Raw genomic sequence first — 144,179 nt, 5'->3', positions numbered from 1 at the left:
AACTGTGACAGATCTAGCCTTTGGGATATTGGCTCTATCATCGACCACATTACATACCAGGAATTTTATGTCAAAAGGCTCCTGTAACAACCCCAGCCTATGATTAACGTTAATCCATAATTTAATATGCCTAATAAGTTCTTAAGACCAGATTTTAAATTAATTGCATATGTGTTGCATAAATTTTGATTTTATCTGTTCATCATAGATACATCTATTTGAATTTCTGTTTCGTTCTGTAAATCGAAGGCCTTATCGGCATTCGATCATGAAATTGGCTTGATATATGTGCTATTTGGAATTTTTAGAGCTTTATAGTAGGTTTAATTAAAATTCGATTTGGAACTATTAAATTAGATTAAATTAGTTCCCACTTATTTTAACCTCAATTAATTACACTTTAACCAAACCTATATTAGGCACCAATTGAGCCCCTACTCATCTATTTTCTTTCATTTCAATACATTTTGAGCCTATTCAAGTAAGAAAACATGAGAGAGAGAGAGAGAGAGTAGGGAGAAATTGAGCTCAAACAAAGGATTTGCTAGGAATTGTTGACATTTGAAGAGGATTTAAGAGTTTCAACTTCAACCTTTGTGAATTCAAGTCTCTAGGTATGGAATCAAACTCTTAGTTGTGTAATTGGGTTAGATCTTACAAGACTTCTAGTGAATTAAATGAATTCATGAGGGATTTGGGTGAGAAATAAAGAGTGTTAAACCATACCATGCATGCATGTATATTTTCCCACATTTTAAGTTGAATTTCCAAGAATTCCCTCATGCATGTCTTGAATTCACCTTGATTTTGGAAATTATCAAGTCTTATGTTATTTTATGGCATTTGATCATGTTTTGAGAAGCTCAAGATCAAAAAAATTCATGCATGTTATGTTCATAAACATTCATAAAGTTTAAGTTGAATTTTTGAACAATTGGCATGCTTTTGGGCCTTGATTTCACAAAATGATCTTCAAAGCATGATGTTTTGTGAGTTTCTAAATGTTTTCCAGAATTTTGGCCCAAGAGGATGAGTTTTGAAGTGTTTAGTTTGAGTTTGAAGCTTGGAGATCAAATATGGAAATTCCAGAATTTGAATCTACGCTCCAGCGTAGGAGTTCACGCTCGAGCAAAGCACTCTGAATGCGTGCACTTCCGCTCGAGCGACATGGTACCCGCTTGAGCGTGAAATGCATGTATCTAGAAGTTCACATGTTTTGCAGTACGCTCGAGCGACAGAAGTCACGTTCGAGCGAGGGTCTGAGTCTCACGCTCGAGCGAGGGTTTGAGTCTCACGCTTGAGTAGGGATCGAGCGTCCGTCGAACGTGAAAAACAAGCAACCAGTACTTTTGCCAAAGTTTACAGACCGCTCAAGCGAAGGAAGTTACGCTCGAGCGGACCTTCACATTTTGCATTTACGCTCGAGCGAGGAAAGCCACGCTCGAGCGTGGACCCTGTTTTCAGCAAGTTTTGAAAAATGTTTTCAAGTGCATTGTTGCACCCTCATTCCATCCTAGGCATTCCTAGGCTATGATTAAGACACTATAATGAGGATAAAGGTTAGAAACACACTTAAGACACGAAAATGTGTTTTGTGCAATTCGAGCATGTGTTTAAATGTATGTCTCTGTCATGTTATGTAGGTCACGTGCCGTGAGTTAAGTGAATTACCTACTCTACTCGTTTACTTGGAGCCATCTGTTAACTGTGACTAATAACTCTATAAAGTTATATTTAATTACAAGTATTTTCTGATTGATATGATGCGATCTGTTTTCTGAAATGCTATTTTATGAATTTTGAATAAATGTCCATTTTTCTTAAATGTATTTGTGGCATCCTCAGTTCACGTGGCCCTCACCCGGGGGTAACAATACCGTGGCCAATATGCACGTGGCCCTCACCCAGGGGTAACAATACTGTAGTTTATATTCACATGGCCCTTGCCCTGGGGTAACAATACTGAGGCCTATATTCACGTAGCCCTTGCCTGGGGGTAACAATACCATGGCTACTTACGCGCAAGATATGGGCCTTTATAGTTGTCGGTACCGACTATGTATATATATATATATATATGTGTGTGTGTGTGTGTTTCAGGATCAAGTTAATACGATACCTAATGGATGTACCACGTATGATCTTATGCGAAATCTGAATGTGAATATGAACGTGAATATGAACCTAATTTTGATTTGAAATCTGAATATGCATAAGAATCTGCTTTCAATATAAGCTATGGTTTTTAACTCTATGATAGACATCATTCATTAAAACCCTTTACCTTGTTATTATTCACTGGGCTTCCGCTCATTATCTATTTGTATGTATGTAGGTGAGTAGGTGCGTGACCAGGCCCAAGTTGCTGCCTGGCAAGTTTTGGTGTCATCCAGCCATCATGCCTCTCGTGGAGGTTCCCTTTTGAGATCTGCTCAAATTTTTTTTGTCCTTGGGACTTTTGTACCTTATAAATGCTTATGCCTGGTCTGAACACGTTTGAAAGTTTTGTATAAGTGTCTTGGGTGACGTAAGACTAATGTATTTTCGACGCCACATCTGTATATATATATATATATATATAAGTTTGTTTTGAAAATTTCCTGTCCCATATATGTCTGCACAGCTCTATGGACTATGTATGTTTTGTATATTTGCTTCCGCAGCCTCTGCTTATATATTATTCTGTTAAGAGGCCTTTGGTAATCCAAGGATTATTGGCCGGTTACAATGCTAAACCCATAGGGGCGGGTTTGGGTCGTGACAGCTCCCCAATCTTAGAACGGGCTGCATTTGAAAAAGGCCAGCTCGAAGCCGTTTCAAGTCTGGGTGACGACATGTCAACAACAACTGGACCTCGCTTCAATATAGTCACCCAATCCCTTGGCAAAGCTGAAGCAAGTCGCAAGAACAAGGCCCTGACAAGTATTGATCCTTATGAACATCTTCAATGGGCTATTGAGGCTTTGAAGGTCAAAGGGTTGAACAAACCGTAAGTGCTTGCAGATGTTGCTAAGACTGTGGATGACACTTTTGTCGTTCAAGTTGGGGGTATTTTGAATCTAGGAATAAACCATGAAAAAGGCTGTCGTACTAGAAACACCCATTCCAGCTCCAATCCTAAACCCGTCGGAGATCTCCAAACCCAGGCAACACCTGCCAAGCGCTCCGTCAATCCTGTCAGGATTGGTAACCGTACCTTCAATTCCCTTTTTATGACCTTATCTAAAGCTCTCCAAATTCTCATAAGACAAGTCCATCTCAAACCCCTTGACCCTCGGCTTCTCTCTAATCCCTTTCCAGCCAAGTATAATATTGCCAAGTATTGCGCCTTCCATCAATAAACCGACCATGACACTGACTGCTGTTTTCACCTTCGCCATGAAATACAAGATCTGATTGATAACAAGGTCATTGCATCACCGGGTCCTACAAAGTCTATCGGCACTGGATCGATGCACTTGGGGGATAATGTGACTATGTGATCAGAGATGAACCACCTGTTGATGGCACTCATTTTACTCTAGATGTAGTGGATGGCACGCACTGTTTTAGCACTTTGAAAATGCTGTTTATTTTACTTTCAATCTTGGGTATTGAGTCAGTCTTGTTGTATTGAGTCAGTCTTGTTGTGTTAGGGTTCGGTGATTTCGGGGGTGTGAACTCAGTATCACTTCCCTGTTTGTGTTTGTTTATCTTTTCACTCTTTCTTTTGCGTCTGTTTCTACCATTGAGCCAGTTGAGCTTGAAGATCTGAATGAAATGGCAGTAATTTCCACCTACTCCTCTGTGCCTTTAATTATTGTATTGACCAAAGTTTTTCAAAACTATTTCCAAAACTGTGGTGAAAACAAAGAGGAAAGAATTCCTCAGGATTTGCAAAAATTTGATCAATTGAGAGGAAGAGAGGCCTGCTAAGCCCTTAACGAATGAGATCATGTCTGTTAATGTGAGTACTGAGAAAGATCCTAGCTTGGTCCAGATTGGTTCTGCATTGTCTTCAAAAGAGTATGAGTGACTAGTCGCTTTATTAAAAGATTTCAAAAAATATTTTGCGTGGTCCTACGAAGACATGCCTGAAATTGATCTTGCGATTGTACAGCATAGGAATACTCTTGGCCTCGAGACTCGACCCCGTTGCTTTCAAACGTTGAACCTTGATTTAGAATGTTCGACAATCAATCACAATAGGAGGCTTGCGTAGCTGACTTGGAAGCAGCCTTTGAACAAGGGGCAATAAGGTCCTATGTCATCAAAAGAAACTTGCATAGCTGGATTAGAAGCAGCCCTTGAACTAGGGGCAAAAAAGGTCAAATACGCTCGAAGATTAAAAAATGGGTCATTTCTCAAGTCAATGGAGATCAGCAAGAAACAAAATCCCAGAATTTGAAAGAAGAAAGTTTTGCTGAAGGATAATCGAGTTCCTATCCAAAATAGGAATGGCAACGGGGTGGGGCGGGGACGAAGATCACCCTCCCCGTCCCCGATCCCCGATGGTAAGAATGTCCCCGTCCTCGGCCCCGATCCTCGACGGGGAACCTATTACCATCCCCGTCCCCGTCCCCTAACGGGGATCGGGTTTCCCCGACCCCAAAAATTCCCCGGATAAAAAAAAAAAAAAAAAGTAACGAGAGATAGATCAACAAGACACAAATCTACAACAACATCTTCAACATCAACATCATCAACAACAATATCATCAAACAACATCAACAACACACAAATCTGAGTACAGAGAGATAGATCTAAGTAGAGAGAGAGATCTGAGCTGCAATCTAATATATATATATATATATATAACACATAGAGAAAGAGAGACGGAAAGAGTCAGGTGGCGAAGGAGATCGGCAGAGGAGGGCGGTGGAGGAACGGCGCTGTGAGATCAGCGGAGGAGGGCGGTGAAGGAGATCGGTGGAGCAGCTCTTCTCTCGGTGGAGGAGATCGACGAGGATGGACTCTCCCTCCCTTTCTCTCTCCTCTCATTTTTCTCACGCGAATGAAGTCGTGTGAGTGTGATTGTGTGAAGGAGCATATCAGCAGACACACAAATATATATAGACAGGGGTAGAATTATAATTTTATTTTGAGAGAAAAATGGGGCGGGGTTGGGGGGCGGGGCGGGGCGGGGTCGGGCCGGGGATGGGACTGGGAAATGTATCATCGTCCCCGGCCCGAACATTATCAGGGATTTATTTTTAAATACCATCCCCAGCCCGTTGGGGGTATTTTTCGGGGAAAAACCACTCTAATCGGGGTCGAGGGGGTCCGGTCCCCGTCAGGCCGGGTTTAAAGTGCCATCCCTAATCCACGACACTAGGGACAAATTCAGACCCAATTAGATGGGCTCTTACATCATCAAGACTATTTAGTCAGGAATAGTAGCCATTCTCATGGATTAATATGGCTTAGAGATCCGACGAACCAATCAACATGGACAAGTTAAACTTTTCTATCCTTGAGAGGCTCGCTGGGCCGAAAACTCGAAAGGACGACCCAGGTAAAAGTTAAAGCAAGAAAAAAAAAAGAACAAAAATGCAAAAATAGAAACAAAGAAGAAAAAAAGAAATGAAAACAAAGAAAAGAAAAAAGAAAAAGAAAAGAAAAAAGAAAAAAGAAGAAAAACGAAAAATGAAAAACGAAAGGAAAAATAGAGCTCGTAAGGTTGAAAACCCGAAAGGGCGACTTTGGCAAAAGTTAAAGTGCAAAAGGAGAGTATTAATATCTAAGTGTACCTTAACCTGGGAGCTACGTACGGCCTGATTCCCATCTTTGGGATACGTAGGAAACTTCATCCTGAAGTTCGGCCCTAACCGTTTTTAGCGTGTTTGTCTCATCCATGTTGGTTGGCTTATCCTTATTTAAACTCGGCTATCCTATCCACGTGCAAATTGACTCATCTTCGTTCAAAATCGATTGTCCTATTCCGTTAGAAGATTCAGCTACAAGACAAATCAAGTTCAGATCTGAGGTTGTGCATCTCAAAAGTTAATTCCTCGTTAGTCGGGTAGTGGCCATTTGTAAAAACAATTTTAAGGATTTTTAATGAAGTTGACTGATTCTCTCGGAAATTATTCCATTATTTTCAAAACCGGACCATTTCTTGGACCAAAAAAAAAGGAATTTTTTTTTTTCAGTGCTCATGGCCTGACTTACATGATTTTAAAGCAGAAAGTCGAGCAAGCATATTAATCTAACTCTCATGGTCAAAATTGTTTTAGCAGAAGCCAAAAAAAAGAAATGTTCAAAGTGATGAACTAGAGACACAATCGAGTTAGGTTTTTTGTCTTTTCCCCATTGTCAATGTACTCGCCAGAAAGGGCACAGCTGAAGCTAGCCTCAGGCGCCAAAAGCTCTCTCATCCTCCAAGCAACGAGGTATCGAGCCAAGTGCAAAGAATGAACTAGTAATGGAGCAGAATATTCGACCCCCCTCATAAGGTCCACGACTTCCAACTTATCCATCAACTACACCTGGGAAGGGATAAAAAAAAATATGAGAGATTAAAGAATAAAAAGATGTGCGCTGAGAGAAAAAGTAAGGAAAGGGTTTTTCAGAGAAAATAGAGATTGAGTGCCAAGGTGATGTGAGAATCACAAATGAGAAATGGTGGGAAACAATACCTGGAGAAGCAGTGGGCTCCCCGTGAACTGAGAGGTCTCGCATTAGTGGTAAACACCCAAGTGTTGTGTTTTTGTTTGTCTTTATTCTTGTTTTGAGTCGTTGTGAGTGTAAATAGACGTGTTTAGATTGTTTTTACTTTGTTTTTCCTTTGTTGAGTCGTGGTGTACTGTGATCAGTCGTAGTCTTAATACTCGGTTAAGAACTCATTGTTAGTTTCAATTGCAAAAATTAATTGTTTTGTGTTTAAGAGTGTTGTGTCATTCCCAACATGATGAACAAAACAAGATTCTTTCTTTCATAAACTGCAGGTTCCAATCCTGATCAAAAGAGGGAGTAACAGAACAAAGACCTATCTGAAGCTACATAGGTTCCGGACTGCGAAAGCAAAAGAGTGTAGACGCGCCCTCGGGCTTCTATGCTACAGTTCGGACTCAAATGTCATGGTTCTGAATCTGATCTCGCAAAGTGCAATGCAAGACCGATAAATCACCAAAGAGTCCAAATCCGGAAAATCGTTTTGAAAAACTGATTTTTAAGAAAGAAGTGTCAAACATGGACTGCTTTGCCAGATACAGAGTCGCCACCTAAATATTTTATTTTTTTTGGGGGGGAAATTTAGGAAACCCTGACTCGTTACCTAAGGCCACGTGTCCGTCATCACCAAAGTTGCCTCGGCTCGAGAACTTGGGTACGATTGGGGAAGGTCATCTATGCGCACCCCCTCTCACCCGATCAAAGATCGGCCTGTACTAAGCATGATATCTTGTTTTTGAAAACACATGCGTTCTTATTCCGGTTAATTAGCTAGAATTACTATGTGATGCACACAATACACAAGTATAGACTAGATCGCCTAATTTGGAACAAAGCATCGCATATCCGTTTGTTTGGAAATGGTTTGAAGTTTGCTACTCGCAAGTAGGCTAAAACACGAATTTCAATGAATCGTTCCAATTCAAGTAATCCAACCTTCACGCACAGGCATTCAAGCAGTTAAAACAATTAAGCAAATAGCCTCAAGGCAAACATGTTGTCATGGCAAAACTCACACTCATGCAAGGTTGCTAAAGCATAAATACTTACAGTGTACTCCGAACTAAAACATAAACTAGTTAGTAATCAATGCATGATCCTAGTTCACGTTAAGATGGCTAATGCAACACATGCGAAATGCAACTAGAAATAGGCTCGGCTATTCTAAGATGACATATGAGATGCAACATTTGATACATGTATTCAACTTGGAATTGAAATACAATGCAGTTAGTATGATGCGCCGAGCCCGGTGCATGTAATACGGATGAATGATGCAAACATGCATAGCATAAGGATAGAAAGACGTAGGGTTGGAAGAAAGACGTGGGGTTGGAAGACATGCACACACGCACGTTTGCATCATTCATCCGTATTGCTAGCATAAGTAAAAGGGAGAAAGACGTGGGATTGGAAGACATGCACACACGCACGCACACTTATTACAAAATTTGCCCTCTCAACGGAGGGTCCGAATGAATAATACATGCCAACTAATTAACTAACTAACAAGCTAATTAACTATTACATGACCGAATGAATAACTAGCTACAACTAATTATTACAAAACTTAATTAATTAACAAATTAACTAATTAAATTACAAAATCAAATGCTAACTAACAAGTAAGCAATTGAACAATGCTGCCTCGGCAAGTTGAAGAAGGTGAACATGCATGCTCGGTTCCCGTCCCGGTAAGCTCTCCGGTTACTCTTTAGAGGCTCTGTTTGCAGGGTGTCCTTGAGACCTTGCTGCTGGAACTTACCAAAACCAGTATGGAGAATGCATCAGTGGCCTGCCAGCCATGGATAGATGCTGCCGACCACCTGCCGGCCAAAGATGGTACACTGCCGGCCAAGAATGAAGGACTGCCGGCCATCTGTAGGGCACTGCCGGCCACTGATGTGCTGTGACACCGAGTTGCAGCAGAGCACAAAAAAGAGAAAAGGGAGGGTCTCCCAAGGGTATGTATGCACTATGCCACCCCATATCACCTCGAAACATCAAGGGAGAGGCATAGTCGGATCCAAGACTATCAATCACGTATCCCGATGCATGATGGCCAAAGATCTAACTTGTGCAAATCAATGCGAAATGAATGCACAAATAAAACACATAAGTGCCTAGAACTCTATCATGGATGATCAAGAGCGTCAGTGACCGAGAATTGAGACACGTTTCATCACTTGAAGCATGAAACGTCCCTCGTTTCTCGTGCTCGGATTAAGACTTAATCCAAACAACGATGCAATGCAAGATGTGCCAAACACGATGCTAATGCAATATGAACAACCTAGTAAGGCTAATGGCATGCACAATGCTAATGCACATGGCACACAATACGATGTAAGGCAAGCATGCAAACAACATGTAATGGAACTAGCATGCGACAACATGCGAGACAAACATGCAACAACATGCAAGGATGGAGCAAGCATACAACAATATGCAAGACAAGTATGTAACAACATGCAAGGATGGAGCAAGCATACAACAATATGCAAGACAAGCATGTAACAACATGCAAGGGTGGACTTAAACCAAAATGGGCAGAGCTCAACTATGCCCAAATCAGTGGCCAAAATGCATTAAAACTAAGGCATGAAAGCATATATAAACATGCACAATGCAATGGCTTAACAACTAGACCTCAAAACACAAACCTTAATCATGATAAAGAAGTGATAAACATGGAAGTGTGACAACACTAAAGGCTCTGAAATCAAGTGTGAAATGTTACCAAATCATTCAAACAACACAAGTAAGGCATGCAAGAGGACCTAAGGCACAAAGCCATCAAAGGGACTACACAAAGGGCATGCAATACATGGCACAAATGATTGAACCAAACATGGACAGAGGTTAAATAGGTCTAAACAAAGACTTAAACATGCTGAGATGAAGGCTCAAATACCTAGGCACGCAAGCATACAAGCTAAGCCATAAACTAGGCAATAATGCACAACACTCAAAGACACTTAAAGCATGAATGAAGTGGGAATATGTCAATGCTACATGCTCTGAAATGAAGCATTAAATGATGCCAAATCATCAAAATAGCTTAAATATAGCATGCATGAAGCATCAAAACACAAAGCTAGCAAGGCCAATTGCACTACAGCTATACAAAGCATGAAGGATATGGCAAAGGCAACCCAAAACAGTCCTAGAATATGTTAAAATGAGACTAAAACATGTATGAAAGTAAGCCAAAACAAGCTAGCATGAAGAGCATGAGGCATGATGCATACAAGGCAAATAAGGTGACTACACCTATTAAGACCAAGCATAGGATGACTCAATCAACAAAAATCAAAGTTATATCATGACATAATAACCCCAAAAGTCCACTGAGATGGCATTCCAAAGACCTAAGTATAGAGGCATGCACAATGATCCATTCATGAGGCATAAAACACAAACTCTCTAAGACATTGAAAGCATGTCAAATGTAGGTGTATGACCACATTTCATGGACTGAAATAACATTCAAGATGATGGCAAAGCATGGAAACATCACATGCATGGCATGGTAGGGGCCTCAAAACCCAAGGCTAGCCAAAACATTTACATTATAGCTATACAAAACATGAGTGATATGACCATGGAAGCCCAAAACAGTCCTAGAACAGCCCAAAATAAGAATAAAATCATGCTGGAGCAAAGCCAAAACATGCTGGAATGATGAGTCAAAACATCATGCACGTAAAGCTAGTAAGAAAGATTTGTTCTACAAGTATATGGAGCATGCAAAAGATGACCAAACCCACTTTAGATAGAGTTATGTCATGGCAAAACATCACCAAAAACATGTTGAAATGGACTTAACATAAGCTAGGAAAACATGCTACTTTGATGAGCCACAAATGAGATTACACTACACATACAAGAAGCATGCAAAATACGACCAAACCAGCCATGGACAGAGTCAAGGAAGGTCCTAAAAGTCACAAAAAAGGGCCTGAACCAAGCCTCAAAAGTAAAGGGATACATGCTCCTTTGACAGGCCAATAACACAAGCAAACAAAAAAAAAAAGAGAGGGGGCCACTCCCTCTGATTTGAGACTTCAAAACCGCATGCCTACCATTGAAAATTCACTAGATTTCAGTAGCTAAAAGGCCAAACAAAACCTAGATCAAAGGCCTTAAAGCATGGCTCAAAACAAGGCCAAACAAAGCATACAAGAGGGTTGTACACCCCTAACACCAAAAAGACCTTAAACAAACTTCAAAAACACTTAAATATAGAAATTTTTTCAGTTGAAAGCAAGGCCTAAAACAATATGCAAGGATGGCCAAAATGAGGTACAAATAAATTCTAAAAAGGGAAAGAAACTCACCCTTGAAGACCAACTTCGAAACCTGCAATCTCAGGGGCCAAAAACCAAGTTTCAGAGCTGAAGTAACCCCCTCAAGAACCTCAGCTCAAAGATGGTGGTGTATCTCTATGTATTGTAGTGCAAAAGTACAAGAAAAATGGACTTTAGAGCACTATTCTATGCAATATATAGAGAGAGCGTGAGAAATATAGAGAGAGAGAGAGAGAGATACAACTCCTTCAAAACTTTCTTCAACCTCTGATATAGAAGAAGGCTCCTTCCTTATATAGAAGAATACAAGAAGAAGCTTGTTAAACAAGCTTGGCAAGAGCTTCATCCCTCCATACACGGAGTGAAAACCAGCTGGCTCAAAAGATCTGGCGTGAAATCTGCTGAGACAGGGGGTCTGCCGGCCATCAGTGGTGGTCGGTAGTGGCTCATTGATGGCCGGCAGGCATCATCAATGGTCGGCAGGACCAAAAAGGGGCCGGCAGTGCCTTCCACAAAGCATGCAGAAAGGGCCAATATAAGGTCCAAAAATGGGGCAGAAAGGATACAGGGTTTGGAAAGTTCAAACCTGTGACGTTCCGCCATGAAAGTCGAGTACTCGGCAAGCAATCGAACTAGTTGTTGGGTGTACCTACAAGCACAACCAAGTCTTAAGGACGGTCAAAAATAGGGTGTCTACAAAGAGCGAGAAAGAAAATTGGAGCATCTGAGTTTTTTTCAACTTCTGAAAATTTTGAGATTGCATTCCGAATGCACCTTCTCAGGCCTTGTCATTTCTCTGAAGTATGAGTGTACCTCGACCTCAAGCTTAAAACCTGCTTTAAGTTAGAATGGCGATGAAAGTGCTCTCCCTAAACACCATTCCCTGCCAGAGGCATCTTGGCTATGTTTGCAATGAGTTCCTAGGAGACCAACTATGACGGTGGAAACTAGAGTTCAAATGGCGATGCCTAGAACACAAAAGTTTGGAATTTCCAAGACTAAAGCCTGGTTTAAATACCCAGGGGTGTATCCTCTACTTGAAATCTGTATGGCAGCCCCATAGGTTAAGGTAGCGTATATGCGCCTCAATTCTAGATACTGAACCAACCTAGTCTGTCACCCCGCTGAAGAATAGGGAAAGTTCTGAATGTGATCAGGAATAAAAGCGACATCCATGGCTTCTACATGCAGAGGTTACCCTTTGTCAGCATTTGAGGGCCTTTGAACTGTGAGTTGAAGGTAAGAGTTCGAAGAATACAAGGAGGAGATCCCCGTCAGAGTAGAGCGGTTCATCACCACTTGCCCCATAAGGTGTTTTCAAAAGCGCCACTTTGATTGTTTGCTGCATTTTCTCAGCATCATCCACTACATTGCTTGTCACACATATCATGTGTATCTATCACACAAACTCATCATACTCTGTGCATCTATCGTATCATTTCAGGACCTCTTCTCATGATTTCAGCGAGGTTTGAGTGTTCCCTTCCTCACACGATTTCAGCGTGCTTGGAATTTATCTCAGGACGCGTGGAACGCGACCCTTAGCGATTTTCTCAAAACCTCTTCTCACGATTTCAGCGTAGTTTGGGTGTTCATTTCCTTACACGATTTCAGCGTGTTTAGAATTTATCTCAGAATGCGTGGAACACGACCCTAAACGGTTTTCTCAGGACCTCTTCTCATGATTTTAGCATGGTTTTAGTGTTCCTTTCCTCACATGATTTCAGCATGTTTGAAATTTATCTCAGGACACGCGGAGTGCGACCCCGAACGGTTTTCTCAAGATCTCTTCTCACAATTTTAGCATGGTTTGAGTGTTCCTTTCCTCACACAATGTCAGCGTGTCTAGAATTTATCTCAGAACGTATGGAATGCGACCCTGAACGGTTTTCTCGGGACCTCTTTTCACGATTTCAGTGTGATTTGAGTGTTCCTTTCCTCGCACGATTTTAGCGTGTTTGGAATTTATCTTAGGACGCATGAGGCGCGGCCCTGAGTGGTTTTCTCAAGACATTTTCTCAAGAAATTTTCTCACGATTTCAGCGTGGTTTGAGTGTTCGCTCCCTCACACGATTTCAGCGTGTATGGAATTTATCTCAGGATGCGTGAGGCGCAACCTTGAGCAGTAAGACCTCTTCTCAAGATTTCAGCGTAGTTTGAGTGTTCTCTCCCTCACACAATTTCAGCATATTTAGGATTTGTTCTTCCTCCTCTCATGATTCTAACATGGTTGGAGTATGTCACCGTATTCATCTACTACATTATCCATCGTATCCATTACATCATGCCATTTTAATACCTGGATCCTTTTCATGTTAAGCTTAGTTCAACATGTGCTTATACCTTTTCCTTGTTCAAACATGGTTCTGTCATGTGTAAGTACCCATGCTGCGTTGAGGCTAGTATTGAGGGTGTCAACATTTTTTTTGTGTCAGACGTGGTTTGTTTTGTGTCTAGGCCTTTTCTAGGTAAGATGTGGTTTGGTCTACGCCCCTTATTCACTGCATCCATTGCATTGTACTTTGTATTGTTGCATTCAACTTTTAGGATCATTATCTTTCCCTAGTAAATCATTCATCACTTATATCATACCACCCAATTACTTGTACTCTTTCTATTTCTACGAAAAATATAGTTTTGCATGTGCCCGCACGCCTTTCACGTTAAACCATGGTTCTGTTATGTGAAAGTACTTATGCTGCGTTGAGGCCAGTATTGAGGGTGTAGGCACTTAGCCTGTGTTAGGCGTCGTTTGGCTATGCCCACTTCTTTTCTATATGAAACGTAGTTTGATTTGCATCTCCATTCCTTTATGGTATTCATGTGTTCTGCACTGCTTGTGGTTTGATTATTTCGTTGCACTATGTATCATTTTGCATTTTACCCTTGAATTACGCCGGTTTGATTCCTTGTAAAGGGATACGTAGGCAACCCTTGGGTTCAACCAACTGCATTTGCATTTTGTTTGTTTGCCCAAGTCTTATGGCCTTGTCAAAGTGGGTCATTTTCGGGTTTTGACATTCACTCACGTCATTTCATGACTTTGAGCTCTGTTAAAGAGGGGCAACTATAGACACCCCATTTTTGACCGCCCTTAAGACTTGGGTACCTTAGGTTGATCACTTGATGATGAAAGTTATGCTGTACAAACGTTCAATTTCTTCAACAAGAAGAGCTTCTACATCAAATCCTTACACGTCATTTTAGACCTTAAAACCCTTTCTTTTTTCAAAATATTTTTCCAAATGTTTCTACGATGTTCCGAGACTTGCATTTCGTTTAAAATGTTGCACTTTTCGATAAACCGAGTAAGAACAAAGTGGAAATAAATGAAAGGGAGGAGGTAAACTATTTGAAAAAAATCTTTAAAACATCTTATTTAGAGGTTTGGAGTTAAAGAAAATATGAGGGGAGGGAAGAAAACTAGTTGGGGAAGAAATTGGGCATCAAGCCGTTAGGATAGAAATGAGCAGCCTTCACTAAAATAGGCATATCTCTTTGCACACTTAGAATTTAGATATGAAGCCACCATCATTTGAAAGTGGACTTCCGGGGCTTCAATTTAGACTCAAGAATGACCTAAACCGAGTACGGATGAGGGAGATATGCCCGTTTGAAGTCGGGCTTAAAAACAAATTTTTGTTTGGCCAGCCACTATTAGTGGCCTGCCACCCCCTTTTAATGGCTTACCGCCCACTTATGTAAAAGCGCAGATATTTTTGCCAGTTGTCCCCCACAGGTGCATGCACTGCACCAACTGTCTCTATATGGATATTTCCGAGATATCAACCTATGTTTCTATATATACTTAACCTTCCCTCATGTTTTTAAGGTTAGAAAAAATTCCTTAAACTCCAAAACTTGTAAAGCACTCTCTCTCTCTCTCTCTCTCTCTCTCTATCTTGCAACCTACACACTCTCTCTTTGCACTTCCTAAACCAAAAATTTAGCATTTCTTGTTGAGGTTCTTGAGCTCAAATCTCAGCCCTTGAGAGTGAGAACTTGTGGGTTTGTTAACAAAATAGTTACCTTGCTTCAAGAGGTATAATTTTGGGCATCTCTACACTACTTCTTCCTTCTCTTTTCTTACTGTTTTTAGGCTATTTTTACACTATTTCTATGGGCTGAAACTTGTGGTTTAAAGCTACTAAAGGTAGAGGGGTTAATCACCCTTCTTTGAACCTTGCCTCATAAGCTTTTGCCCTTGTGTTTCCCATATCTTCATCAATTTTTTTCAACTTTTTGCCACTAATTTTCAGAGGTTTTCAGAGGTTAAAAATATGGTTTTGAAGTCCCAAAAATGGAGGGGTTAGTCAACTCTCCTTTGCTTGTTTACTAGCTTAAATTCTTCATCATTTTGGCTTACTCATTTAGCTATTTTTACCTCAATTCCAACACTATTTTAGCTTAATTTAGGATTTTTTTTATGTGTTTGTTTCATTTATGCTTTGTATAGTATGTTTACAGTGTAATGGTCCTCATAGGTTTGGTGGTTTAGGCCTTAGCCACCAACTGATTTGAGTTGATAGTATTTATTTCAAACTTTCCATACTTGTGTTCATCTCTAATCATCTTTGTACTTCTCTCATTTCTTGGCTTCTTCCTTGCTTTGAGAGTCGTTTCAAACCGATTGTTTGTTTAAGTTTGAGATTAAGATCATTGTGCTTAATAGTTTAATCTCTTCGGAGGTTCATTACTAACGGCATGACGTCTCTCTCATGCCCAAAACAACCCTTTGTTTGACACTTCTTTCCATTAGTGGACTTAATGCTCATTTTGGACTAAAATGATTAAGGAATAGAAAGGTAACTAAAAGAGGTGTTAAAATTAGAATAAAATGAAGTAAGATAATAAAATGGTTTGGGGTTCTATCGGACATTAATTGAACCCATTGAGTCTTGAGTCGTTTTATACTTGTCAAGAGTTGATGTCAACTGCTTCCCTCGATCAATATCATGATAGGGAGGGGATTCACGAGTCTTTAATTGTGCATGTATTTAAATTGTGTCCCTTGGTTCATAAGTCATTACGCAATAAATTTGCGCCGATTGATGGCTTGTGAATCGAGCCTACCACTCATTTGAGCTGTTCAATGATAAGGAGAGGTAGGGTGGACAAACATCCCTTGAGGATGCTCTGTTTATGCTCTGTTTGTTTTCTGTTGCTGCAAGAGAAACCCATTATTAATGGCCGGTAGACCACCTTTATTGGGCCGCAGACCACTATTAGTGGGTGGCCGACCACCATTTCTGGCCTGCCGGCCACTTTTATCCACCAGGCAGTACCTTTTTTTTTACAGAACAAAACAGAGGTTGAGGCAAAACGGTGCAAGTTTCTGGCTGCAAAATAGAACCCTTTTGGCAGCAAAACAAAGACATTTCGGGTGGAAAATCCGCTTGCATGCATAAGTCCTTTCATTGATCCTCGGGAGTCACTAAATGGTGGATTTGTAATTAATTAGTTATTTTCAATTCCCTAATTTTGGTATTGTAATAATTAGCTAAAAGCTAGTAATGTGTTGCATTTAATTAATTAGCTAGAATAGCTAGTTAATTTGTAGTGTTGTAATAATTAGCTAGTCCATTTATTCGGATCCTCCTGCGTGAGGGCAAAATATGTAATAATGTGTATGTCTTCCAACCCCACGTCTTTCTCCCTTTTATTTATCCGCTTATGATGGATAGTGTAGCACATCACATTTCGTTTAGCATTTTCCATGTTTACATTCATTGTCTTGCATGCATTAGGCTCGGCTCATCATTCTAACAAAGCATTGTTAATTATAACTTCTTTGAAAACATGCTTAAAACTACATGCTATCAAATTGATTCACCTGCCATGCTGGTAGCTGGCCTATTAATTGCTTATTGCATGTGTTGCATTAGTTATATTGCATTAATTAGGATCATGCATTTTTTCAACTATTTTCTCTCTTTTGGCTCGCCTTGGGAATTTGGGTAAGCTTTATTGCTTTAGCATATTTGCATGAGTGTGATTGTTGTCATGTCAAGCATGATTACTATGAGGCTAAGTGCTTAAGTGATATAACTCTTGAATGCTTGTGGATGAAGGCTAATTGCGTAAATTGGGATAATTTGAGTAATGTGCATATGAGATCACTTTTTCAAGTGGTACATATTCGAAACAATTTTCAAACAAACATGAAATCCAAGTATCCCAACTTTTGCAACTTAGTCTATATTTGTGTGCGACATATAGTAAATTAGTCTAATAATCGGAACAAGAGCACCTAACGTAAATAACAATCACATCATGATTAGTAAAGACCGATCTTTGATTGGGCGAGTGGGGTGCTTAATTCATGACCTTCTCCTCTCATATCTAAGTTCTTGAACTGAGACAATCTTGGTGATGGCGGACATGTGGCTTTTGGCACGAGTCATGGGTTTCCTAAAATTTTCAAAAATATTTAGGAGGTGACTTTGTTACTGGCAAAGCAGTCCATTTTTTGTATTTTGATTCAAAATCGATTTTCTAAAAGATTTGCTGGATTTGGACTCTTTTGTATTTATCTATTTCACATTACACTTGTGAAATCAGATTCAGAGCCACGGGAGTCCGAACTGTAAGGCTAGTTGTATCCAAAAGGAGCACGAAAAGCAAGCTACAACTTGCTATACTTGCATATAGAGACATGAACCTAATAGTTGAAAAAATATAATTTTTAAATAAAATGATTTTAAGTATATATTATAAAAATAAAAACAAAAACAATGAATTACGAGCTTACCATGAAAATATTTAACCATTAATCCAATTGCTAACAAAACATTATCATTATCAAGTGTCTCTAACAAATGCATCCTATCAATTGTCAATTCCACAGAGTTAGACGAACTAATGTCATACTGTTTTTCGATGTATCATAAAGATCAGATATTACAATTTAAAAAAATTAATATAAAAAGATTGATATACTATTTCGTAAGAATTTCTAATTTATAATAATATAATTTAAATTAAAGTATCATACTTGTTATCAAGTAGTACAATATCCCTCTTCAAATTAGAACGATTTTGAATAATTTGTCACTCAGTGACGCTAACAACCAAGACAACCACATCTGTCAAATGCAACATGGTCTAAAAATTTACATATGATTATTTACATTGTTCATGAGTTGTTATTTCATTGAAAAAAATAGTTTATAACATGATTTTAAAAATTGGACTGGACCGGTCGGTTCGATCGATTAAATCGTTGACCGGTTAGGGTTCCAGTTCGAATATACCCTCTAAACCGTTCCAAGTTAAAAACTGACCTATTTAGAGAGAATCGGAAAAATCGACAGTTAGACTGTCGAATTGGATGACCCGGAGACGAGTTAAACGAACCAGCCGGGCTGATGAAACTAAGGGCTGGTTTGGCATGTTTGAAAAAAGCTAAAAAGTCAAAATGTCACTATCCTATTTAAGTCACATCATCTTATTTAAGTCACATCACCTCTCTAACACATTACTTCAAACCCAATCCAAACACAACCCATATTTCATAAAAAGTCAAAAAGTGCACTTATTTAGATCATTCCAAACAACCCTTTAAATTTTGGACTTTTTTTTGTTGATATTTTCTAACTATTTTTTTTTTATTATTTCTTTCTTTCTTATTATATATATATATATATATATATAAAGGAAAATTTTTGATTAGAAACTTTCTTTCAAAGTCTCCTATTGTGAAGAATCCCATTGAAAATTTGAAATTATTGTGAAAGTCTCTACCTATTTATAAGAAAACAATTCTTCTAAACAAACTCAAGAAATTCATATAGGATTCAATCAACTTTATTGAATGGAGATTTAAAAATTGGATATCCCTCCAAAATGTTTGCTCTTCTTTCAAGCAAATTATTTGAATTAAAATCATATGGAAGGAACATTGACTATTTGGTTTCCTCTTCCAAAATAAAAATTAATAATATTTTAAAATATATTATTATATTTTTTAGTAAAAAAATATTAGGAGAAATATTTAAGATAATTTAATATTTTTTAGTTTTTTTTTAAATTTATAATTTTATTACTTATATTTTATTTAAATATAATTTTAATATATTTATGATGTCACGGTTCGATTCCATTCAACCTAATGGTTAAACTGGTGATCCTTCCACCCAATTCCTTTTTTGGTTCCCACACTGGTCCGATTTTTAAAGTATTGGTTTATAATAGTGTACCCATTAGTTGTACATCTTGATGAAGAAATTGATCAATATTTGATAATCTTTTAATAAAATGCCAGTAGAGTAGTATCTTATCACAAGGGTCAATTATATATTCAATTATTATATCGTCATTGAAGTACATTTTATAGTAGTAGTATGAGACTAACTTAAACTTCTCATTTGTTGGTATAACTTGCTTTCAATAAGAGGGTATTTGGCATGTGCTAAAATAGCACTGGCTATTTTAGTACATTATCTTATTTGGGTCATATTATCTCTCTACTATATCATTTTAAAGTCAACCCATACTTTATGTTTTTTTTTCGTAAAAAGTTAAAAAGTATATTTATTTAAATCATCCAAAACACCCCCTTAAGATGTTCTTTAAAGAAAGGACAAATTACAGAAATGGTTTTTATAGTTTACCTGTGATTTCATTTTGGTCCCTGCACTTCTAAATGTATCAAATTTGCCCCAGTAGTTTGGTTTTTACTTCGAAATGGTCCAATAGTTAACAATGGTTAGACTTTTGGGTGGAAATTCTACGCGTGCAAGGCACACACGGGACAATTTTGACTTTCTTGACTGTTTTTGCAACAATTCAATTTGTTCTCTGAAATAATCACTCAAATTTAACTCATTTAATAGATGTTTTATTTAATTTCATTATTTAATTATTATTATTTTTTAAAATAAATTTATTTAAAATTTTAATTAAAAAAATAACATATATTTTTATTGATATTTTATTTATTTATTTTTTAAAAATAAATTTATTTAATTGTGTAAAAAATAAAATAAAACAATTTTTTTATTTAATCTAGCTAAAAATAATTAAAATATTAAAGATATGTTTAATTTTGCTATTACTTAGTGAATAATTAAAAAATGGTAAAATAATCTTTTGCACATTTATTTTTATCTAGTTTGTCCAACCAAATATTAGATTCACTAAAAATAGTCATTTTCAGACATCTAATCCCATGAGAAAAACAAATACGGTATACACATCCAATCCAATCAAATAGTCTTGGGGATTCACAGTCGTAGGATTCAAATCCGATGGATTCTAATCTCCCATTTCCTAATTGTTTACTAAGTAATAGCATGACGGTAAAATAGACATTTCACACATTAATCCCATGGATACCAATTCCATGAAAATAATCCCCCTAAGATTGTTTAGTCCCTCATACGAGGGATATGGAGTCCGGCCGGACTCCATGTTCGGCGGACTAAATAATTAATAAAAAATAATTTATTATTAAAATAGACATTTATAAATATATTAATAAAAAATATAGACATTGATAATTTATAATTTTAATTTTTATTAATATATAATTTTAATTTTTTATTAATATATTTATAAATGTCTATTTTAATAATAAATTATTTTTTATTAATAATTTAGTCCGCTGGACTCCATATCCCTCGTATGAAGGGCTAAACAATCCTAAGGAGGATTATTTCCATGCGATTGGTATCCCATGGGATTAATGTGTGAAATATGTATTTTACCGTCATACTATTACTTAGTAAACAATTAGAAAATGGGGGGATTAGAATTCATCGGACTTGAATCTTGGGATTGTGAATCCCCTAGATTATTTGGTTAGATTGGATGTGTATCCTGTGTTTGTTTTCTTATGGGGTTAGATGTTTGGAAATAACTATTTTTATTGAATCTAATGTTTGGTTGGACGAACTGGATAAGGATAAATGTACAAAGGCTATTTTATCATTTTTCAATTGTTTACTAAGTAATAACAATATTAAACATATCTTTAGTGGTTGTTTGGGGTATCCTAAGAGCATCTCCAATGGTTGTTGCTATATTGGGGTTGCTATTGCTATAATTTGGCAATGAATAGTGTTATTTTGCCAAATTATAGCAATGGTGCTCCAATAGTTATTTGCTATTTTTGGGGTATCCTAAGAGCATCTCCAACTTTGTAGGTGTTGTTTGGATATAGGTTTTTTGTGATTTTATTTTTATTTATTTTTTGTCTTTTGTGACATTTTTTTATCTGTTTGTTAAAAAAATTATATATTTATATTATTCCCAACTAGACAAATATAAAAAATATAAAAAATGAAAAATTGGAAAAAAAAAATTTGTTTGATTAATTCACCCCACCAAAAAATTTGTTCTTCATTTAATGTCTTTTTATTTTACAATGTCTTTTAATGTCAGTTAATGTCTTTTTTTACATTGTGAAGTACAAAATACTAAAAAATGTTTCTTAAAACAACATGAAATTTCATTAAAAATTACATAAAAAAAAAAAGACTAACATTTATCCCGTAATTATTCATCAGGAGGTAGGGGGAAATAAAAATTTGGGCTGCTCACATTTGAGGACCACTTGGCGAAAATCTCATTTTTTCGCATTGTGTAATACGCTTCCATCTGAGGGTCCAAATGAGAAATGTCCGCAGTCATTATTTGGTGTTCTTCCTTTCTCATCTCATGTTCTTGTCTTCTGATCTCGAAGTCATGTTTTTTCATCTCATGTTCTTGTCTTTTGATCTCGAAGTCATGTTTTTTTATCTCAAGTTCTTTCATCTCCTGCATTGCTTGAATCCTTTTTTCTTCTCTTTTATCTTTTTTCTTTTCCTTCTCAGCAAGGTATTGGTTAAATGTGTCCAATTGTGTGCTCATATTTTGAACTTCAGCTTGAAAGACTTGATTTTTCCGAAATAATTCTTTTGCAGATTTCCTACCCATCGGCCTTTTACCCTTTGCAGAGACACTACCCTCACCAACAGTTAGATTGTTACCAACACTTGGACTGGTGTCATCTTCAAGAGAAATGCAATTATCCATAGGAGAATCGGGGGCTGAATCAGGGGAAAATGGTGTATGTATCCTTGACTTCACCGTATTCGTAGGAGTTACATCTTGCTACCTGATATTGTCTTGCAAGATTGACCAACAATGTTCAAAAGCAAAATGTTTCTTTTCATCTTGATGGTATAAAAGTTTTGCTTGAAGCATCTGTATCAATATTGAATTAAGTAAGTATCAATAAAATAAAATAAAATATGTATCAATATTGAATTAAGTAATTATTTAATTTTTATATGAGACAAAATAAAATAAAATAAAAACTAACGTAATAAATGAAGATGAAATCTTACTAAATCAACTTGAGATATCCCACTTGGGTGTAGATTTTCGACTTGCGCTAAACATCCACGAAATTTGTTAGAACATTTCATGATTGTACTTAAGAGGGAAATTTATATGAAAAGTGGGCCGAGCTGGGTAATGGGCCGTTATGGACCACAATATGGGGGGCAGAGTAAAAAGGCCTTGAAGATTAGTCCGGTTCCAGAAACTTGAAGTTAGTCCAGTTCCAGACGGCCCTAAAGTTAATCCGGACCCAGAGAACCTAGTGTTATCTCGGTCCGGGAGAGTACTACGGGTAGCTCGGTCGCTAGGATGCCGCACACAGAGTTAGTCCGGTCACGGTATAGCGCAGCTAGCTCTATCGGACCTAGCTAATGGTTAGCACGGTCTAAGCAATACTAAGGTCAACGCTGGGAAAACTGCGGTAGGAGTAGTGAATAGAAGAACCGAGGTAGAGTTATCTCGGTCTAGTTTGCGGCTTAGCATAGCCATGCTTACCTCGGTCATGTTGGAGTCTGGCCATGGTAAAACCATCTCACTTGGTTTAAGCAGTGAGGGTGGTGTTGAAGGATAAACATTATCTTTCAGGAGTATGAATCCCAGGAGGACTCTACATAGAGGAGTAAGAGTCCTATTAGGATTGTGCCACGCGGAACCTATAAAAGCTCATAACATCACCTATGGAGAGGTAACACACAACTTTGATTCTTGAATACACAGAGCTTTTTGTCTTTGTCTATTTTGCTGACTTAGGCATCGGAGAGGTATCCGGCACACACCCGCCGGCTAGCTCACGTTTGTGTTTTCAGGGAGTAAAGCGACAATGTACGGAGGAGCGCAGACTTGATCAACAGGATTATACAAGAAGGTTTATTTCTTTCCCGTACAGTACCCCATCGAGATTGGATAGAAACTTGTGTTCTTGACTGATCATTCTGAAGGGAGCAATAATTTTCATAAATTCTCCCCCAAAAGTGAGTATAAGATTGTGAATTACCAACAATTGGATCTTCAGAAATGTGACACCAAGCTTTACAAAGTGCCATATCTTTAGCAATGGTGAATGATTTTCCTCTCTTTATTTTTGATGAACCTTCCATACCGATTGTGTAAAGAAAATATAAATAAAAATAAAAATGTAATTTAGAAAATTTGTTGTGAAATGAAATTGAGTAAAAAGAGAGCACAAAATGTTTGTATTTATAGAAAAAAAAAGAGCCGTTTTCTTTTATAGCCGTTTTAACATAAAGAAACGAGCCGTTTTTTTTTATAGCCGTTTTTATAGCCGGTTTGTATTCATCCATTTTTTTTTTATAGCCGTTGTAGATATATGTTTCAATTATGTTTTTATTTAATTTTTATTTTTTTTAATGAATAAAGTAACCCACTCATGAATAAAGTTCCCCAAGTTCAATAAACTTTAGGAAATTTCCAGATCCACTCTTGAGAGAGAGAGAGCTTCGAAACTTAAGAGAGAGAGAGAGAGAGAGAGAGAGAGAGAGAGAGAGCTTCGGATGAGTGAAGATCAGAGGGAAGGGGGAAGATCAGAGGGAAGATCAGAGCTTCGGATGAGTGAAGATCAGAGGGAGAGACCTTCGGATGAACTTCGGATCAGCTTTAGATCAATGAAGATGAACTTCCAACCCTTTTCAACCCTCGGATCAGTCAAGATTTTTTTCGGATCAGTGAACTTCAACCCTCAGATCAGGTATTTTTCTTGGATTATTTCAGATTACCTCTCATTAATCTTGCTCCTTCTACGCTGCTCTGTCTCCGAATGCTTCTACGCTGCTCTCACCATTTCCAACCTGCTGCAATTCGTATATATTTATATATATACATGATGAATTCTAGTATGAATTTGATGAAATCTTTTTAAATCTGTTTTTGGTATGAATTTGATGAATTTTCTGAATATTGATGAATTCTTGTTCATTCTTGTTGAATATTGATGAATTTGATGAGTATTGATGAATAAAACTTTTAGTGAATATTGATGAATTTGTTCATTCTTGTTCATTCATGAATATTGATGAATCTGGAAAATCCCAACCGAAAGGAAAGGAGGGAAGGAAGAAAGAGAGAAAACAGTTAATTTTGGGTGACTTGACAGATTTGGCAGCTGCCAAAGTAGTTGCCAAATTTAGCACTTGATTTGGCAGTTGCCAAATTTGGTAGCTGTTATAGCATGCCATTGGAGAAGCTGTTTTTGGCTCAAGTTGCCATATTATGGCTTTGGCGGATGATTTAGCCATCCATTGATCTAAATAAGTGCACTTTTTGTCTTTTTGGACTAAAAAATTGAGGAAAAAAATATGAATGTTTGGGTTAACTTTTTGACTTTTTATGAAAAAATGTGTATTAAAAAGTTGTATAAATTAGTGTGTAGGGAAAAATTAGGATTGGAAGTTGTGCAGCCGTAATTTTTGACTTTTGGTGAATAGTGATAACTTTTTATACACAATTAAATAAATTTATTTTAAAAATTAAATAAATAAAATATCAATAAAAATATATGTTATTTTTTTAATTAAAATTTTAAATAAATTTATTTAAAAAAATAATTGAATGAGTTAAATTTGAGTGATTATATTAGAGAACAAATTGATTTGTTACAAAAACAGCCAAGAAAAGTCAAAATTGTCCTGTGCGTGCCTTGCACGCGTGAAATTTCCGTCTAAAAGTCTAATCAGCATTAACTATTAGACCATTTTGAGTCAAAAACCAAACTGAAGGGCAAAATTGATACATTTAAAAGTGCAGGGACCAAAATGAAACCACGGGTAAACTATAGGCAATATTTTTGTAATTTGCCCTTAAAGAAATCAACTTGTTCATGACATACAGTTCTTTCCATAACATCAACTTAAAGAAAAATTAAATACACATTTGTTAAATAATAATTTTTTTTAAGTAACTCTTATTAATGCATAGTATTAAGGCATAATGATTAATGTATAGTGTACGGGGAGATTATATTCCGGCAAGCCCATACTCCTTTCTTCCGAGCTCCGTTTCTGTCCGATCACCTGCGAGCAAATAACGGTGAGCTACCCGGCGGTGTGTGGCCGGAAAAACCCTCCGACGATCAAGTTAGCACACACCTTAGGATAGAGAGAGAGAGAGAGGGAGGAGTGTTTGAATGTAAGAATTTCCTTACAAAGTGTTCATCTGTCGAGTATGGGGGGCGCAGACATGCTTATATACCCTCTGTGCCCCATATCTACTCCCAGTCATCTCCTGACACATGGCTCCGCTATCCCATCTGTCAGCATAGACCTTGCTGAACATCACCTAATCTCAACTGCCTGCCTTCACAGCTGGAGCTCGGCAGCCGAGCTGCTCTATCCGTTGCCATGCCGGGCCGTGCTTCATATCCAAGCACTTCACTGGCTAAGCCCAAGGAGGACCGGGCTAGGCGGCATCTCTGCAAAGTCTAGCCCGAGGCTCCTCCTGAGGTCGGCCTTTCTGCCGGTCAAACAGTTACCTCGGCTGGCCATGCCTTTCCTGGCGCCGGTCACTCAGCTTGTCCGGCTTCGGCCATCCATTGATCGAGCAGCTCGGTCAAACCGAGCACTGCCTTTACGGTCTGGGGCGGCACACACTCGGCCCACGTTCTGCCCGGCCCAAGTCTGGGCGGATAGTCGGTCATCTCGGCCCTATGCACCGTTGGGCTCTCAACCAGCTCGGCCGTTACCTCGGCCCAACTCCAGATCATAAATCACCCTCTCAATTACCCCTTAATTCCGTCCGCGAAAGCGTGACTGGGATTACTCACTTCGACCGAGATAACATTTCTCTGGCCTCCAAGAAGCCAAAGGGCGACCGGGCTAGTTAACATAACTGTCTACAAACCTGCCCGATTATACTTCTCGGCTGACATCTGTTCCTTCGAAAGTAGCTCGGTTGGCTCTTCGACTCTTCAACCCGTCGCTTCAGTCCTGACGGCGCCATAAATGGGGACACGTGGCGGGCTGCCATTGGTCATCGAGCAGCCAACCCGCCGTTTTTGCCAGAATTTTGAATTTGGGCGGACTCCCTCCTGCCTACACATATAAGACCCCCCAAACTCCAACTCCTCCTACTGCCACTTCGATATTCGACCTCAGAGCTCTAGCATTCTTGACTTGGCCTCTTCTGCCATTCTTCGTGTTTGAGGGATTAGATCCTGCCCTTCACTGGTAAGTCCTTCTACCCCTATTTTGTTGCTATTTTCTTTCATATTACACACATTAGGGCACAAAAACGTAGCTCTTAGGGCATAGGCCATAGAATCCGTCCCTAACCTCCCACTGTTCTTGGTGTTCTTCTTCTTCCTGAAGAACACTGAAGAACCGGAGCGAACCGGGCTCCTGGTCTTCTTTTGATCCAAAAAACCAATCTGACCGAGCAAATAACATGTTTGTCTCAACCCCAGTAAAAACCGAGATAACAAAAGGACTTGGTCGCTCAACCGGGCTAACATCTAGTCTGCTTGGGCGACCGGGCTCCTTAGATAGAATAGACAACCGAGGTGGTTTGGCACTCTTAATGACCGAGCTAAAGTCCAGCTCCTTTTGCGCGACCGCGCTCACACTTAACACTTGCCATCCTTTTCCTGCAGAGTTCAAGGGGACCACTGTCATTCCTGAGGCTCTCAGGACCGAGCAGCATCCAATAACCAGTGCCAAACCCCTCAGCCGGGATACACTAAGCCGGCCACAAATGGGGAAATTTCGCTTCCTAGTGGATACTCCGGCCGCGCTAGCTGCTTTCAGAGAGGATTACGGCATCCCGGCCGATGTTCATCTCGAACTGGCTGAAGAGGAGACCACACCCTGGGGCAGACTTGACCAATGCCCCTTCACCGTGCTCTCAATTGTCGAAGGGGGCCTCCGTTTCCCGCTCAACCCTCTTATAACCGAGTTCCTTCGCCGCACCGGGCTGGCACCCACACAAGTGTCCACCAATACCTATAGAATTATCAACGGTGTTCACGAATTGAACAATCGGCTAGGCACCAACTTAGGTCTAGCCGAGATATTAAGGCAATACACAATGGGCCACACCGGCGACGGCCTAGCATATTACTTGAAGATAAGACCGGGCAAGGAAAAAATTGTAACCGGCACCCCGGATAAAGATCTGCACGACGACGATTTTTTCTGGGTGTCAGGCAATTACGAAGCAGCCGAGGTGCCGGGCTGGTTCATAAACAAGGACTTCGGTTCTTCATGTAAGCCACTCAAACTTGCTCGGTTAGCTTAACTCTTTACTTTGTAAATAACCAATTTTCTTGTTTCTTTTGCAGCAATCCAAGCCTTGCAAGCCAACTATCAATTTCCCAACGTCGAAGCGATTCGGACCGTGCTTCGGTATCCTCACCGAGATTGCAACGATTTACTCGGCTACACACCGACCTACAGGTATTCTGCTCCGCGCCGGAGTAGAGTAACTGACTTCCTCCGCGCTCCTTCGCCGCCTCCAGATCCTACTCTGCTAGACGTTCCCCTCATTCGCCTGACCGAGGAGCAAGAAATGGCCAAGCGCAGCAGAATCAAGAACCTGCTCACCGCCCCATCCGCCGAGATGCCGAGCGTCGTAATTCGCTCGCCAGTCGCCGGTCAATCCAGTGGCGCTGTGGTCGCCCTCGCCTCTCAATCCGCCGGGCAATCCAGCCGAGAACCCTCCGCACGACGTGCCGGTAAAAGAGCTCGGGCAGACCCATCCGCCGAGCTAGTCGCCGAGCTTACCACCGAGCATCCAGTTGACGCCCCCGCCCCAGTGCCGGCCTGGCGTCCACATTTGAAGCACCGGGGTCAAGACATCCCGGCCACGGCTTCGATCAAGGCTGACAAAGAGCATCTGCTCGCCTTCGATCTGTCCAAAGCCCTGCTACTACCGAGCGACGTGGTCGGCAGCGACCACGTCCCCGACACCCAGTTAGTCAAATCGTCAGTGAAGTCTATGGCCAGGGTAAGTCGATGTTCCTCTGAAAATTTTACAAGTGTTTGCCCGGTTCCTTTTGCTAATCAACTTTGCTTTTTGCAGGCCATTCAAAAACAACACCTGGTTTTGGAGCGCATCCACAGACTTAGGCAAAAGGCCAACGACACAGCCAGCCAGGTCGAAAGCCTTCAAGCCGAGCTCGGCCGGGCTAAGTCTTCCCTTGAGATGGCCAACTCCGATAATAACAGACTGCTCGGCCAGCTGGATGCGGCCGAGAAAAAACGGGATGAGCTCCAGACCGAGATGGACACTCTGAAAAAGTCGAAGAAGAAAGCTTGCCGGGCTGCCAACAATGCCGGTTTTAACGAGGCCGAGCAGAGCTACAAAAAGCAAGTCTTTGCAACACAAGACATCTACTTCAAGGCCGGCTGGAAGTCCGCCTGCGAACACCTCGGCCAGGGCTCTGACACCGACGTATTTGCCAACCCTCCTCCAGCTTCGCTATCGGTCTACCTCGTGCCTTATGCAAACGACGTTTTCAGCGCTTTGCAAGCTGAGGCCGAGGAAGGACTTGAAGATGGAGACGGTGAGACAGATGCTGAGGCAGAGGAGGCCGAGGTGCAAGAGCAGCCCGGCAATGCTGAGCCCGGTGCCCAAGACGCAAGTCCAACCATCAACCTTGATGCTGGCGAGGACGAGTTCACCAATCTCTCCCCTCTAGTTTAGCTTTCTTTTTTCTTTTTTGTATTTTTGCTTTCAACACTTCTGATGTAACCGGGCTCTGTCCCCACCTTTTGTATTGATTTTCTTGTCAATGAAAAATTCAAATTTTGCCAAGTGTTTGCACGGTAGTCATCAATTCCATCTTCAGCAAAATATCCCGGTATAAATCATTGTTTGAACAGAACACCTCGTCAACCGGAATTCATAACTCGGTTGAAGTACTTAAGCAGAACAAAACAAATTTATAAAACGAAATAACCAGCCCGGTTGGTAATAACAAAGTTGAACAAATCATCAACACTTCCAGCCGGAGTACATCATCTCGGTTGGGAATCCAAAGTTGGCCGAAACACCAACTCTTCCAACCGGAGTACATCATCTCGGTTGGGAATCCGAAGTTGGACAAGACACCAACTCTTCTAATCGGAGTACATCATCTCGGTTGGGAATCCGAAGTTGGACAAGACACCAACTCTTCCAACCGGAGTACATCATCTCGGTTGGGAACCCGAAGTTGGACAAGACACCAACTCTTCCAACCGGAGTACATCATCTCGGTTGGGAATGCGAAGTTGGACAAAACACCAACTCTTCCAACCGGAGTACATCATCTCGGTCTTTAACATTAAAACAACAGTCCAAGTGCTAAAGCAAAATTACTTCTATAAATTGACAAAAAGAATTACATGCTGTGGTGCAAGCCAAAAAATTTCTTTGCACAAGAAAAGAAAGCAAAAGCTTAAAAATAATACAGTTTCAAGTTGGCCGCATTCCATGGCCGGGGTATTGCTCTTCCCTCTAAATCCTCCAAGTGGTAGGCCCCCTTGCCCGCCAGACCGGTGATCTTCAGGGTCCTTCCCAATTTGCCCCTAGTTTGCCTTCTCCTGGCACTAGGGTGTTGCCCATAATCTTCCTCAAAACCCAATCACCAACTTTGAACGGTCTGGGGTGCACCGTCTTGTTATACTTCTTTGAGAGCTCTTGTTGGTAGGCGGCCACATGGACGAGGGCCTTCTCCCGACGCTCTTCCACTAGGTCCAGCTCCAAGGCAATAGCCTCGGCGTTCAGCTCGGGCTCAAAACTCTCGCTTCTAAGGGTGGGCATTCCAACTTCCAAAGGTATGACCGCCTCCATGCCGTAAGCCAAAGCAAATGGAGTTTTCCCGGTAGATCGCCGCGGGGTTGTTCGGTATGCCCACAGGACGCTGGGCAATTCCTCAGCCCATTTTCCCTTTGCCTTCTCCAGCCGTTTCTTTAATCCGTCCAGTATAGTCTTGTTTGATGCCTCGGCTTGACCATTGGACTGCGGGTAAGCCGGGGTGGAGTTGTAGAATTCAATCTTCAAATCTTCACAAAATCCTTTGAATAGGCGGCCGTCAAACTGGGTGCCATTGTCAGAGATCAAAATTTTGGGGACGCCAAACCGTGTGACCACGTTCGGCCAGACAAACTGCTTCACGTCTTTCTCTTTGATGGTTGCCAAGGGCTCAGCTTCAACCCATTTCGTGAAGTAATCTGTGGCCGCAATAAAGAATTTCCGGTTGCCCGGTGCTGTTGGCAGTGGCCCCACTATATCTAGCCCCCACATGGCGAAGGGCCAAGGACTGGTGAGGGGAAGAAGTTCCCTAGCAGGCTGATGGATCTGATGGGCGAATTTCTGGCATTTTTCGCACTTGCGGACGTACTTTTGTGCGTCGGCCTGCATACACGGCCACCAGTATCCCTGCGAAATAGCTCGGTAGGCCAAAGACTTGCCCCCTATGTGGCTGCCACAAATGCCTTCATGAATTTCGTACAAGAAGGCCTCTACACTATTTGGGTGCACGCACTTTAGGTAAGGACCAGTGAAGGACTTCTTATACAACGCGCCAGATGGAGAAAGCCAAAACCGCTCTGACTTCATCCGGATTTTGTGTGCTACTTTCTTGTCAGTTGGAAGAGTCTGGTCTTTGAGGAACAAGATCAAGGAGTCCATCTAAGAAGGACCCAGCGCGGCGCAGAGTACATCCGTCTGCCCGGCGTCTTCAATGCTTGGCCGCGGAAGAAAGTCAATCAACAGAGGGTTTGGAGACGTACTATCTACCATGGAAGCGAGGCCGGCCAGTTCATCAGCTCAGCTGTTTGCTTCCCGGTCAATCTGTTGGACTCTGATCGCCTCAAACTGCTTGATATGTTCCCTGACCAGAGCTTGGTACTTCGCCATTCTTTCGTCCTTTGCTTCGTAAATCCCAGAGACTTGGTTAACCACAAGCTGGGAATCACTGTACACCAAGAGCTCGACAGCCTTCATTTGAATTGCGCTCTTGAGCCCGGCGAGAAGTGCCTTGTACTTAGCCTCGTTGTTAGATGCTGGGAAGCCAAGCGTGATAGAATGTTCAATGGTTAGGCCATCGGGCGAGATAAGAACGATACCTAGGCCGGCACCATGACGGTTGGACGCGCCATCAACGAAAAGCTTCCACATTTCCCCCACAAAAAGCTGCCAGCAGTCGGATGGGTCCTGAGAGTTGCGAAGGGCAATGGGATCACAACTGCTCGGCTGTGCGGTTTCATGTTCTATGTTAACCGGTTCCAATTCAGTCCCCCTTGGTGATTCGGCACCGGACTCAGCAAGTTCTGTAATGCTCAAGTCCGTGGGCGAATCATCAGGTTGCGGTGTTAAGCCGGCCGCAGGTTCTGAGCTGTGTGGATCCATTCCTTCCCCCCTTGATGATTCGAAACCGGACTCGGCAAGTTGATCTGTCATGCTTAAGTCCATAGGCGAATCATCAGGTTGCGGTGTTATGCCGGCCGCAGGGTCTGAGCTGTGTGGGACAATTTCCTCCCCCCTTGGTGATGCGGGACCGGACAGAGCGGATGGGTCGGTGATACTCACCTCCGTCATCGCATCACCAGGTGATATAACCGTGCAAACTGAGGGTGCTACACCGGTGTGCGCAAATTCCGCGTCGCTACTGCCATCAACTCGTTGTATCTCTGATGGTCTTGCATGCATCACATCATCTGCCTCGGTAATATCGACCGGGCATACCGGATGAGTGCCAGGTGAGAACTCAGCGACAAAATCTGCCAAGGTCTGGGCTTTGATAGCAGTGCGCGGCTGGAACTTGACGTTAAACTGACCCAACTCAACCGCCCACTTTAGAACTTGGCCTGAAAAGTCCGCCCGTTCGAACAAGGCCTTGAGGGGAAACTCGGTCAGTACGATGATGGTATGGGCGTGAAAATAATGCGCCAACTTCCTCGAAGCCATCATCAATGCCAACGCAAGTTTTTCCAGCGGCAAATATCTCGTCTCAGCCGGCAGCAAGGTCTTGCTGACATAAAAAATGGGGAAGTGCTTGATTCCTTCAGCGCGGACTAGCACCGCACTGACCGCATGCTGGGAGACAGCAAGGTAAAGATAAAGTTCCTCTCCCAGCTTTGGTGTAACCAGCAGTGGCGGAGTAGACAGATATTCCTTGAGCTCGGCCAAAGCTCGGTCACACTCTGCGTCCCACGAGAACTTTGATTTCAATGCTTGAAAGAAAGGGCGGCAGCGATCTGATGACCGGCTTATAAACCGATTAAGCGCGGCGACCATCCCGGCCAGATGCTGCACGTCCTTAGCTGAGCTGGGCTGCTTCAATTCTTGCACGGCTCTGATCTGAGTAGGGTCTGCTTCGATGCCTCGGTTTGTGACTAAGAATCCCAAAAATTTTCCAGATCCCACGCCAAAGGCACACTTTGACGCATTCAAGCACAGCTTGTACTTCTTCAGAATGGCAAACATCTCGGTTAAGTCGGACAGATGGTTTGCTTCATATCGGCTTTTTACTACCATATCATCGATGTAAGCCTCCATTGTCCGGCCAAGCAAAGGAGCAAACATTTTGGTCACAATCCTTTGAAAGGTTGCCCCGGCATTCTTCAAACCAAAAGGCATAACTTGGTAGCAGAAGAGTCCCCTCGGAGTCGTGAAAGAGGTGATCTCTCGGTCGGGCCCGTGCATGGCAATCTGATGGTAGCCACGGTAGGCATCCAAGAAACTGAGCCGATTGTGTCCAGCCGTCAAGTCCACTAGCTGGTCAATGCGCGGTAAGGGGAAGCTGTCTTTGGGACAAGCTCGGTTGACTGTCTTATAGTCGACACAAACTCGCCACTTTCCATTCTTCTTCGGTACCACTACTGTATTGGAAATCCACCGAGGGTAGTGCACCTCCTGAATTGCCCGTGCCTCAAGCAGGTTTTTCACCTCCTTTGCAACTACCTCGGCGTGCTGCAGTGCCGATCTCCTTGTTCGCTGGATGACTGGCTTCGCTCCAGGGAAGACATTGAGGTGATGGCACATAAAACTTGGGTCGAGGCCAGGTATGTCGTAAGGCGACCATGCGAAGACCTCGATGTTGGCCATCAGAAACTCAACCATCTCGGTCCTCTCTACGGCCGTGAGACTTGAACCGAGCAAGAAGAACTTGTCCGGCTGTTCGGTGTCAATTCGCACCTCAACCAATTCCTCAACCGCCTTGTCTTCGGCCTTGTTACCCACGTCGTCCAAGACACCCTGGTCCCCCGGTCCCTCAATCATTTGAACGAATCCTTTGGCAGCCCGGCTACCGTTGACCGCCACGAAGCACTGCTTGGACATGACCTGATCGCCCCAAATCTCCTCGATTGCCCCCATAGCCGAGGGGAATCTCATCACTTGGTGGTAGGTCGACGCTACGGCTTGCATAGCGTGAAGCCATCCTCTTCCAAGGATAAGGTTGTACGTCGAAGGCACTTGTAGCACCCAAAACTCCACTTGCTTGACAACGGATCCAGCTTTGACCGGCAGGATAATCTTTCCCAAGGGCCATTCCGGTTGCGAGTTGAATCCAACCAGTGGCGAAGTAGCCGGAGCCAGGTCTGTCTCACGGAGTTTGAGCTGTTTGAACGCATCATAGTACATGATCTCGACCGAGCTTCCCTGATCGATCAAGATCCGTCTAACATCAAATTCTTTGACGCGTAGAGTTATTACTAGGGCATCGTTGTGCGGCGTCTAGATACGCTCTAAATCCCTTGAGGTGAAACTGATCACATCCTTTTCTTCAGTCTTTCCCCTTTTTATGGCAGGCTGTACCGACAAAACTTCCCTCATATGTTCTGCCTTCTTTATCATGCCCCGGAGTTCGCAAACACGCTCCAGTTCTACGATGCCGTGGATGACATTAATAACTCCCTGTGGTGGTGCATCTCGGTCATCCTGTCCCCTGGGATCTACCGGAGCCGGATTCGGCTTCACACCGCCGTCAATGTAAAGGTCTAGGTGCCCGGCTACGACCAGCTCTTCTAAATGTTGCCTCAAAGGCAAACAGTCCTCAGTTCGGTGGCCTCTCTCCCGGTGGAACGTACAACGATACCGCGGATTGTAGCCCTTTTGTCCATCGCCTAACTTAGCAGGAAACCGGACATACTCCTCGTCTCAGATTTCACTAAGTATGTGATATATTGGAATCTTGAAGACCGTGGTTATGCCAGTTCTTGCCTTCAGCCTTTTGTTTGTGTCCGCTACATCATCTCGGGGGTAGTCATCCCGGTCATTCCGACGTCCTCTACCCCGGTTTTTACGATTCGAGCCACGGTCCGATTCCTCTGCTCGGTCACTTGAGCGGCTGGACTCTTGCCCAACTGCGTGCACTTTGCATGCTGTCTTCTTGTCTGTTGCTACCGGAGTGGCCTTCATGGTAGAAGCTGACGCGTCATCCTCTACTCGGATGTGCTCATCGATGCGCTGCATGAGCTGGCCCATGGAGGTCGGCTGGTGCATGGTAAGCGAGTCCCGCAGTCTATGTCCGACCGGGAGACCACACTTGTATTGCGTGATTGCAAGGTTGACCGGGCAGTCCAAGATTTCGTTGAAGGTTTCCCAGTATCTTGAGTTGTATACCTTCAGTGTGTCGCTCGGTTCCATCTTGACACTTAGCAAGTGATCGACTTCCTTTGGTGTCTTTGTGTTGGTTTTGAAGCGTGTAACAAACGCCCCGGCCAACTGATGCCACCGTTGTATGCTCCCTTCCGGCAATCTCTCGAACCACTTTAAGCCCAGCTCGCCTAAACTTGACGGGAAGATTAGGCACATAAGTCCGTCATTACGTCTATGTCCGGCCATAACTTGTCGGAAGTGGCTCACATGCATGTATGGATCGGTTTTTCCGTCGTAAAGTGTGAACTTAGGCTGGTGGAAGCCTGCCGGAAGCGGTGTTGTTTCTATATCCAGGGAAAAAGGGGTGGCATTCAGCCTAGCCAAGTCCGTATCTTCAAAGAGCGGCATTGCTTGGCGAGGTGGAGGCATTCCGACCTCCTCGCTGGCGTGAACCCCGTAGGAAAGCCGCTGGAAGGCAGGTATTCTTTGAGCTTTGCACCGGCGAGCCCGCTCCTTTAAGACCGCCCGTAAATCCTCGGACTGAGCGGAGTAAGAATACCTCGACGTCGTCGCCGGACGTGAGGGTTTGTAGGTGCTGTCTTGCGCACTAGACTTTTCTGCATGCGCGTCGGAATCACCAACCTGGTAACTTCTGGTAATAGATATGGACTGAGTATGTCGCTGACTCTGGCCGCCTGAACGACGGGATGGGGTGCGCTCACTGTGGTCTCCCACTCCATCTACACCCTTCCCTTTGACATGCCGCTTCAGGTCCTCCATCTCCGCCGCCATTTGCCGGATAACAGCATCTTGGTCCCTCAACTTACTCTCCAGTCGCCTGGCGTTTGAGTCTCTCCTCCGCCGGTGACCGTCTGGACTCCGTGAATGTCCATGACTTCTTCCGCGCTTATCCTGCGCGTCTCCTGACTGTCCTCCGGTGGGCGTCCCTAAGTCCGCCATTGGATGGATGGTAAGAAGGCCTTCTCTCCTTCGGGTGAACTCCGGGGTAACTCCATCTATGGCAGACAACGGAAATTCTTCGTTGTTCGCCATGGACGGCGATCAGATGAACCTAGAAGACAAGGTTTTGTCTGTCAAGGTTCCCACAGACGGCGCCAATTGTACGGGGAGATTATATTCCGGCAAGCCCGTACTCCTTTCTTCCGAGCTCCGTTTCTGTCCGATCACCTGCGAGCAAATAACGGTGAGCTACCCGGCGGTGTGTGGCCGGAAAAACCCTCCGACGATCAAGTTAGCACACACCTTAGGATAGAGAGAGAGAGAGGGAGGAGTGTTTGAATGTAAGAATTTCCTTACAAAGTGTTCATCTGTCGCGTATGGGGGGCGCAGACATGCTTATATGCCCTCTGTGCCCCATATCTACTCCCAGTCATCTCCTGACACGTGGCTCCGCTATCCCATCTGTCAACATAGACCTTGCTGAACATCACCTAATCTCAACTGCCTGCCTTCACAGCTGGAGCTCGGCAGCCGAGCTGCTCTATCCATTGCCATGCCGGGCCGTGCTTCATATCCAAGCACTTCACTGGCTAAGCCCAAGGAGGACCGGGCTAGGCAGTATCTCGGCAAAGCCTAGCCCGAGGCTCCTCTTGAGGTCGGCCTTTCTGCCGGTCAAACAGTTACCTCGGCTGGCCATGCCTTTCCTGGCGCCGGTCACTCAGCTTGTCCGGCTTCGGCCATCCATTGATCGAGCAGCTCGGTCAAACCGAGCACTGCCTTGCCGGGCAGTTTCTTTACGGTCTGGGGCGGCACACACTCGGCCCACGTTCTGCCCGGCCCAAGTCTGGGCGGATAGTCGGTCATCTCGGCCCCATGCACCGTTGGGCTCTCAACTTGCTCGGCCGTTACCTCGGCCCAACTCCAGATCATAAATCACCCTCTCATATAGTATTAAAGCATAAGGTAATGATAATATGTAAATATCTGTTTGTCAAGAAAAATCTAGCTCAATATCATGTTTCCCCTGCCATGATTGAACACTTGTACCAATCTGACTAACCGTGCTCTAACCATCCAATTTTTTCTGTATGGATGAAAATGAGCAAAATAAGGATAACGGGTAACTGTATAAATAATAACAAAAATATTTATGAGAATATAAAATAAAGAATGTAGAAAAGAACCATAATAGCTATAAATAAATATATACACAAAATTTGCATAGTTACTAATATAATGTATGCACGAAACTTGTGTAATTATTTTTATCCTATGTTGATGATTTGATTGTCATCATGTTATGTACGTGTATAGAAAAAGTAAAATTGTTATAGGTATAGAGTTAGTATTAAATGTATAAAATTATAAACTTTTAGTAGGTAAATTTTAAATAATAATAATAAGAACAAATTCAAAATTACCATTTGGTACGGTACTATTTAGGTTTGGCTATGTAATCACTTCTTCTGAAATTGCTTTAAGAGTTAGTATTTATTTATTTATTTATTTTTGGGTACATCAGAAATAACAAAGGACTAAGCCCCATAATTCCCATCCAGGTACAGCATATCGGCAACTAAAGCATGGTGGATTTCTTCTGGTGGATCATTTACAATAAGCAAATCAAGTGGTTGATTAGCTCCTAATTTAGCTAAAGCATTAGCACAGATATTGCCTCATCTGCGGACATGTTCGATGGAGCAATCGCATCTCCTTAGAATAATCCTTGCATCTTCCACAATTCCTCGGAAATGGCATTTTTCACCTGGTTCTTCATTCAACAGTTGCACTACTTGCTCCGCATCCGTTTCGATGATTACTTGACTCATGCCTCTTTGCAGGATGATTGTGAGGCCTTTGTATACTGCCTAGAGTTCAGCTTCCAAACTAGTGCACCTCTCCAACCTGCCGTAATATCCGCTGATCCATGTTCCTTTCTCATCACGAAACAAGCCTCCAAAGCCTCCATTGTTACGCTTGCCTTTGAGGCTGCCATCTGTATTAAGTTTAGTTCTCACCACGTTCCTTTCTTGGATCAGATTGAATGGGAAAGGGAGAAGCTCTCAACCTCAGCTTTTTGTTATGACACTGGATTAATTGGAAAAGTAGAAACAAACTGATTTTTGATAATAAACAACTGAGCTGCCAAGCAAGTGTGAAAACCATTTTTGATTATTCTAAAGAAATTAACCAAGCTTTTAACTCGGTTATTATAGCACCTTTACAAATCAAAAGAGTAAGTATTGAAATGCACAAAATTGTTAACTTCAGTGCCTATATTTTACATAAAAAAACTAATAATAACATATTAGAGGTTACGATTTGGTAGGGTGACATTCAAGCTTGCCTTCGTAATCATTTCTTTGGAAACTATTATAAGTGAAAGAGTTAGAGTTGGATTGGCTTTTTGGTTTTTTTAACTATTTTAGCATGGGGTTAAAAAATCTCGTTTGGGAAGGACTTTTGACTCTTTTAGTTTTTTTGACTTTTTTATGAGAGAATAAATGTAATGATTATGGATTGAATATAATGTTTTGTTTTTTGTGACTAAAAAGTCTATTTTATTTTTTATGGTTATTTTAGCCAAAAAAAGCCCAACCTTTGGCTTCCCAAACGAAGCCTTATTGAATACACAAAAAATAATAATAACATCTTAAAACTTACCATTTCTTGAGATAATATTTGCTATGTATGCATACATAAAAAAGTGAAAGTGTTCTAGGTAAATAGTTGGTATTGAATGCATAAAATTATAAAAACTTTCAGTAGGTAAACTTTAAAAAAAATAATAATAATAAGGGTGTTTGGGAAGCAACTTTTTTGGTTTTTTTTTTTGTGGCTAAAATAGCACTAAAAGACAAAATAGGTTAAAATAATTAATAAGACAAAATGTTATATCAAACTCATAATTATTTCACTTTTTATCTCACAAACACAACATCCAATTACAAAAAAATTCAACTATCTTCCCAAACACAAAAATTTTAGTCTCCTAAAATAACCTGCTAAAATAGTTACTTTCCAAATACCCATATTATAAATTACCATTTTGTCCGGCAATATTCAAGTTTGGTTTGGTAATCACTTCTTTTGAAATTGTTATAAGTAAATAGTTAGTATTGAAAAACACAAAATTATTAAATTCAACACCTATATTTTTAGAAGAAAAAAAATACTACTAATAACATGTTAGAGGTTACCATTTGGCAGGGTGAAATTCGAATTTGCCTCTGTGGCTAGTTCTTCCGAAACTATTATAAGTAGAAAAAGTTAGTATTGAATACACCAAATTATTAACAGTAGCAACATTTACAAAGTAATAATTATAATAACATCTTAGAGCTTACCATTTGGTAGGATAACATTCGGATTAACCACTGTAGTCATTTTTATTTATTTATTTATTTATTTTGTATATTCACGTGCAATTGAATTATTCTTATTAGAAGAATAATTTTGTCATATAACTATAAAAAGAAATCTGCATAAGTTTGTATATATAATCATAACAATATGTTCGTCATTTACCTGAGAAGTTACGTATTTCTTGCGTAGAATACATGTTCTTCAACAACGTGCTTATTTTGTAATTTTGCTCAAATGTTCTCTATATGTAGTATGATGATGATCATTTATAGAAGGAACCTGATAAGAACAATTAATTATTTAATAACATTGAATTTTTTAAACACACACCAAAAATTTAAGAACATTGCTTTTTTTTTTTTTTAGAACACTAACGAAGAAAATAAACAAAAAAACACTAATTTTTTTAAGCATACACAAAAAATTTAAGAACACTGATTTTTTTTTATTATTTAAACATACACAAAATAAAGACAACAAACAAATAAATCAAACCAATGATTCTTAAAACACTTAGAAGCAAAGAGATTTGATATACACTTAAAACACTACAACAAAAAACACATTTGGCGACCCACAAATTTCGTCGCCAAAAGTACAAATTTCGTTGCCAAAAGAATCGGCGACAAAATATATAACTTGTCGCCAAAGCCCTGTCACTAAAAGTATTGGCGACGAAATCAAAAATTGTCACCGTATGTAGACATTTAGCGACACGCAAAATTGGTCGTCAAAAATCATATATTTTGTCGCTATAAAATTACAATTTGTTGCTAAAAGGTTAAAATTTGGATAGGCTATGCACTTTTAGCGACAAATAAATGCGTCGCCAAAAGTACTATTTAACGACAAAATTAATTTGGTCGCTAAAAATCACATTTTTAGCGACGAGTAAGTTTTGGTTGCTAAATGTTCCTGGAATAACCACTAACTTTTAGCGACAAAAACAATATGTTGTCGCCAAATATATTAACAACAACAAAAACACCACCTGTTACTAAAAATTCACTACACAAATTTTGATTTTAATAATTTTCCTGTTCAAAATAATCCAAAACACCTATTTTCCTGTGCACAATATATACACAAATGTAATGTAAATAATAATACACCTGTGCAAGACATTCATACTAATTCAAAATTAATAGCTATGAAAAATCTCAATAAACATAATTACAATTCTCTGACAATCTAAAACATGCATACCAAAGTACTTACAAACTACTAATATCAAACCCATAAATACATTACCAAATCCTATGTCAAAATATTTTCAAAATTACAACCAAATATTTTGATGTTAAACATCTAACCAACAAGTCATTTACTAAAATCCTATGTCAAAATATTTGCAAAAAACACAACACCAAATATTTTGATGCTAAACATTTAATCCATAAATCATTTACCAAAATCCTATGTTAAAATATTTCCAAAAACACAAAATCAAATCTTCTGATGTAGCCCAAACTATTTTCCACCATTGCCAATCTGTCACATGAAAAAAGAAAAAACAATATTAGATTGACAAAAAAAAAAAAAAACTCGATATGAACTTCACAATAGTCCAATCGGGTACTGTTTGCTCATACAACTCTATTTAAGCTTGAACAAGCTACCCGTGCCAAGTTTCGGTGGTTTCAGTGGTCATTTTGCAATTTTGGCCCCCGAATGGGCCTTTTAAGTCTTGTGTTTTACATTTTTTCTTCTAATTTTCTAACCAAAAATCCAATCGAGGTACCGTTTGTTCCTACAAGTCTATTTAGGTTTGAACAAGCTGTCCGTGCCAAGTTTTGGTGGTTTCGGTTGTCATTTCGCAATTTCGGCTCCTGAACGAGCCTTTTAAGTTTTGTGTATTACAAATTTTCCTTCTAATTTTCTAACCGAAGATCCAACAGCGGTCCCGTTTGTTCCTACAAGTCTATTTAGGCTTGAAAAGGCTATCCGTGCCAAGTTTTGGTGGTTTCGGTGGTCATTTTGAAATTTCGGCCCCCAAACGGGCCTTTTAAGTCTTGTGTTTTACATTTTTCCTTCTAATTTTTTAACCGAAAATCCAATCAATGTCCCGTTTGTTCCTACAAGTCTATTTAGGCTTGAACAAGCTGTCCGTGCCAAGTTTCGGTGGTTTCGGTGGTCATTTCGCAATTTTAGCCCCCAAACGGGCCTTTTAAGTCTTGTGTTTTACAATTTTCCTTCTAACTTTCTAACCGGAGATCCAATTGAGGTTCCGTTTGTTCCTACAAGTCTACTTAGACTTGAACAAGCTGTTTGTGCCAAGTTTCGGTGGTTTCGATAGTCATTTCGAAATTTCGGCTCCCGAACGGGCCTTTTAAGTCTTGTGTTTTACATTTTTCCTTCTAATTTTTTAACCAGAAATCCAATCGAGGTCCCGTTTGTTTCTACAAGTCTATTTAGGCTTGAAAAATCCATCCATGCCAAGTTTTGGTGGTTTCGGTGGTCATTTCGCAATTTCGGCCCCCGAACGGGCCTTTTAAGTCTTGTGTTTTACAATTTTCCTTTTAATTTTCTAACCGGAGATCCAATCGTGGTCCCGTTTGTTTCTACAAGTATATCTAGGTTTGAACAAGCTGTCCGTGCCAAGTTTCGGTGGTTTTGGTGGTCATTTCGCAATTTTGGCCCCCTAACGGGCCTTTTAAGTCTTGTGTTTTACAATTTTCTTTCTAATTTTCTAACTGGAGATCCAATCAAGGTCCCATTTGTTCAACACAACCAGACATATTAAATGAAATGCTTGTAGTGATTTGAAAAGTAAATTATGAAAAATATACTTACAAAAGTGTTTGTCAATAAGATTCCTCTGATGAATAATCTAATTTGTTCTTTCTGGACCTTGGACAATTCTTCAATGACTCTAGTTCTTTTTGTAGGCTTGAAACCACCTCAGTATGTGCTTGTGCAGTAACAGAAGATCTGGATGATGATGGTTTTGGACCAACTCCAAAGCCTTTTAAGTATCCCGATTTCTTTCCAAGAATCTCGATTGACAGCTGCTCCTAAGTTAAAGGTATTGCCTTAGGCTCTAAAGACTCTTCATGTCGCTTTTTCAAAGCTTCCTATCAATTTGTAAACAACTTCAAAAGAAACAATAAAAACAACTTTTTAAATGAGAACGTTATTATTCATGTAGTAAATATAATACACAATGTTAAGAAACAAGACTTACTTGCAAGAGAAACATGTCTCTAGGCATTATTGCATCTTCAGGATAATGGCCAGCACCTTCCAACTTAATGACCTCCAATAACTAATAAGGACAAATAGAGATGTATAATCAATGTCAACAATTGAAGAAAACCATTACAATTCAACAAGTCAATTTGAATTTAAAAAGATCAACCTTATATAGTGATTTCAGCAGTAAATCAAGAATAAATAACTTACCTCTTCGTGCTCAATAGTATGAGCTAGTGGAAGAATTACTTGGCCCCTAAAACTTCCAGCTTGAGCCCTTGGTAAGATACAGGGACCAACTTTGATAACTGCAGCTGAATAAGCATCAATACTGCTGTCTGCCCATTCTGACCTGTGCTCCCGCAAGAACCTAAGAAGTATTGCAGGGGGCACATTCTGAAAGAAAGGACAATACAGAGAAGAAAAAGAAATGCTAAACTTGAAATGAGAAGATGAATCCAAAGGACAAGTAGGAGTGTGAGAAAGCATGCATTAATAGACCATAGTATGACAATAATCTGAAATTTACTTCACTTACTATGATGCTTCCATCATTAATTAAATCCTGAAAGTTATGTGGAAAAAAAAAAAAAAATGAGCCACATAAAAATAAACATAATATTAGTAGATATTATACAAATGTGTGATAGCAGCGTGACAAAATTTTTGCACACTCAAGGGAAACCTAATAACAATCAATGGCATTATTGTGGAACAGATCAAGCAATTTAACCATTGCTTACAGCATACCACTTTGGATATGTCTGATCATTTCCTGAAAACCAAAGAATAAAACAGTGCAGCAAAACTCCTATGCTGCAGAGACACAGAAACTAGTCACTTAAACATCCTGATGTACCTGCATTGTATGTTTGAAACTATGAGATGTACAAAGCACGCGCCAAAGATGAGATGAATAAAGTGGAATGTTGAAAAGAAAAAAATTCTGGGCTCTCTAGTGGTTGTATGGTATCAAACCATCTAGAGGCTCCTGATCATATAAACATGGGAATAGTGATAACCTATTTCCAGTAGTTGAACTTAACTTTAACTAGCAGGATTGCGTGCAAGTGTGTAGTGTTGATGAGTCGGTGACACACAAGGTAGATATCAAGTCTAACCAAGCTAGTTCATTAGTTTAATCCCTTATTCATTTCTTTTTCCAGAAGGTATCATCTATATGCTATTATATTTTTACTAATGCAAATTATTATTATTTTTGTTTAATGACTAGGAATCCCTCCAAGGCAGGGCCCTTTGGACCCACCCCTACAGGGTAAAATGTGGGATGTACGCCAACGCCCCCACAAGTGTACATTGGGCAAAGCCAAGGAGGTTCGAACTTCGGCGCCTAGTGTTTCTGGTACAAAATACACTACCAGTGCTGAATTTGTTCTGCACAATTCCTTGTTAGCTTTAAAGTTTAAACTACCTGCCAACTTTTCTCTTTGGGTTGGTATCTCAATGGGGCATGGGCAGGTTTACAACTGAATGGAAGCTAAATCAATTGATCGGTAAACTAATCAAACTCATAGTAATGAAAACAAACATCTATGATGTGTTTGAGCCATGCACAGTTTGGCTGATTGACAAAGAGGCAGAATCAGCCTCATACAAGCTGAGCCCCAGCATACACACCAAAAACAAAAGCTGCATAACAAGTCGACAGCATTTGTCATCCTGGGATAATTTAACAATCTATGCATGAGAAACATAATCAACGAATAATTAGCCAGTTGGTGGCATTAGACTGAGAAACCTCCTGAGCTATCTGCCTCAATTGGCATAGAGCCTGTGAGAAATCAAGGAAAGTCAACAAGGAAACCTCCTTATTCACATTTTTTTATGTGAATAATTAGCCATTTCAACAAATTATAAAGGTTAACCAACTTATTTATACAATGAGAAGAAAAAAGCTTTATATATAGATAGCATTGGCTTGTTTGTTATGTGTATATTAGTATATATATATTATTAGGGAGTGATCAAAAAAGCCGAGAATCCAGTACAAAAATTCAAATTCTAGTTCACATCCACAACCCAGAAAATATGAAAACAGAAAACAATGAAAATGACTCTAATTAGTCACATAGTCAAAGAAATTGCTCATACAAATTCTAGTAAACATTATGCAATATAAAGAGCTGTCTGCAATTATTTTCCATAAATTGTTTTGTCATAACCTAACAGCTACTACAAGTCCTTCAAGATTAAACCAGGTAAATTTTATCCAAGGGAATAAAGATAACAAAAGACTTCTATCTGACCTCAATAAAGTTGAGAATGGCACTAATATCAGCTCCATTGAATCTTGTATGGCTGTAAGTGCTTCAAAGATCATTGCAACTACAGGGAGTTGGGAATGCCACCACTTTGTAATGAGTTTACTAATTTTAACTAAACTGCTCATACTGTTGCATTAACTATTGCATTCAGGGGTTTCACATCCCCAAGTGTCACATTTGAATCTAATGGAAGTCATATGGCAATGTGATTGGTGATAAGGTTCATATACTAAGATTCAAATTCTGAAACCCATGAAGCCTAAAGAAAAGATAAATAAAACTGAAAGCAAATACTATGATGCCATCTTTTGGACAAAAAAGCATTTCAATTTCTTGGGGCCTAAAGCCTCTATCGTAGGTTTGTAAATCCTAGTTTGCTTAGCCACTCAATACATAGAACAACGCTAGTAACAGTGTTTCCTGTTTCTGTTGCCTAATTCTTATTTATCCTTTTGTATTAGTTATTTTCCCCACAGCTGAGTGGAGGCGCAGAATAAACATATCAATAGAAACAGAAGATTTATGCACATAAAAGTTTCTCTCACCAATCAGAGCAACGCCATGAGATTAATTCTATATTCACAAAAGAGAACCAAAAGAAAAGTGCACCGTGGAGCAGTTTTCCCATTCTTGTCATCATCAATAAGTGAAGCAGAAGCAGAATTTTGACCATTGGTGAGTGGGCCAGCAGTAATAGCTTTTACTCTAGGAATTCTTATTTTTCTTTAGAACTGTGTGCAGCAGTACTAAAACCCATGTTCCACCATTTGTCCTGATCATGTAAATAGGCATGAAACTAGTAAATAGCATGCTGGTGTAAATGAAAATCATTCAATAGAAAACATGAGCAAACTAATGATAATTCCTGTTTCAATAAAAAAAGACAAGAAATACAGAAATTACATGGATTAGCAGCTGCAACTAAAAACATTCACATACTGGTAAAAGAAACAGACATAATCAGATGCAAATAAAACCATCATCATAGCAGCAAATGAAGCAGAGAGTTGATGTGGCAACATCAACCTCATAAAGATCTTGAATATGTTAAAGAAAACTTGCACAAGCATCATCTTTACCACACAAGATGATTAATAATCCACTAACTACAAACTGAAATCCACCTAAAAATGGCCCACAGCATAATGGGTCGTGTGAGGAAATATGGACCGAGAAAGGGCCCACAGCAGAACCTCGCAATCAGCTCAATATCACTTCCAGTGCCCGGTCCACCAGCACTCTGCAAACAGATATGGGTCTAGGCCCAAAAAGAAAAAGCTAAAAATAAGGTTACATATCTTTCAATGTACTTAACCAGATATTTTTCAAGATAATACAAGAAGAAAATGGAAATTTGAATTACAAGCTACAATGACCATATATGGTTTTTATGAATGGTCTACTACTCAATGTGAGTTTAAAATTTTCTTCAACAAGATTGTTAAGAATGAATTTTGCCAAGATTGAACTCACTTTAAGAATGGTTAATTAATCCAATGCTATTCACGCAAATAATTGTGCAGGACTCAGAGGGAATTTCAGATCAGTTGTTGTCAAGGGTTCATTATTTGAGACTCCTTAGCTTCCCTTTGCCAACATACTTCCGAATGCCATAGCTACTAGAAATGCAACTGCATTCCCTACTTGTATACACCTACAAATTAGATGGAAATAGACAAATATTAGACACCAAGGAAACAATTTAGAGTGCTGCTATTTGCCTCAGACCTTTTTTCTTTTGGACCCTCATCTCTTAATATTGATAATTATTTGTTTATTCACCAAAAGGGTCGGTCAAGTCTTAAAAAAAAAAAAAATGCAAAACGACGTAGTTTTGACTTCTAATTTATTGACTCCAAACTAACAAAATTTAGAATGGCTCAAGAATTTATAGAACTTACTGATCAAAGATCAAGTTCAGAAGCTTCCTGGGTAATCAATATATTGGGGTAAAATTGAAACAAGTATTTGTGTACACTGCGTGAGCTTTTACAACACAAGCACTATTTGAAGTTATCCCATGTTGAATATACAAATTACTTTTAGTGCCATAATGCTATGATGATTACATCTATGTACCATGTTTTGTTTACCATTTCGTGTGACACCACTCTATTAATTTAATAGATCTCATCAATCATGTCTGTTGCTAATTCAAAGGAAGTTTGGCTGACCCTTAGTGGGGGCACTTTATTGCTTTGAGGATTTGAGAGAAAAACTAATTAAAAATTATACATAATTATCTGAGAATGATGATCCATTTTATGTACATTGCATTGCTTATTTTAATAGATCTCATCAATCATGTCCATTGCATTGCTTATTTGAATTATCTGAGAATGATGATCCATTTTAGAAGATGGTGTTTTGTGTAGTTGATGCTGGTTTACTATTTACTTGGGTGACATTTGTTCTTTATTGAGAATAAGATTGATAATCTAGTCAAACCTTTGGCAATTAAATTGTGCAAATGTTCATGAACAACTGTTGTTTTCTTGTCTTTCCGTGCATATTTCTTCTACAAGGCATCTCGTGACATGGATACACGATTTGGGATTAACAAAGAGCAAAGCGATTCTACTACTAAAGCATGGCTTGAGAAGATGAAAACCCTATTTATCAGAAAGGGTTGTGGATTCTCCTCACGGAGTGTTATTACAGGTGATGCATATAAAGGAGTCAATGAGATTGGACTGCCTTTTGAAATTGCTCAACGGATAACATTTGAGGAGAGAGTTACTCAATGTAACATGTAGTATCTGCAAAAGCTGGTTGATGAAAAGTTGTGTTTAACCTATAGGGATGGTTTGTCAACCTACTCGCTGAGGGAAGGTTCGAAAGGGCATACTTTTTTAAGACCTGGTCAAATGGTACATCGACGGATAATGGATGGGGATATTGTTTTCATCAATAAACCTCCGACAATGCATAAACATTCCCTGCAAGCTTTGTCGGTTTATGTTCGCGATGACCATACAGTCAAGATCAACCCTCTTATATGTGGGCCACTTAGTGCTGATTTTGATGGTGACTGTGTCCATATATTTTATCCTCAATCCCTTGTTGCAAAATCAGAGGTTTTGGAACTGTTCTCTGTAGAGAAACAGTTGCTTAGTTCTCATAGTGCAACTAACGAATGTATTTTGGACTCTTTTTAACTCTAAAATTAGACATTAACCATACAGAGGGAAACATAAAACTTAAACCTTAATCTCCACAATACAGAGTAAACTCAATCCCCATGTAGTGTACACAACCAAAGACCAACAAGAAAATAATAAAACAAAAATAACATGTGATTTTTGGCAACGCAAAATATACATATTAGCCATAATGAGATACACAAAACTTTTGTGACTAATAAACACACACAAATTTCATCAACAAAATTGTTAGTTATATTCTAACACAAGCACAAATCACTAGTCCCACATAAATCAATTTATAAGAATCTTCTTCTAACAAGAAAACTATTATTTATATATATGTGTATGTACCTTATCGGGATGAAGATAGACTTTGTCTCTGACACTGGCCTCATCAAGAACACGAGTGAAAGCAGCGACTGAGTGTTCCTGAAAATCAAATAATTGTAGTATTTCAAATAATTCATGTACAATTACAGACTCTCACTGAAAACACAATAACTGAAATACATGGAGTGACAAATACTAAAAAATGATTAATCAAAGATCCTAAATTTACTATATATACATACTTCCACAACTTCAATTTGTAGATAAACACAAAAAACAAACCCACCAAGAAAACTAAATTATATTCTCCTAAATTGTATTTGAGTCCAAAATTCTCCTAAATTATATTCTCAAAGATCCAAAAGTCAAAAAAAAATGGATCTAATAAACAAAATCACGGTAGGCCATCATTGATGCATTTTATCGAACATTTGACAGACAAGAAAAATGGGATTTGAACTCTAATGAAAGAAACCAGACATCACAACAACACCCCTAAAAAAAATTCTAAAAAGGCACTTGGCAAGAAAAAAAATCAATCAGGGCATAGAAATTGCAATTTATAGGGCAAAGAGAGACAAGCACAATTTGCCAACAGAAAAAATAAGAAGCTGAAGAAGGGGGGAGAGAGAAAGAGAGAGTCCCCCCCTCCAGCGACCCTTACCCTACGGCCACGCCTAACAAACCCACGACCACGCCCCTCCCTGCCTCATCTACGCCAAACACCTCTACCGTTCTCGCCATTCGCTACCTAGCTCATGCTTGACAATCGTTTGGGTATGCTATTTGGTCTCTTGAAGTCTACTATTTGGATGTTGAATGAGAAGAGAAGAGAATAGATGAGTGCGTACCGTTGATTGTCACCGCTGCCGAATCAGTTTCGCCGTACCGTCGAAGTGTGCACAGAGAGAGAGATTGAAACCCTACCCTTCCCTTCCATTCCCTTTTGAATCCTCTATCTTCTCCCTCTCTTCTCGTTTTCCTCTGAATACAATGAAATGAGGCTTGGGTGTGTTTATTCAGTAAAAAGGTCAGTCCAGTCTCTTAAAAAAAAAAAAAAATTGAAAAATGCAAAACGACGTAGCTTCGTTTGCTAATTTATTAGCGACAAAATTCTTCTGTCGCCATAAGTACCGTTCATCTTTTCCGCGACTATTTCATTTCCGTCGCCAAAACTTTACAATCGGCGACCAAAATTTCGTCGCTATATGTTCATTTGGCCGTGAAAATATTTTTGGCGCTCCCGCCCAAAAAATTAAGTTGGCGCCAAACCTTTTGGCGACTAAAAATATTAACTCGTAGCCAATAGTGTACTTTTGGCGACAAACAATTATATTGTCGTCGATAATGTAAAATTGGCGACTAATTTCAGTTTGGTTGCTAAAAAGCGTCGCCAAAAATTTTTTTTGTTGTACTGAAATTTATGAACATTGATTATATTAACAAATAAATCAAACCAATAATTTTCTTAAAAAAAACAAATTTTACGAACACTGATTATAATTAACAATATACACTTACAGTCCACATACAAAATGAAGACATCAAACAAATAAACACTAATTTTTTTAAACACACACATAAATTTAAGAACACTGATTTTTCTTTTTTAAACACACACAAAATGAAGACAACAAATAAATAAATCAAACCAACAACTCTTAAAACACTTAGCTAAAGAGAGATTTATATACACTTTAATACTTACGGACACTGATTATATTAACGATAAATCAAACCAATAATTATTATAAAAAAATACAATTTTACGAGCACCGATTAATATTAACAAGGGTCTGGCTTTGGTCCAGTCTAAGATCGGACTGGATCGTGCTGTTGGGTCCGTGGAGGCCCAGCATGAGTCCCGTTTTGATAATCCGAACCGTTCAATGTGTAGAACTCATCGAATACTATATATTTAAAAAAATCACGTTGATCGGATATCAATAGTTATGTGATTAAATCAGTTTTGTATAAAAAAATGAACGGTGAAAAAATTAACGGTTGACAAAAACTGTTTTGATCACATAGTTATCGAAATCCGATCAATGTGATTATTTACAAACGTATAGTATTCGACGAGTTATACACATTGAACGGTTCGAATTATCAAAACGAAACCCTTAGTAGACTCCCACGGGCCCAACAGTATGATCTAGTCCGATCTTGGACTGAACCAAAGCCAAACCCTATTAACAAATAAATCAAACTAATAATTTAAAAAAAAAAACAAATTTTACGAACATTGATTTTAATTAACACACCGACGACGACACGACTCTCGTCCTTCTCTCTCCAAGGTAAACATATTTATAATCTCAGTATTCTTATTCTGATTAGGGCTTCTTTTACATTTCATTTAACTTGATTGTTTTGATTCAATGAAAATGCAGACATACATTGGAGAGTGGAGGCAAAAATTTTGGTTGAATTTGGGGCTCCAGTTGTCTCTACCTATAGTCACCACTGTTTAAAAGTACTCTCTCTAATCTTTTTTTTATTATTTTTTCCTTCTCTCAAATAAAAATGGATATGTTGATTTATGGTTTATTTGTGCTTGAAGTGATGGGTTTTGATTTGCTAAAATTAAGGGTTTTGATTTATTGTTATTTATGCTAAAATTAGGGATGGTGGTGTTCATAAATTAGGATTTTTTATTTATGTTGATTTGCTCGAAATTTAGGGATTTTGATTTGTGCTAAAATTAGTGTTTTTGATTGACGATTTTTATTTTAATTAAAAAAAAATAGTCATGGAGAAATGCGTTCATGGATTTGGGGAGCAATTTGGACAGGGAAAGAGAAAACGTAGATAAAATGTAAATGAAATGTAACTATATTTTATCTGTGTTTCACGCACTTTTTTCCATTCGCTTTCTAAATTCCTTCCTAAATCCACAAACCAAACATAGCACAAAAGAAAATGAACTTGAAATCCTCTATTCCTAAAAGAAGATGATAATTTTTTTTTCTCGAAACATAGTCGCATAGAAATCAATTTGGTGGATCCCCAAAACCTTTACACTGATAGTTTTTCACTAGGACAACCTAAAACCTTTACACTGATAGGTTCTTCATTAAGACAACCGAAAACTTTTATAGATTAATAAAAAAAGGAAATACAAACAATAGGGTTTTCTTGGATCAACCCAATACCAACTTCCAACACACAAACCTACAAAACACTTAGGAAGCTTACTAATTACTTCCAAAAGTCTACGGGACACACTTAGAGAAAGTGTGCAAAGGCTACAACCTAAGATGTATTGCACTAGGATGAAAAATATACCTTCAAATGTATTGCACTAGGATGAAAAATATACCTTCAAAGAGAATTCCCAAGACTTCCAACGAAGCAAGCTCTCCAGCTCACTCGCAAGACTTCCAAGGTGCTATGAAGTTCTCTCAAACTGACACTCACATAAGATAGAAAATCTATAGAAAATTTGATTTACAGTGTATATCAGATGTAGAACACTTCAAGAGCTATTTCTCAAAAGGTAATACCAAGTAGAGATGTGTTAGCATTTAAAGAACCCCAAATAACATCTAGTCCAATAGGTAATTATCTTCAAAACTCGCCTCTATGGGCTGGTGCATCACGTGCCATGGTTAGCCCACAAACATATGGAGTTTTAGCTTTGAAACCCAAATGAGCAATCCAGACTCCACTACAGAGTTTTACCATACTTTGGATCTCATCATGGGTTGACCCACACTTACACATGGCTGGTCCACATGTGGGTCTTGTCAACAGTCTATGGACTTGATTCTGGCTTGATCAACCAACATATTTGGTTGTTTCCAGTGACATGAAACTCCTAGTCAACCGTCTCTGATGCTGGTTAACCAAGATGACCAAATGAACTACTTTGTCCATTCTTGGAGATCTTCGTGGTGGCTAGTCCTGACCTTATCCATAATAAATTTGACATTGATGAAACTCACCCATAGCACCTTCTATGCCTTTCAAAACTTCAGGCCTTGTCCAATATGGTCTCCGAAGTGATAGTGGCTTGGACTCTACCTAAGATGCACATTATGTAGTCATGAAATCACCAAACTATGATAATCCTAGCACTGACAAAGTATACCATAAGATAACACAATAAATGCCATAACTTAAAAAACATTAACTGAACTTAAGATAATGGATAAATAAATGTCATTTAAACCATACAAACTTTTTGTATAGGAAAATTCTACAATACATACCTCCTCAAAAGGTGTAGCCACTACAACCAATTAAGATTTTAGAGACAAATTCAGTGACAATCACTTTTTAGGGACGAAATATTATAGTTGCCAAAAGTGTCATTATTATATTTTAGTGACAAAATTGGATATTTAGTAATGAACTACTACCCTTTTGAGATCAATTTATTTATTTATTTAATCTAAAAAAGTAAACCTTTTTTGCACCAAATTATTTGGCTCCCAAAAGTGCATTTATTAGGGACAATTTCAAAATTGTCGCTGAAAGTCCTTTTTTTGACTTTTTGGGACAACCTTTTAGCGACAACTCTCGCGACAGCAGAAATTGGTGTCCTACTTTTTTTATAGCAAAGATTTTACTTTTAGGGAAAAAAATTTAGTTCATAAAATCCAAAAATGTTGTAGTGACCATACATTCTAGTTATAAAGATTTGTGGTCTTAGTTATAAATCATATTGGTGATTGGTTACAGAGTTTTGTGGTGGTCAAATTTGTGGTGAACTTGATTTGTGGTGCTCACATGGACTCGGGTACACGTATCGGATGTGGGTGTGTATCTAAGCATTAGATCTTCATAAATTTAAATCTTTGAATCTTGGGATACGTATCCAAAATTGGATATGGGTGCGGGGACGCGTCATATACACATAAATTGCATATTATATAATATTCTCAGATGAAATGTTGTAAATTATATAGAAATTGAATATGATTTAGAAAAAATATGAAATTTCTATATCTAATTCATGTGAGAGGCTAAAATTATTGTTTTACTAGCAAATGTGAGTTTTTTCTTCTCATATATTGTCACAAATTAAAGGATCTAAGTGTCTAAATTGGGTATGAGTGACGGACACATATCTCACACCTTTACACATGTCATATTCGATGGACATGAGTATTGTGGGGAAAATAGAAGAGTCCATGTAACACAGGTGGTGGTTGGTTATGAGATGTTTGTGGTGTTTTTGGTTATGACTCAAATTGGTTTTAGTTATGAGACTTTGTAGTGTTTGGTTATGAACCAAAGTGGCTTTGGTTATGAGATTTTGTGGTGTTTTGTTATGAACCAAAGTGGTCTTGATTATGAGGTTTTTGTGGTGTTTTTGTTAGGAACCAATTTGGTTTTATTATGATCTAAATCGGTAGAAGTTATGAAAAATTGTGGCTCAAATATGCCCCTTTTGAGGGAGTGTATATAGTAACACTTCTCGCATGTTTATCCACCAAATTGGCTTTGGTTATGAGGTTTGGTGGTGTTTTGTTATGAACCGAAGTGGTCTTGGTTATGAGGCTTTTGTGGTGTGTTTGTTATGAACCAATTTGGTTTTGTTATGATCTAAATTGGTAGAAGTTATGAACCATTGTGGTTCAAACTTTAGGTGTATACCATATGCTCCTTTTGAGGGCTGTGTATAGTAATACTTCTGGTATGTATATATACCAATATTCTCTTTAATAGCTAACACTTTTACATCCATAAAACATTCATGAATAAACTGTGTAGATAATTAAGTGCAACAATGATACAATAATCTCATTCTAGCATGAATATTTTCCCAAACTCAAGATTTGCCTAAATCAACTGTGAATCTTGAAATGTTCACATAACACATCGTATAATGCATTGATGGTAAAATAAAATTTGTATAGCATTGACCATTATCGTCTATACAAATTTCAGTTGTAACTGTCCAACAATCTATACTGACAGTTCAAGATCATTTTCCATGTATTCTACCTACTAATAATGATACTAATGCATAGATGTAGTTAGGTAAATAATAACAGCTTAAGGGACCATTTATACACCTTAAAATGATATACGCATTGGACCAAAACATGTAAATTTATCATCATTACAGTGCATGACATATGGACTTGTCAATGTACCTATTTGCTTAGCTCTTCCAACTAATTGAAGAAATACCACGGGATATGTTACAAAATAACCTTAATAGAGGCAACATTGAGTATCTCAATCACAACATTATTTTGTTATACTATTGTGAAACCTGGTCCTTAGCTTTCTGTCATCAAACTTGCTCCCACTTAACTCTTAGAAACACTATATATATTAACATATGAAGGCAGAAGACCCATGGGTGTTCACTTAAATTTAAAGTTGTGTAGTCATATATATATACCAAACCAAGCCTTAAGTCCCATAAAATGGAGTCGGCTACATGAATCGTTCTTCTCCACGCGGCCCTATCAAAGGCCATTTCGTTAGTCAAATTAAATAGATCCGTATCTCTATTTACAACGTTAGCCAACGTTAATCTAGGCCTACCCCGTCCCCTAACACTCCCCTCTACCGTCATAGCATCGCATCTCTTCACTACTACTTCTGTTGGTCTCCGTTGAATGTGACCAAACCATCTCAATCGATTCTCTCTCAACTTATCTTCTATCGATGCTACTCCTACCCATTCCCAAATACACTCATTCTTAATTCTGTCTTGTCTAGTTTTGTTACACATCCACCTTAGCATCCTCATCTCAGCCACACTTATCTTATCTACTTGTTGTTTCTTGGTTGCCCAACACTCCGTCCCATACAATATCGCTGGTCTAATAACCATTCTATAGAACTTACCTTTTAGTCTAGTAGGTATTCGTTTATCGCACAGTATCCCAAACGCACTTCTCCACTTACACCATCCCGCCTTAATCCTATAGGCCAAATCCGCATTAATCTCCCCCGCTGTTGTGATTCCCCAAATAACGAAAATGTTCACTCTTAGGCAATTCTTGGTTCTCAATCTTCACTTCTCCTCTGTTTTTATTGTTACTGTTACTAAATTTACACTCCATGTACTTTGTCTTATTTCTACTTATTCGGAAACCTTTAGATTCAAGAGCTTTTCTCCAAATCTCCAACTTTGAATTAACTCCTTCTCTAATCTCATCCACTAGCACGATATCGTCTGCAAAAAGCATACACCATGACATGTCGTCCTGAATATTTCTTGTCAACTCATCCATAACTAAAGCAAAAAGGTAAGGGCTGAAGGTAGACCCTTGGTGTAACCCAACAGTGATAGGAAATTCATTTGTCTCTCCAGCAAGCGATCTAATAGTAGTCACCACCCATTTATACATGTCCCTAATCACATCAATGTAACCTTTTGTCACCATTTTCTTCTCTAACACCCACCATATTATATCTCGGGGCACTCTATCATATGCTTTCTCAAGGTCGATAAACACCATATGAATGGCTCTTTTCTTTTCTCTATACTTTTCTATTACTCTCCTCAAAAGATAAATCGCTTCCATTGTTGACCTGTCGGGCATAAACCCAAATTGATTCTCTGACACCTCTGTTATATCTCATAATCGGCATTCCATCACCCTCTCCCACACTTTCATTATATGGCACATTAGCTTGATTCCTCTATAGTTGTTACAATTCTAGACATCTCCTTTATTCTTATATATTGGCACTAAAATACTCTTCCTCCACTCATCTGGCAGATTCCTAGTCAACAAAATTTTGCTAAACAACCTAGTCAACCAAGCAACCCCCTTTTTACCTAAGCACTTCCAAGCTTCAATCGGGATATCATCGGGTCCTAAAGCCTTATTTGATTTCATCTTCTTAAGTGCAATCTCCACTTCAAAGTTCCTGATCCTACAATAAAATCTATAGTCTTGGTTTATCATATTACTAGTCATTTCTTCCCCTATTGGCCTACATCCATGTTCCTCATTTAATAGCTTATCAAAATAGTTCTTCCATCTTTCCTTAATCTCTTTATCCTTCACCAATACCTTAGAATCCTCACTTTTGATGCACTTAACTTGATTATAATCTCTTGTTTTCATCTCCCATATCTTAGCAAGTTTGTATATCCTCTTCTCTTCTTCTTTACTATCTAGTCTAGTGTATAGGTCATCATAAGTTTTCAACTTAGCCTCTCTCACTACTTTTTTGACCTCCTTATTAGCCAATCTATAGTTCTTAAGGTTTTCCTCAGTTCTATTCTTCTGCCACTTTTTAAAGTGCTCTTTCTTTGCCTTAACTACTGCTTGAATCTCTTCCTTCCACCACCACCAAGTTTCCCATCTAAAATAAATAAAGAAAACTATTTGGGTGACCATGTCCTTACCATGAAAAATGACTTCTATAACCAAACTAAAATATACCTATATATATACATGTAATGATAAATACGTCACATACATCATGCAGGTACATCTCTATTGAAGTTTCATATTTGAATTTTGATGGGTGTTCCATATGGAGTAGTTTGCTTCGTAATTAACTCTCAATCTCTCTTTTACTAGATTTTACAAATTGAGCAATTTCAATTCCAAGATGTTGTCCCCTTCTGTCTCTTTTTTTTCTCTACATACATGTATATATACATGTATTTTTTATTTTTTTTTTTAAAAAAAATTTTGAACAATGAACACACATTCACACTTTTTAAAGTATTTTAGGTCTTACAATAAAAAATTCTACCAAGTTCTTTATTATTATTATACTCTATAAAAAGTTTCTAGGTTTATTTTTTTTAATGTTAAGAAAGATTATATTATTATTTTTGAATAATTTTATGGTTGGTGGGATTTAGACACACCTCTTGTTATGAGGGCAATTTATTCCCAATTAGATGGTGTAATCATGTTCTTATATAAAAACTATTTTATAAAACATGCTAAAATCAATTTTTATTTATTTATTTTTTTGTATATAGAATTGTTTAACATAATTTTTAATAGTTTGTACTGAATCTTAACAATTCTCGATTTGATTTGATTCATTATTCACAAGATTAGGATTTTGATTCACAATGTGATTGTCGATTTGACAACTATGAAGGCAGAAGACCAGGTGGTGTTCACTCAAAATTGAAGTTGTATAGATTTTATTATTTATATATTTTTAAAATTTAAAAATTTTCCCATATAAAAAAAATGTTTGGGTGACCGTGTCCTTACCATGAAAAAAGATTTCTATACCCAAATTAAAATATACCTATATATATATATATATACTGAACGATATATACATCACATACATGCCTGTTCCAGGTACATTTCTATTTTCATAGTTGAATTTTGATGGGTGTTTTGTATGAAGTAGTTTGCTTTGTAATTACCTCCATTCTGGATTTTGCAAATTGAGCAACTTCAATTCCAAGATGTTGTCCCCTTTCCGTCTCTCTTTTTCTCCGCGTACATGCATATATACAGGTATAGGTTTTTTTCATGTGTTTTATTGACTAAGCTAATTTCTATTTGAATAGGTTTAAGGATGATGAAGATGGCGGTTTGAATTGTGATATCAAATTTCTGTCACCCTTTTCTCAACTCTCAATGCGGAACTGTTAATACTGAGAACATTGTAATTTTGCAAAATTAAGATGAGAGAATATTGTGGTTATTAGTTAATATCAATTTTAAAATATAGCATATATATATATATATATCACATCAAATTTTCATGTATTTTTTCCCCTACAGTTTAAAGCTTCAAGTCATCTTTGGAAAATTATTAGATAGTTCCAGAGGACCAACTGCAGCTTACATTTACTTGGTACAATGGTAAGTTTTTAATGATTCCAAAAAACAACTTCAGGTTGTTGTTTCAGTGCTCATGTCTCACCCTGAATAATCCCTATAAATTTAACTTGACCCAATTGATCAGTAATAATTCAATGTTTTTTTAAAAATTATTCCATTAAAAGTGATTAATCAAGGCGCCTTAATTTTAACTCACGAGTGACGTGTTTGTGGGTTCTTTCTCTCCCTAGGTCCTTCAATAAAATGTAGAAGTTTTGAAGCTCCTTTGGATTTTGGAGTGGAAGGGAAAAAAAAAAGAACAAAGGAGCCTCTTTTCATAAGGTGTGTTTTTGCATGGTTTCTTTGCATCATATAATTATATGTTGGTTGTATATGGCATGTTTGCTTTTCCGATTCTTTTTCTCTGAAACAGTATATAAATGCATCTTATATTATGTATGTATGTATGTATGTATGTGAGATATAATTTTGGCTAGTGCCCAACTAATTACACTTGGTATGATAATTGAATAGAGAAAGGAATTAGTAGGTATATGATGGAAGATATTTCATAGACAATCTTTTTTATTTTATTTTTAAAGAAAGATAATCAGTTATTAAGACAAAACAAATGCACCGAATTTCATGTATAAAGTGCACATGCAGTGAGTGCTACCCTTCTCATGTATATATGACTTCTAATACATATATACATATATCTTAAGTGACAACCTTTTAAATAATTATACACCACTGCCTATTACTTAGTAGTCATTTCAAACCCATGTATAAACAGCTATAAAATGCATACCTAGTGTTCTCGTACTTCTGTTGTAATGTTAAGTAAAGCATCCATGGTGGGATGGTTTAGATTGTGTGTTAATTGGTGAAAAGTGGGAACCGAATTTTGTGTGTTAATTGTTTGTTAATTTAGAGAGTGAACGGGGTGCTCCAATGATGTGTGTTAGTAAATAATATAATGCATACATGTATTATATATGTATAGAAAGGACAAAAGAAAATTTTAAAAAATGTTCTGCTGTGGTACTTTTCTGTCAGGCTTGTCCCCTCCTTCTTCTCTCTCTTGCTTGCTAACTGATTTAGGAGCTGACACTAACAAACTCATTAGTTCATCTATTGGAATGCTCTAACCTTATATAAGATCATAACTGTGACATATCACATGCCATTTAAACATTCCATTACAACACTTAAAAATATATGGCAGAACAACTGAAACAACTAAGCATTATTATGGAGCATTTGGCTTACTCATAACAATTCAGTGTAACCTGCACATTGGGTCAAGGGTTTTAAAGGGTTGAAGGATTATTTTGTGAATGACATTATCATTGAGCATTGAAATAGGTTGGAGCATCTCCAATCCTTCACCAAATTTGAGTAAAAATTTGATGAAAAGTTTGATTTGATATGATGCACTCCAATGGTAAATTTAAAATTTTCATCAAATTTTGTTATAAGTTCGGTTGTCCTGGGGGATGACCGGGAGGATGTCCGGGCGGACATTCAATCATGAGTTAAATTTGACATTCTGATGAAGAAAGTCTGGTTGTCCGGGTGGACGTCTGGCCCAATGGCCAGCTACAAAGTTTGATGAAAGGTCAAAAGCTCCCTTAATTTGATGAAAAATTTAATTCTCTCGTCATTTGATATCGATTTGATGAAACGGTTGGAGCACAGTTTTAATCAATTTTTCATCAAATTTAAATTTGATGAAGCATTTGACGAAGGATTGGAGATGGTCTTAGGAATTCAAAACTGTGTATTAGAGTTTTGGGGTTTAGGATGGGTATTAGTTTTGTCTCTGTTAGTATGCAGTGGTGATTCCAGGAATTTTTTTAAGGTAGACATTAAAAAATTTGAACTATCTAAATTAAAAAAATTTGTAGTATATTGTAGTATATTAGACTCTTTTTTTTTTTTTTTGTTGATAAATAAACAAATTTTATTAGAAAAGTATCAAGACAACGTAAAGAATACAAAAAGGTAGCCTGAAATAGCACAATGCCTAAGACCATCTCCATTGCATCTTCAATTCTTTATCAAATTTAAATTTGATGAAAAACCATCATTTTTGCTGCTCCAATCCTTTCATCAGATCATTATCAAATTGAGGATGTGATAAATCTTTCACCAAATTGAGGACGACTAGGACCTTTCATCATTTGATTGTTCATAGTCATTGGATTTGCATCACTGGATGACCGGCTAGATGTTCACCCGGTCATCCGCTTAATTGAAAAATTCCCATAACAAATTATTTCAGAATTGATTGACATTTACATTGGCCGGTCGATCGGCCGGACATTCGCCCAGTTGTTCTCCTGGCCGACCGGTGTTTTGATGACAGACCAAAATCCTTTGTTGGAGCGCCGGATATTAGATAGAATTTTTACTCAAATTTGGTGAAAAAAAGGATACAACGTTGGAGATGCTCTAACTAATCAATTCCTCTGCAAAATTTACAAAAGCCAACAGATCTGAATCTACCATAACCATAACCGTAACCCAACTATGAAGCACAGTGAGTAACTGACACTCCAACCACAGAGTGGACCGAGACACATCATGAAAAATACGCCTATTCCACTCCAACCATATCAACCACACCAAACAATGCCCCGCAAGCATCCATGCCTTCCGACGTCTTTTCCCAACCTTCCCCCCCAACCCAACCTTGCAACACCGCCAAAGCCGAACTTGGCTGAACCCAAACCAAACCAAAATTCGTAGCAATAAACATCTAAATGAATAAGCAAATGATCCACCAGATCCGCATTCCAAATCACAAATTAAAAAATTTATAATATATTGTTGCCATTGTTTCAAAAAAATATATAAAATGTAGATACATGAACTTTTATTATAAATATATTTTGTCTTTATCACGAGCATGATAAGATGATATTTTTTTCTCATACAGTCTACCTCTATGGTTAATTTGTGGAACAAGTTATAAATTGAGCCCGTTTGGGAAGTGGCATTTTGGCTAAAATGTTAGGTGAAAAAAACCAATATGGTTGGGAAGAACTTCTTGGCTTTTTACTGAAAAACATGCAAAAAGTAGAGTGAATGGGATGAAATCTGACTTTTTTTTGTACAAGGTGCTATTTTAGTCAAAAAGTCAAAAAGTTATTAAAAAAAGCCAAAAAGTTACTAAAAAAAGCCAAAAAGCTATTAAAATGCCGAAAAGTTTTCAACTCATATAAAGAAGTTAAAGATTCCTTCTCATTCACTTTACTTTCTTTTTTCTTTTTTTTTTTGGGATCAAAACAAAGAAATTTCTTAATGGACAAAAAATAGATGAGGATAAGGCATCCTCCACAAAGAATTCCCATTCACTTTATTTTTTGCATGTTTTTCGTAAAAAGTCAAAAAGTCTTTTCCAAACATATTTTTTCACCTCATATTTTAGTCAAAACCAAAGCACTAAAAAAGCCACTACCCAAACGTTTTTGATCAATCTATTAATTTTGAACATGAATTGGCATACACTTTTTAGATAAGGAATAAAATACATGAATATATATGTTCTGTATTATTATGTTGGAGAGAAGAAACAAAAGCAAAGAAGAATCTGTATATATTAGAAACTTAACCATATATGTTTTTTTCTTTTTAAGAGTGTTAATTATCATATTTTTTTTCCATGTTTTGTTTATCATCTCATGTATTAACATTTGTAACAAGCATAAGTGGGGAAGACTCATTAAACTAATATAATGTTGACACATAAGGTGATAAGAAATTATGATAAGAAACAATGATTATCCTAACATTATTGTTTTAAGAGTTAGTGGGTTATGAATTGGATATTCAATGAGGTGGGGTGGGTGTTCAACATCAATGTAGTGGGACAGGGTATTCATAATTGGACTGTTTTGACATATATATTACTAATTTATTAAAAAAATATATTTTAGATTATTCAATTGCATACCCTATTGAAGGGGTGGCGCTGCCCTTGTTAGTTGTTTTCTGGGAGGTTTTTTTATCTGTATGCTTTTCCCTCTGATTTAGGACTGTTGTACTTTTTTTTTTAATGAACTTATTTTTTTTGTTTGCCGGGAAAAAAAAAAAGTTGAAACCAAGGATTTAGGGAAGACTTCAAATTTCTCTTCCATGTTCCTATAAATGACACTGTTGGAAAATTGACTTTTAGCAGCGTTTTAAAAACGCCGCTATAAGTATTAAAAACGTCGCTAATTCATTTTGTGACGTTTAGTACCAAACGCCGATGACGCGGCCGTCGCTATAGCTTTATGGCGTTTGAAAAACGTCGTTATATTATTATAGGCGGCGTTTTTAAAAACGCCGCCAAATGTCCTACCTAATTGTACTCTGACGCCCTGTGACATATAGCGACGTTTTGGAAACGCCGTTAAAGACATTTATACATTTTAAAAATCTAACCGTTGGGGTAAGAATATAGTGACGTTCAAAAAACGCCGCCTTAGCCTTTATTTTTATTTTTTTTATTTTTAATGTTGTGCTAATTTTATATGATTAAAAAAAATACCTGTCATAAACAATTATTAAGAACTAATAATTGATGTTTATTAAAATAATAAATAAACTAAGTTTGAAAACAAAATTAAAAATAAAATAATGAAGCTCTTGACATGTTACTATACCGATTAGTAACATGATTACACTCTCATCTATCCATCACATAACACATTTGGTAGAAAGTTCAAAAAAAAAAATTATAAATTATAAATTATAAATAAATAATAATAGTAGTAGAAGAAGAAGAAGAAATCTGATGCACCAACATTGTATTCAAGCAATCAATATTTTCTTTTTCCTTTTTGAAGACCCATCAAGTAGAGTAGAAAACTATGACGAATCAATCAACATGCAAGAACCGTCCTTTCGGTTACCCTACAAACCTTAGCTTGTTAGAGCATTAACTACATCTACAAAATATGATAGCAACTATTCAATACAAAAGTTTCTAAAGCCATTTTTTAGATAAGTAAAGAGTTTATAGCCAACCCCTTGTATTTTAACAACCTCTCTCCAATGAACTTGGAGGGTCGGGGCGACATACCTCAGCTATAATACAAACTGCAGACCATCTTCTTTTTTTAAGAGTCAGTAATGTATCATATTTATCCACTTGTCCTTCAAATCAACCTAAACAAAAGAAGCCCTTATGTTAACATAAAGAAAAATAATATTAAAGCAGAAAAAAGGCACAACCATAAAAAATTCTCACCTCGGTTCTCTCTTCAAATACGTCACGATCTGAATTTAAGATGAGCTTCCAGTTCCCTCTACCAAACCTTCAAAAGAAATAAATACAAATGAGTGAGGAGCTTTACATTATCCTAGAAGATATCATTGATTATTTAATTCTCTCAATTGACATGAAAACAGTCCTCGAAGAAGAAGATGACAGAACTTTCTACCCAATGGTTAACTCATATCCCTTAGGGTGGTAAAACTGGTGCAGCATTTCATGGTCAAACACATGCACATATAAAAAGGTGATGCTATACAATGTGGAATTACAAATATTTATTTCTTCTTTTTCTTTTAAAGAAATAAAATACAAAGAGAATACAATCTTTACCTAGGAAAAACATCTGACATAATTAAACTAATAGAACAATAAAAATATTAAGTTTATTTAATATTCACATAAAATTGAAATTCTAGAAAGGCCTTCCCTGGATTAAATTTAAAAAAGTTGACATGTAAACACAAAAGGTAAATATAACAGAAAGGTAATATTAGCAACATACTTAAACAAAACATTCAATTGCTTCTGTTTTAACAACAATCTTGTCTTATTTAAGTCAGTTTATAGTTCAAACCAACTCTCTTAAATTGTTCAAGGACAAAAACCGGCGTATTTGCGGTTTTCCGCAAATACGCCGGTTTTTGTCCTTGAACGATTTAAGAGAGTTGACTGGCACCATTAGAAATAGAGCAGGGTTCACAATTGTCAGTTAACATTTCTGCAAATTCGTGAATTGTTAAATTAATAGAAATAGAGCAGGGTTCACACTCTCATTCTTGAACTCTGAAAATTAGCTGAATAGTTGCGATTGAATTGTTACACCTACGGCTACGTCAATGTCACAATTGAGTTAAGAAAAAGAAAAGAGATGAACTTAACTTTTCCCCAATTTTCCAAATATTCTTTTTGAAAAATCTCACCAGGGAAAAGACAAACTAATATTTCCTCTTGGAAATGTTTCAGCCATTGAGTCTTCCCTGTATATTTCACCATCTCTGGAGCTCTCAACTCAACTAATTACTATATGGGTTGACACAGTCAGGTTGTGGAAGCAGGGAAGAAGAAAAGAAAATGACAACTGCAGGGGTTGAAGTCCTGAGCAATAGCGCAGCCACTCGACTACCTTGGCACACTTGTGATAAGAACAACACTACAATCGAGTTTTCAAATCCCCGACTAAATGCAGCCAACACAGCCACAGAGCTTTCTGATATCTCATGAAGTTCTGATGCTAATATATGCTAGAAGCATAGCAAATAACATAGTTATCATGCACACTCCCCCTATATTAGCATATAAATGCTAATATATGCTAGAAGCATAGCAAATAACATACTTTAACACATTCCACTCAGTTTTCAGAACTGGATAGCAAGCATCATACAATGCATTAAATTGACCAATGTCTGACAAGGAAAAAAGAAAAGATCAGCATCAGCAACTTTGTAATCTCAATGCAAATGCAATAGAAATAGATAAGCATGATAAAATGCTAAAAGATAATTGATGAAGCAAAAAAAAGCATAGCAATTGCAAAAAGCATGAATTTCCCGTCAGCAGCTAAATATAGTATTCCCGCATATATCACTTCACTAACAGTATAGAAAACAGAAGAACCTTTTAATAAAAAAACAATATAAATAACTGCAACAAATAACTGCAACAAAACCAAGTGGGAAAATGTCTTTGAACATAAGCAGAACTATTGCTAGGCAGCACTAACCAACACACACACAACACAGAGAGAGAGAGAGAGAGAGAGAGAGAGAGAGAAGTGTACCAATATTAGGGGTCATGAATGACTGCAACAAAAAAAAGAGGAAAAATGTATTTGACAGCTCTGAAAACTTGCAGCATTCAACCAACCAAGTCACATGTTCATCTGGGTGCATTGAAAACATTTCTGCCATCCCTCTTACAGGATCCATATTGATAGAAGATATATGTCCATGTTCTAATCTCTGCATTAATTTTAAGATAGCAAATTCAAATATATTTAGTAGAAGCATGAATGAGAATTTAGAATCATGAATGATTTACATTCCAAAAAAAACAAGGACATTTAAGGGAAAATAAGAAGCAAGCAAGAATATCACAAAGATTGACATAATAAGAGATTATGACAACCTGCAGCCCTAAATATTTAAGCTATTGAAATCTAGATTATCACAAAGGTTCCATTGAAATCTATTTCAGGTAATCAGCTCAACCTATATTATCAAAAAAATCCCCAATTATCTCCACAAAATCTTAATTTTGGAGTCAGCTTGAACAATAAGATTCAGAGCAAAAATAAAAGGATAATCTCAAAGAAATCAAATACAGCTATTCGATTATTAGATGCAACACGTAATGGTTGGTTGCTTGACGAATCCCACAATTTTACCTACAGCAATCAAGAGTAGCCAACGGAGCAGCTTACCTTACAGAATAATTATTCTCAAGTTTTGCATAACAGACAATGATCTGACCTATCTAGTGGTAACAGCTGGTGCTTAATTCGGTGATAGAATTCACCATAAGCCAACACCATAAGAGAATAAAGACAGTAAGAGAAGCAAGTCAACTACTAACTTCTGATTTAATCATTTTTTGTCTTTATTAGAGATATGGCCCAACTGATTTCAGATACATCATACCAGTGATACATTAATTTCTGCAGTGTCAATATAATAATTAACAAGCTCTGTGATCTAATATGTGTTTCCAGAATATTGATTCACAATTACAGTTAAATTTTTGTTGAACTATCATCTTTTTTGGCCCAATATTGTGTCCTATCAATCCAAATTGTCGTATGAAAATTAATGTAGAAGTTTCTTTCAGTTCAAAAAAGAACCTAACAGATCAAATCTATTCATGGGGTTAGGAAAGGGGATCTTTGCAAGTACAATTTCTTGGAAGTCCTTTATATGGCATAAGAAACTCAGTTTCACATCATCTTCCCATCCAATCTACTTAGCCATGACCAGCTTTCAACAATTCAACAATATATTTTTATTGAGCAATTCAACAATTCAACAGACACACATTGATGTATACAAATATTCAAGAGAGGAGGCAGAGATGATCAGGTTAAAGCTTGCACCTTGAAACAGGTGGGCGGTAGACATGAAGGAGGGTATCAATCTCCCAAAGAGAACTTCCTGTACACATGTTGTCAATTGTTAGGCATTTTTTTCTTCTGAAAGACATAAAATGCTAACAAGAAAAGAAGAAGAACAGTCAAGAAGAATGAAAATCTATACATTAATCATATAGGATATTTGCAGACTGATGAAGGCAAGACAGTTTCCAACTAAATAGTGAAATCAAACGAATAACATGGTATAAAAGGTACAAATTTGTAGGCACATAATTATCAATAAGTAGGACTCCTGGATTTTATGTAATGAAAATTCATGATTGATACTTTCTTGAACAGCTTGGAAATGTGGTCATTTGAAATGATGGGTTCTGCTATCTGGTCTTCTTCCTAATCCTCAGTTAGAAACCTCGGTGCTATCTATCTGGTTAGGATTGCATAATTTTCTTTTTGGAACTTTAGTGGGTTTCTTGAATTAAATCTTAAAAATTATCATCCATTACTAATATAAGTTTAATCCACAGCCTCAACACAGCTTCAACAGTTTGGATGATCCCATATGGACTCAGTAATGTAGTGAGGTCTGTTATACTTGTTTGAATTTTGTGGCTTCCCTTATTCATACTAAGGTTTCAAATTTTGGGCAATTTCTCAAATTTTTCGGTATTGTTTGTCACCATAGATTCATACTCTCTATTTCCCTCAAACAACACAAGGGTCTCAAATGAACTCGGGGCAGGGCACCCACAAACTGCACGTTTGGCAGTGTGTGTCGTCATGGTCATGGCCATTATTGAGAGCGTTTTGGTAGGAGCAATCCTTGTTCATCTTGTACCTCTATTCTCCTCTTCTTCAATGTGCAAGCAACCATGTAACTATGTGAGGCAGGCTTCACTACAAATTCCATTCATGTGAATAGCCATGTAACCATGTAACTATGTGACGCAAGCTTCATTACACTCACAATTTTATTGCTTATAGGGGAGGGAAATTGTAGACCAGATTAGAAATAACAAAACTGTACATAATTTTATGAAAGAATAACTAAGAAAACAAAAGGTTGATGCCTGAATTTGAAAATTACTAACACTATTAACAAGTATGCAGAATAAGTAACAGAAATGTCTTTTGCCTCCAAAGTTCGAGCCAACTTTTCTACAGTGATGTAAGTAAAATAATTGTACCAATAAGGAATTATAGTATCCATCAACAAAATTTCATTTGGAAACTTATATATTTATAGGTACAATATTCCCCTAAAATTTATCCCAGACAATAATTAAATGCAAACACCAACACTGCAACTGCATGTATTACCCATCAAGTCCTCAAATGAATACACACACATAGATGTAATAGCAATTAAGATGTCTTGAACTGAACGCCAAACTAGGCCAGCAAATTTTTGTTGTGTCCATTTGTTCTAATATATTTTCAATCATATAATATTGAGAAATAGAAAATCTGAAGACATTCGTACAACTAAATATACATTAGAATAAAGAGATTTGGAGACTGAATCTTAATGCTTCATTGTCTTCCAAAAGATTATTACATTCACAACTATTACTATTATTACTCCTATTAACACCCGTTTGACAAAAAATCCCAATGAGAATGGATCCATTAATAAGTGAAATATTTGCAACTCCAATTACCACTACAACATTTTCTTAGTTTAGTGACATTTGAAAGTGCCACAAAACTATTCTTCTAATGACATTTTTTGGTCTTGTGGCATTTTGAACAAGTGCCACTTCTATCGGTGCCACGGTAGATACGAGTGCCACGGTAGATACTTGCAAGTGTCACTGCATCATCATGGCTGAAAACTTTCAACGACATTTTAATGTCATGGTAGATATTATTTGTGGCACTATCAAGCGCCATTAAAAAAAGAGTTAGTGACACTTGTAAGTGTCATTACACCATCAAGACTAAAACTTTTTAGTGACACTTTAATGTCATGGTAGACACTATTCGTGACGCTATCAAGTACCATTCATGACAATAATTCGTTGTAGAACAATTTGATCCGCTCTTGCGGAGACTCGAACCGCCAACCTTCCGCACCATAAACCTTATACACCACACTCTTCCCACTACACCTCTATAGAACCACATGATTATATATGCAACATATATTATTTATATAGTGCATACATCCATATTAATATAAAAGTATATGTATAAACATAATTATTTTGTTGAACATAATTTATGTAAAATAAACTATTTACTACCAAAATAAAAAAAGACTACTTTTGGCGGCTAAAAATATTTTTTAGTCGCCAATTCTATACTTTTGGCTACTAATTGTTTTTTAGTTGCTAAAAAACTTAACTTTTGTCGACCAAAATCGGATTTGGTCGCCGAAGATGCACTTTCAGCTACCAAAATTTTGGTCACCAAAAAATTTTATTCCCGCCTTAGGATTTTAGTTCTCCCGCGCTAAAAATGACCACTTTTGGCGACTAAATTTATTTTTTAGTCGCCAATTGTAGACTTTTGGCTACTAAAATTTTTTTTGGCACCAAAAAGCTTTACTTTTGGCTACTAAAATTTTTTTAGTCGGTAAAACCCATATAATCAGCGACCAAACTTATTTTTAGTCACCAATTGTAGACTTTTCGCCACTAAATTTTTTAGTCGCCAAAAAGCTTTACTTTGGGCTACTAAAAATTTTTTAGTCACTAAAACCCATATAATCAGCGACCAAACTTAGTTTTAGTCGCCAATTGTAGACTTTTGGCTACTAAAATTGTTTAGTCGCCAAAAAGCTTTACTTTTGGCAACTAATGCTGTTTTGGCTTTCAGCGACCAAATTTTTTTGGTCAATAAATTTAGTCACCGAATATGCTTTTTCCTGTAGTGTATATTGAGTTTAATTCATTTATTTTAAATCATTTACTGCATTTTAAAAATTTAGAAAATATATTGGCATTTTTTATTTTTTCAAAAATGTCATTATAAGCTTGGAAAGTTTTTGGCTTAGTGGCATTTTTCAAAATGCTATAAAATATTTGTTTATGACACTTTTCACCTAAGTGCCATAAAAAGTAATTTGCACCTACCTAGTGTCCTGACATTTTTTAAAAAATGCCATTGCAAATATTCATAAAAAGTTTTTGTAGTGACATTTTTGTTGTAGTGAAGTAACACTTTTTTTAATTGAAATGCCACTAGAGCCTTGTATGTTTGTGGCTCTATGACATTTTTCTAAAAAATGCCACCAAATATTCTTTTTGTGACATTTTTTAAGAACATGCCACTAGTATGGTGTCACTAAAATATGTTTTTGTTGTAGTGTTGTGACACTTGTTCATTGAAATGTCACTAGAGCCTTTTATGTTTGTCGTTTTGTGGCATTTTTCAAAAACGTGCCACTAAATATCATTTTTGTGGCATTTTCTAAAAATATGCCACTAGTGTAGTGCCACTAAAGTATGTTTTTGTTGTAGTTTTGTGACACTTGTTCATTGAAATGTCACTAGAGCCTTTTATGTTTGTCGTTTTGTGGCATTTTTCAAAAACGTGCCACTAAATATCATTTTTTGTGGCATTTTCTAAAAATATGCCACTAGTGTAGTGCCACTAAAGTATGTTTTTGTTATAGTGTACATTAACATCTATTAAAAAGAAAAGAAAAGGCATTGTACAAAAAATATGAAAAATGGAAAAAGAACCAAGTAAACGGCTTCTAAGCATATAAGCTACAAAATAGACATTGTCAATAAGTCAAAACTTGATAACAAAAAAAACACCACTTGCTTCACATGAACTCAATTCACTTGTTTTTTTTTCCCTTGAGAACAAAGTAAACGAACCAAGTAAACGGCTTCTAAGCATATAAAAAAAACACCATTTGAGGTGTAGTTGTTCAACACATTTGAAAAACTTGGCTCAAATTCTTAGGCTATTACATTATTCCCCTGCACATTTTTCATTTGTGCTTTTTTGTTTGTAATTTTATAGTTATAATGTTATCATTTTAATTCTTCTAATTTATTTATTTATTTTTCTGTCTAAAAGTCATCACATATGCATCCCTCTTTTCTGAATCACTAGGCTCCAGTTTTGGTTGTGGCTTGTAACAGTGCTAATTATCTTGAAAGGGCTCTCAAATGTATTCTAAAGTATGCTTAATATTTGTGAGCATTTTCTAGTGCTCCTGATTAATTTGCTCATTTTCCAATAAATAAATTTAAGGGTAAATTAACAATATCTCCTTACAATTTGCCTAATTACATATTAGGCTCTGTTTTTTATTTAATAATTACATCTTTTACTGTTGGTGAATGAGGGCTATTTCACAAGTACTTCCTACAAATTATCCCTTTCTTTCATTCCAGATCTGGTAAATTTCTAATTTCACAAGTTCTTCCTACAATCTGCCTAATTTACAGTTGGTAAATTTCTTTCATTTCAAATCTCAAACAAATATTTTTGAATGAGAAATCTCAGATCTGAAACATGTGTTTTTGAATAAGAAATCTCAAATCTCAAACATATTTTTGAATGAGAAATCTCAGATCTGAAACATATGTTTTTGAAAAAGAAATCTCAAATCTCATATCTCAAATCTTAAACATATGTAAACCCTAGGAGAACAATCGACGGAAAGAAAAGCTTGAGAGAGAGAGAGAGAGAGAGAGAGCAAGAGAGAGAGAGAATACGAAATTGAGATTGTAGACGGTGGTGCTTACCTTAGTCAACGATGCAGATGTGGTGGCGGTGGAGCTTCGAAATCGAGAGAGAGAGAGAGAACTTCGAAATCGAAATCACTCTGAGATTGGATCTGAGATGAAATCGAGCTGAAGAAGGTTGAATCGTAATCTCTGAGACTGAAGGGTTTAGGGAGAGAGCGAGCGATCGGGTGAATGAGAGATTTGCGGGATTGGTTTCTCTGAGACTGAAGGTTTCCCAGATTCAAAATGAGGCTTGAAGAGAGAGAGAGAGAGAGAGAGAGAGAGAGAGAGAGAGAGAGAAGGGTCCTGATTCTCAGAGACTATAAGAGAGAGAGCGAGGAAAAACATATATATTATTCTAACACATGTGAAGGCATTCAAAAAACGACTTCAATTCCTTAAACGGTACCGTTTTAGTCAAAATAAAATGCGACGTTTATAAAACGTCGTTAAATGTTAAAAACAGTGACGTTTAAAAAAACGCCGTTAAATAAACGTCGTTAAATTCTATATTTCCTGTAGTGTGAAATATATTTATATGGGCAATAACTAAGCTTTGAAAAATATTAAGACCAAACAAATAATTGATTGGCCACAATCCTCACAAATATAGTTGACTATAAAAAAAATTTCCTTGAGAAACGAAATTTGAGCAGAAGATTATTATCAATTTAATAAAAATAAAAATAAAATTAAATTGCTCGTACTCAAAATACCTTTACAAGGTAAAGAACTCACTAATATAACTAATCCTTTAAAAGAAAATTTGTGTGGTACAAGAAAACAAATCACAAACAATTACCCAATAATATATATAGATATTTTTGTTTTTTCAGGATCTTCATAAAATACTTTTTTTTTGAAACAACAACGAAATTTATTTTATTAGAGAAGAAAGAAAGGAGGACGAGAAATCCTCATACAGAGAAAAGGAACATGATGAAAGTAAAACACAGCTATCATAAAAAGAGAAAAAACAAGCAAACCCAAACACTAAGGGTTACAAACAGCAGCCCAATCCCTAGAAATCAAGAAAAGAGGGATTCCCCTAAAAGGAGGAGACACAAAGGCCCAAAAAGATGCCAAAAATCCAGCCCTATCCCACAACGAAACTACATCAGCCTCCTTTCCATCAAAGATCCGTGTATTTCTCTCCAGCCATATTATCCAGAAAATAGCACTAACAATACAAGACCACAATGACTTGGCTCGCTTAGATCCGCCGAACCCATCAAACTTAACAAGAAGCATATGTGTGCAATCTCATAGAGCAACCCATTTAACATCGCACAAGCCAAATAGACGCTGCCATAACTGAATAGCCACCGAGCAATGGAGAAAGAGGTGATCTGCTGATTCCGAACTCCTCTTGCACATCACACACCATTGAGGGCAAAGATGGTGATTTGGCCTTCTCCTTTGGAATAGATCATTGGTCATAACACCTCTATGAGCTAAGGACCACATGAAAAACTTTACTTTATGAGGGACACCCGCTTTTCAAATTTTCATGTGAAGAGGAAACAGAGGAACGGATGACTTATCAATGAGATTATCAAACAAGGATTTACAAGAAAAAACCCCTGAAGAGCTGATATTCCACACCCTTTTATCAGGATATGATGCTGAGGAAACCCCACCAACCAACGTCAACAAGGATGTCAACTCAAGAGACTCTCTATCACTAAGATTTCTAAGGAAGTTGAAATTCCAAGATATTGGTGCCACATGAGAACGTGCCACCGACTCAATTGAAACATTATGAGCTTGAACCAATCGATATAAAAGTGGAAAAGCTTTATCAAAAGATGTATCCCTTATCCAAACATCCTCCCAAAAACGTATACTAGCCCCATCACCCACTTTCATAGAGAAAAACTGAGACACAATTGGATACAATCGAGAGATAGACTTCCAAGGAGAACGGCAACTGCCCCTACTAACCACAATAGAATCTCTACCATTAGCTTGAATTCCATACTTGCTTTTAATGATAGAACCCCATAAGGACTCGCTTTCCTCGGAAAATCTCCACAACCATTTGCTCAAGAGGGCAATGTTTCTAGCAACAATGTTCCCAATAGCAAGACCCCCTTTATGATGAGGAAGAGAAACAACCTCCAATCTAACTAAATGATCCCGCTTACCCTCATCACATCCTTCCCAAAGGAAATCTCTCAAAAGTTTCTCAATTTGCCTTGCAAAACGGACCGGTATCTTGAAAAGGGACAAAAAATAAATAGGAACACAACTCAACACTGACTGTACCAAAGTGTATCTCCCACCCTTTGACAACAATGCTCGTTTCCAGCCCTCCAATCTTTTCCCAATCTTAACGAGGACTGGATCCCAGAAGGCCTCTGGTCTAGGATTACCACCCAATGGAAGTCCGAAATACTTAAGAGGGAACCTCTCAATGAGACAACCCAACATGTCTGCCAAACGACGCTCGTAACTACACTCAAGACTAATTCCCACAACACTGCTCTTAGAAAAATTGACCTTAAGGCTAGATACAACTTCAAAGATCCTTAAAAGCATAAGTAGATTACGTATCTTACCTTCCTCCTTAGCAGAGAAAAATAAAGTATCATCTGCAAACTGCAAGTGAGTCACACTAATCCTATCTCTACCCACCACAAACCCCTCAAGAACCCCCTTTTCCTTAGCAATATCAAGTAACCTCCCCAACACATCAACCACTACAATAAATAAAAAATGTGATAATGGGTCTCCTTGCCTTAAACCCCGAGATGCATGAAAAGAATTCCCCGCTTTTCCGTTCACAATAACCGATATATTACACGAAGACACACACCCCCAAACCCACTTCCTCTACCTAAAACCAAAACCTTTCCTTTCCAAAACAAAATCTCGAAAGCCTCAATCCACATGATCATACGCTTTCTCAAAATCTACCTTGAAAAGAACCCCCTCCTTATGCAAAGCTCTATATTCCTCCACAACCTCATTGGCCACTAGAACCACATCCAAAATTTGCCTTCCATGCACGAAGGCTCCTTGTGAAGGAGAAATCGTTTCCCCAAGGACAACTCTAATTCTTTTGGAAAGAACCTTCCCCAAAATTTTGTAAAGCGATGTAACCAAGCTAATGGGCCTAAAATCCCCAATCTTCACCAATTTCTCTTTCTTGGGAATAAGGCAAATGAAGGATGCGTTGGTACAAAGGTTAACCTCCCCACTCCTGAAAAATTCACCAAATACTCTCATTAAATCACCTTTCACTATATCCCAACACTCTTGGAACAATGCCATTGAAAAACCGTCCGGGCCTGGAGCCTTATCTCTCTCACAATCAAACACAGCCTGACGCACCTCGCACTCATCAAAGGGCCTCTCAAGCCATCTAGCTGAAGAGGCACTAATTGGGGCCCAATCTAGGCCTTCAATCCCTGGCCTATCCACACCTCCATCAGAGTAGAGGTTCGAGTAAAATTTGAAAATTTCATTCACAATTTGTTCTTCCCTATTCACCACTAACCCTTGCTCAACCTCCAAACACTTAATAAGGTTTTTTTGCCTCTTCCCTGATGCCACACGATGAAAAAATCTAGAATTTATATCACCCTCCTTTGCCCATTTCAAATTAGCCCTTTGCCCCCAAAAAATCTGCTCCCTAAAAACTGTCTCTTCTAGTCTCATTCGAAGCGTGTTTCTTTCGTCCCTCAAAGCCCTAGATAAACCCTCCCCAACTTCCTTTGCATCCAATACTAGTTGCTGTTCCACAGCAGATAGTTCAAATAACCAGTAAACTCCCCAAAACTCCACAATTAAAATGGTCACTATATCATGTACATGTACCAAAATAATTTCCTTAATGCCAACTGTTCTGTTAAAGCCAATTGGTAATTGTGGAAGGCTTTATGCTTTAAGATGTCTAAATACTCTGTTCAAATCCAAATATTCTTTAATACTTAAACGCTTAAACGCTTAATCACTTAGGTGTATGCTTAAAAAGGAAAAATTAAAGAATATAGTCCATTCTTTAATACTTGATCCCAATTCTTATGCTTAGCAGATATCTCAATAATAATAATATCATAAATCTCATTATTCCTTCTCTCAAGTTGCAGCCTCCAATGTACCAAAATAAAACACAAGCATTATCGATGCTCAGACAAATGCACATGAATATAACCTTTGCATAGGTAAACGAACATATTCAATGTGCTTCCTTGATCCAATTGACTTAGTGATGGGGGTCACATGCAAAAGCCTGAGGTCTAAGAAGCACGGATATGGACACAGAACATGGTGATTTCAAAAAAATGGGGACAGACATGGCAGGAACACGCCAATAATTTTTATTTATTTTTATTTGCTATGTAGATTAATATTACATCTTCAAACAATCGAAATTAATAAAATTTGACACTAACTCTATATACAAAAAAAACTCTTTCTCAAATTAACTCTTATGGTTAGTTTATTGTTATGAATGATCTATTAATTATTTAAATCTAAGTAAAAAGTAATAAACATTCAACATCCAACATCCAACATCCATAAAATAATAAAGAGTGGAAAAAAACTAGTTGGTGTGTTTCTGATGTGTTCCCTAAAAACAACTTAACTAAATAAAAGGGGACGTGTCCCTTATGTGCTCCTGCCATGTCCGTGCGTTTGATACTACTACGACACTTGTTTTGAAGTGTCGGTGCTTTATAGCCCAAGATTCATTGCACTTATATGAGGCGGGCACAGAAGAATTAGAATAAATTTAGTTAGCTTGATTTATTTTGTGTTTTATTTAGGGAATTAATAGTTTAATTTTGGGTTTTTTCGGAATTTATTTCTTTCTTATTTTTATCTTTTAGTTGGACTATAAATATTGAGTTTATGGTTAATTGAGGACACTTTTGATATTGAACATATTAATTGAGAGCTTAATTTTTGCTATGGTTTTCTTCTGTTCTTTAGTTTTGTGTTTATTTTTGCCGGCTATCTAGCATCAAGTCGTATCAGAGCAACCTTTGACCCAGAGTGTATTGTATCCTTTGCATAGTTGCCATTCACCAATCTTTGACATTAAGCCAGAGGCATGTCATTCCAACACCACTCATTGTTGTTCAACCTTCGTCGTCATTGAACTTGGCTATCCAGTGTTGTCATTAGCCAATCGTCATCAGTATCTCGTGGCTCAACAACTGCAAAGGGCTATCCACGAAACATTGTCGTTTGTCGGAACCCATCGGTATTAGTAGCCTTTGTCATTGCCAATTGGAGGGTTGGCTTCACACAATCTTCGTTGCTGACGCGTCATAACTGGAAGTGGACTTTGTTCATCCTCCTCAACAGTTGCCAGCAGCACCATTGCTAACTTGTGTTGTCTCGATTTTCCATAGATGTTGATCGATAGAGAGGAGGAAATGAAAGGAACAAATCCTAAACCCCAACCTAACCCAGCCTACACCCTAAAACCGACCCTATATCCTTAACCCACACTGAACTTGTCGCTCTTACCGGTCTCACTCTAGCCCAGAAACTTGTCATCCAATTTATTCTATTTTTTAAACAAGTCTAGGCCCAAATCAGTCTTATAACCTAGTCCCTACTGGTCCGAACATCTACAGCCCTACCCACTTCTTAACTCTTTTACCCAACCACCTTCAATCACAAAAATTCCAGCACCTTCAATCAGAAGCATTCCAACCTCTACTCAGGCCAGCCCAACCCTTCTGGCCTTACCAGCCCAAACTCCCACTCCCATTCTAAGTGTGTCATAATAGTCATGTTGTTCAGACCAAGACTGCAACACACTAGAGGTCCTCTTAAATTGTGAAGTCAAATCTAAAAACGACACAACTTTCCAGAAGTACAACACTGTATAGCACATGTAATTTTTTTATTCAAATTATGAATTTAATTTTTGTGAATAAAAAAGTTATTGAATTTAATTATGGTGCTATAATATAAATGTTTTAATTTGTATTTTTTTTTTTTTTGAATTTTCTGAATGAAAATTTTGATAAATCGCCAAAAACTTGTGTACTTGATTTTTGGAGGAAATATAAAACATGAAGTCAATAAGAATTTATGTAATACTTTAAAAATTATTTGATGGCCCCTACATAAAATTTCTAGTTTTGCCCTTACTTTCAAGTTTTGACTTTAATATAGGCATGATTATCACTTGATCAAATCCTTAATGCCATCACAATATGTTATAGAAAAATATCCTACATATATACCTGTATGTTAAAATTTAGAAAACAAAGCATTGGGTGCAACGCGATGCGTTTGCAATTTTACATTTAAATTTTTGGATGGTTTGATGCATGCGGAAGACCGTTAGCAATATTGGACTGTTTGATGAATAAGAAAAACTTGGATTTGGCAGTTATTGGATGTGGAGGGCATTCTTAGAAAACAAAGTGTGACAATGATCACACCAAATAGGGTTTATGCTTTATATAATAGAATAGATAATCATAAAGGCATCACATAGCTCATTAGCTAGCCCACTGAGTGGAAACATAGCTACTAGGTTCAGTGACATCCCTAAGATCATGAATTGTGCACTGTGCACAATCTTTATATGTAATGCATTATGACAAAAATATAACACTTTGCTTATATTAATTATTGCTGGAATAACACAATAGATTATACACATAGTGAAAAAACTAGAAATCCCCTAGATGTTGATTTGTGATTATGTATCAATTTTAAGCAGAATATAACAATCCCAATCAAACAATCAAGACAAAGAGACACAACGATTTTACGTGGAAAAAACCACAATTGGACACCTCCAACTGTGATAAAAAAACCACGGGCAACAGCCACAAGAACAATCCACTAAGAAGATTTAAAGGAATTACACTGGTATACTCTCAATTACCTAGCGAATCCACAACGCCTAATTGAACCAATCTCTATGTGCCTCTTCCAACCCCATCTTCACCACGGAATTGTCTTTCTGATGAACCACTCTGGATTCCACCAAAGCTTCAGGCTCGAATTCTTCAGAATCCACAACTTAAGAACAACTCTCTCTTTTGTGTATAACAAACAAACCTTTGATGCACTCTCTTTAAATCATGAGTTGAAGACTCAATAAAAACATCAAAGAAAACAAACAAAATATCTCCAGATATAAACCTTAAGATCCAAAAAATAAGATCTGGAGAACTTCAATCAATACCTTAGTTTTGGGAGAAAACCAAGTATTTATAGAGAACCAAAAGTAATCCTAGATTGGGAAGAAAACAAACTCCTTGAGAAATCCGGATTCTGAGGCTCGCTCGAGCGAAGCTTTGCTGGCTCAAGCTAGGAGTGTATTTTTCATGATTTCTACTAGTGCCTTGGCTCGAGCGACGGATCCTTGGCTCGAGCGACGAATACACTCTTTCAGGTTTTTGTATGGACGCAATCCCTGGCTCGAGCGCGCATTCCTTGGCTCGAGCGAACAAGCCCTAGCTCGAGCGAGAACTCCTTGGCTCGAGCGAGCAACGACGGACATGCAATTTTGAATGCAATTTTGCATTTTGCTTCGGCCGCGAGCTGACCGGGCAGCTTGACCCTCGTAATAATCAGCGAAGTGGCAATCTTGAAAGCATTAACATCACAAACTTCTCTGCATGGTTCAATTCGGGTTTGGATTCGCATCTAATAAACTCATAGCCTCACTGAAATAAAAGTGCGAAAATAAATACATCTGAAAGGAGTTTTGTCAAACGGGGTTGCCAAGAATAAAAACCTAACACATAGGTTGATGTCTTCCCAGAAATTTATATAATTATTAGAATATTAACTAAACTAGAGTGAAACGGAAACCACATGATATAAATCCTTTTATAAATAAATTAAATAAAGAAGAAAAAACTTAAGAAGTCGATAACAGACCCGCTTTGAGGGGAAAGACTTCTTGTTAGTTCAATTAAAAAAAAAAAAAACTAGACCTCCATAACTTCACGAAGTCCATACAAAATATTCCAACCTCCCTTTGTATATATTGATTGAATACAACCTATTTAAATAGAATAAATTAGATACCTACTTAGTAAACCTACTAATATCCTAACACATACACTCAAAATTCCTAATTGCTAGATAACTGCTACTAACCAACAAAATAAAAGTAAATATATTTTAAAACATAATGAATGTATCGCCACATCATGGACATGCAACACAACATAACAATACTCCATGACTTGTGTTACATACTATGGTACTCCATGACATGGCTGAACCACCTTGAATAAGATGTTTTTATCCTCCTTATCTGAGTATGACATTAGTCCAACAGGTTAAACACAAATGATGTACATCGTATGCATATAGAATCGTAGCAATCATGCTCAGCAACAATATGCATGCATCATTTCTAAAGCATATATGCATCCAATTATAACCAAACTAAATAAACCTTATGTTGGAATTCAATGTAAAATGAGTAATTTACTACAACTATTTGTATATATTAGTATTTAGGATAAATAAAATAGATTTTTGTTTGAAACTTGGGCATTCTTTTTGTTGTGTTCTTGAATAAATAGACAGAGAAAATATGATAAGGTTAGGTTTTGATAGTGCCACCATTATATATTTGTGGTCATTATGCTTATTTAACCTAATTTGGCTCAAAATATAGCATAAAATGGTCAACTAGCACACACTGAGTATGTATCGGCTGCTTAATTTAACTTTTTACCGTCATATAGGAGTGACTATCTGCCCAATGGACCTACCTAGTTAGATTATTATAGGTCTGTAGGGTCATGGCGGGATAAGTTTTAAGGCCCAATTATTTTTTTGAACCTAGGCTTGAGTTTAGTACTGAAAGTTTGGGCTAGCTTAATTTTTTCCCCTCCAAATAATCTAATATAATAATTTTTGTTTGTATATACAAAAAATAATTAACCTCTTGAACATGTTGAGTTCATGAGAAGAATAAAATTTTTGACTTGACCTCTCACAATGAATAGACTTAAGTCACTAAACTACGCAACTATAAGTTTGGGCTAGCTTAATTTTTTTTCCCCCTCTAAATAATCTAATATAATAATTTTTGTTTGTATATACTAAAAATAATTAACCTCTTGAACATGTTGAGTTCATGAGAAGAACACAATTTTTGACTTGACCTCTCACAATGAATAGACTTAAGTGATCACTAAGCAACTATAGTAGCTTTAATATAATTTTTTTCTATGCAGATAATTTATTTGAATTATATTACATGCTTAGCAGGCAAGGCTCAGTCCCAACAAAAAGTCCAAGGGTTGAGCTTGGAATAAAGAGTTTAGGTCCAACATGAGGTAAGATCGCTCCAATTCCATGTTCACCTTTGTCATCATATCAACTATGTCTAAATTCCCAATTAAAATATTTGGTTTGAGGGAGTCATTTGATTTATTGTTTGTTACAATAAAAGATAGTTGTTCTTGTGTATTTAAAAAAAAGAAGTTTAGTTTTAATCATAGATAAAATGAAAATTTTAGTAAATAATTGGTGTGATAATTGTGATCAGATAGAAAATACTCATATAAATTGATAAATTTTTTTAGGCTTTATTTTCACGCCAAATTTTAATATTGTATAAATTATTTTACTTAACTTCTTGTTCCCCTTATAAGAGTGAGAAATAGGAGAGAATGCTAAATATTATCTATATATATGCCCCTTGTTATATAGATGCCTTTTGTCAAATTTAATTAGAATTAATGGAATAAAAAGGAAAAAACCAAATTTCATTAATTTCATTAAGGGGAATTGCAAATGAGTGCTAAGTTAGCAAAATAATTGCAATTTTCATGGAACTGCAAATGGGTATGTGTCCAGTGCAACTGAAAGTTGTGGCATGGGACATAGGTCTCACTTCCACTTTCATAAACGTAAAGTGCAATTTTTTTGCTTGAAAGGCCCACAACCATTGCAGGAGAGGAGGCCCAATAAAGGGAACAATGCCTTGACCAACTCCTAGTGAGTTGAGGGAAGAAGGATCGGTCCACCAAGCAGCTTCTTGGAGATCGGAGGAAGAATTACAAATCTCTTGAAGAACTGATACCTGCACATGGAACACATCTCAACAAATGGTGGTTGGCAGAGACAGGTGCAACCCCAAGGAGTGAGGTACCCTCTGCGCAAGCAGAGTAGGGTGCTAGGGGGACATGATGCCATAATATAGCCATGTGCAAGATGAAATAGCAGCCGACTTGTCCCCTAAAAGTAGTACAACAGAATTGATATCTCTGAGAAGATGGGTTACTTGACCCTATATATACATATATAGAGGTTGGTTCAACAAACAGAGATAGTGTCAGAGTGCTCTCCGGCTGACAACACCGGCCGGGCAGCAGCACTCATGGTGTTTGGGTTCCTGCAGGGATTTCAAGCTTGGGAGGTGTCATCCTACTTTCTTCACAATGCAAGGATTTTTCCCTCACACACCAACTTTCCACTAATTTGCAATTCCCCCTTAATTTATGATACCAATATTGAAAATTTTCGAAAATGCATTGTTAGATTCTAAATTAAAAAAAATAAATTTATTTCTCTCTGTAAGTACTTTCAGATGTTTCATGATTTGATAAAATGAAAAACGTAACCATATTTGTACAACTAGATGGGAGACACTCATTATGTGAGTGCACGACAAACAAATTATTAGCAACAATTTGCTTGTAATGGCTTCTAATAATTTTTATATATATTTTATTTAGGAATGTGGGTGCTAAGATATTCATAAACTCCGTGGAAGTTGAATTATGTGAGGTGAAATTAAAAAAATAAATAAATTATGTGAGGTGAAAACATGATCTCAGTTCTAATGTCGGTGTTACTTTTGAATCAACCAAGCAGAAGCCTCCTTGGAGCAAAATGGCCCTCTTCTATCACTTCCCTGCACCTAATTCTCCTATTACCATTCACATTTTTTTATATATTTAATTTGTTTACTTTGACTGCAACTAATGGAAAAGATCATCGTAATTCATTTTTTTGTAGTTTCACTATGTTAGGTTTTATTCTTGGCAATCCCGTTTGACAAAACTCCTTTCAGTTGTATTTTTTTTCGCATTTTTATTTCAGTGAGGCTATGAGTTGTTAGATGCGAATCCAACCCGATTCAAGCATTTCAGAGAAGTTTGTGATGATAAAGCTTTCAAGATTGCCACTTCGCTGATTATGACGGGGATCGAGCTGCCCGGTCAGCTCGCGGGGGTCCAGGGGGCAGCGCACCTTGGCGGGTCCGGGGCAGCGCCACGGCGGGGTCGAGGGGCAGCGCCCCCGAAGCAAAATGCAAAAATGCATTCAAAGTGGCCTGTCCGAGCATGTTATTTTTTTTCCAGTTTTTCCATTTTTGACCTTCCCGCTCGAGCGGAGAAACGGGCGCTCGAGCGGAGATTGGAAGCTCTCAGCATCTCTGCAGTCGCCTGTAAAAATACTGGAATGTGTGATTTTACGCTCGAGCGGATTATCCTACGCTCGAGCGCATCTCAGTTTGTTCTCACGCAGTTTTTGGTCAGTCCGCTCGAGCGGGCTGTGGTGAGCTCGAGCGGAGATCGCGGGACAGATTCTATAAATTCGCGTGTTGGGTCAGATTTTAAGAACTTCTCCAGATCTTCTTTTTGGTTTCTAGGGTTTATATCTGGGGATACTTTGGGAGTTTTCTTTGATGTTTTTATTGAGTATTCAACTCATGATCTAAAGAGAGTACATCAAAGGTTTGTTTGTTATACACAAAAGAGAGAGTTATTCTTCAGTTGTGGATTCTGAAGAATTCGAGCCTGAAGCTTTGGTGGAATCCGGAGTGGCTCATCAGAAAGACAATTCCGTGGTGAAGATGGGGTTGGAAGAGGCACATAGAGGTTGGTTCAATTAGGCGTTGTGGATTCGCTAGGTAATTGAGAGTATACCTGTGTAATTCCTTTAATTCTTCTTAGTGGATTGTTCTTGTGGCTGTTGCCCGTGGTTTTTTGATCACAGTTGGAGGTGTCCAATTGTGGTTTTTTCCACGTTAAAATCGTTGTGTCTCTTTGTCTTGATTGTTTGATTGTTTGATTGGGATTGTTATATTCTGCTTAAAATTGATACATAATCACAAATCAACATCTAGGGAATTTCTAGATTTTTCAATTGGTATCAGAGCAGGTCGTTCTATTTTTTTTAAAAAAAAAAATATTTTCTTTTAGAACGAGATCTTGTTTGATTTGTGATAATGGATACAATTCGTGAAGGAAATTCTATGGTTCGACCACCCCTACTTGACGGATCCAATTATCCTTTTTGGAAAGCTCGGATGAGATCTTTTTTAAAATCTATTGATGAAAAAGTTTGGCAATCCGTCATGAATGGGTGGACTGAACCAACAATTACTGTTGATGGAGTTACAATCCCCAAACCAATTGATCAGTGGGACACAACTGATTACCAAAATAGTAGCTGGAATAGTAAAGCTATCAATTCTCTCTTTTGCGCTGTCACACCTGAAGAATTTAGTCGTATTTGTAATTGTGAAGTCGCAAAAGAGGCTTGGGATATCTTACAAACTATTCATGAGGGCACTCCTTCTGTTAAACGCTCAAAACTTCAAAGGCTCACATCTAGTTTCGAAAACCTTTCAATGAAAGATAGTGAGACCTTTGATGAATTTTATGCGAAGTTGAGTGACATTGTAAATTCCAGCTTCAATTTAGGTGAAAAAATTCCAGAATCCAAAGTTGTGGGAAAAATTTTGAGATCCTTGCCCGATCGGTTCCAACCAAAAGTTACGGCTATTGAGGAGGCTCAAGATGTTGACAACCTCAAGCTGGATCAGTTGGTTGGAAACCTTCAAACTTATGAAGCACATAGGAATTTCAAAAAGAAACAAAAAGATATTGCTTTTAGTAGTGCTCATAAAGTTAGAGAGGATTCTGATGAGGATTGTGATATAGATTCCAAGATTATGGCTGCTTTTGTTAAACAATTTAAAAAATCTTTTTTGAAAAAGAATCCTAATCTTTTGGAATCTACTCATTCTCATAAATCTAAAGGCAAAGATAAACTCAAAATTAATTCTATAGCCAAGAAGGAGAATGGAAAGATACAAGGAAACTCTGAAAGACTCCAATGCTATGAATGCCAAGGATTTGGCCATTTTGCTCAAGAATGCCCCACTCGTTTGAAGAAGAAGAAAGCCCTTGCCATCACTTGGGATGATGAATCTGAATCTGATGAAGATGAAAGTGACAATGAAGGTCAAGGCGAAGAGGGTCATAAGCAATTTCTTGCTTTCATGGCGGCTTCTGAAGCTGAAGGACAAACAGATTCTACAAAGAGGTCAGTTGAGAATATCACTGATGATGAATCCTCGGAGAGCGATCATGAAGAGCTTGAGCAAGCTTATGAAAAGTTGTATAAGGAGTCTCTTAAGTTATTCAAATTGAATGACAAACTCACAAAGAAACTCAAAGCATGTGAATGTGAGAATGTCAAACTTAAGGAGGAGATTTCCGAGGCCAGGATTAATGCCATCAAGGTAGCTGATGATCGACAAGTTCTTTGTACAAAACTGTTGACTTGTGAGACAGAGAGGAATGAGCTACTGCAAACCCATGCCATGTATGAAGAAAAGATTGAATCTCTCGAGATGTCACAAGTTGATTTGGAAGAACTAATGATCAAGAAAGAGGAAGAGCTCAAGTGTGCTATGGCTACAATTGGTCTTTGGAACAAAGGATCAAAGACCTTGGAGGATATCATTGGGTCTCAACAAACAAGTTGTGACAAGAGTGGCATTGGCTTTGGTGGTAAGAAAGAGCAAAAACAGAGTGCTTCAACTTCTCATGATACAAGAACTCAAGGAAAGGGAGGACAAAAGATTCAACAAGATGAAAGACTTCTCAAACTCCCTAGAGTTGGTAAGGTAAAAGAAAAGAAGGTACACCCTGTTTTTATTTGTCATCATTGTGGTATGCATGGTCATATTCGCCCTTATTGTTATAAGTTGCATGGGAGAGTGCCTCAAGAGGGTAGAAATTCGATTTACATGTCTAGGCGGAATACCAAGATTCATGCGGGTGTTCACTACACCACGACACTTACCAAGACCGCTAGACCTGATTTTGTTAAGACCAAAAAGATTTGGGTGAGAAAAGTTGACTTGTGTTAATTTGTTTGGTCATTTTAGTTTATAGGTTTTTGTGTGTTTTTTTTTTCGGGTCTTTTAATGTGTGCTTGTTTGTTTTTTGTCTTGCTTTGATACCAATTGAAAAATCTAGAAATCCCCTAGATGTTGATTTGTGATTATGTATCAATTTAAAGCAGAATATAACAATCCCAATCAAACAATCAAGACAAAGAAACACAACGATTTTACGTGGAAAAAACCACAATTGGACACCTCCAACTGTGATCAAAAAACCACGGGCAACAGCCACAAGACAATCCACTAAGAAGAATTAAAGGAATTACACAGGTATACTCTCAATTACCTAGCGAATCCACAACGCCTAATTGAACCAACCTCTATGTGCCTCTTCCAACCCCATCTTCACCACGGAATTGTCTTTCTGATGAGCCACTCTGGATTCCACCACAGCTTCAGGCTCGAATTCTTCAGAATCCACAACTGAAGAACAACTCTCTCTTTTGTAGAACAAAATATAACCTCTGATGTACTCTCTTTAAACCATGAGTTGAATACTCAATAAAAACATCAAAGAAAACAAATAAAATATCCCCAGATATAAACCTTAAGAACCAAAAAGAAGATCTGGAGGACTTCAATCAATCCCCTAGTTTTGGGAGAAAACCAAGTATTTATAGAGAACCAAAAGTAATCCAAATTTCAGAAGAAAACCAACTCTTTAAACAAATCTGGAAATCTGGATCCGCGATCTCCGCTCGAGCTCACCACAGCCCGCTCGAGCGGACTGACCAAAAACTGCGTGAGAACAAACTGAGATGCGCTCGAGCGTAGGATAATCCGCTCGAGCGTAAAATCACACATTCCAGTATTTTTACAGGCGACTGCAGAGATGCTGAGAGCTTCCAATCTCCGCTCGAGCGCCCGTTTCTCCGCTCGAGCGGGAAGGTCAAAAATGGAAAAACTGGAAAAAAAATAACATGCTCGGACAGGCCACTTTGAATGCATTTTTGCATTTTGCTTCGGGGGCGCTGCCCCTCGACCCCGCCGTGGCGCTGCCCCGGACCCGCCAAGGTGCGCTGCCCCCTGGACCCCCGCGAGCTGACCGGGCAGCTCGATCCCCGTCATAATCAGCGAAGTGGCAATCTTGAAAGCTTTATCATCACAAACTTCTCTGAAATGCTTGAATCGGGTTGGATTCGCATCTAACAACTCATAGCCTCACTGAAATAAAAATGCGAAAAAAAATACAACTGAAAGGAGTTTTGTCAAACGGGATTGCCAAGAATAAAACCTAACAATCTCCCCCTTTGGCAATGCCGTGACAAAACACACCTAACAAATAAAATCCTAAACACCCTAACCCATTACAGCCAAAAAATATTGGTATCAGAGCGGGTCGTTCTATTGGTATCAGAGCGGGTCGTTCTATTTTTTTTAAAAAAAAAAAATATTTTCTTTTAGAACGAGATCTTGTTTGATTTGTGATAATGGATACAATTCGTGAAGGAAATTCTATGGTTCGACCACCCCTACTTGACGGATCCAATTATCCTTTTTGGAAAGCTCGGATGAGATCTTTTTTAAAATCTATTGATGAAAAAGTTTGGCAATCCGTCATGAATGGGTGGATTGAACCAACAATTACTGTTGATGGAGTTACAATCCCCAAACCAATTGATCAGTGGGACACAACTGATTACCAAAATAGTAGCTGGAATAGTAAAGCTATCAATTCTCTCTTTTGCGCTGTCACACCTGCAGAATTTAGTCGTATTTGTAATTGTGAAGTCGCAAAAGAGGCTTGGGATATCTTACAAACTATTCATGAGGGCACTCCTTCTGTGAAACGTTCAAAACTTCAAAGGCTCACATCTAGTTTCGAAAACCTTTCAATGAAAGATAGTGAGACCTTTGATGAAATTTGATTTGTGACATTTAACCCCCTGGGGTTGATAACAAAGTAAAAAGTGATGTTTTTCGTCCAAACTAACAGCGTGTAGGTGTGATGCCCCAAAAATAGATATTTTATTTTATTTTATTTTAAATTGTATTATTAAAATTTTACAGTGAAATTAATACCACTTAAGTAAATTTCGCTTTTTCCGTCTTTATTTTTCCTTTTGTGTTCTCTCAACTCTTTCCGTCTTTCTTCCTCAGTCTTCCATTTTGCCAAAGTTTACAAATTTGGTTTCGATTTGGTTGGGGAGTGAGGATGGGGGTGGGGATGAGGGATGTGAGGGATTACGATGATGGGGTGGGAGAGGGAAGGCGCTGCGCCAATAGGAGAAGAGGAGGCAAGGGGTACTAGAAGTTCTTTCCTTTGATTTCTGAGAACCCACCATTCACTAATGATGCAACTGTTATTAGCAACATGGCTGCGATGAACAAAAAAAGTGGTTGTGAGTATATATCACAACAACATAAACCTCACCGTGTTCACCTCTCTCTCTTTCTATAAATATATGGTGGTGGTGGTGGTGGTGGTGGTGGAGGTGGAGGCGGAGGTGGGTGGTAGTGGTGATTTTAGGTGGTGGTTATGGGTAATAGTGGTGGGATGAGAGAGAAGAAAAAGAAAAAAGGAGAATGGAGGGAAATAAAATAGTTCTTTTTGTAATTTGAAATTTTTTTGTTATTAGTTATTCATTTTTCATTTAGGTATTAACACCAAGTGGTTTAGTGTCAAATCAAACTTCAAGAGGCATATCATTTTTTGCTTAACCTCAAGGAAGTCGATTGTTATTTACCCTATACATATCTTTCAAGCTACAAAACAAACACCTTGAAATAGTTAAGAGCAAACTGTCTCGTGTCGACTATCATCAGATTTGACACGAACATTTCAAAACTTTCTACACCTAGATCAAGGACATGTTTGTCTTTAAATCTATACCAACCAACATATAATTTTATTCTGAATTTACATGTTTGTTTTGAATGAGTCTTTTTGGACAACAAATAATATCATATTTTCTAAAGAAATCAATAGATTGTCAGATGGTTCTCAAAACTTGGCAAAGAAGTTTTAAAACTATATAATCAATGAGTTTTGTTTTTGTGTAAAGGCCAGGATGATTGTTGAGCCACACAATATTGTGATGTATGACTTTAAAGGCAAATATTGTGAGTTAAGCTAGTGAGAGAGACAAAAATCCTCACATAGGGACAGTGTACTGCAATACATACCTCACTATCATTATTGAAATGTAATACAATCATGATCGCAAGTATATCTTTTAGTGTGATGGGATTGAATTATTACTTAAATTAATGAGATGTAACATATTTTCTGTTTATGTCCATATCATGTATTATCAATTCAATTGATGAGCTATGAATCCTAAAAAAAAAAAATTCTATTGATGAGCTATTACTCTCAGCTAACTAATTATGTCCATATCTTGAATTTATCAATTCTATTTCTTACAGATTACTATGTCAAAGGGAAGTTGCAATCATCTTGCTTGTTCAGATTACACTCACACCTCTACCTCAGCCATCATCCCAGAAGCCTCGATCACAGCCACCATCATTGGCACCTTCATCAGCACTTGCAACCACATCACTACCATCATCATCACATCCCACCTCAGGTATGTACATCTTTAATGATTTTACATTAATTGCTATGTTAATCATGCCATACTTTGTTTATCTTCAACTTGTTTATTATCATTGTTTCTCTCAGGCCTAGCGACTTTTAACTCTACCTTGACTAGGTGTAGTCAAGGCTAAGTTAGGGGCATCAAGGAGTGGAATACTGGTGGACATCCAATTTGGCAGTACATTCCAGCCGGTAGGGGATCAAGATGCCTCCTTGAATGGCCAACTTGGACAGATAGTGCGTAACGGCACCAAATTTGCCTCACATATGGTAATTGTAACTTGGCGGGTTATTGGAGCAATAATTCAGCAGTTGTGGTTTCTTAGTGAAAATTAATTTCTAAAAATTTAAATATCACTTTAAATGTTTAGCTAATATTTTAAATGTGGAACTAATGTTACAAGAGATATCGACTCAAAACTCCTGCAATTGGGAGCTTTGTGGCCCACCTCTTACAATGGGGCAGACACATTTCTCGCAAATACAACATCAAGTATTGTGTTTTTCTTCCTTTTTAAATTTTTCCACCATCGTATTTATTTTGCATCATTGTGTACTTGTGTTTTTAAAATGTAGGACGGGTATAATTGGCAACTCTTTGACGAGCCCGAGTCCCTCCAGGCGACACAACTTGGGTATTTTCAGACATATGGGGGGGATGCGCCTCACATGCGGTGTACAAACATGATGTGGGTCCATCACTTGCATCCTAAGCCTTAATGATGGCCGAGATCACTCAACAAGTGTGGGAGAAGTTAATGCAGGAGCAGGCCTCAATGATTGTCCAAAACACACAACAAATGTATGAGAAGCTCAAAAGGGAGCTTAGGGCGGAACTCATTACACATATCGAGCAAATGACGAATTAATTTCAAGCGAAGAAGGGAGTTCAGATGCCTTCTAGGTTTAGTAAAAATTTTGTTTTTTTTACTTACTATATTTTAATTTTAATTTAAAAAAAAAATTCTATTCATATGCCTAACGAATTATACTTTAATGTTGTAGGTTCTGGATGTGTCTGAGTGGCCACTGTGCATTTAGGGAGTGTATAGAACATAGGACCCTACTCTTGCAGCCTAGTTCTACACCGCTACTACCTTATACATGACGCGATGAGCAAGTATCTTCTTTACATAAACACACGCATATATCTATATTATCACACAAACGATTTAGGTTAAAAGTGAGCCTATTAAAAAACCTTTAGTGGTGTTGAGAAGTTAAGATTGATCTTACTAAAAATTTCAGATATTTTGTTCCATTTGTTGAATGGTTGGGTTGTAGAGGTTACTCAGAACTTAACTATATTGGTGTATTTATTATTACTAGAAGTTGTGTTACAAGTTATGCACATGTATATGGTAATACATCAAATTAAATATAATTTACTAAAATAAAACCAAAATTCTAAATTAAAATCATGGGATAGATAACACTAACAAAAAAGTTAGTTTATCTCTCTATCTTAATTTCTGTCTGCCAAATTGAGGAATATAGTACTGTTTTTTTATTTTTTATTTTTTATTTTTTATTCCTTCTCCAATTAAGGAGAGAACAAACTTGATAAGAACACAATCTGATATGCATTGTGTCGTGTCGGGTTGTATTAGTGTGTCATGCCATTTCGGATTTGTGTCAGAAATATCGCACTATTAACCCAACATTGTCATGCAGGTGAGGGAGAGCTGGGTAGTGTTCGAAGGTGGAAGGGTGGTGGCTATGGCAGTTGGATCACAATTTCGTTGTTGGTTGAGAGTTCTTTGATTCAAAGCCTCGATTGAGGAAGGAAATCAAAGAAGCTGCAATTTTGTACAACCCTTGTGAGATCTGAGAGGAGTTGGGAGTGAGATTCGCATTATGAGAAGTGATCATGTAGCATTAGCGCTGCTGATTAGAAAACCAATTCAATCTCATTCCACAAAATAATCATGGCAATCAAAGAGAAAATCAGTCAGTAATCCCCTTTAATCCAGAGTACCACAAGCCTCAACCATAGTTTGCAAGTTCAGTTTAGGTGATGCAACAAAATACTTCAAAATAACTTATACTTTTTAGCAATTTATCCCAATTACAACTTGAGCAACACTATTCCTCCGGACCTGTAATAAAGAAGAAGAAGAAGAAGAAGAAGACAATTAGTTTGATATTTAGTATTAAAAAAATATATTAAGTATATGAAAACGTGAAAATTTTCGATAGGTAAAGTTAAAACTACAAAAGAAATTTGTAAGACTTTTTGTGATTCTAGAGTGTAAAGAAAAAGTACTCATGCAATTCAGTTATCATTAGAGATAAAATAATTCCAGTAAGGCAAGTTCACTAATCATACAACTTGGATACTCGTAGGATTCATGATTCAATATCTGAACAAATATGATAATTCAATACAAACAATTCAAAACTCAATGGTTTGATAAACACAAACTCAAGTTTTTGCAACTGCAACCGCAGTAAGTAACTGGTGACAAAAATCCAAAACCAAGTTTAGCTCTATGGTCATAGAAAAAAAGAAAGTAGAGTTTTTGTGTCTATACTTAACCTTCATATCCTTGGGTCCAAATCGGAGTAAACTAGATTCATACTCTTGACAAAACACATGAATGAGCTTATAAAACAATCATCACAAATAGTTTTGATAATAAAAAAGTTAAATGGCAATTCTCTTACTTGATCCTCATTTGCCATAAACAAAAGAAAATTATACTCTATTTGGTTGATTGAAATGAGAATGGTGATTACTATTCCTTTAAAATGGTGAAAGATGATTATATTTGAACTGCATTTGTAATTATTTTTTTAGTCGAACCAAATATGGGAATGAATATTTTGATAGAATGATCATTCGATTCCACTTCATTCCAATGAACCAAATGCTATCTAATGGCCTTAACGATCAAAATAGAATTTACTATCAGATGAACCATTGATGGCAGATTTTGCACCAAATGAATGATGAATCAAATCCTTCACCAAATTTCAAACAACGGTATTTTTATTCAAATTTGATAAAATTCTAAAAAGAATATCAAGGATGATTTTCTTTTATACAAAATGGTTAAAACAAGTTTTTGGGTAAGTTTAGAATCTTTCAAAAATATTTTATCCAAAAAAAGATAGAGTATGAATTGGAGTGTTCTACATGAGATCAAGCTTTTCATCAAATTTTCACCCAAATTTGATGAACAAAATAAGTACAAATACCTGGGTAGCTATTGGAGAAGAAAGGCAGAGGTTTTGGTATGGAGATCGTCTCATTCCAGAGATTCCCACCATTTACACTCTCCATAAATGTGCTGAAGAGCAGGTGGTGCAGATGCTTGCTCACCATCCTCATTCATGTACAAAGCAATAGGCAATCTACTTAAGGGCAAGCAACTAAGTCACTACTGATATTGACAAGACAAGTATTTTGATGCGAACACATAGGAGAGACCATTTTTAGAGCAGCTTCGCGACTAATAGTCATCAACTCTCTTGTCTTGTGCTTCTTCTTTCAAACAAACCAATCTTAATGGTCTGAATTAGAGATTGATGTTTGTAAGCTCTTTCACATAATTAATGATAACGGTTCCTTTCCGTTGCCTTTCCTGCATCAAGTCAAAAAATAACGATACAACATTGAAATACAAAGAAAGAATGTCACGCCTCAAAGCCAACCAATATAGGCATGTGACAATGTCACACACCTATAAGACTTACAACACCCTGTGAGCATGCAGAAAAGAGATGGTGAAAAACTCAATTCAATTTCATTCCACAAAATAATCATGGCAATCAGGAGATAAGATCACAATCAGTAATTTTTTAATTCACGATACCAAAAGTTTCAACAACAATCCACAAATTCAGTTTAGCTAGTTTAATGTTTAGAGCATGCCAAACCTAGAGTTCCATAATCTGAATATTTCAAAGATTAATTGCCTCCATCAAAGCGAACAAGAGTTCTATAATTTAAATCAATGTCGCAACAAAACAATTCAAAATAACTTCTACTTGTAGCACTATATCCCAATAATAACTTCCGCTGCTTCCACCACACTATTCTTCTAGATCTGTAATCAAAGGAAGACGATCAGTTTGATAGCTCAATAATTAACTACTGTAACAACTGAATCAATTATACAAAAAAAGAATAATTTCAATTAATAAAATTAAACAGCATAATTTTTTGTGATTCAGGAGTGTAAAGAAAATGTTGTGTACTTCGGTTAATAGTTAACATAAAATCATTCCGATAAGGTGAGTTCCATAATCATAGAATTTTATAACTCGTAGGATTACAGTTCGTTTGGATCATATAGTTTTGGTGAGAAAAGATCATTTGTTCAAAGGGTTATGTAGGTGAAAAATGGAGACAAAGTGTGAGAAATAGTGAGAAGGAGAAGTATCTTGACTCTTTGATTTCTTACTGAAAGTTGTGAGATTTGGTGAAAAACAAGTTGATTGGTTGTAAAATATTTACAATACCAAGATTACCCCTTAAAATACAAAAGAATAAAAAGATATTTCACTCAAATTTCTCTCTCACATGATTTGCTTTCTTACCAATCTAAATACGATAGTGAGAAAACATGTCTTTTTTCTTTACTCAACTAAATGGGAGAGACCACAATATTTTTTTTTTCTCTTACCCTATGATCCAAACATGGTGTTACTATTCGATATATCAACAAATTCAATAATTCAATTCAATCAATCCAAAACTCAACGGGTTTGATAAACACAAACTCATGTTTTAGCAACCACAGTAACGAGTGACAAAAGCCAAAACCACATTTAGCTCCGTGGTCAAAAATCAAAAGAAAGGAGCTTATGTGTCAACATTTAACTCCCATTTGCTTTGGGTTCACATTATTGTCAAACAAAATTCATGCCCTTCATAAAGTACATGAATCCACAATGATCTTATAAAATATTTCTATAGAAATAAAAAATAAAAACAACTCGGGACATAAGACTCCGACTAAAATAGAATCTAAAGAGGACAAAATGTATGCAACCTTAACTTGTCTTTGAAGAGATTGTATCCATAACTAAGAAGTGATTTCATTACTCAATGTTTAAACATTTTCAAACCAAAATATGCAGTTAAAAGAAATTCTAGACGTGGGGTATGCGATGACTTACCTCTAGTGAAATGAATCCACACTCAAGAGTCCATAAATCGAAAGCTGTAAACAAGGATTCAACAAGATTATAAAAATAATAGTGGTTCTATGTATGTAAAAATCATCATAAATAAATTACACAAAATATTTACATATGCGGGGCCCATAAATTATTGAATCTACACTAATGTGAATGTTCTGTATATTTTATGTGGTTAGTTTCTGTGTACCTAAATTTTTTATAATAAAGTTAAGTACTGCCATACCTCTTTCCAGACTGACTAGTTTTGGGAAAAATAAGTATAACAAGGGAAGAACAATTGTTTCTACCTTCGTATGATTGTCAAAATAAACAAGTATAGATCATGTTGTTCTTGTGGTATTTTTCCCTTTTTGCATAAAATCAATTAATCAAAAACCTAACAAGTGAGTGTCATCTTTAAGCCCAACCAAATTAGTCTAATACCAAACAACCACTCTAATCCCAACAGACTCTCAAATAATTCTGTGAAATCATGCAAGTTTTCTTTTTCATCATTTCTTATCTTTCATATCACTTTAGTCTTTTAAATTTTAATTTTGTTAATTTCTCTTTACAAATTATCAAATTAGTCTAATTTTAAACTATTGTTTAAATCATTAACGAAATTTTAAAGTTCCAATTTTGCTAATTTTGTCTCTCAATATTACAAGTTATTTTTATTTTTTTCATAAATGTTTCAAAAACAAACTAACAAAATTAAAAAAACTTTAAGAACCAAAGTCAAATGTATATTTTATTATTATTCCATTAACTATTTAAGCTATGAGTTTAAACAAGACCAAATTAATATAAATTAAAATTTTAATAATGAAATTGACAAAATTAAAACTTGACACAGTGACACAAAATGCATACTTAAAATAACATAAATATAATTTATCATTTATTTTTATGTTCTTGTTTGAGCATCACTGTTTTGAACGCCCTTTATATAATTTTTCCATTCAACTCCAAAAAAGATTGATTAAGGTTTTTTTAATTGGTTTTAGAAATTTTGAAGTGTATTTAAAATGCTTTTTCAACTTCTAGTCTTTTTTCTCTGTTGAGTGATGATATGTGATTGTTTGTATTACTGGCACATTAATATTGGTAATCCTTTTATATAAACAAAAAAACAAAAAAAAAAATTTACTTGTCGCAAAAAATTATTTTTACAGATTTTGTATCCAGCAAATTGAGTTTATTATTATTTTTGTATTTAACTTCATTTTCTCACATTTCATTATAAGATTGTTGAAAATTATTCGTACAAGAATCTGTACAACTTTAAGCGTGTTTTATTAGAAAATTTACAAAATCTAATCTTACATAACAATGTCCTATATGTGAGACCAAGATTTCCTCCAGTTCATAATATAGACTAGATGTGGTCACCACCATAGTTTTATTTTGATAATTCAAATTATTTATTTTATAGGATTCTTCGTATATACCATATCTACATAAAAGAATTAGATCGATCTGATATTCATAGTCTATTCAATTTATCACGTTTATAACTAAAAAAATGAATGATTTATTTTTAAAAATATACTTATTGTTTAATTTTTTATTTTTTATTTTTGGAAACAAATGCTTAAATTGAATAGTCCACAATTATCGAATTAACGTAATTTTTTGTGTGGATGATACGAAAAGTCTGACAAAATAAATTATTTGAATTATAAAAATGGGACTCGTAATTAATCTCATGAGCCCAAACAACATCTTCTAATCTAAATCCTGTATTGGAGGGAATCCAGATCTATATGTGTGCATGTGTACCCTTGAACTTTTGTGTGCTGAGTGTTTGTCAATACATATTCAGAAATAATATAATGGTAGATCTTTCACAAAAGCAATATGATTTAATCTAACAGTGAGAAAATAATAAATAACTTATAATATTCAAATTTATTTTATATATATATATATATATATTTATATATTAATAATATAATTCGGGTTGATTGGGTTGTGAAACTTAAGCCTTATTCAAATTTAATTAGGCCGTAAAATTTAGCTCAAACCTTGACCAAATTTAAAATCATGGTCTAAATTCTAAAAAATTTCAAATTAGACCAGGGTTGCTCATATTAGGCCAACCGAAATTGAACCCTAGTTTTAACAAAGATTTTTTTGAGTAATCACCAATGTTTTTAGGGGTCATGCGAAGTAGTATTTTTATTTATTTATTTATTTTTTGTTTGAAAAATAAAGTTATAGTAATCAACAATGATAATTGGCAATCGTATGTGTCTGTCTGCTACTGGTATTTTGTTACATCCAAAACATGTATGGAAGTAACAATATTAATTCGAGCTTAGCTGTTCGAAACCTTCATGAAATTAAGTTTGGTGTCACAAATCATAAATAAATAGTTAATGCAATGTGTTGCGGTGACTTGGCTACATGTAGGGCTAATTTAAAATTTTGTAGGCATTTTTATTTAAATACAGTTTGCCATATTTAAGAAAAGGGCAAATACATTTTGCTATTTGTGTCATTTTAGTCCTTACATTTTCAATTAGTTTAATTGATTTAAAATTTTGTATTAATTCAGTTCAATTGATAATCCCGTTAGTATTTTTAAAGAAAAATAATCACTGAGTTGAGTAAGCTTATAATTTTATTATTAAAAATACGACACATGCCATTTATATGCGTATTTTTTATAAAAAAAAATATTAAGAATTGTAATTAATTAGACCAAATTAAAACAAAATTATAAATTCAAGCTTAAAATCAAATCAATTAAAATGACGAAGACTAAAATAATAATAATAAAAAAAACTAAAAGTATAAGAACTACATCAATTTTTACCGTTAAAAAAATCTAACATGATGTTATGATATTACCTGAGTAGTAGCGGCTGCAGTGGCTGGAGTAGAAAGGTTGAAGAGTGGTTTTGGTGAGGGGATTATCCCATTCCAGAGATTCCCACCATTCTTCTTCTCCAGAAATGAATTGAAGAGCAGGTGGTGCAGTTGCTTGCTCACCATCCTCATTCTTGTGCAAAGAAATAGGCAATCTCCTTAACATGGGACAATTCCATATCGAAATTTCTTGCAGAGATTCACAGACCATTGTGCCCTTATATATGCTTTCCAGCCTTGGTAGGTTTTGTAGACGTAATTCCTTTAAATTTGGGAGTGTGATTGTGTCGCCATCATCTTCCCGATGCCCCCCTCGATCACTCGTCTCTACTTCTATTATCTCCTCCACATTCTTGCAGTCCTGCACTCCAAGTTTCTCAAGGTTTGGGAAGTTGTGCAACAACAGGGCAAAGAAAATATTCTCTATTTTCGGACATTGGCACAACACCAATGTCTTAAGGTTAAATGAAATGTTGTGTGGTGGAACAACTCTGTCAAAGAGTACCCTAAAATTGGGTAAATTCCAAAACGTTAATTCCTTAATCGTTGTTAGCGGGATGTGGTAGTCTTCTGAAAAGCATGATGATGATGATGATGATGATGATGATGATGATGATGGTGATGAAAAGATGGATTCAAGCCCATCACACTCTTCGATTATAAATGTTCCTAAACCTCTTGCATCCCTTAACGACTGAATATCTGATAAGCTAATGTGGTTGTGCCATCTTTTAACGTACAACTCCACTATGTCGCTAGGGAGCACTACGGCATCTACTCCAGTACTTGATAAAGATTTAGTGTCGTACTCACAAGTGAGTTCCTCTTTTTCAGTGTCAAAGTTACTTTCATCAACAATTCCCACCTTAAGGCTGTACTTTTCCAAACTTTTGCATTGCGCAGATTTCACATACTTGGTAAGCTCTTGCACATTGTGAAACTGAGCTTTGAGAACTTTTAATTGCTTCAAGCACAACAGCTCTTCTGCCGAAAATTTTACTTTTGTTCCCTGAATTACAAGGTAATGGAGTTGTGTGAGTCTGCATAACTTCCGGCAAGGAGACATTCCTAGCTTGTAACCCGAGAGTTTAAGCTTTCTGAGATTAACCAATTCTTCTATACCTTGGGGTACTTCTTCAATCTGACTATGAAACAGCTCAAACTGTTCAATATGACTCCGAGTTAGTTCAAAATGTTCCAACGCCTTCAGTTTCTCCAGTGACGGCACATATTTTAGGTTGTGATTCTCCCGGAGTCTAAGCTTTCTGAGATTAACCAATTCTTCTATACCTTGGGGTGCTTCTAAAATCTGACTCCAAGTTAGTTCAAAATGTTCCAACGCCTTCAGTTTCTCCAGTGACGGCACATATTTTAGGTAGCGATTATCAAGGAGTCCAAGCTTTCTGAGATTAACCAATTCTCCTATACCTTGGGGTACTTTTTCAATCTGACTCTCAGTTAGTTCAAAATGTTCCAACGCCTTCAGTTTCTCCAGTGACGGCATATTTTTTAGTTGACAACAACCACATAGTAACAGTTGATGCAAATTCTCCAACATGGAGATGGAATCTGGCAAAGACTCTATGTTAGTGTTGGACAAATCCAACACCTTGAGACGAGGCATATACAAAAAGAAGGAATTTTGAATCCGAAGTTCTTTTGAAATATTGCCTTGAAATAGGAAGGTGATGAGGCGAGGGCAACTGGGTGGTTCAGAAGGAAGTTCTTCAATATGGTTCCACATTAAGGAAACCCTCTCAAGATCCTCAGACCAGTCTTTATTTGGAACTCTTTTTAATCCCTCACCAGCTCGGACCATGAATCGAGGACTAGCTGATGTTATTTTGAGAGCCATATCTCTTATCAAATCATGCATCTTCAAGCATTCTCTGCCATATATTATACTTTTTACCAACAAGCAGGTTTTAATGAGTTTATTCAATATAGAGTGACCTTCGTCGAACATTGCTTCTATACTGTTCATCTCACTTATTAGTCCCTCAGCAATCCAATACTCTATCAGTTCTTCCCTATCGATGTCATAGTCTTCTGGATACAATGCACAATACAAGAAACAATGTCGTTCCTGTTCATCTTTTAGCCGACTATAACTAAATTTTAGTTGCTCAAATAACCCTTCTTTGTCCAGGAGCCATTGTACATTTCTCGCATTTCTCCACTCTCGAATGTCATTCACTCCTCTCATACATCCAGCCATAACAACAATTGCAAGGGGCAGACGCGCACATTTTTTGGCAACTTCTTTTGCAATTTCTTCCACCTCGGTTGTAAGCATTGTCTGATGATCTTTAACATTATTCATAAACAGATTCAGTGCTTCCTCTTCTGTGAGAAGCTCCATTTCAACAGGTCTGCAATTCATCTTTGTACAGACGTCTAATGATCGTGTAGTCAACACTAGCTTACATCCGTTATCTCTGGTTGGTTCCGGAATACCCATCTTCTCCAGAGGAAATTCTTTCCAAAGATCGTCTAAGATGAACACATACCTCTTCTTTTGGGAAAGCATGTTATGTATTTCTGACGCTGAACGTAATTCATCCTCATTATCGGAAAGATCAATATTCAGTTTTTTAGCTATCTGCCTTTGTAGATTTTTGATGTCCAATGCTTTAGATACTGTGACCCAAATAACATCACTAAAGGTAGAAGTTCCGAAAAAAAGTTGATTGTTGATGCTTTTCATGATGGTTGTTTTGCCAACTCCCCCCATTCCGTGAACGCCGATTTTTCTAACCGCATCATCCATCAAAAAATTCCAAATTTTCTCCCCGTTCCTTACACTTGTTGGTTCAGCCAAAGATTCTGCTGTCGGTATGGTGTGCCCACAAGTTAGATCATTAATCAGCAAACCATTAGAAAATTCACCATTTTCATACAGTTTTCCCACCTCTTCAATCTTGTCCACTACACGCTTTCCCAACTGTGCACGTTTTAAGGCATTCTTCAATCCTCGTACTTCTTGCTCTCGTCTTTCCAAAGTTTGGACATCAGCTGTTATCCTTCGCACATATTCTTGCCAATGTTTAACTTCAACCCTTCGTTTTTTCCTTGATCGCTGCTCTGCATAATTCACTTCTACATTTATGTCATTGTTTCGGCCGTTCAATTGCTCTGTCTTCCTTTTGAGAGTTTCCATGTTAGTATCAAGGTTATTGTGATATCCAACCCATGGTCCAGTTAAATCACACAAATTCTTCCCAATTTCAATGGTTGAACGAATGTTTTCCATGGTGTGGCCTATTTCTGCAAATACGGAAGAGGATTGTAGTTAAAAGGAAATATTCTAAAGAAAACTTCAATATTGATTCTAATGGTTATTAGAAAGCAATTTCAAATTTGATTTACAAAAGCACGAGAAGAAAAACATGCTAATTATGCAAACTAACTTCACATTCACCTCCAAACAATCAAAAATCAGTCTTTGAATTGCTGACAAAATAGTGATCGTGCTAAATAGATAGCAAGTAACAATGAACCAGCATTTATGGTGTTCAAGAGTTTCTGTTATGACATTGATTGTAAATTTTAGGTGAGTGGATGATTTGAAACACAAACAAGAATAAGATCTATGCCAGAGTTTATCTGCCCAAGCTCGACCTAATTAAGTTAGTGCAAATCGACCTAGTTGCCCAAGTTGCACATAAATTTGAGGTTTTTTTTTTTAAAGTGCAGTTAAGTTAATTAATTTAAAAAAATTCAAATTTGTTTACATTTTTTTTTATTAAATCGTAAATAACATCAAAATAAATAATTTATATAATGCGAGAGATTAAAAAAATTGAAAAATCGATGTGATGTTTGTACAATTTCTGGCCAAATTCTAACACTCTTTTAACATCTTTTCCAAAAAAAAAAAATTTGATGACCAAGCTTAAAATAATAAAAAAAAAGCAGAGCAAAAACTATTCCATTAATAGATTAACACTTTGTCTCCTAAAACTCTAATACAAAAGTAGTGGATCCCATGATTTAGACCAATAACTATTCATTTGGAGCACCACATAGAAATGCTTAAGGAGTATTGAATAATTTTCCGAAGCTCACTATGCTGTTTCAGAAACATATGCTGTTTCAGAAACATATGCTAAATGCTGTGGAAAACAAGGTAAGAGTCAATATAGATATACATGCAATCCGCACACGCGGTGTATATACAACTCAAAAAAATAATAATAATATTATCAAAAATAATAGCAAAGAAAAATATGCATATAACATGCGTGTGCAGCTAAAAAAAAAATAATATTATAAGAATAATAACAAAAAACATATACACATTAAGTATGGGTTGCTCAAGTGGTAAAAGTTTCTTTACTAAACTTATGATTATGGGTTCGAGACCCTTTCTCCTCTATACCTAATTTTTACAAAATAAACGAGACATAAACCCAAAATATGACAATAGGAGACACAAATGTGTCAACACAATAGCACCAACAAGCAGCCTCACTTTATAATAGTGAGACAATACAAATATTGGGGTATTTTGGAAAAATCCAAAATATGAGGCACAAATGTGTCAACATCACCAGAAAACTTCAATTTATAATAGTTATTTTGAAAAAATTCAAAATATGAGACATAAATGTGTTAACACTATCAGCAACCTTCACTTTATAATAGTACTAGCAGTCGTAAAGGTCCGCACCCACAATGTGTGTGTAACTCAAAAAAAATAAAAAATAATAATAATAATAACAAAGAAAAATATACATGTAGTATATATTGTTCAAATAGTAAAAGCTTTCATTATTAAACCTATAGTCATGGGTTTGAGGCAATTCCTCCTCTTTACATAATTCTTGCAAAATTCACCAAATATAAGGATATTTTGGATGCCAATAACACCATTACAAAATTCACCAAATATAAGAGTATTTTGGAAAAATTCGGGAAAACCCAAAATATGAGACACAAACATATCAACACCATCAACCTCCACTTTATAATAGTATAGGGTATTTTGGATGTCAACAACACCATTACAAAATTCACTAACCTAAAAAAGTCAAAAAGCCATTACCTAAAAAAGTTAAAAAGTCAAAAAGTCACTATCCTATTTAAGTCACATCTTCTTATTTAAGTCACATCACTTCTCTACCACATCATTTCAAACCCAACCCATACCCAACCCATATTTCATAAAAAATCAAAAAATGCACTTATATAAATCATCTCAAATCACCCCTAAATATAAGAGTGTTTTGGGAAAATCTGGGATAAACTAAAATATGAAACACAAATAAATATGTCAACAACACCAGCCTTCACTTTATAATAATATAGAAGATAGATAGATATAGAAGACATACGACTTTTCTTAGCCATCCAAAATAAATAAATAAATAAATTGTACACACAATAATTTGGCAAATACATTTGTATTAATTAATTTTAAATTAAAAAATAAACTTAAGTGATTTACTTTGGTCACTCTAGCGGGAGAGGTCTATCTTTGAAACTGTTTATTGGCTAAAACTTTGATCTTTTTAGGTCAAAATGACATTATTTATCCAAAAGGACAACTATCTGTTCAAAAACTTAACTATTTGTCTATCTGTTCAAATGCCACAAGTTTGGTTTTCAAATTTTTAAAATTTTTTTAGAACTAAAAATTAATTTAGTGATGGAATGAAAAAACCAAACTGAAAGTAATATTGGGTGATAGGTCAAGGGGTAAAGTGATATTGGGTGGTAATTCATGCGGTAAAGTGTAATTTATCCTATTGATGAAAGGGTATTTTTAGTCATAAAGGTCCATATTGAAAAGAAAAAAAAAAATAGTAGATGAGGGAGGCTAGTTGTTAAAATTTTTAGTTGAGGGGACTAAAGTGATAATGACAATAGTTGAAGGGAATAAAGTGTAATTTACCCTTAATATTAAGGAAGATTCTCGCAGATGATTGGTCATCTTATTTAGACATCATTAAGTTTAGAAAGTAAGTTTATGAAATAGATTTCTATATCATTTTTCTTTGAGAAATTAAATAATTATTAAAATATTACTTCAATTAGCTTAATAAAAAATTATACCAGACTATTTTTAATTAAACATATTATTCACTTTTAATGAACCTATGTAATAATTTAAAATATTACTAATGTTCTTATACTTATAAAGTTTCACAAGTAATTCAATTAAAAATAAAAGACAATTGGCTATCTTACACTGGAAGAATTATGGTGTGCATCCCTTAAGGGCGCATACCATAAGTACCCTATTATAAATTGGTATAATTTTTATTATAAAATTTCGTAATATGAACGACAAAATACGTAATCTCACTACAAAGTAGCCTAACAAAATGTCCATAATTTTGTGATTCATGTAATAAAAGTTTGTGGTTTAGTTATGACATTTTTTATTATACCAATTTGTGACAAGTTAGTGCATTTTATGGCTAATGTTACGAAATCTTGTGGTAAAATTACACCAATTTGTGGTGCATGCATATGGTTAGTTTTAATAGTTAGTTTAAAACTATTTAACTATTTTTTGTTTCAATAGAAATTGCTTTCTAGAGTTTAAATAAATATGATGAATTATTTTTATTTTATAAAATTTTATATTTAAAAAATACAAAATTTTCACTCCGTGCGTAGCAAAGGTTTATTTTTTTTTAACATTATACTAGAAAACTCAATAATAAAAGTGTTACATTTCTTTAAAAAAGAAGATGAATGCCACGTTTGGTTTGTATTTGTGAAACAAGTTTGAAAAATAATTTTTTGGAAAGAGTACAAAAAAATTTTTTTTTTTTGGTTGTATGTTTTGAAAATAATTTTAGAGTTTTGTAGTTTGAAATGATTTAATTTTTTTTTTTTTTTGTAGTTAAATAGATGGGTGTGAGAGAAAAAGTGATTGATTGATGTGTAGGATATGAGAGAAGAAAAGAGGAGGGAGAAAAAAGTGATTAATTGATATATAGTAAAGAGAAAATTGATTTTGGATTTTTTTTAAAAAAATTTTCAACTAAACAAAATTTTTAACTTTTTTTTCTCAAAAATTATATTTCAAGAGACAAATCAAACAAAGCCGAAAAGTTCTATAACAAAACACTTTGCACTCCACAATAATACATTAACTAGTTTTCTACTTGTGCAATGCATGGGTTCAATTTAAATTTAAATTTTATGTAAATATAATTTTGTAATATTTATACAATAATTTTTAAGTTGCAGAATGCATGCATGTTGAAAATTAAAACAATCTTATCAGTTTATAACAACTTTAATCAAAATTACAAACAAATGGCTCCATATTTATATAAAAACACATACATTTTTTTATTAATATTATTTTGTTGTTGACAATAAGTATTCAAACTTGGCAATTGATGTGTTTCTTTTCGGAGGATTTATATGTTGGTCTGAATAGATGGACTTATTATCCAATAGGGCTTATTATAATTAATGACATTTTTCATAAAATATTATTAAAAAATATCATTAATTGTTAATTTTTAGCGACAGTTTAAAATTATCATAAAAAATGTTACTAATTATAAGTTTTAGCGACAGTTTAAAAAGACCATTACAAAAAAAGTCACTAATTTTTAACTTTCAGCGACAGTTTGAAAAATTCATCACAAAAAAACGTAACTAATTGTAAATTTAACAACAATTTATAAAAATTGTGGCCAAAAAAAAGTCGTTAATTATCAATTTTTAAGGACATACAAAAAATCGTCGCAAAAAAATTATTTTTAGCGACGATTTTACTAGAACTTATTTTCAATAGTACTTGATAAGAATTAAATCCAACTATTATGACCTATTAGTAGTTTATCCTTTTTTTCCGAGAAGAAGAATCCAATTTGTTTATATGTCTTCCTAACTCACAATTAAGTATAAACAAATTATGAGATTACCTATTTGTGTGAATAAGATAAACAATAATACTAGGTATCATGAAAGAAGTATCATGAAAAGTCTTCATGAAGAATCTCCACCATTGGATTAGTTTATAGTGTTTGTAATGCTTTATTGTATGTTATACAATCACCCTTTGATTATTTTCATGAAACTTTTCATGATATTCTTTTCATGATGCGTAGCATTACTTATAAAGATACTATCTTACATCACCATCATAAAATATATTTTGCACCCTAAAAGAGAATTCAATTATGGTCCACTTACTATGGTATGAAATTAGGATGTGTATTTTAATAAGAACAAATACAATACCAAAAAACTCTTTGAGGAATGTAGTTTAATAAGGGACAAGATTTAAATACATTAGTAATGTACCACATAAAAGAAAAAAAGAAAAAAAGAAAAAAAAAGTCTTGTGTGATGTAATAGAGTTTAAATTTGGAATTATAAAAATTTTCAACTACCAATCATTTGTAATTTTTGTTTAAGGAGGCACAATAATTTCTTGTTTGATGAGCAATAAAAACTACATGGTGCTGTTTGGTAACACTTACGTTTTCAATTTTCTGTTTATATTTACAAAAATTTTAAAAACTTAAATAAAAACTTGTTTGGTAAAATTTTTGATTTATAAATCAGTGGTCTCAGTTTATAAATTTGGCCAAAAAATGAAAACACAAAAAATGTGTTTCCATTTTGAGTTTTCAGTTTTTTTTTTTTTTACCACCCAACACTAGCCACCACCCGCCACCATTTTCCACCACCGTCTTCCGCCACCACTACCCACCACCCGCCGCCATTTTCCACCAACCCCCACCAACACCTGTCACCACCCACCTGCCACCACCCGCCACCACCACCCACCTGCCACCCACTCGCCACCATCACCACCCACCCCTTGCCACCACCACCACCACCACCCACCTGCCATCCACCACCCGCCACTACCATCCACCGCCCGCCACCACCACCCGCCACCTACTTGCCATCACCACTCATCACCCACCTGCCACCACTACCCACCACCACCACCACCAACCACCCACCACCACCACCACCATCACCCACCCGCCACCTACCTACCACCACTACTCACCACCACCCACTCGCTACCACCTACCACCCGCCATCGTCACCCACCCACTCACCCACCCACCACCACCCGCCACCTACCCACTACCACCCGCCATCCACCACACATTTGTCACCACCACCCGCCGCCGCCGCCGCCACCACTACCTACTCGCTACCACTCACCACCCGCCACCGTTACCCACCCAACCACCGTCACCACCCACCCGCCACCGCCAGCCATCCGCCATCCGCCACCACCACCACCACCCACTCGCCACCACCCACTACCCGCCACCTGCCACCCGCCACCGTCACCCACCCATCCACTACCACCACCTGCCATCTACCCGCCACCACAACCTACCCACCACCACCCGCCATCCGCCACCCACCTGCCACCACCACCCACCATCCGCCACTGCCACCGCCACCACCACCCCCACCCCCACCCACTCGCTACCACCCGTCACCATCACCCACCCACCTGCTACCGTCACCCACCACCAGCTACCCATCACCCATCGTCACCACTTTCCACCACCGTCTTTCGCCGCCACTTGCCATTTTTCACTCTTTTTTATATTTTTAAAATTTTTTAAACATTTATCAATTACCAAACACGTTTGTAGTTTATGTTTTTCTAAAAATAAACAAAAAATAAACAAAAACCAGTTTATAAAATTTTTGTAAATATAAACTGAAAACGTAAACGTTACTAAACACAATGTATTTTGAATATTTGACTTATATATGTAAATAATGATAGAATTGTAATTCATGAAAAAAACAATTGTTACTAAATAATAATTTTAAAAAAATTTGAGCTTCTACTCGAGGAATATGAGCTTGAACTTGAGGAATGTATCTACAGTACAAGTTTGTACCGAGGTTTATAATCTAATTTTGAGTTTTTCTCTTGTACAAAAAATAATTGAAAAAAGAAAATAATCAGGCAAACGAAAGAGGAAACATCATTGTATATGGCCCATTCATTCTGTTACTCAAGATGGCAAATAAAAATTTTCATCTTTACCAAGAGATATAAAAATTAGCTAACCTTTTAATAGCCTTAGAAAATGATTGAAAGAGCTGCAATGCGAGAGATAATCTTGATAGAAAGCAACAATGAAAAAAGTAACTAATAAATGCCCATTATCTATGGTACATGAAATACCACTTGATTTATAAAATGCTCAGGAAATATAGAAAAATGTACTCCCGGAGTACTACACATTTATATTCCTTTATCAATCATCATTATTATGTTCTTTCATATTCCTCAATCACTCAACACAAAATTATAATATTCCACTTTCTTCACCAATTATAATATCATGGAGTATCACGTGATCGTGTTCCAAGAATACTCAATAATCACCTAACATAATACGTATACTCCTTGGAAAATATTAGAAACTCTAAATAATCTACCAAATATGTTATCAAACTTCTCACATTGGTAGATTGTTTAGAATCTCTAGCATTACTAATATTCCTTCAATCTTCCATATTTAAAGGATATATATGTAGGGTTTATTAGAGACTCTTCATCTTTTTCATTTTCACATTAAAAAGAAAAAAAATCAATGCTAAGATAGAGAGAATGCAATGCCTTCATTTGATAAGTGAGTTGGCTATTTGGATTTTTTTTTTTTTTTTTTTTGTTATTTTAGCCTGGAGCTAAAAAACCTAATTTGAGAAGAACTTTTAACTTTTTTAACTTTTTTGTGAGAGAAATAATGTAATAATTATAGGTTAGATGTGATTTTTATCTTATTGGATTAAAAAACTTATTTTATTTTTTGTGACTAAAATAGTCAAAAAAAAACTCCAACTCGTGCTTCCCAAACGAAGTGTAAAAAGACACAAAATACAAGGAAATGCATAAAATATAATAATAATAATAATAATAATAATAATATGTGCCATTCTTAACTTGACACATGGCGCATTGCTTGATTATACTTACTGTTAGGTTTTATTTCTTGGCAAACCCGTTTGACAAAACTCCTTTGAGTTGTAATTTTATTCGCATTTTTATTTCAGTGAGTCTTTGAGTGTTTAGATGCGAATCCAACCCGAATCAAGCCTTTCAGAGAAGTTTGTGATGATAAAGCTTTCAAGATTGCCACTTCGCTGATTATAACGGGGATCGAGCTGCCCGGTCAGCTCGCGGGGGTCCAGGGGGCAGCGCCCCTTGGCGGGTCCGGGGCAGCACCACGGCGGGGTTGAGGGGCAGCGCCCCCGAAGCAAAATGCAAAAATGCATTCAAAGTTGCATGTCCGATCATATTATATTTTTTCCAGTTTTTCCATTTTTGGCCTTCCCGCTCGAGCGGGGAAAGGGGCGCTCGAGCGTGGATTGGAAGCTCTCAGCATCTCTGCAGTCGCTTGTAAAAATACTGGAAGGTGTGATTTTACGCTCGAGCGGATTCTCCTACGCTCGAGCGCATCTTAGTTTGTTCGCACGCAGTTTTTGGTCAGTCCGCTCGAGCGGGCTGTGTTGAGCTCGAGCGGAGATCGCGGGACAGATTGTATAAATTCGCGTGTTGGGTTAGATTTTTAGGAGAACTTCTCCAGATCTTCTTTTTGGGTTCTAGGGTTTATATCTGGGGATACTTTGGGAGTTTTCTTTGATGTTATTATTGAGTATTCAACTCATGATCTAAAGAGAGTACATCAAAGGTTTGTTTGTTATACACAGAAGATAGAGTTATTCTTCAGTTGTGGATTCTGAAGAATTCGAGCCTGAAGCTTTGGTGGAATCCGGAGTGGCTCATCAGAAAGACAATTCCGTGGTGAAGATGGGGTTGGAAGAGGCACATAAAGGTTGGTTCAATTAGGCGTTGTGGATTCGCTAGGTAATTGAGAGTATACCTGTGTAATTCCTTTAATTCTTCTTAGTGGATTGTTTTGTGGCTGTTGCCCGTGGTTTTTTTATCACAGTTGGAGGTGTCCAATTGTGGTTTTTTCCACGTTAAATCATTGTGTCTCTTTGTCTTGATTGTTTGATTGGGATTGTTATATTCTGCTTAAAATTGATACATAATCACAAATCAACATCTAGGGGATTTCTAGATTTTTCACTTACGAAAAGCACTACTTTATTTATATACTATATGATGTACCTGGTGACGTGTGTACATGAACGATGAAGCACAGACATTTTTAAAAAGAGATGTGTTTGTATCAATACTCCCAAATATAGTGTATTAAATAAGTGTATTTTTTATTTTTTTGATTAAAAATTAAAGAAAAAAATATGAATGCTTGGGTTAATTTTTTGACTTTTTATAAAAAAATATATATTAAAAAATTATATAAATAAGTGTATAGGGAAATAAAGTAATAGCGTAGGCCGTACAGTTGGACGCAGCGCTGTAGAGGGTGTGTAGGAGATTGATTCTCTACTTTTCAGGCATAAATTGGTCGGTTCTGTTCGGCCCATGGAGGCCCACCACGGGTCCCGTTTTACTAATCGGAACCGTTCAATGTGTAGAACTTGTCGAGTACTATATGCTTGTAAAAAATCACGTTGATTAGATATTGATAGCTATCTGATCGTGTTAGTTTTTTTGTTAACTGTTAACTATAACACCATCCATTTTTATACAAAACTGATTTGATCATATATTTAGCGATATCCGATAGACGTGATTTTTTATAAGCATATAGTACTAGATGAGTTCTACATATTGAACGGTTCAGATTATCAAAACGGGACCCATGGTGGGCCCCCACGGGTCCAGCTCTACCATCCAATTTAATGAATATTTTATTTTCTTTTTTTTTTTTCGTCACTGACGGGCCCATCATGTCATACCTTGTTAATTGCATTTTTTTTTATTTGTATTATTATGTGGATATTATGTTTTTAATATTTTTTTTTAGTGAATAGTGTATATTTTTTGGCTTTTTGGCTTTTATAGTGCATACCAAACCAACCCTTATTAAAAATATTAGCTACTTTTTAATTAATTAATTTGGACATATTGGATACTTATTTTTTAAGCATCAGATACTCTTAAGTCTTGTATTATTTGTTTTTATTGAATTAGAATTGTAACATTTCTTACATAACGTTATAATATACCTTAATTGTGAAGATAAATAAAATAATATTTTTTCAATACTTTACTTCTTTGATAAGAAGAATATAATGAGTTAAAAGTAATATAATTTATTAAATTGGCATATTCTTATTGTATCATGTATGTCCCATATAACTACATACAAAGTAAAAATTAACAAGTGAATAATATAATAGTAGAATTAAATATTAATAAATAAATAAGTAAGTGAACTTACTTATCACATTTTTGACTAGTGTAAAAAGGAAAACACATGGACAAATTCTTGTGGATTGTTCTATTATTGCGATATATATATATATATATTGGACTTGATATTGAAACAAAATATCAGTAAAACCTATTGAAATTGAAGAAATAAATTAGCTAGTGACTTAAATTAATTCCTAATTCTTAAATATTAATATTTTACATTATAAAATTACAATATAGCTTTTAACATGCTTGAGCTTGTGTAACTCACTACTAATAATTGAAAAAATATTTTTTTTTACAAACGTATCCTAATAGTAACCGTACTTGTATCCTACTTTTATAAGTTTTGTCGTATTTCATACCCATATCATTTTCTATCCATATCCGTATTCATACATGTACTTCTTAGGTGACGTAAATAGGCTCTTCAAAATTTAAGATAAAACTTTTGTTCTCTCTAAACCCCTGGTAAGACATATATATATATATATATATTTTTGACTAGTTAATTTCTTATATTACTTCAATATTTAAATGTGTTTTCCTAATTTGTTTATTTTAGTCTATTTCATTCAATATCTGGCTTATTTTTTTATTCATTTGGACTACATAAAATTGGTATTTGAGTAACAAATGTAAAATTTATAATAAATTAGCTTTCTATTACAAAACAATGATTAAAAATTAGATCGGTGAATTGGATCTAGATCGGGGATTTCATGATCCTATGAGATTCAACTATCAGGATCAAAAGTATACAAACATAAAATTTACAGTAAATTAGCTCATATAATACAAAACAAGGATTAAAAATTAGATCAATAGGATAGATCCAGATTGGGATTCCACGATCTTATGAGATCCAACTATCAAGATTGAAAATATACCAAAAAAAAAAAAAACAATAAATTACCTCCTAAAATTCCTTGTAAGGATTAAAATTTGAATTGATGGAATCATATATGAATCAAGATTCCATGATTCTATGAGATCCAACTATTAGAATTGAAAGATCTTACTTGTAAAAAAAATTTTACACCATCCAGATCTATTATGTCCAAATGAATAGTAAAATTGTAAGGTTATAAGATTTGGATTGAGATTCTGATAAGTACAGATAAAGGAGGAAAAAAAACAGAAGATGAAGGAAAAAAAGGCATAAAAGTAAATATGCATATACAGCTACACCAAAGATGCATATCCTTGAAAAAAGAAATGATATATATATTTAACACTACCTTTCAAGCCAGAGAGAAACCAAGATGCTTTGCGAGAAAAATCTAAAAGAAAAGAGAAAAAATAAGCAAAGAATAATAATAGACGTGGTTAAATTCTAAAAAATCACCAAAATTAAGCTCTTAAAATGCTTATAAACTTCAAGCACAGCATAGACCAGGAAAAAAAAAATTGAAATCATACAGACAAGATCTCACACAATGACAATTGTAAAGTGATAAAATAAAAACGAGTTTTCATACCTTGTTGCAAAAAATCAAAAAGCAGATCAATTCTGTAACTTCTTCTGAGGGGTTTGAAATATCAAATGGAGAAAGAACAATTGCAATGGAAGAGATGAGAAGGAGAATGAGGTCAGTGTGAGGTGAGGAAGGAGCTGGGAAGGAGCTGGGAAGACTTTTCTTCACTTTGTGGTGAGAGAATTCATTTGGGGAGTTGGTCGATTTTATTTATTTATTTATTTATTTTTTATTTTTTGACTATTTTAATTTGGGATAAAAAAATTTAGAATAATTTTTTAACTTTTTTGACTTTTTATGAGAGAAACAATGTAATAATTATGGATTAAATGTGATATTTTGTCTTGTTAAACAAAAAAATCTACTTTATCTTTTTTTAGTTAAAATAGTCCCAAATCCAAATCCAACCCAACCCAACCCAACCCAACCCTTCTTTGTAAAGCAAGCCAAACTTTCTGTTAAAAAAATCACCACTAACCACTGCTAAGGCCTAGTTGGATAACAATTTATTTTGGTAATTTTTAAATTTTTTGATTAAAATATGAAATAAAAAAATTAGTATGTTTAAAATAATTTTTTAATTTTTTACAAAAAAAAATGTGTAAAAGTAGAGAAAAAAAATAATTTTTTGATTTTTTTAGTGTAAGTTATTGATTTTTTTTTTTTTTTTTGTGATTTTTTAACTTTTAAACTAAAACAATGAATTACCAAACGAGACCTAATTAATTATTTATTCAACTTTTCAAATATAAAGGTAGTCACTGTAGTATCTTCAACATTAAGGCCTCGTTTGGGAACAGGCTAATTTAGTAACTTTTTGGCTATTTGGCTAAAAAGGTAGGTAAAAAAAACTTGTATGTTTGGGATAACTTTTTGGCTAATTACGAAAAGATGTGCAAAAAGTAGAGAGAAAAGAGAATCTTTGACTTTTTGGTATGGGTTGTTGGCTTTTTGGCTAATTTAGTAACTTTTTGACTAATTGGCTAAAATAGCCTCTTGCCAAACGAGGCCTAAGGCCTAGTTTGGCATTATTAAAAAAATACAAAAAGTCAAAAAAAATATTTAAAAAGTTATCACTATTAAAAAAAATATAAAAACAAATTTATACAAAAAAAAAAAAAAAAAAGTACAACCCAAAAAGTAATTGACATGATGATACAGTCTGAACCAGATTGTACAAATTACCTAATCGGCTGCACAAAAAATTTACCAAAAAACGGTGTTGTTCGGCCTGTGGGGCCCACCACGGGTCCCGTTTTGATAATCGGAACCGTTCAGCGTGTAGAACACGTCGAGTACTATACGCCTGTAAAAAATCACATTGATCGGATATCGATAGCTAGTGATCAAATCAGATTTTTTTCAGCCATTTATTTTAATTGTCCATTTTTTTTCATATATATAAAACTGATTTGATTAGATAACTATTGATATCTGATCAATGTGATTTTTTAAAAACATATAGTATTTAACGAGTTATACATATTGAACGGTTCGAATTATTAAAATGAGACCTGTGACAGACCCCTCTAATCCGATGAAAGACTAAAGAAAAGCCTCATCCTATATATATAAATATGAAGCATGTCTGCCCCACCCCCACAATTCAAATCATTCCATACTGCTGCCTTCAATAGTCACTGTCACAATGCATAGGACATAGGGGTAAAATGATAATTTTATTATTTTATACAATATTTTAATACATATTTTTTCATAAAAAATTTAAAAAATATCCCAAACAACCATCTTTTTTTTCCTTAATTTATTTGTCTAAAAATTCAAAAAATATACTTATTTAGAACATCCTAAACAATCCCTAAAATTCTTATTTTGCTCTTCCTACAGGTTGCAGCAAAAACACAATTTATAAATCATTTGTACTTTGAACCAATTATTATTTGTTCCATTTGTTGATTACCATCATTATTTGAAAAGAATAAATTACCTGGTTATAGAATAGATTTTTTGCTTCTTATTTAGATTTTTATTTATTTAAATTTAAAAACTGTACATGATTTCATTTTTTTGGGTCTTTAATAATCAGAAATTATCTAATAGTTTGGGAACAATGTCAGGAGCATTATGACCAGTATATTTTTTAAAATAACTCATTAGAAAAATAAATATCATAAAATAAAAAAAATTACGATTATTGATTTAATTTTTTTATGAATTATATACATGAGAATTTTACAAAATGAACCATTTGAAGAATCGAAATAAGACTCATGATGAGCCTCACGGATCCTATAATCTTCTCAAGTTGAGAAGTGAAATTGAGAAAGCCCCAATTCTCTTTTATATTAGCCTTGTTTGGGGAGAGTGTAGAGCTAAAACAGTTTTTTAAAAGACAAAATATATTAAAATAGTCAATAAGGCAAAATATCACATCTAATCCATAATCATTTCATTTTTTCTCTCGCAATTAAAAAAAAAAAAACCAATCAACTTTTTAAACACAATTTTTTTAGTCATGTTAAAAATAGTCAAAAAAAAGCCAAATAAAATAGTCAACTTCTCAAATAAGACTTTTGTAAGGTTGTGGTTAGAGTATGGATTTGGAAAGAAAATTGGAAACAGAAAATGTACATGAAATGTGAATGAAATATAGTTATGTTTCACCTACATTTTACACACTTTTTATATTTTCCTTTCCTAATCTCTACCTAAATTCATACCGTAAACACATCATAAAAGAAAAAAAATATTTTTGTCATAAATGTGAAGATAAAAAAAATGATTTGTGAACAAAAAATACAGGCAAAAAAAATTTATAAAAATTATGTAACAGTAACATTTTAAAATTCGTAAGCCCCTTTAATTGGTGCTGTTTGGTGTAGCTGTTAAAACAGATTATAGATTGTAGCTTAACAGATTATAGATTATGACTTTAATCAGAAGCTGTTAATATGTTTGGTATAACTGTTGGATTATAGATTTAAGTTGCTGAGTAGTGTTTGTTAAATAAGCTGTGAAGTAGTTTTTTCAATTAATTTTTATTTTTTATTATTCACTATTTGTCTATATTTCTCATTAAAAAAAAATAACATTTTATAGTCTATTTGGGTCTTTTTCTATTTTTAAAAAAATAAAAAATAAAAAATTTTAAGAGTATAACCGTGAATTAACATGTCCACAGCAGAAGTTGATAATCAGAAGCAAGGGGTGAGCAGCTTCTCAGAATCAGCTTTTTTGACTTAAAATAAGTTGTTAGAATCAGAAGCTGTTTGAAATAAGTTTAACCAAATAGTCTAAAATAACTTTTTAAAAGTCAGAAGTTATAAGTTGGCTAAAAAAAGCCCACCAAACACCCCCATTATGGGAGCAGCTTGCCTCCAGTCCGAGATTGGACTGAATGGTACTGTTGGGCCCGTGGCACCACGGGTCCCGTTTCGATAATCCAAACTGTTCAATGTGTAGATCTCATCGAGTACTATATGTTTGTAAAAATTCACGTTGATTGGATAGCGATAGCAATGTCATCGATCCGTTTTCTGTCAACCGTTAATTTGCTCACCATCCATTTTTTTATACAAAATTGATTTGATCACATAGCTATCGATATCTGATCAACGTGATTTTTTATAATTACATAGTACTCGACGAGTTTTACATATTGAATGGTTATCAAAACAAGACCCGTGGTGGGCTCCCACGGGCCCAACAGCACCGTCCAGTCCTATCTCGGACTGGAGGCAAGCTGCTCCCTTAATTATCTTCTTCTTTTTTTTATTTGAAATGAATGAACACAAATATGTCATGTCATTTTATATGAATTTATTATACAAATTTTCTATTTATATATTATCACTCAAATAATAATAAACGAAAGAGTTAATTGTCCTATTTTTTAGTCATAATAAAGTGATACGAACAATAAATAAAATGATAAAAATAATGATATATAACTAAAAAAAATTATACAGAATAAGATAACATAAGTGTGTCTATTTATTTTACATTAAAAGACCCATTAAAATGAATGAGTTACAATTTTAAAAATGTCATAAATTTTTTATTTATAAATCATTTTCGAGAGTGAGTTTTTATTTTTTTCTTTATTTTTTTAAAATTTAAGGTTGTAGGGTAAAGTCTAATTAGTTTGCCGTAATTGTAACTGAGAAAAAGGGGGAAAAAAAAGAGGTTGGTTGTGTTCCATCTCTCTCCCCTATTGTCTTCTCTATCCTCTCCCTCTCTCTCCACCGACTCGAATCCTCCAAAATCTTGTCCATTAAGCGATCAAAACCACCTCGCTCTCATCCAATCACAACCTCCGCCTAAGCAACCACCACAACCTCTTCTATTCTTCTCTTTCAATTTCTCTGATCACCTCAAAAGGTTAGGGTTTTCATTTTAAATTATTCTTATTTTTTGTTTTCAACTTCTTTTTATTAATACATTTGATTTTGTTCACCTCTCTCTCATCTCTCTTTTCATTTTAAATTATCACCTCACAAGTATATTAGTCATGCTTATGGATCAGGGGCCTTTTCCCAAACTAAGCCAAAATAACAACTTATTTCTCAAGCTAAGCCTAGTTCGGACGGAATTTCCAAATTAGGCTAAAACGTGGTTACAAACCACGCTTTTACCGTTTTTGTGGTCCTCCTGTGGAAAATTTGTAAAATCGTAAAAGCGTGGTAACAAACCACACGTTTAAGTAATTTTTTTTTTCTTCAGAAAATATGGTTACGAACCACGCTTTTACTGTTGACCACAGAAAGCGTGGATAATAACCACGTTTTTAACCAAAATGTAAAACACGTTTTCAGCACAAAACCATCACTCACTCTTCATTCTCACACACACACACACACACTCTCTCTCTCTCTCTCTCTCTCTCTCTCTCTCTCTCTCTCTCTCTCTCTCTCTCTCTCTCTCTCTCTCTCATCCACCACACTCACACACTCACATATATCATTTTTAATATATATAAATTTTATTTTATAAAATTGAGACTAATATTAAATATATATAATAATAATTTATAATAGCAAATAATAATCAATTATATAATTTTAAAAATAATTTTTTACAAATTAAATTAAAACAACCATACATACGTATGTATATAACCTGCCTAAAAGTTAAAATGATAATTATTTTTTACCCTTAAATGATAATTATTTTTTAGTTTTTATTTCTTAACCAAATTAATTTTTAATTTTTAAAAGAAAAATTCTGAAAAACAAACCATACATAGCCTAAAAATCTTTTGATAAGTCATTTCTTACGTTAGTAACTTATTTAATTATTTGTTAATTTTACGACATTTTTACCATTTGAGGCATGTTTGGTACCATTTCGTTTTCAGTTTTCAATTTATATTTACAAAAATTTTAAAAACTATCATAAAAACTTATTTGATAATTTTTTTGGTTTATAAATGGTTGTCTCAATTTGTAAATTTGAGGAAAAAACATAAATTCAAAAAATAATTTTACGTTGGTTTTTAAACAAAAATTTAAAAATTTTACTAAAAAAAAATTTTTTCAATTAATTTTTTTTCAAATAAATTCAAAAAATGAGTTTACGTTGGTTTGTAAATAATTTTTTTTTTTCAAATAAAATTAATTGAAAAAAAAATTGTTAGTAAAATTTTTAAATTTTTGTTTAAAAATCAATGTAAACTCATTTTTTGAATTTACGTTTTTTTCTCAAATTTACAAATTGAGACAACCATTTATAAACTAAAAAAATTATCAAACAAGGTTTTATGAAAGTTTTTTAAATTTTTGTAAATATAAATTGAAAACTGAAAACGAAATGGTTACCAAACATGCCTCAGATGGTAAAAATGTCGTAAAATTAACAAATAATTAAATAAGTCACCAACGTAAGAAATGACTTATCCAAAGATCTTTAGGCTATGTATGGTTTGATTTTTAGAATTTTTTTTTTTAAAATTAAAAATTAATTTGGTTAAGAAATAAAAAATAAAAAATAATTATCATTTAAGGATAAAAAATAATTATCATTTTAACTTTTGGGCAAGTTATATACATACTTATGTATGGTTGTTTCAATTTAATTTGTAAAAAATTATTTCTAAAATTATATAAAAATGATTTATATTTACAAAAATTATAAAAATTATATAATTGACTATTATTTGCTATTATAAATTATTATTATATATATTTAATATTAGTCTCAATTATATAAAATAAAATTTATATATATTAAAAATTATATATGTGAGTGTGTGAGTGTGGTGGGGGTGTGTGTGTGTGTGTGTGAGAGAGAGAGAGAGAGAGAGAGAGTGTGTGAGAATGAAGAGTGAGTGCTGGTTTTGTGTTGAAAACGTGTTTTGAAAACACGTTTTTACATTTTGGTTAAAAGCGTGGTTATCATCTACACTTTCTTTGGTCAACAGTAAAAGCGTGGTTCGTAACCACGTTTTCTGAAGAAAAAAAAATTATTTAAAAGCGTGGTTCCTAACAACGCTTTATGTATAAACCAAATTTCCTTAAACGCGTGGTTTGTAACCTCACTTTTACGATTTTACAAATTTTCCACGGGAGGACCACAAAAACGGTAAAAGTGTGGTTTGTAACCACATTTTAGCCTAGTTTGGGAATTCCGTCCGAACTAGGCCTAGTTTGGGAAATAAGTTGCTATTTTGGCTTAGTTTGGGAAAAGTCCCTATGAATCAGTGTAGTTTTAATGTGACAGATTGAAGGACATTACCTAGTGTTGGTCCTTGTTAATTCTAGGTGCTTTGCTTGAATGTGAAATGTCATTATGCCAGATTGATTTTTAATAGCCTATTTTGTGGAATGGAGGCTGAATAGTGCCACTTGATATTCTGTTAAATTGATTTAATTTTTCTCTAATATTCATTTGTAGGTACTACTACTAATGATTCATACCATTGCACTCTTGATCCATAGTACTCTTCATGAAGTTGAATATTGATTGCTTTATACTTCATTTTGGTGTCATGTACATTTTTGTTTATAGACTTCTTCCACCTATTTCCAAGAATGTCACAAATAAGAAAAAGAGTAATAAATATGATACAAGATTCAATGCGATTTGTGACACAGAATTGAGAGCCAATATCCCATCGTAAAGCTCATATATTTTATCTCTGTAACATGTATGCATGCATTAGGATATTCTGGTTCCATTTTTCTTTTTGGGTGCCTAAGTTATATCTGGTGTTGAGTTGTTTTGCTCTTTTGCTTTCCTTGTCAGGTTTAGATGGATTTGGATACGGAAAACAGGATAGTTGCAATTCTTATGAAAAAGGCAGCAGAATTGTGGCAACAAGCTGAGGAGGGTGGTGTGCATGTTTATCTTAGGTGGCCCAATGTTAGGGGTCAGCCGAATTCACATTTTCCTCACAGAGACTATTCTTGGTGTACAACAGGGTTTGTTCTGTAGTTGTTTATGTATAAAAAAAATTATAGTGTGATTCCAAAATTATAAACAGTGTGTGTAATTCAACATTACTATATCTATATAGTTCTGATGGGCACCAGTTTGGTGCCCTCTTCAGCCAACCTAATTTGCTCGTTTGGGAAAGAGGGTTTGGGGCTTTTTTGGCTAAATAGTCACACACAAAAAAAAAAAAAAACCTTTTAGCCCAATAAGACAAAACATCACATCCAACTGATAATTATTACATTTTTTTTCTCACGAAAAATCAAAAAAGCCAAAAAGCCAACCCACTTTACAAAAGAAGAGATTTGGAATTAATATTTCAACTTTGCTAGAGAGCGAGCTGGCACACCTCAAAAAAAAAAAAAAAAAAAAAGAAAAGAGGAAAAAGACAAATCAGAAAGAGGAAGAAGACAAATTAATGCTACTTTAGAGCTTTTCTTTTAGAGCTCTAAAACATTTTTCTTAATATTTTATGTTTCTTATTAAATGAAATGGATTTAAGAATATTTAAGACTTATTAGGGTGGTTTGGGATTTGCTTTTTTAGTATATCACTCCCCATTATTCAATTAAATTTGTATGTACTGGTGTGCTTTGAAAGTGAAAGAAAGTTATATCTGTAAGAGGGGTTAACTTGAGCCCATTAAATTAATTGGGCCCAATTGGAGCCCAATCGGAAAGTCCAAAAATTGGTAGGCTCGGAGAAATTATCGCCAAGTAGGCCCAAGTAAATTTTATTGAATAGACCCACAAGAAAGTCAACAAATTGGGCAGAGGAGGACCTATCAAGCATATATCTCTAAAGAGAGCCCAACAAACCTATCTGAGGAGACCCAGATCATACAGGCATCTAAAGAGGTTAATCATTGCTTTAAGAAGAGATGTAACCCTCAGAGGAGATCCATCCTCCAAGGTATTTGCTTGGTCTCAAAAGGGTTCGGAACCATGAACCTAGAGACAAATTCAAGCTTGGACTCGAAAGTTTTCGAATCCACGAACCTAGATATCCGAAGCATTTGGCTTCGAATGAATTCAATCTCAATCTAAAAGTTGCTCTGGTAATGAGTTCCAGAACACTTGTAGGTTCAGAGCTTTTTGAGATTTATACACCAGAACCATGGGCGTGACAGAGTCCGAACAAAGGACCCGATCCCAAGGACGATGAGTGAAGATAAATTTACTCTTTGGTTAAATTAGCCTATACCCGGGTCGAGGTGGCATGATCTAGAGGGTCCTTGAGACTCGACGATATTTGCGGCAAGGCGTTCTCTTGAACTACCGCTGACCCTTCTGTGGCAGGGCGTCTTTTGGGACTACCCCAGACCCCTTTGGGATGATTGCGGATCATTGATTAAGCGTGGCTAAGAAGAAAGGTTCACCAAGAGGTTGATTTCCTTTTCAGGTTTTTCTCATCTTCGGAGAGGTCACCTCCTCAAACAAAGTATCTAGAGAGAATATTCTAGCCTACATCTTGAGTTGCCTATATATAGAGCACTCACCCATAGCTTTAGAGAAGAGGATTTTGGAGAGATTACTCTTGGAGAGAATTAATTTCCATTCTCCATTATCTACCTGGAGAGTGAAAGTGGGATATCCATGAGAAAGCCTTGCCATTATGCTCAATCTAACTGTTTTACCTTCTTCACCCAATCTCTTGTCTCCATCATCTCTTTGCTATTGTATTTCTAATTGTAACTATTGAAGAATCTATGCATCACCACTCATTTCTAGAGAATTTGGATTCTTCGGTGATCTTTGAGGATCTTTGAATATTCTGGCAACTTTCTCGGACCATCACATACAATATCATTGGTCTGTCATAAGTTGGGGTCACCATACAAGAACAGTAGTAAGGTTTACACCCAATTCCCATTTGTAGCATTGCTACGGTTTTGTTTGATGTGCAGAGCATTATGCAACTCTGCTTACATACCTTACTATATAATGATCAAACTCATTTGATTATTACACAAAACTAAACCTCTTGCTACTTATTTTGTTGTGTTATAATTGTATTCATTATTTTTCGATTCAGTAAGAAATCAATGTTCAGATATATGGTTATTGTCCCTATTGTTTCCCCAGAACTTAAGCTTGTAACAACTTTTTGCCAAGTAGATCAAACAGTAGTTGATTAGTTGACAATGAACTTTGAAGAAATTTAAGCCACAACCTTGTTCGTCCTTCTTATTACCAGATCAAATAGAGTTGTGCAAGCCTAACATAATTACTGAGAAATTTTAGCCAGGGGATATCAAAATTAGTTGAGTTGGGTCCTAAAGGCAAGCAACTAAGTCATTACACTAATGTGACTACTGATATTGACATATATTAACATGCATGTAAGATTTTGATGCAAACACATAGGAGAGACCATTCTCTAGAGCAGTTTCACTACTAATAGTTACCAATTCTCTTGCCTTGTGCTTCTTTGAAAGAGACCAATCTTAATTGTTTGAATTAAAGATTGATGTTTGTCTGCTCCTCCACATGATTAACGACAACAGTTCCTTTACGTTGCCTTTCCTGCATCAAGTCAGAAAATAATAATACAATTTCAAAAAAAACAAAGAAAGAATAATTGTTACGTCCCAAAGCCAACCAAGCTAGGAACGTGACAATGTGGCACACCTATAAGACTGACTGCACCCTGTGAGCATGCAAAGATGGTGAGAAACTTAATTCAATTTCATTCCACAATAATCATTGCAATCAGGAAATAAAACCACATCAGTAATGCTTTTATCAACAATACCAAAAGTCTCAACAACAATACACAAATTCAGTTTAGGCAGAGTCCAATATTTTGAGCATGCTAAACCAAGAGTTCCACAATCTCAATATTCATCTGGATCTGTAATAACTACTTGTAGCCCTCTATCCCAATAATCACTTCCACCACACTATTCATTTGGACATGTAATGAAGAAGAAAACAATCAGTAACTACTTCAATACGTAATTGCTTCCGCAACTAGTCAAATCAAATAGTGCAATGGCGGAGCTAGGAATTTAATATAGGGACACCTATTAATTACAATATCAAAAATTTTCTTCCCTAATCAATAACAGTAATATAATAATAAATTTTTGAGCTAATATTAAACCCTAAAACTTAAATATTCGTTACAAAAGTTATAAATTGTAAACTTTTATAATTATTCCCGATAGCATCATTATCAATACAATAAAAAAAGTCTCTCTATACAGACAACCAAGCTATAAAAATAAAAATCCTTATTCAAAATCCCCAATCTGATCACAAACCACCACAAATTGAAATCTCGAATTTTAACACAAATGAAAATTCTTAAATTTAGCACAAATCATAACAAACTAAAATTCCTAATTTACATATAAATCACCACAAACTAATATTTTTAATTTTAGCACAAATCAAATCCCCAATTTTAACGCAAATAACAACAAACCAAAATCTCTAATTTAAATATAAATCATCACAAATTTGGTTTGGAAAGTTCAGTGACTTTTGGTGAGCCTTGTTGCACTTTGGTTTGGAAATTAGAGAGGCTACTGAGTCTTCAATGTACCACAACCAAAAAAAAAAAAAAATCAAAATGAAAAGTCTGGTCTCTTGTTAAGTCCGCCACTGGAATCAAGTGTAGGAAAAAGAATAATTTCAATTAATAACGTTAAACAACATGGATTTTTCATTAAGCGTTTGTGATTCAAGAGTGTAAAAAAAATGTCATGCACTTCAGTTAACATTTAATGTAAATTCATTCCAATAAGGTGAGTTTCATAATCATACAATTTAAAAATGTGTAGGATTTACTTTTCGATATCTCAATAAATTCAATAATTCAATTCAATCGATCCAAAACTGAACGGTTTGATAAACACAAACTCATGCTTTTGCAAATGCAACCATAGTAACGAGTGACAAAAGACAAAATCACATTTAGCTCTGTGGTCAAAGATCAAAAGAAAGTAGCTTATGTGTCAATATTTAGACCCCATTTGCTTAGGGTTCACATTATTGTTAAACTATATTTATATCCTTCATAAAGTAGTTGAATCCACAATGATCTTACAAAATATTTTCATAACAATAAATAAAAAGAAAGAAAAAGAAAAATGTTACTCGGTACACAAGACTCCGACTAAAATAGAATTTGGAGTGGACAAAATATGTGCAACCTTACCCTCATTTTTAGAGAGACTATTATATCCATGACAAAGAGATGATTTCATTACTCAAATGTATAAACATTTTCAAACCAAAATATGCGCTAAAAAGAAATTCCAGACAGTGAAACGAATTCAAATGTAAGAGTTCTCCGATGGAAACCTGTAAACAAGGAATTCAACAAGATTATAAAAATTGAAGTCTAGATTTTTGTCATTACATTTTCACAAATAATAATAATGGTAAATCTTTTATAAGTGTAAAATCAATGTTTCATGTAGGGTTGTAACATAGGCGAGTTTGGGTTTTAGGTGGGGCTAGGGCTTGTTCAAGCACGGCTCAAATTCAGACTAAGCTCTTTTTGAAAAAAAAAAATCTCAAAAAATAAAAACACAAAACAAAATAAAAAATGGTTTGAGTTCTATGTATTGAGAGTAGCATAACATATTACAATGGAATTTGATATTTGTGAGAAAATAATCAAAAAATTAAAATATTCATATTTATTATATACAAATGTTAACAAGTGTGTCCATGCATTGTTTATGTAACAACTCAAAAATTTAAATTGTCCCTTAAATTTTATATTAGTATTATTTAATTATAAATGAGAAAAACTTTAAATATTTAATTAAATATTTTGTAAAAGTAAAATAAAATAAAGTATAATTTATTTACATCAGAGTCATTGTTAAAAAAAAAAAAAACAAAAACAATAATTACTTAAACTTATCCATTTGAGGATAAGCTTGAGTTTAGGGCATAATGATGGTAAGGTGACGTGGCGTGACCACGTGTCACTCAAAACTTGCTGAGTAAGTAGTGTGCCTTATATATAAGGAGAGGTCATGCTATGGATAGAAGAATGAGAAACAAACAGAGAAGGGGGAAGAAAATATTGGGTGTAAAGAAGGTCCTTGATAGTGGAAAGAAAGAGTGAGGTATTAAAATTAAGGTGAGTTATATTATATCTTGAGTCACCATCATATATTTTACGTATGTTTTGAGTTACCATAATTTATTTTACATAAATGGTGTTTTAATTATATTATTTATTTTATGAACCTTATTTTATATACTAAGAAAAACCCATTGATATAACTGTTTATTAAAATGTTTTTTGAGTAATTATTTTATGAGTACCACCACAGAGGTTCCATGCCTTGAGGGATTTTAATAACCATTGGCCCTCTAATTAGTCAATTTGTGACCCTCTGTCTGTCATGGATCCACTGACACTCTGATTTCTGGTGTGGAGCAAAGTGCTGTACGGAGCTAAGTGCTACACTATGGTGAGAGCCACCTCTAGAGTTCATACGAGCTACCTCTTGAGTCCATACATCTGTTCTGTTCCGTTCTGTACCATGGTTATGGTTATTTTGTGTTAGGCAATCTTCACTGTATTTAAAAGATTTAATTCTATTGTGTACACAACAACAATTAGAATTTAAAGAAATAAAGAAAAGGAGAGAATTTGTTTGATTACAAAAATCAAACTCGAAATAAAAATAAATAAATAAAAATAGATTTTATTTTGTTACAAAAATAAAATTTAAATCTGATTTTAATAAATAAAAACAACACTGAAAATAAATTAAATAGCTTGCTTGATTTAATTTGTTCGAATTATTTTCTGATCAAGTCCAGTGTTTGACACTGTGTCCTTAAGACAGATTCGTCCTCTCCACGGTGCTTTTAGAATTTGGACGTCTATCTCCCAGAATGAAATGATCTTACCACAAACAATAGCAGTACTACAAATTGTTTGCCTTACGAACACACTAAGTGTTTACACTCTTTCTTTCAGAAATAAAATGCAGCAAGATGAAGAATATAATTAGCAGAGGCGAAATACGAAATTTCTGAATAATTAACATCAAATGAGGGTGGTCCTATTTATAGATGTAAAGGTGACTCTTGGTTTTAAATTGAACAGGTATGATACCTGTTGGTTTTGAATTCAAACAGATTTGAATCTCTTAACAATTCAAACAGATAGCAAAACCAGGAAGGGCCCTGTTTGGGTGTGCACTAATTCCAAACTAGTTTATTTCTGTTTGAAAACGGGAAGGGCCCTGTTTGGATGTACAGAAAATCCAAATCAGTTTAATTTGAATTCTGGATTTTATTTTACCAAAAAATAAAATTAAATTCAAATGTTTTTTGCCCAAAAAGATTAGAAGCCCAACCCAACCACGCACCCGCGCCCAGCCCGCCCGACCAGACGGACGGCGGCGGCGCGCGCGCGCGTGTGGTGATTTTTGGGTCCAATGGGTCTAGCCCATTTTTCCCATTACCTCTCCCTCTAAAACACTTGGGTACCCCTTGGGGCACACCCCAAATATCTCACCCAAGCCTTATAAACCCTTTCAAAACTTCCCACCAAATCAATGTGGGACAAGCCAATTTACAACCTTAAGGAATTTCCACCAAAACTCCATTTCCATGGAGCACACTTTGGCTTCAATTTCCCATTCACTCGGTAATGGTTTTGAGCAACCAAATATACCACGTGAATCACAACGCGGCATAGAACGCGTTACCACTTTGACCCGAGTAAATCGACACTCGGGGCCCACCTAAAAAATAGACCAAACTTGAGGAAAAATTCTGGTTTTACCCAGAATTTTTTCTACCATTTCCAACAATCCCCCACATGAATGGAATTTGATAATAACGAAAATGCAACAATATGCAGACTTTAACGAAAGAGTATAAGTCGAAAATATCTTGCATCAGGATAGGTAGTTTTCGGCCTTGAACCTTCCCTAGTGATAACCTATCGGACTTACTGGCTAACCAATGGACGCGATGCCTTGAATTGTTCAGCCGTTTGTGTAAGCCAAGACAATAGATTTCACACAAAATATTTTCTAACACATCGTGGTTCTCACTGTTGTGTTCATTTTGGCCTTGAACACGCCTGGTTTTCATAAGTGTTTCTAGAGAATTTAGCCTTTTCATTCTCATAGAACCGGCCCCAGTTCAACACTCATATAGGTGATTCTTATTGTGAGTATCTCCTTATACTCGTCTTGATTTTATACCTTAATCAAGATATAAGTAATCATTAAAAGCAAAGCTTATCCTTATACCCCTGCATACAACATATGTTGCAGATATCACTCTCACCATAGGAATGGATAGGGAATTTTTAATCCCTTAGTGATTTCTGGTGAGCCATACATAACTTAGTTGTCCCTTTGAACTTAGTTCTTGGGATCTCTAGTCATATAAGTAGGGTTACCATTATGACGACTCTTATGTAATAGGCTTTAATCCCATCCCCTTTGATAAACTATACACTAGCTCTTTTGTCAAACCTTTTGTTAACGGATCCGCAATATTCTCTTTAGATTTTATATAATCTATTGAGATTATTCCGTTTGACAACAATTGCCTTACGGTATTATGTCGACGACGAATATGTAATGACTTACCGTTATACATGTGATTCTGTGCCCTGCCTATTGTAGATTGACTATCACAATGAATACAAATAGCTGGCACAGGTTTTGGCCACATTGGAATATCTTCTGAGAAGTGACGAAGTCATTCTGCGTCTTCACCTGCTTTGTCTAAAGCAATGAACTCAGATTCCATTGTGGATCGTGCGATGCAAGTTTGTTTCGTGGACTTCCAAGAAACAGCAGCGCCTCCTAGAGTAAAGACATATCCACTAGTGGATTTTGAATCTTTAGTATCCGATATCCAATTGGCATTACAATAACCTTCGAGTACTGCTGGATATTGAGTAAAGTTCAAACCATGATCACGAGTAAATCTTAGATATCTAAGAACCCGAATGATCGCTTTCCAATGGTCTTCTCCAGGGTTACTAGTGTACCTACTCAATTTACTGATAGCATAAGCTATATCAGGACGAGTAATATTCATTAGGTACATTAGGCTCCCAATGATTTGGGAGTATTTTAACTGAGACACTGCATCACCTTTATTTTTCGATAAATAAAGACTGATATCTATAGATGCTCTAGCTAAATTCAAATTATCCTTGATAAATTTATCAAGAATTTTCTCAATATAATGAGATTGAGATAATGCATATCCGTCAGATGTTTTAGTAATTTTCATTCCTAATATAACATCTACGACCCCCATATCTTTCATATCAAATCTTTTGTTAAGCATCTGCTTAGTTGATTTGATCATGTTTTGACTGCTTCTAATGATAAGCATGTCATCCACATAAAGACAAACTATGACATATCCTTGGTCAGTGTTTTTAACATAGACGCATTTGTCACATTCGTTTATCTTAAACCCATTAGTAAGCATTGCATGATCAAATTTTTCATGCCATTGCTTAGGTGCTTGTTTTAATCCATAAAGGGATTTTACTAGTTGACAAACTTTCTTTTCTTGCCCTGATACTACAAACCCTTCGGGTTGTTCCATATAGATCTCTTCATTTAAATCACCGTTTAAGAAAGCTGTCTTAACATTCATTTGATGTATTTCTAAATTAAACAATGCTGCTATAGAAATAAGCATGCGAATGGATGTTATTCTTGTCACAGGAGAATATGTGTCAAAATAGTCCAGACTTTCCTTTTGTCTGTAACCTTTAACAACAAGTCTTGCTTTATACTTGTCAATTGAACCATCTGCTTTCATTTTTCTCTTGAATATCCATTTATATCCAAGAGGTTTAGAACCTGGTGGAAGATCCACCAATTTCCAAGTATGATTTTGCATAATGGATTCAATTTCATTATTAACAGCCTCTTTCCACAAAGGTACTTCAGGACCTGTCATTGCTGCCTTAAAGCTTTGAGGTTCATTTTCTAACAAGTATGTCAAAAAATCTGGACCAAAGGATTTTGAAGTTCTCGCTCTTTTACTTCGTCTTGGTTCATCATCAGTTAAATCTTGTTGGTCGAGACTATTACTAGTCTCTTGTGTTTGATTGTCATTAGTCTCTTGACTTTGTGTACAATCATAAGTTCTTTTCTGTGAACTTAATTCCTGTCCTTTCTTGTAAGGAAAGACATGTTAAAAAAAACACAGCAGTCCTTGACTTTATGATAGTGTTCACATTTATATCAGGTATTTCTGATTTATAAGTCAGAAACCGATATGCACTACTATTCTAAGCATAACCAATAAACACACAGTTTACTGTTTTTGGTCCAATCTTAGTTTTTTTAGGAACAGGAACTTCAACTTTTGCCAAACACCCCCACACTTGTAAGTATTTGTAGGAAGGTGGTCGACCTTTCCACAATTCATATGGAGTGTTGATGGTTTTCTTGTGGGGTATTCTATTAAGAACATAATTAGTAGACAATATTGCTTCCCCCCACAAGTTCTGTGGTAAACCTGAACTTAGTAACATGGCATTCATCATTTCTTTGAGAGTTCTATTCTTCCTTTCAGCAATTCCATTTTGCTGTGGAGAATAAGGGGCTGTAGTTTGGTGAATAATGCCATGTTGTGCACAAAATTCATTTAATGGTGCATCATATTCACCACCCCTATCACTTCTAATATAAATCAATGAATTTTTAAAACAAATTCAAGAAAAAACCAAAATAATTATGACTACTAAAGTCAGAATTAATGTTTTGACAAAATCATATCCTCATAAAAATTTTTGCCTAAGAATCAAACAATTCAAAAACCCATTTGATTGTATACATTCTAGCAACTCAATAACAAATAAATGTCACTGTCATAAAAATATTTGTGACAGAAGAAAATTAAATTATCTCAACTAATGCAAGAGATACACCCCCATATTAATAAAATGGTTCATGGTTTAACAAATTCTACTACGTAAGTAAAATAATTATTAATGACATCTCATGTCACATAATTCAATAATAAAAGATTTCTTAAATTTACTTCCCAATTAAACGGACCGATATAATTGCATACATCTTCATGTTTAAATTTCTCTGGTGTTTAAACACCCATTCAAAATTGATTAGAAAAATTCAAATTAACCTGCTTATGTCCAAAGTCGACATAACAATTTATCATTCCAAATCACTTGAAATTATTGTTAAGAAATTACTTGAGTTGATATCATACATGCATATCAAACGCATCAACTCAAAATAAATTAATCATGCACGATCCCATCACTTGCATCATGGAATAAAAGAATTCCCAACTCATAAATAAAATCCAACGCATTTAAACTTTAAACTTAAATGACAAAACCTACCTTCATTTAATAAGTTTGATTTGTACATAAATAAACAAATTAAATATGCATTAAAATGTTCTTGTGAATATATATATATATATATATATTTTCCGACTCAAGAGCAGAAAAAAAAAATTCAAGACTATGAATCCACATTGTAATTAAAAAAAAAAATTAGTTTGTAAAACTAATATTTTACGCTAGAAACAAATTCTTCCATGTTATACTCACGATGAACTATGATAAAGTAAAAATAATTAATACCTTTTCACAAAGGGTTCAAAAAAAAAATTGGTCTACCAAACGAAACCATAAGTTACTTACAAAATTAACAGATTGTGACTGAGTCACAAAGTTACATGATTGATTAACAAAATTAATTTTCTAGTTACTAAAACCAGAAAATAAATTACAATACAAAATAATTTTATTTTCCTTGTTACTAAAACTAGTAAAATAAAATACCGAAATAATATCTGATTACAAAAATCAGAAAACCAAACCACAAATTAATTTTCTAGTTACTTAAACCAGAAAATAAATTATAACACAAAATCATTTTATTTTTCTTGTTACTGAAACTAGAAAATAAAATACCACAAAACTATCTGATTACAAAAATCAGAACAAACACAAAATAATTTTCTAGTTACCAAAACCAGAAAATAAATTAAAACACAAAATAATTTTATTTTCTTTGTTACTAAAACTAGAAAATAATATAATTTTATTTTTCTTGTTACTAAAACTAGAAAAATAAAATACCAAAATAATTTTCTGTAACACAAAATAATATTCTGCAATTGTTAATGACACCAGTATATTACTACTAGTTGTCAAAGAAAAGAGACAGTATATTACTACTATCTGTCAAATAGCATAAATCACTATTTGTTTTTCCAACCAGAATATTAGTTTGAAAACACAGAAAATTAAATACAACGAAGATACCAAAAAGGAATCTGTCTTAAGATTGTTAGGCAATCTTCACTATATTTAAAAGATTTAATTCTATTGTGTACACAACAACAATTAGAATTTAAAGAAATAAAGAAAATGAGAGAATTTGTTTGATTACAAAAATCAAACTCGAAATAAAAATAAATAAATAAAAAACAGATTTTATTTTGTTACAAAAACAAAATTTAAATCTGATTTTAATAAATAAAAACAACACTGAAAATAAATTAAATAGCTTGCTTGATTTAATTTGTTCGAATTATTTTCTGATCAAGTCCAGTGTTTGACACTGTGTCCTTAAGATAGATTCGTCCTCTCCACGGTGCTTTCAGAATTTGGACGTCTATCTCCCAGAATGAAATGATCTTACCACAAACAATCGCAGCACTACAAATTGTTTGCCTTACGAACACACTAAGTGTTTACACTCTTTCTTTCAGAAATAAAATGCAGCAAGATGAAGAATATAATTAGCAGAGGTGAAATACGAAATTTCTGAATAATTAACATCAAATGAGGGTGGTCCTATTTATAGATGTAAAGGTGACTCTTGGTTTTAAATTGAACAGCTATGATACCTGTTGGTTTTGAATTCAAACAGATTTGAATCTCTTAACAATTCAAACAGATAGCAAAACCGGGAAGGGCCCTGTTTGGGTGTGCACTAATTCCAAACTAGTTTATTTCTATTTGAAAACGAGAAGGGACCTGTTTGGATGTATAGAAAATCCAAATCAGTTTAATTTGAATTCTGGATTTTATTTTACCAAAAAATAAAATTAAATTCAAATGTTTTTTGCCCAAAAAGATTAGAAGCCCAACCCGCCCGACCAGACGGACGGCGGCGCGTGGTGATTTTTGGGTCCAATGGGTCTAGCCCATTTTGTCCATAACCTCTCCCTCTAAAACACTTGGGTACCCCTTGGGGCACACCCCAAGTATCTCACCCAAGCCTTATAAACCCTTTCAAAACTTCCCACCAAATCAATGTGGGACAAGTCAATTTACAACCTTAAGGAATTTCCACCAAAACTCCATTTCCATGGAGCACACTTTGGCTTCAATTTTCCATTCACTCGGTAATGGTTTTGAGCAACCAAATATACCACGTGAATCACAACGCGGCATAGAACGCGTTACCACTTTGACCCGAGTAAATCGACACTCGGGGCCCACCTAAAAAATAGACCAAACTTGAGGAAAAATTCTGGTTTTACCCAGAATTTTTTCTACCATTTCCAACATTTTGTTTATATGATTTCTGTATATATGTCAAATGATCCCAGTATTTTAATATCAAGCTCTGTTTAGCCAATAATTATCCATGGTGAATTTTATGCCCTTATGCTCTTAGTATAATATTTTTCACTCTGCCATGGGTTTATAGCTGTTTGCCAATTTTCAGGAAACAATGCAATTCAAAAATAACTTTTGGAGAGTCTTAGACGCGGGGCTGCAGAATAGACACATACAGCACTTTTATGATATTTTTATATGTAAATATCGGCCTTTTTGGTCAATAAATTTTGTAATAAAAATAGAAGCTCCAATGATTATTTTGATACCCTGACTTAAATATTTTTTTCGCTCGTGTTTATTAATTTGTTCAAGAATTGGCCGGAGGTAACTTCAGTTACGGGCTATCATGATGCTTAACCCTTGGGTACGGGAAGCAGGTTGTGACAATTTAATTTTGGGAAATGTGTATAAAGTGTCTTCAAAATATGTAAAATTATTAAAAAATATATTGATTTCAGTAAAAATGTATTGCATTTAGTGAAAAGTGTCTTGTGTTTTTCAAATTTTTGTGTTTTACTTGTACCCTAGGGACACTTGTTAACAAGACCCTTATTATATATATTTAGATATTAAGAGTAAAATTTGGGTTTGTTGGGTTGTGAGAACCCCATATAAACCTTCTTCAAATTTAATTAGGCCGAAAATTTTAGCTCAAACAAATTTAAAATTACAATGTCTAAATTTAAAAAAAAAAAATTCAACTTAGACCGGGATTGCGCAAGATTAGGCCCACCAAAATTGAATCCTAGTTTTAACAAAGATTTTTTTTTGAGTAATCACGAATGTTTTTAGGGGTCATGCGAAGTAGCAATCTTATTAAAAAAAAAAATTGAAAAATAAAGTGAAAGTAATCAAGAATGATAATTGGTAACCTAGTACGTGTAGATTATATTTATTATTGACAAAAATTTGATCCATTCAAGTAACTATCGATATTCGATCAATATAATTTTTAACAAGAATAAAATACTCGACGAGCTTTACACATTGAAAAGTTCAGATTATCAAAATAATATATATATATATATATATAAATAGAGAGAGAGAATTGGCGACAAGTCCCTCTCCACCTACACAAGCATACTCATTTGTGGAGAAAGAAGGCACAAGTGGTTTAGGGGGAATTACACATAAGTGGGGATAAAAAACAAATACTGATTATTATTATTATTAATATTTATAATGTTTATTATTATTTTTTTATGTAAATATTTTTTTTAATTACCACAGATGTGTAATTCCCCCTAAATAATAAGGGGAATTTACTTGTCAGTGGTAACCTCAAAAACTAATTACAAATCTATAAAAAAGTTTATGACTTTACTTTTTGATATTTATAAAAATTTATTACTAATTTAAAAATATTTTTCCAAATGTTCACTGATGTGAAATTACCCCAAATAATAATAGCTTATGCTAACCCCAAATGCTTACTATTTTATATGTCAGATCAACCATGAACTAAAAAAAAAACTATTATGGACTAGGTCCTTTTATCTACTCAATAAAAACAAAACAGATAAATATATCTTGTGATACGAGATCCTCCTTTATCAAATTTTTCTATATCATCATGTCTTAATAGACTCTCAATTATTAGATCATGTCTTAAAATTTATCCAAAATGGAAATTTTCACACGCACCAACCATTGAAAGTGCATTGGAACAAAGGCTCCGTTTGTTTGGGGTTATAGGGAGGGGATTGGGTTTGGTAGTGAGGAGGAGATTGAGAATATGGTGTTTGTTTTGAGAGAGAGGGAGGGGATTAGTAACCCCTTAGTATTAGTAATGAGGAGGAAGGGGGATTGGTAAGGAGGAGGTAGAGATGGTATTAGAAAAATAGTGAGGGGATTAGAAATTTTTTTATTTTTTTTATTTTTTATATATTGGGAATTTTTTTTAAATATAATGTTTAATTTTTTATATTTTTTTATTTGTTTTATTATTTTATATAAAAATAATTTAACAACTCCTCACTATTAATCCCCTCACTATCAATCCCCTCACTATTAATCCCCTCCATTCTATATCTGAAAACATACGGGGCCGGGATGAAAGAATTTGGAGATCAAGGATGCTTCCAAAACCTGGGGTACTTGAGACCGGCAAAGTTGCATAATTTCTGTAGGTACATCATTTGACCTGCATGATATTTCAGTCTCAAATATTTTTTTATCTTTCTTAATAGATTCTTAATTATTAGATCATGTCTTAAAATTTATATGCATTGAGATATTCACATGATCTGATAGTTATAGTTGGGAGTAAATTAGAACAAAGACATGAAAAAATTTGGGAGATCAAAGATGTTTGGCCAAATTCCAACGATATGTTTGGTTTATGAATTTGGAAAAGAAAAGAAAAAAAAAGGTATAGATAAAGTATGAATAAAATATAATTATATTGCACATACTTTTTTTTTTTCTTTTCCAAATCTATGAATCAAAACACCGTCTAAAGGTCTGGAGGCTAGAAAAGTTGCATAATTTCTATAGAATAATTATTTAAAATTTAAGATATTACGATCCTTCACATTTTCTTTCATCAAATTTAAATTTGTTGAAAAAGTGTTCAAAAATATCATCTCCAATCCTTTCACAAATGTTCATCAAATCAAAGGAGAGTCATTTTTTTTCATCAAATTGAGAACTTATCAAATCCTTCATCAAAGTTGAATTTGATAAATTTTTTAAAAAATAAAGAGTTGGACATGATTTTTTTTCATCAAATTTGATGAAAAGTGAAATATGAGATGGAAGGTAATATTTGAAAAGATTTTGATGAAAATTTAATGAAAGGATTTGAGTAGTTCATATCAAATCAAGATTTTTACTCAAATTTAAAATTAAATTAGATAAAAAATTTGATGGACAATTGGAGATGGACATAGCGACTTGATTGGGTGAGAACCCCTAACTTCTAAGATCATGACTGGACAGGTATTCATAGAAGTTGGTTCGCTTTCTTTTAACATCTTTTTCCACAACAAAAATAACAAAAATTGGGGACCAAACTTCAAATAATAGTGAAAGAAAAGCAAGAGGAATGAAGGAAAAATGAATCTTATCAACCCAGAAGCTCACTATGCTGCTTCAGAAAACAGATGCTGAATGCCGACAATGCCTTCGAAGAAGCATAGATGAGAAGGGAAAGTTCAATCTCTCTATCTATGACTTCTCTCAGCCATCCATGAGGTAGAATCAGTGAAAGATTAAAAAAAAAAATTGAACAAAATTATGTTTTTAAATTATTCATTTTTTTGTGATAAACACGATAAATTGAATATATTACAATTATCAGATTAACCTAATTTTCTGTGTAAATAAAATATATGAATTGTCTGACAAAATAAATGATTTAGATTATCAAAATGAAACTCGTAGTGGCCCTACAAGCTAACAGTGCCCCTTTAATTCAGATTACAGACCGAAAGAAATCATCCTCTTTGAAATAATAAGTGTGTTTGATGATCAGTTCATATATATAGTTTGGATAAGCACTCTACCAACTTGCAACCTAACCATAAGATTGAATTTAGTTAATTAGTCTTTCTCTACCAAATAAAAAAAGTAAAAAGTTGTTTGAATAGTTGAATAGTATTTTTCCAAAAGAGAAGGAAAAAGTTTGTGAATAGAGGGAATTGAGAAAATGGCCAGCAGCAGCAGTTGTTTTGGAAACATGAAACTGCACTGCAGTAGTTTGTGAAACGTGGGATTTTTTTTTGGATCAATCTTCAGTATATCAAAGTTTGAGTAGTCGGTTAGGAAACATTTAAGAAGGAAATATGGAATGTATTTTTTTTGAGACATTTATATACAACTCTTAATTTATGAACTTATATTTCATTAAATTTTAATTAAGATTTTTTAACCTTTCAAGTTCTATTAAATTTTTAATAGTCGAAATTGTTCTTCAAACAATGATTATTCATCATTTATGATTATCTATAAAGCAACATGATAATTTGACATTTATTTTGATTTTCAAAACTTTAAAACATCAATTTTTAAATTGAAAAAACTTTTTAAAAAAAGGGTATGTGCAAAAAAAAAAAAAAAAAAACTATTCGACTTGTTTGGTTCCGGTTTTCAGAAAATAGTTTTCAAAAAATTCTATTTTTTTATTTATCATATTTTAGTATTTTCAATGAATTTTTAAATATTTTAAGCAATTGTTTTTAATTTTTAGACACACCTAACATAAATACACTTTAAAGTATAATATTTATGAAAAAAATCTTTAAAAAATACACTAAATGCCAAAAAATACAAAAAAAATGAAAATTCAGTATTATTTTTATATTTTTGTGTATTTATTAATTTTTTAAAATATTTTTTCACAAATATTTTATTATTTAGATACATTTAAGTAAGGTACATCTAAAAAAATAAAAAAATTACTTAAAATTTAAAAAATATTCACTAAAAACAAAAAAACATAAAAAACAAAAAAAAAATTAGTTTTCAGAAAACTGAAACCAAATGATCAAATATTGATGTGCAAAACTAAATAATAAAAAAACTTTTTTTTTTGGTGGATAGAAAAAAGAAAACTTTAAAAATAAAAATTGATAATGTTTGACTCAAAAAATTAAAATAAAAATAAAAATAAATATAAAGGTAAGGAATATATTCTGATGATGGTTTTGTGGTGGAGGATTTATTTTTTTAATAAAAGGGAAGTGAGTGCTGGAGTGGTGTTCAAGCATGGAAAGAAAAATAATTTTTTTTTTATAAAGAAAGCCACTTTTACACAGACGGCACATGGGAGAGGGACAACTTTGCTTGGAGCACATGGGGGAGAGATGTTTATTTTATTTAGAGTTACAGAGTGTAAAGTCATAGCATTTTTTTTTATCGTGTAGACCAAACGACCCTAAGCCGTAAGCCCTCTCATTTTCCCTGCCTCTTTCCGTTGTGGGAAAGTAAAAAGATGGAGAGAATATAAAGAGAATTTACATGTTTCATTATGTTAGTATAAAAGTCAATATACAGATTACAAGATGCTGAATATAAACAAAAATATAACTTAATGCATACTTAACTTGGCAAGACTTTTACGGCCAAGATTTTAAAAATTTCTAATACCTTAGGCAAGCCTAGTCATAGGCTTTATAAAAGTCTTCATAAAAGTAAATACAAAGAGACAAAAATAGTTAAAGGAAAAACTACAATTATTTACTCTTTGCTACAGTTTTTTCAATTATATACATTGATACACACTGTCTACCCTCTCCGGTTTTCAAAGAGATAGACGGTTGTGGATAAGCTTTGGCTGAGCTGCTTTGTCGTGTAACGTCGGCTGAAAGGATGTAGCTGATCACTTTCCGCCTAATAATGCTGGTTGCTCCACATGTCCTGAATAAGGTTGAAGTCGATCAGGAGACAACTGCATTTGATAGTGCGGTCCACTATGCTTCCATCCTATTGATGAGATTGTGATATTCTTTATCAGTCTCTGATGGAGGGAAATCCGGATCTTGGCTGTATTGCTCATTCCGGAAATGTTCTACATCATCCGCGGTCATGGCTAGTTCCAACGGACGATCTAAATTATTTCTCTTTTTGAGATTTATTAACATGTCAAGTGCCTCATTAATTTGTGTAGAAGACCTTTGATATGTTATGGGAAAATGGATTACAAATAATATTCTACCATTTGTAACCATGAATGGCAATTTTGCAAAGCCATGGATGTTGGACGCTGCTTGTGAAACAGATATTACACTGTCGATCCAATATTCTGTCAAAGAAAATTTTTGGATATTTTCCAATCGCTCTCTCTGGTGATCTTCATCTAAATAATCATCTTCAAATTCAAAATCTTCAGTTTCTTTAAGATACCAAATCTGGTATGGTTGGAAAAAATGTTCTCGTTCTCGCCAACCAATAGTGTTGGACATCCAGAAAGTAAAATATTTGCTCCATCGAAAGCCTTTTACTATCCATGAGAGCCTTGCTTTGATGATCATTGGATAATTTATACATTGGATTGGATCTAAAATTTGGAAAATAACTTGATTAGTTATTCCCCAATCTATATCCTCAAAAAACCACATGTCATGGTTTGCCATGATAGTTATTTTGGGAATTCCATCTTTCAAATTTAATTTATCATAAGATCGTTCTAAGATTTGTCTAATCTTATCATGATGGTCTTCAACTCGATTTTTGATTAACATAAAAATTTCTTTTGGAAGCAAAGTTCTTGCTTTTTCAAAAAGGCATTTTTTTTATTTGTTCAAAAATTGGATCAGAAAACTCATCTGATATGAGGTCTGATAGTTGAAGAAAATTGTTTATTTTTTCAAAATTAAAATCTTCATTCCAATTCATTTGTTTGAGAATATTGAAACAAAGATTTTGCAAATCTTTTAATTTAGCTGTTTGCTCAGCTAATTTGTTGGCCAGAACTCCCATGTGTTTTCGAAATTTCACTTTGTTGTCTACAATATGAGTTTTCCAAACTCCATTGAGTTCTGTATAAATTTCTCTGGATATACCAGGGTTGAAAAAATCTTTTATTTCAGATTTATCTGGTCTAGATGTCTGAATATTAGTTGGAATTGGGTTAGTCCTCATTTGACAAAAATTCTTTTGATAAACTGACATAGTTGGTGCACTGTAAAAAGCTTTTTTAGCTTTAGTCATGCTATCGTATGCTTTATAGCTCGCTCCTGAATATCCACAAACTTGTAGATTGGCTTCATTTCAGTCTGTGTAAATTCCAGGTTGTCTTCCTGCAAACACAACATAAACATTTTCTTCTCTAGGGATTGCTTTTTTAGCAATTGTCACCAAATCTCCTTGAGCTGGTTGTTTACCCTTATCCATTGTTTCCTCTTGGTCTAGAGGTCTTGTGCAAAAATTAAATTTACTTGCTTAGCAATTTAATTTTCTGAAACAATTTCTGCTAAGAGAATCTACAAGAAAATTGTTAGTACCTTTAAGATGTTCTACTTCAAAAGTATATTCAGAAATTTTATTATACCAGGCTAATCGTTTTCCTTGCTTAATAGGTTTTTTATTGATCAAGAAATCTCTTACTGCCTTATTATCAGTGTGTACAATAAAATTTTCTGGGGCTAAATAAATATGAAAACTCTTTATTGCTAATTTTATTGCAAATAATTTTTTTTCGAAAATAATATATTTCTGTTCATTTGGTTTAAATGTTCCAGAATTATATCCGCAAATTAATTCTTCTTTCTGTAATTTTATGGGTATTGGATTTTTTCTTGGTCTAATCCCATTTTCTGATAAAGGTATCTCTTTATCATGCCATAAATTACTGGGTATAGCTTTAAGAACACATCCCCAGCATGCTTCTGAGGCGTCTGTTTCTAAAATTAATTTATCACCTATTTTAGGAAGATAAACATCCGGTAAAGTTTTAACATTTTTTTAATTTGTTTAATTAAAGCAACATCTTCTGCTGTCCATTAAAAAATAACATATTTCCTTAATTTGGTTAACCAAGGTATTTCTATTTTTGAAAGATTTTTGATAAAATTTCGTCCATAATTTAAAATGCCTAATAAACTCTGTAATTGTGTTATATTTTCAAGAGTATCAGGAAAATCTCGTACTTTGGACAAAATATGTTTTTGTAATTTTAAACTTTTTTGTCTAAAATTATTCCCAAAAATTCAATTGATTCTTTTTCTAGTTCAATCTTTTTTGGAGGCAAAATAATTCAATGTTTTTGGAATTTTTCACAAAGTAATTTTAAATGTTTCTTATACTCCTCGTTGGTTTTAGAGAAGATAAGTATATCATCAATATAAACTACACAACAATCTTTAAGGTCTTTAAAAATTGTATTCATCCACCGTTGAAATACTTGTGGTGCAATATTTAACCCAAAAGACATAACATTCCAGTGGTAATGTCCTCTAGCTGTACTGAAAGCTGTCTATTTTTTTGACTCTTCAGTCAATTGAATTTGCCAAAATCCACTTTTATAATCAAATTTGCTAAAGATTTTTGATCCTTGGGTTAAGTTAATCAAAACATCTTTTCATGGAATAAAATATCCATCAAATTCTAAATTTTCATTTAGCCGTTTATAATTGACTACCATTCGGGCTTTTCCTCTTTTAATTTCAGTATGGTTTCTTACCATAAAAGCTGGACTAGAGGGAGGGCTTCTAGTTTCTTCAATTAACTTTTTGTCCAAAAGTTCCTGGAGTTGAATATCAAATTTATCTATATCTTGTCTAGTATAGATCATTGGTCTTACTCTAATGATAACATTAGGGTCTTTCAATTTTAAACTATAATAGCGTGGACTACGTTGCCATAGTTTTAATGGATGTTCACTAAAATTTTCTTCTAAAATTTTATAAATCCAATGTGATTCATCAATAATTTTGATGATGGGAGTTAAATCACCACGCGACACAGGTGCAAACTCTTTATCACAAATATATTTATGTTGTTCTAACAAGGGAATATGAATTAAGACATTGTTTATGCTTAATGAAATGGTTTTTTCCTGTATTTGCATTGAAAGATATTTATATATAAAATTATTTACAAGAAGGAAATCTCCAGGCATATACGGAAAACATAAAATTTTTGGTATAATGAATTTGCTATTATTTAACCAAAAAACTATATTTTTAGCCTTGAATTGTATAGAAGTATGGTTGCCATCAATTCCAGTAATCAAAATTAGATGTTTCATTAATGTCCATTTTTCCTTTGGTATGGCATTTCATTTACATGAGCTAACTGTAGCTCCTGTGTCTATGAGAATACTGAGGCTATAGGGTTTATAACTTGCAAAATTAAATGTTCCCAATACATGTGTATATCTTTTTTTTCCCTGGCTAGGAGAAAAAATAATGTCATCATTTTTTGTTTGAAAATGATACATATATGCAGACTTAATATGTTCAAGTTTTCTTGTTCCTGGAAAAATAGGAATCTGAACATTGTTTGAAGTAATAGATTCTTGATTAGAATTATTACTTGATTCTCCAATGCTTAACTTTGAAAATGATTTGTTAGGAAAATCTTTTTCAAATGCAGAAGTTGATCTTTTAATTTTTGGAACTGTATTTTCATATATAATTTTTTTCCTGATGCTTGCATTTGTAATTGTGCAGGTTTTTTTTTTTTAGAAGATTCTTGTAATAACCCTCACCACTGATTACCGATAAACATTGATTACCGTTAAACCGAACTGATTATGATTGATAATTGGACTGGTTAAAGTACTGAACTGACTGACTGAAGACTGGAACTGAATTGACTGAGTGTGTATGTTAATTTGTATTCTATCTGTTTGATTGATTATTTGATCTGTTCGTGTTCTATGTTTAAACTGCTAATTGAAGGCCTTATCGGCGGCCGAACCAGGAATTGATTGATGTTTTATGATCCTCATAATTAATGTGATTTTATGGTATAATTATCTGAAAACTGTTAGTATGATTAAATTAGATTAAATATTGATCAATTGCATAGTTTGATTTATTTACCATTTTGCCACATGAGTGGCCCATTACCTAGTCACATGTTGAGCCTTGTATACACTTCAATCAAAACATTTCATTAGCTCATTTCTTGTGCTTAACCGACCGAGAGAGGGAGAGGGAGAGAAATTGAGTTCTACCTTGTGCATTGCTTAGAAAGTGAAGAACTTGAAGGTTGAGTGCATAATCGAACCTCTAGACTTGCATTCAAGGAACCTAGGTATGAATTTCATCTTTTGGATTTTGTGTTTGAACTAATTCTTGCATGGTCCATGTTAAATTGTAGAGCTAAGCCATGTTTTAGTTCATACATGTTGATAGAGAGCATAATTCATGCTTGCATGTTTGAGTTGTTGAGTTGTGAGTCGATTTCATGGTAAAATTGTTGCATGCATGTCCATAATTTTGTAATGGTCCATGTTTTCAACTTGTTTTGGAATCAATTGGCTCCTTAGAGCATCAAATTGGAGCTTCAAAATGATTTGAATACATGCATGTTTGCATGTTCATATTGTTCATGAACTTGATTTGAAACTGAGTTTGAATTAAACACCCTTGGGCTTTGATTTCTCAAATTGAGCTTTGAGCCATGTTATTCTATATGTTTACAAGTGTTTTCTGGAAATTCAGCCCAAGAGGATCGGTTTTGATGCATTTAAACTTGGTTTTGAGCTTGGGGGTGCAATCTGGGATTTCCAGATTCTGCACTTTTGCTCGAGCGGGAGGAAGTGACGCTCGAGCGTGGAATCCGAGCATCCAGTATCTCTGCACTGTTTTACAGTCCGCTCGAGCGGAGGATTGTGTCTCAAGCTCGAGCAGGCGTCGAGCGGAGATTTCACCCATCCAGTACTTTTACAGTACGCTCGAGCGGGAAAGTTGACGCTTGAGCGTGTACCTTTGTTGCATGTCAGCTCGAGCGGGGAAACCTGCGCTCGAGCGGGACTCTGTCTTTCTGAAACTTCTGAAATTACTTTTTGAATACATCTTTGCATCCTTATCCCATCCTAGGCATTCTTAGGCCTAGTTTAAGGCATCTCATTGAGGGCTTAGATGTAGAACACACCGAGGCAATTAGGGATTAAGTTATTATATTTCCCAACTGTGTAGCTTAGTGTGTGTTCAACCTGTGAACTGTGTAGGGTTGGCGACTGGGGAGACACGCTCTAGCATACTGTAGCCCAAGCTCTGTGAGTAACAATTGTGTAAAGATATGTTCAACTGAGAATGTTTTCTGACTGTTTAACGAAACTGCTTTCTGAAGTAATTATTGTTAATTGTTTGAATGTATGTCCTATATTCTGAAATGTATTGTGGCATCCTTAGCAACTGTTGTATACTGTTACTGCTACTGTCACAGAGATCTCTGTCGGTTCCCTCGTGGAACCACTACTGTTTACTGATTGATGGCCATCATTACTGTTCGGTCTTTAAGACCTACTGTTTACTGCTATGCTAATGGATGTACCACATATGACTGAATAACTGTTCTGACTGAAAGACTGAAGTATTGTTTAATGAACTGCTTTCATTACTGTAAGGACATTTCATTCTTAACCTCTTTACGCATTATGTTATTCACTGGGCTTTAGCTCACTGTTTATATATATATGTAGGTGCTTAGCCACCAGATTGGAGCTAGGAGCGTGGGTTAGACTCCAGTTTTGTCAAGCCAGCCTTTGTGCCTCACTGCGAGGTTCCGAGTTGCCATGCTATGGCTTTGGGGTGTTTTGTTCTTCCCCCGTCTGTCTCCATACTATTTGGATTACTGTATAGACTGTCAGCTACCAACTGTACTGTTATCAAGGGATTAGGTCCCAGCACTGTGTGACTATAAATTTTGTATAGACTGTATTGTTTGTATGTACGAATGCATGAAAAATCTTTTTGGCATACAGACTGTCACAGCTCAATGGACATTATTTATTTACTGTATTGGCTTCCGCCAGGCCCTGTACTCTGTTTTACTGTACTACTGTTAAGCAGGCCTTCGGTAATCTCGAGTTACTGGCCGGTTACGGTGCTAAACCCATAGGGCCGGGTTTGGGTCGTGACAGAGTGGTATCAGAGCGATACTAACCACGAGTCATACCGCACACACGTGTCCATATGAGCTATAGGGTGTCCTAGAAAAGTGATTAGGGCATTTCTTGAACCTGAAAAGTGTGTGGCTATGTTATGACTGAATACATGTTGATGTGATAACTGTCTAAATATGCAACTGTTTGTGTTACAATTGTTATAACTATTATAACTGCTTATAGTGAAATGGACAATGCAAATGAACCTGAATCCTCATCTACCGAGGCAAGAATGGAAAGAATGGAAAGAATGATGGAACTGATAACTGCTAGACTTGAACAACAACAGAACCAACAGCCCCCACCTCCTCCTCCGGTACAGCCGGAACCTAATGCGAATGTGAATGATGGGGATATTATTGCTCTCACCCATAAATTCAGCAAAATGAAACCGCCGTCCTTTCAGGGAGGCCTCGAACCGTTAAAAGCTGAAGCGTGGGTTCTTGAGACAGAGAAATTATTTGAGGTGTTCCCGTGCTCTGAAGCACACAAGGTACTGTTAGCCACCTTTACACTGCAGGAAAAAGCTAGAAGGTGGTGGATGCTTATCCGTAATGAAAATACAGTCATGACTTGGGCTCAGTTCAAAGGAGCCTTCTTTGAAAAGTATTTCCCACAGTGTGTCAGGGATAGGAAAGTGACTGAATTCGAACAAGTGAGACAGGGTACGATGTCCGTTGCGGAATATGAAACAAAATTTACTGAACTTGCCAGATATGCACCACACATGGTGGACACTGACTACAAGAAGGCCAGAAAATTTGAGGGTGGCCTTAATGTTGCAATACTTGACCGAATAAATGTTTTGAAACTACCGACTTTTGTGGGTGTTCTCGACCGGGCATTGATGGCTGAGTCAAACATTGAAGCACTGAAAACTGAAACACTAACGTCGGAATGGCGTAGTAAGAGGCAGGGTTTTAAATTCAGGAAAGGCAAGCACAAACCGGCCAACAAGAAACAGAATACGGGGTCGACAACTAGCCCCAGCCAAGGGAGTGGGTTCATACCACCCTGTTCTGAGTGTGGCAAGAAGCACAAAGGGGTCTGCTACAAAATATCTGGAGCCTGTTACAGGTGTGGCAAGGTGGGTCATATGGTTAAAGACTGCCCCTCTGCCCCACAAGCCAGTAGTAAAGCTGCACTAAGCGTGGCAGCATCAACTGTAGCACCAAAGCCTAACCCCAAAGCTACCGGGAAAGAGCCTATGAGGCAGGGCCGAGTGTTCGCCCTAGTACCGGGAGACGTGCAAAATACTGAAACCGTTGTGTCAGGTATCCTCTCTATTTGTACACAAAATGCATATGTATTGATTGATTCGGGGTCTACAC

The 144,179-nt window shown here is 35.7% G+C and overlaps 1 protein-coding gene and 1 long non-coding RNA gene across 3 annotated transcripts; one reads left to right on the top strand and one right to left on the bottom strand.

The window, feature by feature from the left end:
* Positions 1 to 50,452: 50,452 nt before the first annotated feature.
* LOC114317141 (uncharacterized) lies at positions 50,453 to 80,397 on the top strand. The gene is made up of 4 exons (XR_014346694.1): positions 50,453 to 50,575; positions 57,789 to 57,869; positions 58,079 to 58,169; positions 80,089 to 80,397. It is a non-coding gene; the product is annotated as an uncharacterized LOC114317141 (long non-coding RNA).
* Positions 80,398 to 92,353: 11,956 nt separating this feature from the next.
* LOC114295280 (disease resistance protein SUMM2-like) lies at positions 92,354 to 111,512 on the bottom strand. 2 transcript variants are annotated; one of them, XM_082899064.1, is made up of 5 exons: positions 111,318 to 111,512; positions 111,078 to 111,119; positions 96,561 to 99,845; positions 93,699 to 93,742; positions 92,354 to 92,623 (listed from the first exon to the last, which is right to left on the bottom strand). In XM_082899064.1, exons 3-5 carry the CDS (start codon positions 99,829 to 99,831, stop codon positions 92,618 to 92,620), a joined length of 3,321 nt encoding a protein of 1,106 aa, XP_082755190.1. In that variant the 5' UTR covers positions 99,832 to 99,845; positions 111,078 to 111,119; positions 111,318 to 111,512; the 3' UTR covers positions 92,354 to 92,617. The 2 variants fall into 2 exon arrangements, with proteins under 2 accessions (XP_082755190.1, XP_082755191.1); XM_082899065.1 differs by lacking the exon at positions 111,078 to 111,119.
* Positions 111,513 to 144,179: the final 32,667 nt, after the last annotated feature.

Source organism: Camellia sinensis, chromosome 12, assembly GCF_055761805.1.
Source record: "Camellia sinensis isolate YWXY chromosome 12, ASM5576180v1, whole genome shotgun sequence".
Taxonomy (NCBI): domain Eukaryota; kingdom Viridiplantae; phylum Streptophyta; class Magnoliopsida; order Ericales; family Theaceae; genus Camellia; species Camellia sinensis.
This window is presented reverse-complemented; position numbering and strand designations above follow the sequence as displayed.

What these genes read in the sequence shown, in the direction of transcription:
- LOC114295280 (XM_082899064.1), bottom strand. Translation starts at nt 99,831, where the DNA reads ATGGAAAACATTCGTTCAACCATTGAAATTGGGAAGAATTTGTGTGAT. An exon ending in CTGCAGCCGCTACTACTCAG is followed by an intron (nt 93,743 to 96,560) that starts GTAATATCATAA and finishes CCTTGTTTACAG; the next exon opens with CTTTCGATTTATGGACTCTT.